At 43.4% G+C, this 144,179-nt stretch overlaps 1 protein-coding gene across 1 annotated transcript; it reads left to right on the top strand.

Annotated features, from left to right (window-relative positions):
* Window positions 1-23,509: 23,509 nt before the first annotated feature.
* LOC124798712 (UDP-glucosyltransferase 2-like) lies at window positions 23,510-139,187 on the top strand. Its single transcript, XM_047262229.1, has 7 exons — window positions 23,510-23,552; window positions 62,722-63,125; window positions 74,767-75,022; window positions 88,919-89,125; window positions 102,445-102,676; window positions 116,645-116,864; window positions 138,235-139,187. Exons 1-7 carry the CDS (start codon window positions 23,547-23,549, stop codon window positions 138,518-138,520), a joined length of 1,611 nt encoding a protein of 536 aa, XP_047118185.1. The 5' UTR covers window positions 23,510-23,546; the 3' UTR covers window positions 138,521-139,187.
* Window positions 139,188-144,179: the final 4,992 nt, after the last annotated feature.

The raw sequence follows: 144,179 nt of genomic DNA, 5'->3' as shown, positions 1-144,179 counted from the left end.
ACTACCTGAAATTATGTGAAAGAGTCCATGGACTTCTTCATTCTTCCTTTCATTACTAACCACAAACAGAATTTGTTTTTCTGGTTTTTGTATGATTTTAAAGACATCAGCTCAGTTTTATTAATCCCACAGTTAATAGCTGGATTTTTAAACTTTGTAAACGTGCACTACTTTACACTTAACTACTTTAAGAACAAGCGAACATTCTTTGGACTAGACAAATATTTTGTAAAGATGTAACAGAAAATAAATACCATCAATTTCCACTAGCATACATATCATATACTATAGGTTCTGCTTTTCCAGGATTTGGAAAATTTCATTTATTATAGGAGCTAGGTGGTATTGACCATCACAGTACCTCATCTCAATAAGTAGTATGGATGTCAAATTTGGTTGAAATCATTCCAATGATTCAAGAGGAGAATTGGACACACACACACACACACACACACACACGTTTGCATGTATGTACATGACTTAATTGTGTCCCCAGATGGCCTTACTGATACCACATTTGTCAGTGTAACCTGAGGGAAGTTGTGTGACCTCTGCCTGTGAAATGTGTAGGCTTTGTCTTCTTGCGTATGTTTTCGCATTGTAACTGTTCATGTATGGTACGTTTTTGATCCAGAGATTGAGGACCAGCCCAGCATCCGCCTATAAGAGCGTTGAAAACAGATAAAACTCAAACTCGTGCTCGCTGGTGCACCAGGCCAATGGTCGTTACTCCATGGTTCAGAATCGACCTTTATCTTTTGTCTGCTGAGCTATACAAACAAATCAGAATATTTTACAATATTTGTTGGATAGGATTGCCTCACAGAAAATCGAATGTCTGAGATAGCGATTGATGCTATTCGTTGTCTTTAAGTTGTTACATGACCATTAATATCCCTATTACACTTTCACATGGCTCATTCGAAATTTTTTTTGGTCAGTGGATGATGCTCCACCTATGACACGGTGGTGATCTCTGCCTGACAAAAATTTTTAAATCCAAGTGAAATCCTACGGGGGTGGGGGGCATATTTCAATTATTACTTGCTAGGGTGATGCTGAATAACAGATATTTGGAATATCTAACTGTACCTAAGCCACTTCGTTACTTATGTCCATCGCATATGAAAAACGCATAATGGATCTCTCATTTTTCGTGCTGGTTCTAATGTAAAACAGTCGTTTTATTATTAATAGGTAATTACGATAGAAACCACCACATAATCTAAAATTTTGCTGCATTTGGAAATTTATGATATAAGATTGTAGTTCAGTGACTCAGTTCTTTAACTTTCTCATAGCTTCTTATCAACTGTATTGTTTTGTACTCTGTAGAAGTACTTTTCTGATCAAGGAACCAACCTAAACTATGTTTAAGCGTGGAGCTAAATCTCTTGTAGATTACACAAGTCCAGATATTTTTATATCTCGTGCCGTAATATGTACATGCATCAGTGCATTAGGTGTTTGTTCTCTGCATCAAACCGTCTTCCTGCAAAGACGTCACAAGCAATTCAGCCTGACGTTTTCCACATGTCTGTAGCTGGAGTGGACTACATCTGTCAGTATAGGATAACCGTTTTGCGTCCTTGTGCACACACTTCAACAACTGACCTGCTGCCCAGGGAAAAACAATCATTGATGGATTGCTGTCGCCAAATATACTTGCAGGTACTAACCAACCTAAAAACATATGACTTTTAATAGCTATTATTAGTCTGCAAGTGATGTAAATAATGATGTAGTGTTGTTCAGTACACTATACCCGGTCATCAATGGAAATAGCCGCACTTATACTGGTTACATTCTTTTTATAGAATCAGAGAAACATTGTTTTTTTTATTTCAACACATTTTCAGTTGCAATGATACCCCCTTTTGTCAGAAAAGTACCAGGACAGGATTTTTAAAATTTGAAAATTGTACCTACCAGGTAATGAATGATCTTAGCTCCTATCGAAGTAGTCCCGTTTGCTATCTATGCACAGTTGCCAATGTCACTGGAGGTCTTCACATCTACATCTACAACTGCGTGATTACTCTGCTATTCACAATAAAGTGTCTGGCAGAGGGTTCAATGAACCACCTTCAAGCTGCCTCTCTACTGTTCCACTCTCGAACGGCACACGGGAAAAACGACAACTTAAGTTTTTCCGTGCGAGCCCTGATTTCTCTTATTTTATCGTAATGATCATTTCTCCCTATGTAGGTGGTTGCCAACAGAACGTTTTCGCAATCAGAGAAGAAAACCGGTGATTGAAATTTCATGAGCAGATCCCGTCGCAACGAAAAACGCCTTTGTTTTAATGATTGCCACTCCAATTCACGTATCATGCCTGTGACACTATCTCTCCTATTTCGCGATAATACAAAGCGAGCTGCCCTTCTTTGTACTTTTTCGTTGTCATCCGTCAATCCCACCTGATGCGGATCCCACGCCGCACAGCAATACTCCAGAATAGGGTGGACAAGCGTGGTGTAAACAGTCTCTTTAGTAGACCTGTTGCACCTTCTAAGTGTTCTGCCAATGAATCGCAGTCTTTGGTTTCCTCTACCCACAATATTATCTATGTGATCGTTTCAGTTTAGGTTATTTGTAATTGTAATCCCTAAGTATTTAGCTGAATTTACAGCCTTCGGATTTGTGTGACTTATGGCATAATCGAAATTCAGCTGATTTCTTTTAGTACTCATGTGAATAACTTCACACTTTTCTTTATTCAAGGTCAATTGCCACTTTTCACACCATACAGATATCTTATCTAAATCATTTTGCAAGTCGTTTTGATCATCTGATGACTTTACAAGACGGTAAATGACAGCATCATCTGCAAACAATCTAAGACGGCTATTCAGAGTGTCTCCTATGTCGTTACTATAGATCAGGAACAATAGAGGGCCTATAACACTTCCTTGCGGATCGCCGAATATTACTTCTGTTTTACTCGATGACTTTCCGTCTATTACTATGAACTGTGACCTTTCTGACAGGAAAGCCCACACAGAAGCATACCGACAATCCTTCTTTCCACGAACAATACGAGACTGGAATAGAAGGGAGAACCGATAGAGGTACTCAGGGTACCCTCCGCCACACACCGTCAGGTGGCTTGTGGAGTATGGATGTAGATGTAGATGTAGAAATTACGAATCCAGTCGCACAACTGAGGCGATACTCCATACTCACGCAGTTTGGTTAGAAGACGCTTGTGACGAATGGTGTCAAAAGCCTTCTGAAAATCTAAAAATATGGAATCAATTTGACATCTCCTGTCGATAGCACTTATTATTTCATGAGTATAAAGAGCTAGTTGTGTTTCACAAGAACTGTATTTTCTAAATCCGTGCTATGTGTCAATAAATCGTTTACTTCGAGGTACTTCATTATGTTCGAATACAGTATGAGTTCCAAAACCATACTGCATATCGACGTTACTGATATACGCTTGTAATTCAGCGGATTGCTCCTACTTCCCTATTTGGGTATTGGTGTGACTTGAGCAGTTTTCCAGTCTTTAGGTACGGATCTTTCAGTGAGAGAGTGGTTGTATACAATTGCTAATTATGGAGCTATTTTATCAGCATACTCTAAGAGGAACCTGACTGGTATACAATCTGGACCGGAGGCGTTGCCTTTATTAAGTGATTTAAGCTGCTTTGTTACACCGAGGATGTCTACTTCTATGTTTCTCATCTTGGCAGTTGTTCTTGACTGGAATTCAGGAATATTTACTTCCTTCTTCTTTGGTAAAAGAGTTTCGAAAAACCGTGTTTAATAACTCTGCTTTAGTGGCACTGTCATCAGTGACTTCAACGTTGTTATCGCGTAGTGAAGGTATTGATTGCGTCTTGCCACTGGTGTGCTTTATGTATGACCAGAATCTCTTTTGATTTTCTGCCAGATTTCGAGACAGGATTTCGTTGTGGAAATTATTAAAAGCATCTCGCATTGAAGTACGCGCTATATTTTGAACCTCTGTAAAACTTAGACAATCTTGGGGATTTTGCGTTCTTTTAAATTTGGCATGCTTTTTTCGTTGCTTCTGCGACAACGATCTGACCCGTTTTGCGTACCATGGGGGATCAGTAGCATCACTTATTAATTTATGTGGTATATATCAATTACCGTCGATACTCTCTCTTTTAAAACATCGCACAACTTTTCTACACTTACATGATCAGAGCGGAAGGAGTGAAAACTGTCTCTTAAAAAGTCGTTAAGAGCATTTTATCATCTTTTTTAAATTGATATACTTTGCGTTTCTTTTTGATGGTTGTAGGTGTTATGGTATTCAGCCTAGCAGCAATTGCCTTGTGGTCGCTAATCCCTGTATTCGTCACAATATTCACTATTTGTCCAGGATTATTTGTTGCTAAAAGGTCAAGTATGCTTCGAGTGGGCTCAAATGGTTAAAATAGCACTGAGCACTATGGAACTTAACTTCTGAGGTCATCAGTCCCCTAGAACTTAAAACTACTTAAACCTGACTAACCTAAGGAAGTCACACACATCCATGCCCGAGGCAGGTTTCGAACCTGCGACTGTAGCGGTCGCGCGGCTCCAGACTGAAGCGCCTTCGAGTGGGTGAACTAATTGTTCAAAATAATTTTCTGAGAAAGCATTCAGTACAATTTCGGATGACGTTTTATGCCTGCCGCCGGCTTTAAACATATAATTTTTCCAGCATATAGAGGTTAGATTGAAGTCACCACCGACTATAATTGTATGAGCGGGGTACCTATTTGAAATGAGACTCAAATTTTCTTTGAACTGCTCAGCTACTATTTCTTCTGAGTCGGGGAGGTCGGTAAAACGATCCAATTAATAGTTTAGTTCGATTGTCAGGTATAACCTCTACCCATACTATTTCACACGAACTATTTACTTCAATTTCGTTACAAGCAAACTACCGCTCCACCACCAACTGTATTTAACCTATCCTTTCTGAACACTGTTAGATCGTTTGAAAAATTTGTACTTAACTTATTTCCGGCTTTAGTCACCTCTCTGTAAGTACAGCTATTTCAGCTTCAGTGATTTCTATTAGGGCTTGGAGCTCCGGTTCTTTCCCAACACAGCTACGACAATTTACAACTACAATACCAATCGTTTCTACAACCAACTTGCTGTGTTTTACCTGCCAAATTTCTGACGGGACGCGCCTTATGTAGTCCTCTGAGACCCTCTAACCTAAGAAGCCGCCCAGTCCCTTCCACAAAGAACCCGCTACCCGTGTAGCCGCCTCCTGTGTGTAGTGGACGTATTAAGCGGAATCTGGAAACCCTCCACCCGATGGCGCAAGTCAAGGAATCTGCAGCCTATGCGTTCACAGAACCGCCTGAGCCTCTGATTCAGACCCACCACTCGGCTCTGCACCAATGGACCACAGTCGGTTCTATCGACGATGCTGCAGATGGTGAGCTCAGCATTAATCTCGGAAGTAAGACTGGCAGTTTTTACCATTTCCGCTAGCCGCCCGAAACCACACAGAATCTGCTCCGATCCAAAGTGACACACGTCATTGGTACCGACATGACGCACCACCTGCAGTTGGCTGCATCCTGTACTCTTCATGGCATCCGGAAGCACCCTTTCCACATCCAGAATGACTCCCCCCCAGAATTCACACGGAGTGCACATTGGCTTCCTTTCCCTCTTTGGGAGCCATGTTCCTTAGGGGCCCCATTACGCACCTAACGTTGGAGCTCCCAACTACCAGCAAACCCACCCTCTGTGAATGCCCAGACCTTGCAGGCCGAGAAGCTTCCTCTGGAACAGGGTGGATGACTGCATCTGGCACAGAGACCTCGTCAGCCACAGGTAACGCCCAAAACCTGTTCGTCAAACGAACCGGGGAGGCCCTACGTTCGGCCCTTAGAAAAGTTTTTCGCTGCCTGCCAGGCGTTGGAATGATCTCCCACTGGACCAAGGGTGAGGGGTCAACCTCAGTGCAGGCAGTACCCAGAGCGGTCACAGCAGTGGGCTGAATGGAGGACACGTGGGACGTGCTCGATGTCCCTTGCGTCCCCACGTTCGATCCCCCACAGTGACGCCCCTTGGCAGCAGCCTCTAGCTGTGTGATGGAAGCCAACGCAGCCTGGAGCTGTGAGCGAAGGCTCGCCAACTCAGCTCGCATCTGTACACAACAATCACAGTTCCTATCCATTACTGCAGTCGCTCGTGATTGAAGCTGGTAAAAATATGCAACAAACGAATGGTGTAATTGCTTTATTAGCAATGGGAAATCAAAGTGCTCTCTCACTGATGGTCTAACCGACACTGAACTGTTCTAACCAAACAAACAAAAGCCTGAACGATACGAGGGTCGATACAAAGGTCGATAGTAACGGCGGTTCTGTTCACTACACTGTTATTGAAGTAAAAGATTGTGCCTAGTAAGCACTCGAACACGCAAGAAATTACAAAAATTAACTAGTAACTACACAGATAACTGAAAATAAGTCGCTCCTGTTTGAAGCTCGTAAAAATATGTAACAAGCGAACAGTGTTCTCGTCTTATTAGTAGCAGGAACTAGCGGTGCTCTCTCGCTGATGGTCTAACCGCCCACCAGCGCCAGACTTTACCTGAAGGTTCGCGCACCGGGACAAATTCCGGTCTCGGAAGAAAGGAGGGCTTTTTATGTCATTTCTTACAGCCCGTTTGATGTCTGCGATATCCTGATAAAGCTTTCCTTTCAATCGCCTTTTCACACACTGAAACAAGAAACAATCGCGAGGTGAGAGATCGAGCGAATATGGCGGATGTGGAATGGAAATAACAGAATGTGTGGCTATATACTTGGCAGCAGATAAAGCAGTATAGGGTCTTGCATAATCATTCAGTAAGAACTAGTCCTGAGAATGCCATAAATGAGGCTGGCAAGGGCGAATGGTTTGTCTTAAAAGTTTAGGCTTTCAATGTGAAGAGTTTAGTTCAGTGTTTGTGTTCTGGCGTAACCACAAGCGCTGGAATGAAGATGAAGAACGCAAGAGAAGAGAAGGCACTGATTAGGACCGCACCACGACAGGAGCTGCCTCTACAAGAGGAGGAAATAAGCCCGCTCCCGCCACACTCGACCATTCAGTATTCAGACAGTATACGGACAGGCCAAGCAGAGAGTGCTACGATGACAAGCGCCGACTCCATGGGGCTCCGAGGGGGCCCCAGCCCCCTCAAAACTTCGATTTGGGGGACTCAGCCTCCCCAACAATTTAAGAAAGTTATTAGTTATATTATGTTTTGTAAAATCACAAAATTATGTTGGAATATTTTATTTTCCTTGTTCCTTGTTTGACGATAGTTACCTTTTAAGATACATTCAGTAATGAGTTAAAACAAATAATTATTATAGTAGTAAGCAGGTTAACTGAAGACGAGTAGTGTGAATAGTGATAGTGTTGCAGTGTTGCGGGCACACTTAGAATTTGTCCCGGTGCGCGAACCTTCAGGTAAAGTCTGGCGTCGGCGGGCCAGCGCTGCAGCCGCGGTGACATCAAAAGGACTGGAGCAGAAGAGCCTGGAACCCTCTGCCTTGCATCGCCTTCACGCTTCGAGACATTACGACGCCGCTGCTACATAAAGCCCACCCTCCTGTCGTAGTCATTCAGTGTGGATAGTTTCGTTCAGTGCATGCTGCAGTCGTGTTTAGTGTTCTAACTTTAGAGTCTAGGGGAATATTTTATATGACTATATTTAATTCGTTTACTTTAGTCTCTTAGTGTATTGTGAATTAAGTTTGCAATGGATAAATATGTTACCGAAAAGGGGCGTTTGAAAGTTCATGATACTACAAGTCAACCTCCAACAATTATTGTGTCATCAAAAATGGCTCAAATGGCTCTAAGTACTATGGGATTTAACATCTGAGGTCATCAGTCCCCTAGACTTAGAACTACTTAAACCTAACTAACCTAAGGACATCACATACATCCATGCCCGAGGCAGGATTCAAACCTGCTACCGTAGCAGCCTCGTAGTTCCGGACTGAAGCGCCTAGAACCTCTCGGCCACCACGGCCGACATTGTGTCATCAATTGCTTCGCCGTCTTCAGGCGAGAACCATTCACAGCCGAAACGTGGACAATCCGGTAAGTAAAGAACATTTCAGAAGTCTTGGTTCATGAAATATACATGGCTAGAATATGAAGCAGCTACCGAAAAAGTTTTTTGCAAAACCTGCACAGACGCAGATGCTAAAAATCTATTACAGTTTTCTTTAAAAAAAAGAGATGCATTTACTTCCCTAGGGTTTTCTAATTGGAAAAAGGCTATGGAAAAATACCGTCTTCATGAAAATACGTTTACGCATAAATAAGGTGATCTGAAACTAAATTCTATCATAAACCGAAGTGTGGCCTCCCAGTGAGTGAACAGTTAGATAGTGATATGAACAAAGGCCGTTTAGCTCTCGAGACATTTTTTTCTACCGTGCAATTTCTATGACGACAAGGACTAGCAATTAGAGGGCGTGAAGATGTAAACTAAATTTTTTTTTCATTTGTTGGAACTCCAAAAGAATGACATACCTGAGTTTAAAGATTGGTTAGGGCATTGGAGGTATAAGAGGACGTCCCACGATATTCAAAACGAGATCATAGAGATCTACTAGAAAAGTTTGTTGAGAAAGATATTGGCTTCACAAGAAGACTGAACATTTTTCTATTATGGTTGATGAAACAAGTGATTCTTCGATTCACGAACAAGTGTCATTTAGTATTCGTACTGTCGATGATTCTTTAATCATCAACGAAGACTTTATTGGCTTATGTGATACCCAGAACACTGACTCACAAATTCTGTTTAGTATTTTAAAAGACGTTTTTGTTCGTCTTGATTTGTCACTGGGTAACTTAAGAGGACAGTGCTATGATGGTGCACCGACTATGAGAGGTAAGTTCAAAGGACTAAAACTGTTTTGGATATACAACCAAAAGCACATTATGTGCACTGCACTGCTCACCGTTTAGATTTGGCAGTTGTAGACAGTCTCCGCCATCTTACGTCTGTGAGAGGTATTCTGGTTTTCGCCAAGGACTTAATAAACACCGTAAGGGAATTCAACAAAAGGAAGGGAATTTTCAGAAGCATACGCTGTGAGAGCGCCAACGACCAAGCTGGTCTACGACCCCTTTGCCCAGCTCGCTCGACTATGCGAGCTTCTAGTATCTCGAGAATAATGAAAAGCTTTGAAGAACTAGAGTTTTTTGAAACATTCTCAGCAGAGGACAAAACAGAGGCAGGTTACAAACGTGCAGGTTTTCTTGAGTCAATGATACAATTCGAGACATTTCTTTTTACGTCTTTATTGCCATGCAATGAACCCAGTAGAGTTTGTCAATGAGAAAATGCAATGCCCTCATCTAAGTGTTGTTGATCTGGAAAAAATATATGAGGGCTTGGTATGTATATTGAATGAGAGACGTGATACTTCTGAACACTTTTGGGAATTGTGTTTAAAAGAAAAACCTTCACGAGTTGATGATCCTTCGCGTCCTCGGAATCGAAGCGGTTCTAGGCGCTACAGTCTGGAACCGGGCGACCATTGCGGTCGTAGGTTCGAATCCTGCCTCGGGCATGGATGTGTGTGATGTCCTTAGGTTAGTTAGGATAAAGTAGTTCAAAGTTCTAGGGGACTGAGGACCTTAGAAGTTAAGTCCCATTGTGCTCAGAGCCATTTGAACCATACCAAGAAGTATGAAAACAACGAAGCCAGCTCACCGCACACTTTCAAAACTCCAAAGGAATACTACAAAGCTATTTACATTGAAGTTTGTGAAACGGTGCAATCTTGCATTACTGAGCGGGTTGCTTCAAATGGACTCACACAGGTCATTGCAGTTGAACAAGAGTGCTTGCTTTTAGTAAACAAAGGTGAAACAAATTTGGAAAATTCAACTGAGTTTTTAAAAAATGACCTATATATTGAGAGACTGCGCTTACACTTGAATGTGTTAGCCGATATCGCTAATAAAAAACAACTGATCTTAAAAACATGCGTGATGTAAGAAAGTACATTACACAAGAGCCTGCAGTTTGAGAAATGTTATGTTAAGCTTCTCCATGTAGTTTCAATCATGACAGCAACAGCAGAACGGTCATTTAGCGCCCTTAGACGTCTGAAGCCATATCTCCGATCAACAATGGGACAGAAACGATTGAACAACTGGGCTCTTCTTCATGTACACCGTGATGTTTTGGATGAATTGGATATCCACCCAGTCATCAACGACTTCATATTCAGTAATCCAATCAGACGTCGACATTTGCACCTTTCTAAAGACACTCTAGCCATAATAATGGGATTTACAGCAATATTTAAAAAAAATTTAAAATAGAGATTTAAATACAAGCATAATGTTAAATTTTCAGTTTCGAAATAATAGTACTAGTTTAGTGCTGTATTACTATATTACTAGAGTACTATATTAGTTATTTCCAAATACTTAAATATTTTTAGGGTGTAAGACCCAATTACAACCCGCTATTTACATACTTTTTGACTGAAAGTATTAGGCATACTGTATTAAATAACTGTATTAAAGCATTAACTTTGAGATATTGTTTTTATTTAATGAAACCTGAGCCTTACTCAAAGTAAGCTTAAATTAGCTACTTCACTTATTAATCAAAGTGCTATTACTGTGAGACAGCAATATTCTATGTTTTATTCTTTTAATGAAAGTTTTAGTATTTATTTAAATATAATTTCAGTCTTTTCAGAGCTATATATTCACTGCAATGTAGTAGTCTATAAGCATGATTAATACTGTAATTTAAATTAGCTTTTTACGAAAATACTGTGCGTGTTTATGTTTGTTTCTTTTTTCAAAGCCAAAAAAGTGTTCCAGGCTTGTCGAGTTTCCCGGAGTGTCGAGTTATCGAGAGTCCAGTTTTCGGGGTTCTAATGTTGACCATATGACTCTAAAATGACTTGAAAACGCACTATTTTTCATCTAAAATTTAGAAAATTTCCCGGGGTAAGACCCCCCATATGGGCCACCCAATATAAGTCGGCGCCTCTGACTAACAGAGAATGGTACGATAGCAATTATTTGTGATCCACAAACTGTGACAAACTCGCATGAACAATGTATATAGCAAAGGTCTCTGACTTGGTTGCATGTCGCCCATCTCTCGTCACACGTTATCGTAATTCCAATCGGCTTTATTGAAATAAAACTATTAGTGTTATTTGCTTGAATTGCTGTATAGCATTTCGAGAACGCAGCATTCTTTAGGCACCCTACACGTGACGGTTGGGCGGGACCCCACATTTGGCGACGAGTGTCCGCCGCATTCAGTGCCTGGCGTCCTCGGAATTTTCGTTTCGGTTTTTTTTTTTTTTTTGCCGGCGCCTTAATTCTCTCTTGTCTTTACTTTGCAGGGGCATTACCTTGCCTTAGCAGTTTCTTGTCGGTGTCGGTTATGGTAAACAGTGTTTTCAGGTGGTCGTTGCAGAAAATTTCTTTGATTTTGTCATTATTTTGTCTGTTTGTTGCATTTGTGTCCTCCAAGATGCTCTACCCACCTGTCACGCCCCCTACTCAGACGCCGCAGCCGCAAGCTTTCGATGACACACAGCTAACGCAGATGTTTCAGTTCCAGACGCGGCCGATTTGTGGACTACTCAACAAGGTGCAGCAGCTACTGGCCAACGCTGCACACCCAACGGAACAAGCACCGTCTACTACAACTGCTACACTACCTTTTCGACAATTTTGTGAACGAGAAGAGGAATGGCTCAAGATGTTGTCACAGTTTGAAGCCCATACCATCGCCCACAATGTATCAGGTACTGTGGAACCTCCCTGTCTATTATCAACGGTAGGAAGTGCAGTGTTCCGCCTCATTCAAAAACTTTTTCCTAACGCCACTCTGAGTTAACTCAGTTACGACCAGGTAATTGCTTCGCTGACTATTATGCCCAACAAGTGAATGTGGTGGCAGCTAGTATCAATCCTTTAACTGAAAAAAAATGGTCAGAACAAATTTATAGTGAGTGGGTAACCGATTTGCAGGGTCTGACAAGGAAATGCCAATTCAGATGTGCTTGCAGTGCTTTATATTCAGATGTTACGTTGCGTGCTGCGATCGTGTACAGTGTACCTGATGTCAAACTCAGAGAACAGTTTTTGAAACTATTGTATCCCGCCTGGATGGCGGCGCGTGGGTCTGCTGCTGAAAACTGAAAGGTTGGCCGAATGACAAAAGCGAGTGGGAGCAGGTGAGGTAAAAGTCTCGGCACTGCAGTGTGAACTATAATCACCTTTACTTAACTTTGCGTACAAGTAGTGGTTCGCCCGACTGTGCAATAGAAACAATGTTGCTTGGATGTCTCCTCGGAATCAAATGGGCTGATTCCGGTGCGACACTCGTAGAGCTCCGCAGCGCCGGCTAGAGGTCGCTGTCGTCGGTGTGTCTCGTAGTGCCAACTTATGAACTTGCACTTACGCCGTGGCATCGTTGCTATCGATACCACAGAAACAGTCCGATCCATCATTTCAGCAGATAGTGGAAATAACGCTTCTTGTGCCTTGACAGCTCATACATTTGAGCAGCCAGCTATTTGTCAGGTTGAGTCCCTTGCCTGCGAGCGCCTCACTTCACACCGGCGGTGTGAGCTAGCCACGCCGAGTAAACAACTTTCCACGCCATGCAAACAGTTCGCTGCACAGCCTGCTACACAGACGAACAGAATTAAGCCTTGCCCTAAATGTTATATACAGCACAACTGCCAAGACTGCCCCTCCCGACAAGCTCAGTGTTACGATCGTGATAGGAAAGGACATGTGCAATCCGCATGTTTGCAACGGAACGAACATAAGAATTCGGCCCACTCACAAAAATCTAGTCACAAGGTCCATGTCATTAATGCAGTATGCTCAAAGTCTGCAATTCGCATTAGCAAAACCAGCAATCGTGCAGTTTCTACAATGTTTCACCAGTAACTTTTTGTTCATTGACTTATTTGCGGGAAATTTTGAAATTTCCGTTGGACACGAATGCCTCTGTCACATTGCTAAATCATCACACATATGAACAGCTGGGCTCCCCACGCCTTTCTAAAACTACCACGCAACTGACAGCTTATAATGGACAAGACATTACTGTTCTCGGAATATGCACTTTGCCTGCCATGTATCGCTCGCATAAGCAAACAGTGACTTTTACAGTGCTACAATCACGCGAGTCTGAGAACATATTTGGTCTTGATTCTTTTGATTTATTTGGCTTTCAAATTCAGGACAATGTGTTGTCAGTGTCTGCATTCAATGCAAAAGACGGTGCAGCTGGCTTGCTAAAGGAACTCCCGGATCTCTTTTCTGAAGAGAAAATTGTTCCCGTTTCCTTACGGGACAAAGTCGTTGGTGAACTTAAAGAATTGCAAGATAGCGGAGCTATTGCGCCCACACAAGATAGTCAATGAGCAAGTCTACTGGTTTTGCTCCCCAAACCTTCAGATCGCATTCACCTCTGTGTTGACTATAAGTCTACATTCAACCCACAAACTGTGATTGATACTTACCCATTGCCATGCCCAGACGATGTTATGCACAGATTGGGCGCTGGTCGCTACTTTTCAAAAATTGATTTGTGCAACGCGTGTCTTCAAATACCACTCGATGAAGAATCTAAAATGTGTGTGTAGTGAATACTCATTGGGGCGTTTGCCTTTTGGTAGTGCTTCCGCACCCGCCGTTTTCTAACGATATTTGGAACAGCTGACTGCTCAAGTGCCAAATTGTTCAAACTATTTGGACGATATTGTCGTAGCAGGTCGTACACCTGAAGATCACATTGGAAAGTTGCGTGCTTTATTACGTGTGTTGTCTGATGAAGGACTATAATGTAGACTGGACAAGTGTGATTTTTTTAAAACCTGAGTTGCAGTACCTTGGTCATGTTATAAGCAGTTAAGCTGTACATACTCTTCAGTCGCATTTGTTAGCCATACAAGACTTGCCAGTTCCTAGCAATATCACAGAGTATTAGGGTGACCGAGCGGTTCTAGGAGCTACAGTCTGGAACCGCGCGACCGCTACGGTCGCAGGTTCGAATCCTGTCCCGGGCATGGATGTGTGTGATGTCCTTAGGTTAGTTACGTTTAAGTAGTTCTAAGTTCTAGGGGACTGATGACTTCAGAAGTTAAGTCTCATAGTGCTCAGAGCCATTTGAACAATTTGAACTATTATATTCGGTTCGTACCAAATGCTGCACAAATCGCAGCTCCATTGCATCGCTTGCGTCACAAGAACGTCCCCTTTGTTTGGACGGATGAGTGCCAAGGAGCTTGTCAAAAACTTAAAGATGCATTGCTCAGTGACCAATGCCTAGTTCACTTTGATCCTGACAAACCAGTTGTATTGCAAGTTGCGCTTCCTCTTACGGATTCGGTGCAGTGCTTTCGCACAGAATTAGTGATAAAGACAGGCCTATTCATTTCGCATCAAAAGAATTGTTCAAGGCTCGGTGAAACTATTCACAAGTTGAAAAAGAAGCTTTGACAATTGTGCATGGTGTCACCAAATTTCACTACTATATGTATGGCAGAAAATTCTACTTAGTAATGGATCACAAGTCTTTGCAGTCCTTGTTTCATCCGACGAAGCCGGTTCCGGTACAAACTGCCTGAAAATTGCAGAGATGGGCTTTGCTGTTGTCTCAATACCGGTACGAGATTGTGTATCGTCCGACAGCTCAAAATGGTAATGCGGACGCGGTTTCACGTCTTCCGATTGGCCCTGATACAGAATTCGACGCTTCTGCTGCATCTTGTTGTCAAATCGATGCTCAGGACTCTGAATTACTTCCGTCTTTTCCGTTGAACTATAAGACAATTGCACAGACCACGGAAGCTGATCCAGATTTGAACATTTTACTCATGTATATTCACACATCCTGGCCTCGTTCCTTGCACTGCATTAAGAACTCTGTAGTGCGCCGATATTTTGCACGTCGGCGTAGCCTCGCTGTACAGAAGGGCGTGATTCTTGTTGAGAATGACAGTGGACAGTCACGTGTGTTGATCCTCAAAGCACTGGAAAAAGAAATGTTGCAGTTACTTCACCAAGGCCTCTGGGGCATTGTTCGTAGGAAACGCTGTACTTCGCAGGATATGGACACCCAATTAGAACAGATGACGTCACGGATGTGCGGAAAATAAGTCAGCTCTGCCACAAAAATTCTCTGCTTGGCCTAAGTTGCTATCACCATGGCAACGCGTGCACATAGACTTTGCGGGAGCCGCGCGGGATTACCGGAGCGGTCTTAGGCACTGCAGTCGTGGAGTGTGCGGTTGGTCCCGTCGGAGGTTCTAGTTCTCCCTCGGGCATGGGTGTGTGTGTTTGTCCTTAGGATAATTTAGTTTAAGCAATGTGTAAGCTTAGGGACTGATGACCTTAGCAGTTAAGTCTCACAAGATTTCACACAAATTTGAACATTTTTTAACTTTGCTGGATCTTTTTAGAACACTCGGTGGTTGACTTGTATAGCAAGTTTACTTTTGCTGTGAGAATGAAGTCGACAAAGTCACGTAGCACAATTCAGGTGTTGTCATCGAGCTTTTGCCTCGAAGATTTAGCTGAAGTAATAGTGTCAGGCAACGGCCCTTAGCTGACGTCAAATGAATTTGAAACATTCTATGAAGGCAATGGCACACAGCATCTAATTACTGCACCGTTCCATCCACAGTCAAACGGCGAAGCGGAACGTTTTGTCAGAATTTTCAAGCAGCAGGCGGCCAAACTTCGCTCCGCACAAACCAGGGATCAAGTATTAAAACTGTATCTCGCCTCATATCGTTCGCACCCATGAGATAGACCATAGCCAGCGGAACTGCTTCACGGCCGCCGCCCTCGGTCACTGCTCCACCTGCTCCACCCTCCTCAGCGTCCGGCGCCATAGCAGGGCCGCAAGTATCGCTTCGCACCACATGATAACGTTTTTTTTACAGGGTTTTTAGCGGCAGCAGACGGTGGCCCGAGGCGAGATCGTTCGTCGACTTAGCGCTTGCATGTATCTTCTTTCAGGTCCAGATGGCTTGCAGCGCCGCCATCGAACTCAACTTCGCCTCTGTCTTCTACACGATGATCTTTCAGTGTCTCATTCCGCAGATTCACAGGTCCAGAGAACAACGCAGACACAGTGACCGCCAGAGGGTGTCCTCACGACACTGTGGGACCCCATGGAGACGGAGACTTTTCCTCCTTCGCCTCGTCCTACCGATGGAGCCGGACCCGCCCACACTGCAGCAGTCGCCGCCTTCTTGATCTGGTTCACGGCAGCAGGAGGTGGACACGTACTCTTCTGGTGGTTTTCCAGGGGACGTTTCCGCCGGAGCACAGGCCGGATGGCGGGGTGCGGCGGGAACCTTGACGTCCCCTGCAGCACTGCTTCCGGTCCGACGATGCGCCTACACTCCTGCCTCCCTCGCCGTGGTCGTACTCCCTACACAACGACGGCCCGTCGCTTTGAGGCAGGGGGGGGGGGGGGGTGGTAAGTGTTCTAGCGTAACTACAAGCGCCGGAACGAAGATGAAGAACGCTAGAGAAGGCGGTGAAACGACGGCGGCCAATGGTGCGCTGATTAGGACTGCACCTCTACAGGAGGAGAATATAAGCGCCGGTCCTGCCAGCCTCGGCCGCTCAGTATTCGGACAGTATGCGGACAGGCCTAGCAGAGAAAACTACGATAGCAGTTAATAGTGATCCACAAATTGAGTGACAAATATGCATAAACACTGTATACAGGGTGGTCCATTGATCGTGACCGGGTCAAATATCTCATGAAATAAGCGTCAAACGAAAAAAACTACAAAGAACGAAACTTGTCTAGCTTGAAGGGGGAAGCCAGATCGCGATATGGTTGGCCCGCTAGATGGCGCTGCCATAGGTCGAACGGATATCAACTGCGTTTATTAAAACAGGAACCTCCATTTTTACTACATATTCGTGTAGTACGTAAAGAAATATGAATGTTTTAGTTGGACCACTTTTTTCGTTTTGTGATAGATTCCCCTGCAATAGTCACAAACGTATGCCCCAGAATTTTAGAAGAACAGTTGGCAACAGGTAGGTTTTTTAAATTAAAATACAGAACGTAGGTACGTTTGAACATTTTGTTTCTGCTGTTCCAATGTGATATATGTACCTTCGTGAACTTATCATTTATGAGAACGCATGCTGTTACAGCGTGATTACCTGTAAATACCACATTAATGCAATAAAAGCTCAAAATGATGTCCGTCAACCTCAGTGCACTTGGCAATACGTGTAACGACATTCCTCTCAACAGCGAGTAGTTCGCCTTCTGTAATGTTCGCACATGCATTGACAATGTGCTGACGCATGTTGTCAGGCATTGTCGGTGGATCACGGTAGCAAATATCCCTCAACTTTCACCACAGAAAGAAATCCGGGGACGTCAGATCCGGTGAACGTGCGGGCCATGGTATGGTGCTTGGACGACCAATCCACCTTGCACGAAATATGGTATTCAGTACCGCTTCAACCGTACGCGAGCTATGTGCCGGACATTCATCATGTTGGAAGTACATCGCCATTCTGTCATTCAGTGAAACATCTTATAGTAACATTGGTAGAACATTACGTAGTAAATCAGCATTCATTGCACTATTTAGATTGCCATCGATAAAATGGGGGGCAATTATCCTTCCTCCCATAATGCCGCACCATACATTAACCCGCCAAGGTCGCTGATGTTGCACTTGTCGCAGCAATCGTGGATTTTTCGTTGCGCAATAGTGCATATTATGTCGGTTTACGTTACCGCTGATTGACGCTTCGTCACTAAATAGAACGCGTGCAAAAAATCTGTCATCGTCCCGTAATTTCTCTTGTGCCCAATGCAGAACTGTACACGACGTTCAAAGTCGTCGTCGTGCAATTCCTGGTGCACAGAAATGTGGTACTGGTACAATCGATGTTGATGTACCATTCTCAATACCGACGTTTTTGAGATTCCCGATTCTCGCGCAGTTTGTCTGCTACTGACGTGCAGATTACCCGTGACAGCACCTAAAACACCTACTTGGGCACCATCATTTGTTGCAGGTTGTGGTTGACGTTTCACATGTGCCTAAACACTTCCTGTTTCCTTAACTAACGTAACTATCCGGCGAACGGTCCGGACACTTGGATGATGCCGTCCAGGATGCCGAGCAGCATACATAGCACACGCTCGTTGGGCATTTTGATCACAATAGCCATACATCAACACGATACCGACCTTTTTGGCAATTGGTAAACGGTCCATTTTAACAAGGATAATGTATCACGAGGCAAATACCGTCCACACTGGCGGAATGTTACGTGATACCACGTACGTATACGTTTGCGACTATTACAGCGCCATCTATCACAAAGCGAAAAAATTTGTCCAATTAAAACATTCATGTTTCTTTACGTACTATACGAATATGTAATAAAACTGGGGTTCCTATTTTTTTAAAAATGCAGTTGATATCCGTTTGACTTATGGCAGCGCCGGCCGGAGTGGCCGAGCGGTTCAAGGAGCTACAGTCTGGAACTGCACGACCGCTACGGTCGCAGGTTCGAATCCTGCCTCGGGCATGGCTGTGTGTGATGTCCTTAGGTTAGTTAGGTTTAAGTAGTTCTAAGTTCTAGGGGACTTATGACCACACCAGTTGAGTCACATGGTGCTCAGAGCCATTTGAACCTATGGCAGCGCCATCTAGCGGGCCAACCATAGCGCCATCTAGTTTCCCCCTCCAAGCTAGACGATTTTCGTTCTTTGTAGTTTTTTCGTTTGATGCCTATTTCGTGGGATATTTGGCCCGGTCACTATCAATGAACCACCCTGTATAGCAAAGGTTCTGATGTGGTTGCATGTTGCCTATCGCTTGTGACACGTTATTGGAATTCCAAAGAATTGTCAATCTGATTTACTGAAATAAAACTATTAATGTTTGAATTGTTGTATAGCATTCCAAGAAAGAAGCATCCTACATGAGACGAGTGGGCAGGGTTCAAATGGCACTGAGCACTATGGGACTTAACATCTGTGGTCATCAGTCCCCTAGAACTTACAACTACTTAAACCTAACTAACCTAAGGACATCACACACATCCATGCCCGAGGCAAGATTCGAACCTGCGACGTAGCAGTCGCGCGGTTCCGGACTGAGCGCCTAGAACCGCTAGACCACCGCGGCCGGAAGTGGGCAGGGCCCCACAGTTTGACCTGGAGAAACATAAGCATCGTGAACTAATTTACAATCAAAGAATGGTACCAACACTGTCTGTGTTCTCCAAGATCATTATTTGACTTTTTCAAGATGATCCAGGACTTTGCCATACAGCACTTTGGCAGTTCGTGTGATGGTCATACTGGTAACACCAGTTTTTATATACAGTAATAATATTTGACAGAAATCTGGAATTACGTCTGGATCCATCCAACAGTTCAGCAGAACAGCTTCGTTTTATCTCTTTCTGTTTGTCTGTCAGTGGGTGAAGGACGAGTTTTGCGATAAGTTTCCGTTCCCTAAAGCTTCCCTTAAAATCTAATGGTACACATCATGACACAAATTAAGTTTTACTGATATCGCACTCACTGTTAAACGATGATCTTCTTGCAGTAGCTGTCTTACACGCTCCACGTTTGCATCGGTATGTGGTGTAGACAGGTGACCATCTCTGGGATCGTCTTTCATTGAATATCTGTTTTCACAAACTCTTTTGTGCTACTCGTAAAAACGACTTCCTCAAAGTGCCTCGCACCCATATCCTTGCCTACGGGAATTTAACGCAGAACTCTTTTGCTCATAATCAGCACCCATTGTGTCACCGTAACCGACGCGGCTGGATCCTAAACAGTGAGTTGCTAAGCGCAGCCCTGTCAGCTAGTGAACTTGCGCAGAAACATGGCTGAGGTCATTTCAATGACTCACAAATACCTGGTAACATAAAAACAACATTTGTTTCCGCCGTCGGAGGTTCGAGTCCTCCCTCGAGCATGGGTGTGTGTGTTGTCCGTAGCATAAGTTAGTTTAAGTTAGATTAAGTAGCGCGAAAGCTTAGGGACCGATGACCTCAGCACTTTGGTCCCATAACACCTGTAACGTATTACTATCTTTACGACGTTTCTCATCGAGCCATATACGTTATCTCGCATTTGTAGCGGCTTCTCTTACACAAATAATGATAAAAATACAGAAATTGCCGGCAGCAGTGACCGAGCGGTCCTAGGCGCTACAGTCTGGAACCGCGAGACCACTACGGTCGCAGGTTCGAATCCTGCATCGGGCATGGATGTGTGTGTTGTCCTTAGGTTAGTTAGGTTTAAGTAGTTCCAAGTTCTAGGGGACTGATGACCTCAGAAGTTAAGTCCCATAGTGTTCAGAGCCATTTGAACCATTTTGAATACAGAAATTCAGGGTCGCCATCAGCCCAAGCCCTTCCTAACCATTTATAAAAAACGGAGCTGGAAAATTATTAGTTTAATTACTTTAATAATTTAATTACAAGTATGCAAATTTCTTTAAGTAGACAGATAAACAGCACTCCATGTCGTGCATGAAGCAACTTGATTAATTCAATAAGTGGGTAAGATCAACACCACAGGATTTTCACGTAGATTATTTATTGTAACTAAGTATTTGGTTGCACATTCTAACTACACATAACAGGTGCCTGACTAGAAATATTTAAGTTAGAATTACGTGAGAATGTAACAGAGCACAATTTAACTACAGCAAGAAGAAACACAGAAAACGAGGGTGGGAGACAATGATACTATCATCTCGTTTGCACTCATACCACAAAAATATCTCAGTGAGATTCGCATTACGATTCTACGCATGCACTATTCTGGACAGAGGTTTAACCAATGCACGTGGTTGTGCGATAATTATTCAACATACTAACTGCGTCTGCTGCTTGCAAACAGCCGAACTAGAGCACGTGGTGCATTCCGAATCAAACTGTTGTGCTGCTTTGTAGAAAGCGCACGAAAGAACAGATATTCATGCAGAAATTATAGCTCATTAAAAAAGCAAACTGTTAAAATAAAGCCTATTGCGGTGCAGTGGTGAACCAGAAGGGTCATTGGTTACCAAACACGTGGCACAAAATCGACACAAAAAGACAAAAGCAACTTCCACAAAATATAAGATTAGAAGTCATTAAAAATCATGCTCGCTTCGACACAGTATTACACTCACGTACGGTTGAACTGATCCTAACCAGCTTTTCCTAATCAGATTTACCGTTTGAAATTCTACTTCATCGTTGTTCAAAATGAACAAAGTAACTTTCACACTTTTAACTCAGATACCCAAAAATCGCCTATTTAAAGCAATATAATTATGGCACATTCGGAAAAATAACTCGCTTCTCACGCTTCAGTTAAGCTGAAGCTCTTAAGTATTTCAACAGTTAAACATAACGAGGTCCTAACTCAACTTGCTTCCTATCACCTGAAACCCGTACTCACCAAGCGTTCTTTCGAGATTACCTAGCGGAAGCTACCAGAGTGGTAGCCCTCCGTCACCAACCTCACACACAAAAACAACCTTCGACACAGCCTTCGACTAAGGTGGGTAAACCTCTCTGTTCAGGTATTGGAAACCTAAGTTGGTCATCCTGTGCTCTCCTTCGAACGAGAAGCAACATCGTCTGCTCCCAGCAGACGATGACCAACTCAGCGTTTCCCACAAAACAAAACCGAAACCCCACTTTAAAACACACACATAATATTCAATAGTCCTTATTTGAGTGCTCAGTCTTTCTGGAACAGTTCATGAATTGAGCTAAAATCAGGTAGTAGAGTGAATAAGTTGTACCGAATTCGACAAGCGTCTTATGAAACGACTTCACAGAGACGTTTCAAATCTTACCACAAATTTCCAATTTTTTCCAATATTTGTTCCTTTATAATATGGCAAACACAGAAGTAAAAGAAACAGTCCTGGAACTTTTTTGAGATAAGAAGTACTAATACGTTTTTCCCCACCTTTGAATGGAGGAAATATCTGATTTTCCTCTACGAACAAAATATGACTAAAGAATTTAAAATTTGTGTATTAAGTTTGTACGCATAGGATCATTTCTCGTCAATGTGACCAGATGGCATCGTGCCACTTACAGACTTGATATCTGCCGGTAGTGTCTTGATGCATGTGGCCTACTTCTACCTTGCAATCTTAATACTCTGAAGCTCTTTCCTTCTCCTTCTTTCTCATTTACTGGTCGTTCTTGTACTTATTGCGAGCACTCATAGATGGTCTCGCTCGCCACATATAACTTAATGTGTTGTTTCGGAAAGAGCAGCAGGATGAGGCTTCCGAAACCACGCAATAACTCAAGGCGTAGGAGTCTTGTGCTTTATACACATGAGCGACCTGACGGATAATGTGAGAGTCAAGCCTACTAATGACGCTGCAACTGAACGCCCGTTGGAAGATATACAGCATCACTTGGACAGAATTTGTATCTGATGTGACGATTGCTGTACATACGAGGAAATGAAAGTTAATGCAACTGGTAGGAAAAACAGTCCTCTGATATGCAGTATCAGTGGTATGCTGAGGTGTAATATTGCAAAGCGACCCGAATTGGAATGAGCACATTAGGTCGCCTTGGACGAAGGCGAATGGTTCATCTATAAAAGAGACAATGTACAGAACGCTTGTGCGACCCATTCGTGAGTGCCGCACGACTGCTTTGGTTCCCCGCCAAGTCGAATTATAGGAACATTCACAGACGTGCTTCCAGATTTGTCGCCGGCTGACTCGAAAAACACGCGAGTAGTACTGATATGCTTCGTAAACTCAAATGGGGATCCCTACAAGGAAGAAGACCTTTCTGCGAAACGCGATTATGAACGTCTGTAGAAGCTGCATTTACTGCAGAATGCGGAATGATCACTCTGCCACCAATGTAAATTTCGCGTAACGACCGTGAAGACAAGATAAGGCAGATCAGGGATCGTTTGTAGACAATCGTCTCTTTTCTGCTCCATTTGCGACTGGAACAGGAAAGAGAATAATGGATGTGATACAAGGTACCGTTTGCCACTCGGCGTATGATGGCTTGAGGTGTGTGTAGATGTACAATATCTTAATCACCGGTTCCCGTTAAAGCACTTCGATGGAGTAGAGGGGGTGGGGAGTGGTGTCAGAAGCGAACATTTACATTTGTGTTTTTTAACATGCTCATTACCTTTACACTGGAGTGTTGCGACGTCATCACAAGATAGCGTTCACCAAAGGGCAGGTTTGTACTTCTGAAAATAATTATACGTAACCTGTCACAGGAAACGTATTATCTGTGCCAATTATCTCGCTTATGAGCGACCTACTGATACAAGATACCGCTTTGCCTGTGAGAATACACAGAAAATAATAGTTTGTTGAGACATGTGCTAAACTGATAAAATAGGAGGAGGGGCGCGGAGGGGATTGTGGGGCAATAGCGTGCCGGCACGTGGAGACTGCAAACTAGTGCGCGGCCGCACTCGTGACTCTACTATTTTCAGTGTAAGTGCGCACAGGCTGGCCAGAGCAATGAAGGTAACTCCTACAGCCGTATTTTCACTTTTAAGCAGTGTCTTAGATCTCACTGCTCATTGTAAAGTGTCTGAAATCTCACTGCTCATTGTAGAATACACACGACATTATTTTCCAGAAGTCTCTATTACTGCGGTTGAGTTTACATAATTTTCTTCAGAGTGTTCTCTATAATTCGAACGAGCATATCCAATGTTGTCCAGTTTTTCGAAAGTAAGAAAGAGTCGTATTGCTGCCTGAGAGACCCCTTGGTTTTTTAGAAGGCTATTACCAAAGGGTTTGCTTCCTCGAGAGGCAATGGCTACTTCCATCCTGTGCATAAGAGTCGTTTCTGAAGAGTATTTGACGAGTGTATTAGACTGTACTATCGAATACATATTGTGGTGTCGCATTTTCGTCGTGTGATGACGAGGAAAGGGCTAGGATGAAACCCGTTCCAAGCACACAGCCTGCTCCTCTCGAAGAACGCTGAAGGCATTGGCGATCTGACAAGGCTTTGCCATGTTGGTAATACCAGTTCCCGTTCACTCACCTAAATTGGCGCAACGGTAGGCATGGCTAGTAACTGGATGGGTAACCGTCTGGGACAAAATGGGTGCTGTTGGTTTTAAAGACACCCAAGTCGCCGAAGTGACGTCCAATTGAAGACTTGCACAAAGCAGCGGTGCCACACCAGATCAGCACGGTGGAATACCGTGCGGGGGTAGGGTTCTATTCCCCGCTGAGTCGGAGATTTTCTTCGCTCGATAACTGAGTCTTGTGCTGCCTCATCGTCATTTAACACTCATCGGCAAGCAAGTTGCCTAAGTGGCGCCAACTAAGGAGACTGGCACCAGGCGACTGGTCTACTTGATAGGAACCCCTAGCCATAACGACATTTCATTTCATCGGGTGTCTTAATGTTCCCATACCACGGACGGATGGCCAGCGACAGTGTCAAATGTCCTCACTCAACGAGACACTGGGCAGAGATTCACAATTTAAACCAGAAAATTGGCGTCAAGCCTTCTGGTCGTACAGTGCAGGTTTTCACGGACAGTATTAGTATTCTTACTGACTTTTGTAATGTTGGCATTGGCCCGTTGACTAGTGCATTCTGTGCCTGCTGTTTAGCCCCCTAGAGACATCATCAGAGGCTATAATGTCTCAGATACTAGCTTCAAAGTCAAATAAGCTCAGTAAGACGAACTGTTACCATGTGTCCATGTGTAAGCCTCCTACAAAAATAATAAATGAAAATACTGAATATTCTTTTCCTTCTACAAAAACTTTTTCCACGCGTGACATGCGCTTTAAATATTGTTTTCAACAGCTGAGCAATACTGACTGTTGTCTGGCGTCGGGTTGCCAATGTGAACAGTGTCGCGAAGCAAAACTTCGAACTTGGCGAAATACTGAATTCGAAATAAACCTAATTAAATCCCAAAAGAAACTAACTGTGTACATAGTGAAAACTATTTAACTGTAGCTCAATACGCAAGTGCGTTATGAAATTTGCGTGACGTAAGTGCAAAGTTTGATTTGAAATACCTAGGAAGTGAAATACTCCTCAGCTCGGTAGAAAATAACTGCGTAATGGCTCAAATGACTCTGAGCACTATGCGACTTAACTTCTGAGGTCATCAGTAGCCTAGAACTTAGAACTAATTAAACCTAACTAACCTAAGGACATCACAGACATCCATGCCCGAGGCAGGATTCGAACCTGCGACTGTAGCGGTCACGCGGGTCCAGACTGAAGCGCCTAGAACCGCACGGCCACACCGGCCGGCAACTGGTTAATATTACCTACATTCTTCTCTGTAAATTAATCTGCTTAACAAGCAGTATACCTGAAAATTCTGTGTACTGTTTGCTAACAAGAACGCAAAGTGAAATCTGTCCAGAAATAAAAGTAACTTTCCTCATGTTCAAAGTATTGTTTTGTGTTTGGTGTAGCGCCCTTCTCGAAAGCATATAGAAATCAGCAAATGCAACAACTAGAAGGCAAGTAAGCTACTAAGTACAATTTTTCTTTGCTTCTCGAATACAGTGTGTGCCTTCGTGTGGCGTAAGGTGCAGTTAAGACCCAACAAAAACAAGTGCCCTAGAGCTGCACAACAGACAGGTGAGCAAGCAAACCGCAGATAAAAACAAAATCATGGAAGTTATTCACCACTCGTGCATCGCGCTCGGTCATGTTTGTCCCAGTACAGTAAAGGTGAATAATTTACAGTGGCAGGAAACACACGAAAATCTTCAGAGGTAACTGTCCAATCATGACGTCGTTCGAACGCTTTCTAAGATGGCAGGGTCTAACCGACGTGTGTTATGGATATATGCACTGACGAGCCAAAACTTTATGATCACCTGCCTAACAGCATTCTGGACTATCTCTGGAACGCAATACATCACCGAATGTACGTATCATGGATCCTACAGTTTGTTGGTGGGTTGTGGAGGTATGTGAGGCATATTTCTACAGATAAGTCATGTAATTTCCGTAAACAACGGGCTGCTGATTCGGTGGCGCGGTGTTGGCGCCTGATAGCAACCGAGATGGGTACCACGGGATTTCCATCAGGTGAGTCTGGTGGCCAAGATGTCAACGTGAGTTCACTATAATGCTCCTCAAACTAGTATAGCACTATTCTGGATTTGAGAGACGGACAATTATCTTGCTCAAAGATGACGTCGCCGTCGGGGAAGACATTAAGCATGAGCGACGTAGGTGTCAGCAGTGACAGAGTGTCTACGATTAGCACCACAGGCTCCATGCGAGCGCAGCAGAATGTCTCCCATAGCATAACACTGCTCCCACCAGACTGCGTCTTTGGCACGATGCACGTTTCGAACAATAATTCGCGTGGATGACGGCAGTATGGAGACCTGGTGTAGTAAAAATGCGATTCACCCGAAGAGCCGACAGGTCTCCATTGATTGACGAGCGAATCCCGATAAACCGTGGCCACTGAAATCGTAATTGACCATGTCGTTGGCTCAATATGTGAACATGTAGGGGTCGTCTGCTTTGGAGACGCATGTTCAACTATGTGCAGTGAATGATGTGCCCCAAAACACTTATGCAATCAGCATTGTTCCCTTTCGGCAGAGATGTCACAGACCGCCAGCTATTCCGCTTTACAGAATAGCTTCCGAACCCCACGTTCTGTGAAGTCGTGGACTTCCACCTATCGCTCAGTGGTAGTTTCACTGCCGTTCTACCACTTTCCGTAGAAACTCACGACAGCAGCACGTGAACATTCGAACAGCTACGCCATTTCAGAGTTCACAGGTTTTGGGTAACATTAATATCACCTTTGTCAAAGTCGCTTATGTCAGTAGATTTCCCCATTTGCAGCCCATGTTGTCGCTAGAATGATTTCTACTTATATTCATTCCTTACCACGTCACGTTACCCCAACGCCACCGGGCGACATCCAACATCGCTGTGGACAGTGGTCAAAATGTTTAACCTTATCAGTGTAAAAATTGTTTGGTTTGCTGAGATTGTTTGACCTTGTTGTTACTATACGACAATATATACACTATGTGATCAAAAGTATCCGGACACCCTCAAAACATACGATTTTCATATTAGGTGCATTGTGTTGCCGCCTACTGCCAGATACTCCGTATCATGGACCTCAGTAGTCATTAGACATCGTGAGAGAGCAGAATGGGGCGCTCCGCGTAACTCACGGACTTCGAACGTGGTCAGGTGATTGGGTGCCACTTGTGTCATACGTCTGTACGCGAGATTTCCACACTCCTAAACATCCCTGGCCCACTGTTTCCGATGTGGTAGTGAAGTAGTGAAGTGGAAACGTGAAGGGACACGCACAGCACAAAAGCGTACAGGCCGACCTCGTCTGTTGACTGACAGAGACCGCCGACAGTTGACGAGGGTCGTAATGAGTAATAGGCAGATATCTATCCAGACCATCACACAGGAATTCCAAACTGCATCAGGATCCATTGGAAGTACTATGAATGTTAGTCGGAAGGTGAGAAAACTTGGATTTCATGGTCTAGCGGCTGCTGGTAAGCCACACAGCACACCGGTAAATGCCAAACGACGCCTCGCTTGGCGTAAGGAGCGTAAACATTGGACGATTGAACAGTGGAAAAACGTTGTGTGGAGTGAAGAATAACAGTACACGATGTGGCGATCCGGTGGCAGGTGTAGGTATGGCGACTGCCCGGTGAACGTCATCTGCCAGCGTGTGTTGTGCCAACAGTAAAATTCGGAGGCGGTGGTGTTATGGTGTGGTCGTGTTTTTCATGGAAGGGCTTTCACCTCTTGTTGTTTTGCCTGGCACTATCACAGCACAGGCCTACATTGATGTTTTAAGCACCTTGTTGCTTCCCACTGTTGGAGCAATTCGAGGATGGCGATTGCATCTTTCACCACGATCGAGCACCTGTTCATCTCTGTGGCGGAGTGGTTACACGACAGTAACACCCCTGTAATGGAGTGGCCTGCACAGAGTCCTGACCTGAATGCTATACAACACCTTTGGGATGTTTTGGAATGCCGACTTGGTGCCAGGCCTCACCAACCAACACTGATACCTCTTCTCAGTTCAGCATTCCGCGAAGAATGGACTGCCATTCCCCATTCCTTCCAGCACCTGATTGGACGTATACCGGCGAGAGTGAAAGCTGTTATCAGAGCTAAGGGTGGGCCAACACCATATTGAAGTCCAACATTACCGATGGAGGGCGCCACGAACTGATAAGTCGTTTTCAGCCAGGTGTCCGGGTACTTTTGATCACATACTGTACCTTGTGATGACCATTGCAGCGCTGGAAACGAAATCTCGTACTCAGATTCAAGGCGTAGACCACGGACTGGTGCCCACGCATGAAAAGTTTCCTGTTCAGTATCTTTACGCCACCGCCTCTGCTTCCATTGACGGCCGAACACTGCTGGTGAGAACTTCTTCTAACACTGGACTTCGAAGTTGAGCACTACAGCACAGTCGTGGACTAGCAATCTACGTGTGGCTCCACCATCCTTTCCTATAGCCCCGCCACATGCTCACCAGTTGTGTCTACATTAACTAAAGTTTATGCCGAGTAGCTTTCATCTGCGAATATTATCTTTGATCCGTCGGCATTTCTTTCAAATGAATGTCCATAACATGTGCTGCTGCTTCTCGGCCTCCAATCAAACAAAAGCGGTAATCAGATAAAGAAAATTAGTTCTACACCCCCACATATCTGGCATACAAAAAATGAAATACCAGCAGGAAATAAAATATTGATATGTTTAGTGTTATTTCTTTAAAAAAATTTTCTTCTGCTCCGCCAGCTTTTAAATGAAAAAATAATCTGCTTCTAAGTATCCCAGGACTCAGTATTGCCATTCTGGATATCGCCGTTGTGGTTGAAGGGGAGTAATACCAACTAATCCATCGTTTCCCTGTGCTTCTTCGAATTAGATTTAATTTAGGCCCAGAGTGCTAAGTTCCAGCGCTAGAAATTTTCGCGTGCTGTACTTGTCTCCTAAATTTTCCTGTGTTATCCAAAGCTGTTGAAATAGAAAATCTATATGGTTTTCTGGCAATTGTGTGTTGTTCTTACAAACATAGGACACGAAATGTCCCAATAGTCACACATGACTGTTATTTTTTGAGGCTGGGAATGATCTTAAATCCGGGTAGCCTTCTCTCTTGCATCAGATACTGCGTTTGAGATAGGTTCTGTTGGTAAATGCTAGTGTGTTCCTCGTCCAATTCCAGAAGGGGTGCTGTTCATTGCAAAAGACACGTTGCGCCATTTAATCAATGACCTGTGACTTCTGACAGCAACAGGTGTCTGCTAAGTATATTTTAAAACTCCTCGACCGAGTAATGAAACTACATACATTCGTGTGTCCGTTTATGTGAATATTGCTTCATATATTCTTTCAGTCTCTGCTTTGAAACTTAGCAACATTGCATGGACAGACGAAGCAATCGACAGCTGTTCATATATTTGTGCCGTAGCTGCTTCGTAAAATGTACTCACTTAAACAATTCGTCTCTAAATAATTTGCAAGGAAACTGCACACAAGTAGGCAACGGAAAAGATGTACATTCTCTCGATGTAATAAGATTCTCTAAGTTTTACTTAAATAGAAGCGCACACAACAATGGTTCTGTGGATAATACAGAAAAAAGTTTTTGTTGTAAAGTGGTGTAGCTGCGCCTGCAAATGACGTCTTGAAGATATTTCTCCTTTCCTGCATCAGGAAAAAGAAAGTTGGTATTGTATTAGTCGGAGCCTGAAATGTAGGTTCCATGACTGGTTAGGGTGGTTAGACAACTTGAAAAGGGAAACTGGATAGGTTGCAGTCAGGTGTAGTGGGAATCAGTGAATTGCAGTAGCAGGACGAACAGAACTTCCGATCATGTCAACCATGATTTTCGACACAAAATCAAAAAGGTATTGTGCAGGAGTAGGCCTATTAACCCTCGCAGTACCAATGTATTTTCCATAACGTGTCCTACCAGGGGGTTGGGAGGCACCTTATGCTTACATCAAAATTTAAGTAAAATCAAATTTCGTTAATTGTTACTAAACTTAATAAAAATACACTTTTTAAATGGCCACTCTTGTGTAAGTAGTGTTTAGAAACCGAAAACATATTTAGAAACAATCTTGTTAATACTAACGTATTTTCTATAACCAAAGGACGTTGCTTTATGGCCACCGCGAAAGAGTTTTGAAAAGTGCAGATTTCGTTAAATGTCATCGTGTTTAATTCACAACATACTTTTTAAGAGTACACTGATATGTAAGAAGGGTCCTGAAACTGATAATATGAATATGACATTTGTTGCAAAAAGTCACATGCACTACTAAGCCATAAATTTTTGGGTTTAAGTTTTACTGAATAACTTAAAACAATTACGGAATGTGGTAGAAGAAATCATTAAAAACAATAACAGTCTTTCAAAAATTTTAGAATATTATGCACATAACTAGATAACAATATTTTCTAAGATGGGTGCAAGGTGCCACGCCCCTCTCCCCTTGGTATTGCGAGAATTATTGAATGTGAAAACAGGAAATCGTGTTAGCTACTGTAAACAGCATAGTTAAAACCACCACAGCAGTACAAGTCTGTATCCCAACTAGCTCCGCAGATGATGAATTTAGGGAAGCAATGTATGAGGGAATGAAGGAATTAATTTGGGTAGTTCAAGGAGGTGTAAATGTAATTGCGATGGGGGACTGGAATTCGATAGTAGGACAGGAAGAGTCGGAAAAACAGTGCACCGTAAGGGGGATAGGTGAGCATTGACACTGGTTCATGATGACGGAAAATGTGCGACTCTGGAGACTGTTAAAAGAAGACCAGGGTTTAGTTGACAAGGTGGTCCTGTATTTCACTGAACGGGATGCATGGGGTGCGCCTGTGGAAGATGAACATGCCACTAACTGTCTGGATAAGCTGCCGTGGCTCACCTGAAGCGGATCTGAGTCCGAAGAGTGGGATAATAGAGCGAGGAAAGTACGTGCTGTCAGACCGGCACAGAGAGCGAGCCAGGTCCGGAATCCACGCTCTGCTGGCAATCTCCGGAATCACACGTGACTTCTGTACAACACTTCCCATTGGGTGCAACAGGTAGCACTTTTAAAGCATGCCTTGCCAACATCTCTTGCACGAAACATGGGCTGGTCTGGCATAAAAGCCATGTAAACGTTACCGCGAAAGCACTACAGTGAGCGAGCGTGGAAGGAAAAATTTTGGTTTCCCATGAATTCGTACAAATTACAAAAATAGATCTTAGCATGTATGTATAAATGTATGCAAGTACGTTCTACATCTCCTGCTAAATCACTGGACCGATTTCAACCAAACTTGGTACACATGCCATTTACTGTCTGGAAAGAATCACTATGGGGGTGAGAACAACCCTCCTATACAGAGGCTGGGGATGGTGGTGAGAAAGGAGAGTGGCCCACGACCTGAGAATACCCATAGTTTAGTTATCCAGTATTTGAGAATGAGAGCACTTAAAGACTAGCAACAAACTTCACTCGTAATTCCAAACCTTTACGAAACTTTCTCTCACTGACGTTCACCATAAAGTGACGAAAGGGAAGAAGCCTGTTACTACACTTCCCCTGTTCACACAAGAAAACTGGCACACGAAGTGTGGCGTTTTAATCTATTACTTCGTTCGTACTAACTGTAATCGTGACACATTTTGAAAACCGTATTCACATAAGTCATTGAATGTACGAGAAAAATTACGTAATTCGGGGACACATAGTTTATGAGATATGATGTCAAAATTGAGATGTGTGAAAACCCGCCACATCGTGCATGACGTTTTAATTTATTACTTCTTTTTCACGAGCTCCATTCACAACACTTTTCACAAGCAGTATCCACATTTACTGCTGACTGAACCTACAAAAATACATCATTGTACGTTACATAGTTCAGTAGATATTACGTCACGAATACTTTTTACTACTAACACCACTCACAACACAATTCTCAGACAGTAGACACATGTACCACTGCATATACCTGCAAAACAAAGTGATTATACAGCACATGCTTCAGAGATACGACGTCATAAACATTAAACTGTATGAAACTGAAACTGAGGGGCGAAATTCGTCAAATATGCAAGTGAAATATGTGTACAAATACGTATTAAATATGTTAAATATTTGTGAAATACGTTTTACTTGTGTGTATGAGAGCAATAAAAATGGTTCAAATGGCTCTGAGCACTATGGGACTTAACTACTGTGGTCATCAGTCCCCTAGAACTTAGAACTACTTAAACCTAACTAACCAAAGACATCACACACATCCATGCCCGAGGCAGGATTCGAACCTGCGACCGTAGCAGTCGCGCGGTTCCGGACTGAAGCGCCTAGAACCGCTAGACCACCGAGGCCGGCTATGAGAGCAAAGCAGCGGGTAAAAAGCCCTGGAACGTTTTCAGTGAGTTGGTTCAAAAAATGGTTCAGATGGCTCTGAGCACTATTGGACTTAACATCTATGGTCATCAGTCCCCTAGAACTTAGAACTACTTAAACCTAACTAACCTAAGGACACCACACAACACCCAGTCATCACGAGGCAGAGAAAATCCCTGACCCCGCCGGGAATCGAACCCGGGAGGTGAATTTGGTACACATATTATTTACCGCCAGGATAAGAACGAGCGAGAACTTGGATATATATAGGAGGAAGAGGCGGAGTAGCAGGAGGAGGAGGAGGAGGAGACAGAGATATGGGAGGATGAAATGGAGGAGGGAGGATGAATGGACTAATAGAAGACTGAAAGTAATAAATACCTGGTCACGCCCTGTTCCTCAGCTGTTCCGTAATAAAATACTCCAGTGATTCCTCCAAACAGTTGGCGGCCTGCACAACCTGTCCTCTTTCGCCAGTTTTGATGACAACTCTGTCAGACACTCTCTTGGAAAAACTGGTTCCCCAGATAGGGTCCGGTACACCAGTCTAACAATTTGGACAGTCCGCTAGAAGGCATAGACGTAGATGACAGCCGCTAGGCGGCGCCCCTGTAACCTGCGGGCGCAGCTGTCGCCGCCACAGTGCTGTGTGCGAGACACGCCCGTAACGCCGTTTAATCGGTGCTCGAGGGGGCCCTATAAAGCCGGCAGCGCAACAGCTCAGGAGTTCCTCCAATATGCAGATGACACCGCTTTCCTGGCTCTGTATCCTACCCTTAAACGGTCCCAATGTACCCTCCAAACCCACCTTGACCAGTTCACCAGTTGGTGTAACCAGCGATTCCTTCGTATGAACCCCTCCAAAACCAGGCACTCATCATAGGCTGCACCACCCACTCCTTCCGTCTCTACGATTTCTACCTTATCCTTTATGGTCGTCCCATCCAGCTCACCCCCACCCTGGGATACCTTGGTCTCACCCTCGATCGTCACCTCACCTGGACCCCTCATCTCCTGACTACCCAGCAGAAAGCCCATTCCCACCTCCAACTCCTTAAACTCCCGTCTGACCAGACATGGGGATTGCATCCCACCATCCTCCACACCTACAGATCCCTCATCCATCCTATCCTCTCTCATGCCAGTACTGCCTGTATCTCCACCCCCACTTTTACAAGGCTCAAACACCACGCACTTGGCCTTGCCTTCCGTATCCACCTTCCTTCCCCCACATGACTCCTGTAGAACCTCATCCCCTTCCCCCACCTCCTTCTCCTCCAACATCTCCGCATCCTTTACACTGTCTGCAGCCTTGATCCCCCCACCCCTTGGTTTCCTCCTTCCTCTCCACACCCCACCCATTGCCATACCTCTATTGCTGTATCCCTCCCGCTCTCCACCTCCACACTCTCCATCTCCTTTATCAGGGCAATTTCCAGAACCCCCCCCCCCCCCTCTCAGATGTTGAACCTCTCCATGACGTCTACCCTCCTCTGCATTTAACAGTGGAATTCCCGTTGCACTCTTAATGTTACCACCGTTGCTTTTAATGTCACCAAAGGTTGTTTTGACTTTCCTGTATGCTGAGTCTGTCCTTCTGACAATCATATGTTTTTCGATGTCTTCACATTTTTCCTGCAGCCATTTCGTCTTAGCTTCCCTGCACTTCCTATTTATTTCATTCCTCAGCGACTTGTATTTCTGTATTCCTGATTTTCCCGGAACATGTTTGTACTTCCTCCTTTCATCAGTCAACTGAAGTATTTCTTCTGTTACCAATGGTTTCTTCGCAGCTACCTTCTTTGTACCTATGTTTTCCTTCCCAACTTCTGTGATGGCCCTTTTTAGAGATGTCCATTCCTCTTCAACTGTACTGCCAACTGCGCTATTTCTTATTGCTGTATCTATAGCGTTAGAGAACTTCAAACGTACCTCGTCATTCCTTAGTACTTCCGTATCCCACTTCTTTTCGTATTGATTCTTCCTGACTAATGTCTTGAACTTCAGCTTACTCTTCATCACTGCTATATTGTGATCTGAGTCTATATCTGCTCCTGGGCACGCCTTACAATCCAGTATCTGATTTTGGAATCTCTGTGTGACCATGATGTAATCTAATTGAAATCTTCCCGTATCTCCCGGCCTTTTCCAAGTATACCTTCTCCTCTTGTGATTCTTGAACAGGGTATTCGCTATTACTAGCTGAAACTTGTTACAGAACTCAATTAGTCTTTCTTCTCTTTCATTCCTTGTCCCAAGCCCATATTCTCCTGTAACCTTTGCTTCTACTCCTTCCCCTACAACTGCATTCCAGTCGCCCATGACTATTAGATTTTCGTCCCCCTTTAGATACTGCGTTACCCTTTCAATATCCTCATACACTTTCTCTATCTGTTCATCTTCAGCTTGCAACGTCGGCATGTATACCTGAACTATCGTTGTCGGTGTTGGTCTCCTGTCGATTCTGATTAGAACAACCCGGTCACTGAACTGTTCACAGTAACACACCCTCTGCCCTATCTTCGTATTCATAACGAATCCTACACCTGTTATACCATTTTCTGCTGCTGTTGATATTACCCGATACTCATCTGACCAGAAATTCTTGTCTTCCTTCCACTTCACTTCACTGACCCCTACTATATCTAGATTGAGCCTTTGCATTTCTCTTTTCAGATTTTCTAGTTTCCCTACCACGTTCAAGCTTCTGACATTCCACGCCCCGACTCGTAGAACGTTATCCTTTCGTTGATTATTCAATCTTTTTCTCATGGTAACCTCCTCCCCATGACCCCTTTTTCCTCTCCTTCTCCCAGAGCAGATTTTCCTCCTTTCCTCCCGCAGTCTTAGCACCCCTCTCACCTCATCACCTTATCCACCATTCTCTCCCTTTCTTCGCGCCTCGTTTTCTTTTCCCCCTCCCCCCCCCCCCCCAATGGCAGATCCTCCCAGGATTTTATTAATTATCAAGTGTGCTGTGTTAGTGTTGTGTTTGATGCCATTATACAGTGTCTTCTAGTGATGTGGTTTTAAATGTGTGCTCGACCTGCATATAGTCCATGATTGTTCATGTGCCTTTTATATTGTGGCCGCCTTTTATGTTGTTTTTGCCTCGAGTGTTTTTTAAGTGCACTTCAAAATGCCCACTGCGTTCTTTCAACTTTATGTCGACTTTTAACTGTCCCGCAGTGCATGTCCCCATATTAGAGTGTATTTAACTCTCCTCATCTCCATTTCCGGGGTTTTTTAATGTTCTCTTTTTAGCCCCTTTTTTATATAAGAATCCATTTTTCTGTATTTTATAAAGCCGTTTGGCTGAGGAGTTGTGGACTGTGCCTCTGCCAGCCCTAACCTGGCCATGTGGGGCAGGGGAATGAAATTACAATAAAGAGAATAAAAGGCTCAGCAGTGACTCTGCTCCTGCTGTTGAGGCAGACACACGAGGCAAGGAAGCGATTCCATCCGCTTCCTCACACGACGAGGAAGAGTCAGAGGAGGAAGAGCTGCCTCTGTGCCTGCCACTCTCAGATGAGTGCAGCATGCAGCCCTTTCTGAAGAAGATTGCAGTGTCTGTGAGGGATGGGTAATACCCACACTAGGACAATCCATATCCCTTGACGCCTACGGACAAGCCCAAGCCTCGCCTTCCCCACCGTCTGTTTGACCTTAGCCACATCTTTGGCCTGTTGCACGAGGTGGTGTCCCGGAAGGAGCTGTGGATTCTCAACGCCCACCCTATCTTCACCCCCCCCCCTATGACTGGTAGCATGTCTACCCTGTCGTGGAGAAGTGGGTGAAGGAAGAGTGGTGCTCCGGCAGGAAGAAGCCTGCCTGAGAGGACCAAGCTAAAATAGACTACTTCGCAAACCTGAGGAAGTAGCGTTACGCCCATTCGAATGTGAGGCTACCGAGCCACCAAAGAGGGGAAAGGAGAAAGAGCAGCCATGCTGCTTAACCTTCATCCTCACTGGACTCTATGCCAGTCTGCTGATTAGTGCAGTGCAGTGCTCAGGAGTCAGTCGTGTTCCGACTGCCCTCTTGTATCATCGTCGCTCGTGTAGTACCCATCGTTGTTCCATTCCTGATCTTACCACGTCTAGGCTTTCGATTTGGTTCACTGTTCAGACTTGCCATTCTGTCATATCCATCCACAGCTGTTGTCGTCTTCGTAGTTGACAATAGGTGTTGTCTTTGGTTCAAATGGCTCTGAGCACTATGGGACTTAACTTCTTAGGTCATCAGTCCCCTAGAGCTTAGAACTACTTAAACCTAACTAACCTAAGGATATCACACACATCCATGCCCGAGGTAGGATTCGAACCTGCAACCGTAGGGGTCGCGCGGTTCCAGACTGTAGCGCCTAGAACCGCTCGGCCAACCCGGCCGGCGGTGTTGTCTTTCTGTGATTTTGGCGACTCACCGTCGACACTCTTGGCCAGTCAGCCTGCATCTCTTGGTCACGTCAGATTCTGGTAACTAGACAGGGGACTTAAACTTTATGCAATCACGAGAATTAATTGATAAAAAAATAATTATGTTCGGTCATAAATTCAAAACTAAATACAATTGTTGTTTAAACAGATGAAGTGGGTATAAAGGGTGGCAATGGAGCACAAAATTGTCAGTATGGTTTGCCTGCAGAGCCCAGGCCAAAGACCTGTAGGAGAGGCGGGTGTGGCGTCGGAGGCTGAGCGTCTGAGGTGACCGCATCACTGATGTACGCTGACAGTGCCCGCAGCAGTTCGATGTGGCGTGCATCGGGAGCCACAAGTGTGGATCTACAATACGCCACACAGTGGCTGTTACAGGAGCCCTAGTGGTGGTTTGTACAATGACAGCCGTGTAGCTCAGAAGCAGCTGTAATCAGTTTATAATTAATACCGTAATTTAAAACTTGTGCATCTAGAAGAATATTACGAGGGCAGTTCAATAAGTAATGCAACACATTTTTTTTCTCGGCCGATTTTGGTTGAAAAAACCGGAAATTTCTTGTGGAATATTTTCAAACATTCCCGCTTCGTCTCGTATAGTTTCATTGACTTCCGACAGGTGGCAGCGCTGTACGGAGCTGTTAAAATGGCGTCTGTAAAGGATGTGCGTTGCAAACAACGGGCAGTGATCGAGTTTCTCTTGGCGGAAAACCAGGGCATCTCAGATATTCATAGGCGCTTGCAGAATGTCTACGGTGATCTGGCAGTGGACAAAAGCACGGTGAGTCGTTGGGCAAAGCGTGTGTCATCATCGCCGCAAGGTCAAGCAAGACTGTCTGATCTCCCGCGTGCGGGCCGGCCGTGCACAGCTGTGACTCCTGCAATGGCGGAGCGTGCGAACACACTCGTTCGAGATGATCAACGGATCACCATCAAACAACTCAGTGCTCAACTTGACATCTCTGTTGGTAGTGCTGTCACAATTGTTCACCAGTTGGGATATTCAAAGGTTTGTTTCCGCTGCGTTCCTCGTTGTCTAACCGAACACCATAAAGAGCAAAGGAGAACCATCTGTGCGGAATTGCTTGCTCGTCATGTGGCTGAGGGTGACAATTTCTTGTCAAAGATTGTTACAGGCGATGAAACATGGGTTCATCACTTCGAACCTGAAACAAAACGGCAATCAATGGAATGGCGCCACACCCACTCCCCTACCAAGAAAAAGTTTAAAGCCATACCCTCAGCCAGTAAAGTCATGGTTACAGTCTTCTGGGACGCTGAAGGGGTTATTCTGTTCGATGTCCTTCCCCATGGTCAAACGATCAACTCTGAAGTGTATTGTGCTACTCTTCAGAAATTGAAGAAACGACTTCAGCGTGTTCGTAGGCACGAAAATCTGAACGAACTTCTCCTTCTTCATGACAACACAAGACCTCACACAAGTCTTCGCACCCGAGAGGAGCTCACAAAACTTCAGTGGACTGTTCTTCCTCATGCACCCTACAGCCCCGATCTCGCACCGTCGGATTTCCATATGTTTGGCCCAATGAAGGACGCAATCAGTGGGAGGCACTACGCGGATGATGAAGAAGTTATTGATGCAGTACGACGTTGGCTCCGACATCGACCAGTGGAATGGTACCGTGCAGGCATACAGGCCCTCATTTCAAGGTGGCGTAAGGCCATAGCATTGAATGGAGATTACGTTGAAAAATAGTGTTGTGTAGCTAAAAGGTTGGGGAATAACCTGATGTATTTCAATGCTGAATAAAACAACCCCTGTTTCAGAAAAGAAATGTGTTGCATTACTTATTGAACTGCCCTCGTACTTCCTCAAATTACAGTTCGATGAATTATAGAGAAAAAGTAGAGAAACGAGGGAAAGCATTTAGTGGTGTAGCTGAAGGTATGTCAGACAACGTTACAAAATGCGACAGGAGGAATATAATTGCCATCTATATCTACATACATTCTCCACAAGCTACAGTAATGTTCGTGGCGGAGGGTACCCCATACCACTACTACTCATTTCGTTTCCTGTTCTGCTCGCAAATACAGCGAGAGGAAAACGCCTGTCTGTATGCCTCCGTATGAGTGCTAATTTCCTGTATCTTATCTTCGTGGTCCTTACGCCTCCTTGCTGGGAGGGAATTTATGACTGCATGGAGCCCCTCTACTGGTCACCATTAGAGCCAAAGTGTTGCTGCCTCAATAACCTCCCCAACATCCACATACTGCTTCGCAGGGAGGGTACCCTTCATTGGGCCAAATAGATGGGAGTCGGAAAGTGCCAGATCAGGGTACTAGGGTGAATGAGGAGGAACAGTCCAACAGAGTATTGTGAGTTCGTCTCAGGTGCCCATACTTGTGTGACGCCTTACGTTGTCATGGAGGAGGAAGAATCGTTCGCATTTTTGTGGTAACGAACACTTTGGAGCCTTGGCTACGAAGTCTTTCGCGACGTATTTCCTGAGTAAAAATTTCTCGGTGTACATGCCGCGTCAAATCAGGATTTGACGCGGCATGTACACCGAGAAATTTTTACTCACTTTGGAGCCTTTTCTTCGATTTACTGAGTGTAGCACAGTAAACTTCAGCGCTGACGGTTGCACAACGATTGAGGATGTCAAACGGCGTAACCCCTTCAGAGTCCTGGAAGACCGTCGCCACGACTTTACGGGCAGAGGGTGCAGCTTTGAGCCATTTCTTCCGAGGACACGTGGCGTGGCCCCGCTCCATGGATCGCCGTTTTGTTTCCAGTTCATGAACCCATGTTTCATGGCCTGTGACGATGTTGGACAAACAGTTGTCACCATGAGCCGCATAACGCCCACGAAACTCCGCACAGGCTGGCCTTGGTTGCTCCTTATGGTCTGTTAGGCGTCGGGAAACCCAACGGGGCACTCATCTCTGAGTATGCAACGTGGTGGGCGAATGTGTCATACGCTTCCAGTTGTGCAGCGAAGCGTCTGATTGTGATCCGCCGGTCACCTCGAATGATAGTTTGTTCGCTGAGAGGTCTCCGAAGACATTCTGGAAGCGCCTACGAATACCTCCGATGCGCTGGTTTTCTGCCCTAGGAAACTCAATGACAGCTCTCTACTCGCAACAAACAGTTATAAACCAATACCTGGACAACGCCGGGTTTCTCTGTTAGTGTGGCATGTAAGGCCACAAAATGATTTCCATAACACAAGAACTGTAATCAGACTTCATAATAAGAGAATTAGAGTGCAAGGTTCGACTTCTACGGAACGCAAATACGCATATGACGCCGCGCTGATGTCGCGAAACCCAGACGTTGCTTCCCCTGCAAGTTAAATAGCTGAAAGACAAGCAGATTCTGAATTCATCATTAGTAAAGGGATTTTAATCAAGTCCCTAGTAGAAGCCAACCTCGGGGAAGATCAGTTTGGATTCCGTAGAAACACTGGAACACGTGAGGCAATACTGCCCTTACGACTTATCTTAGAAGAAAGATTAAGGAAAGGCAAACCTACGTTTCTAGCATTTGTAGACTTAGAGAAAGCTTTTGACAATGTTGACTGGAATACTCTCTTTCAAATTCTAAAGGTGGCAGGGGTAAAATACAGGGAGCGAAAGGCTATTTACAATTTGTACAGAAACCAGATGGCAGTTATAAGAGTCGAGGGACATGAAAGGGAAGCAGTGGTTGGGAAGGGAGTAAGACAGGGTTGTAGCCTGTCCCCGATGTTGTTCAATCTGTATATTGAACAAGCAGTAAAGGAAACAAAAGAAAAATTCGGAGTAGGTATTAAAATTCATGGAGAAGAAATAAAAACTTTGAGGTTCGCCGATGACATTGTAATTCTGTCAGAGACAGCAAAGGATTTGGAAGAGCAGTTGAATGGAATGGACAGTGTCTTGAAAGGAGGATATAAGATGAACATCAACAAAAGCAAAACAAGGATAATGGAATGTAGTCTAATTAAGTCGGGTGATGCTGAGGGAATTAGATTAGGAAATGAGGCACTTAAAGTAGTAAAGGAGTTTTGCTATTTGGGGAGCAAAATAACTGATGATGGTCGAAGTAGAGAGGATATAAAATGTAGGCTGGCAATGGCAAGGAAAGCGTTTCTGAAGAAGAGAAATTTGTTAACATCCAGTATTGATTTAAGTGTCAGGAAGTCATTTCTGAAAGTATTCGTATGGAGTGTAGCCATGTATGGAAGTGAAACATGGACGATAACTAGTTTGGACAAGAAGAGAATAGAAGCTTTCGAAATGTGGTGCTACAGAAGAATGCTGAAGTTTAGATGGGTGGATCACATAACTAATGAGGAAGTATTGAATAGGATTGGGGAGAAGAGAAGTTTGTGGCACAACTTGACCAGAAGAAGGGATCGGTTGGTAGGACATGTTCTGAGACATCAAGGGATCACCAATTTAGTATTGGAGGGCAGCGTGGAGGGTAAAAATCGTAGGGGGAGACCAAGAGATGAATACACTAAGCAGATTCAGAAGGTTGCAGTAGGTACTGGGAGATGAAAAAGCTTGCACAGGATAGAGTAGCATGGAGAGCTGCATCAAACCAGTCTCAGGACTGAAGACCACAACAACACAACATTAAAATAAAGCGCAAGTGAACTTAAATTTCATCACTGATATTACGAAAGTTATAAGTATCTTTATCTACATCTACACATATACTCTGCCAGCCACCAAACGGCGCGTGCGGAGGGCACTAGGGCACTATTCGCACTATTCGCACCAGTCATATTCCCCCCCACTCGCGGATGACGCGAGGGAAAATCGACTGTCTGAACGCCTCTGTACGAGCTCTAATTTCCCTTATTTTTGAATGGGGATCATTGCGCGATTTGAAAGTTAGTAATACCAATATATGCTCGACATCATCGGCGAAGATCCGATTTTGCAATTTAGTGAGCAGCCCCTTACGTTTAGCACGTCGCCTATCTGCAAGTGTGACCCACTTCAAACTCTCTATGAGATTTGTAACGCTCTCGCGATGGCTAAATGTACCAGTCACGAATCTTGCCGCTCTTCTTTGGACCTTCTCAGTCTCTTGAATCAGACCCAACTGGTAAGGGTCCCGTAAAGACGAACAATAACCTAAGACTAGACGGACTAAAGTATTGTAAGCAAATTCCTTCGTTGAAGGACGGCATCGCGTCAGGATTCTACCAATAAACTGCACGTTACTTGTGCCATCTGATAGTTCCATTTGATATCATTTCTAATAGTCACAATCAGATACCTGACGGATGTCACCGCTTCCAAAGACTGGGCATTTATTTTGTACTCGTACATTAATGGGGATTTTCGCTTTGTTATACGCAGTATGTTACACTTACTAATATTAAGAGATGACTGCCAGTCATTACACCACGCACTTATTTTCTGCAAATCCTCACTGATCTGTTCACAACTTTTATGTGATACTACTTTCCTGTAGACTAACGCATCATCGGCAAACAGTCTAATGCCGCTGTCAATACCGTCAATCAGATCGTTTGTGTAAATCGTAAAAAGCAGCGGACCTATTACGTTGCCATGGGGCACACCTGAAGTTACGCATGTTTCTGTTGAAGTCTCCCGATTCTGGACGACAAACTGCTCTTTGTCTGCTGGAAAACTTTCTAGCCAACCACATATGTCATCGAATAGACCGAAAGAGCGCACTTTTGGAGCAAGCGACAGTGCGGAACTGAGTCGAACGCCTTTCGAAAGTCGAGGAACATGGGCATCAACCTGGGAGCTGGTATCTAGAGCCTGCCAAAGAAGGCAAGCTGTGTCTCGCATGACCGCTGTTTTCTCAAAGCGTGCTGGTTTCTGTAGATGGGCTTCTCAGAGTCTAGAAAGGTCATTATGTCTGAACACAAAATATGTTCCATGATTCTAGAACAAATCGGTGTCAGTGAAATTGGCTGGTAATTATGTGCATCCGATTATCTACCATTTTTATAGATTGCTATAACCTGGACATTCTTTCAGTCCCGTGGAACTTTCCGCTGTTCTAATGATCTCTGATAGATGATGGATAAGAATGGTGTTATATTTGTAGCATAGTCAACGCATAATCTTACGGGGATACCACCTGGGCCAGATGCCTTACTGGCATCTAAGGATCTTAACTGTTTTACAATTCCAGATGCACTAAACCCTATGTCAGCCATTCTTGCGTTTGCTCAATAATTGAAAGGGGGAATGGTGTTGCGGTCCCTTACCGTAAACGAGTTTTTGAAAGCCACGTTTAGAATTTCGGCTTCCTGTTTATCATCATCAGTTACATTACCCGTACCATCAGCAAGAGAAGGTATTGAATTATTTGTAGCGTTCATAGATCTTACGTACAACTAAAATTTTTTGGGGTTATTTTTGGAATCTGCAGATAAAATATTGCTTTCGAATAACGGAGAAATGTGTCCTTGTATGAAGGTGGATGGAAGACAAAAGACAATAAGGAGGAGACTTTTAGTGCATAAATTATTTTTAAGAAATTGGAAAACGAAATTAGGGAAACGATTGCTAAACATTAGTAAGGACATAGAGTATAATTTGACCTTCGACATAGTGCGATATTTTAATTTATTACACAGTCTCTTAGTTGAACTCTTCAAACAGGCGCCAAGGAGCACATCGTGGTTAAACCGCAAACAGTGAAACTGTCATTCCGTTTGGATTGGCGATGCGGGCGGAATTACCAAACAGTGAAGACGAGATGTCGGAAATAGAGCTGTTTAGAGCTAGACTTTATGTCGTCATAGAAGGTTGGATGGCAATTTAGCTCTTGTTTAACAAGAGGTGTCAGCGGCTCTGTCCACAAGTACAGACAATTTTTTTCCCTACTTTGCATTTCTCATCAATAGTACAATTCCTTGTAGTGTCGTAACTCAGATGTTCCCTGTTGTACTGTAGAGTACCGTAGAGTTTTCAGAACGACGTTCTGTGTCCCGTCATACTGCACCGTTTGCGCTCCGGGTTGTACAAGTAGCTCTGCTCTCTGTGTGGCAGTCAGTTACGCTCGTTGCCCTGATTTTGCAGTACGGGCGTTATTCTTGTACTATGAAACGTCCCCTTTGAAAAATTATACACGACTGTCCTTAAACTGAAACACAATATTTTTAGCGCAACGCAATCTGACTTTCAAAAATCCCTACAGAAGAATGGCCCTGACTAACATTAACCTATACGTTTCACAAATCACTTACCTCACAAAAATCTTCGTTACTCGAACTACTGCAGTACAGCGAGCGCCACTACTGCCAGCTAAATAAAAGATTCAAACTACGGAAGGCACTAACTACTGATAGGCATAGTTAGCAAATGAAAGATTTTAATAGAGAACAAACAATGTATTTACCTTAATAGTCATAATATATACAGCAGTTCATGACAAATTTCAAAACTCCGCCATCTCTCTCCCCACATCCACCACTGCTGGCGGCTCACCTCCAACTGCGCAACGCTACGCGCTGTTCACATCCAGCTGCCGCTGCCCAACACTACAATGGCAAACAACAATGCAAACTAGACACAGACTGCACACAGCACAGCCAGTGATTTTTATTCAAAGGTGGCGTTACCAATAAAAAAACATAGCCCCCATGCTCCCCACAAAAATTTTACAAATTGTTTTGGGCAGTGGCCAATAATGATTTGATAAAATTTTTCATAATTGCAATATCAAAGATATCAAATGCACACACTTATTGATACAATGTTGGTCAAAAGTTAAAATTTTCTCACAGTCCATAAAGACAGTCCTAATCGTTCATCACAGTAAAATAGCAGGGTTTTTCTCAAAGTCTGAGCAGTAAAAGAAAATGCACACGGAAGTAGTGGATTTTCATGCAGTCTTGAAGAAGTAGTGTTGTCCTTCCAACGGAAAGACAGTGCTGACTCTCGACATGCAGACAAGTAATGGATCACAACAGAGCAAACCCACAGCAGAGTCATTCGAAGTTTTGAAGAATATTGGTAGGTAGGTCGTCACAGAGCAGAGCCACTATAGTATTGGTAGAGAGTATGGTATAGGTGGGCCACCAAAGGTGCAGATCCACTACAGTCCTTGTAGAAATAATGGTACTGATGGATCATCAAAGGTGTAGACCCACTGTAGTCCTTGTAGAAATAATGGTCTTGGTGGATCACCACAGGTGTAGACCCACTGTAGTCCTTGTAGAGATGGCCAGCAACCATCTGTTGTGACTGTGCAGGTACACAATCACCATTGAAGAGTCTTGCAGATAATATAGCAAGTCCATAACCACCAATTGTGCACTCACAAAGTTTTTGGAATTGTCCTTAGAACCAGCAATGCTGTTATCCAGTCCCTTGCTGAATTATTAACACACATGCAAACACTAACAGTCCCTACTTCTCACATATTGTCCATATACTATGACCAACAGAAACGTGTGCAGTGAAATGTAACTTAATTTGAAGAACTGGTGTCTATACAATTATAAATTTACAACATGAAAATACAATTACAAAGGTACAAAATACATCATTAAAGAACATAATAGTACAGATAACATTTGTAGTAATATGGGCTTTACAAAAGAATCGAAATAACATATACATCAGTGTTACAGGAATTATGACATGAGTACATACATAAAAGGTCTGAATAACTTTCGAAACATCAACTTCACACATGAGCATTAAAACAAAACAGAATAAATAATGTCTAAGCATATTTACAAGGTAAACAGCATATTATTAATGCCAATTATATTTGAGGATAACAGTATTCCTCATCATAGTGAATGTAGCTTAGTATTAGAAGAAGAAATAATTCTATGAAACTACACAGAGACAGGAAGAAAACAAATACACAAGGGTACACAAACACATAGTGGGATAACACAAAAGGAAAGGACAGGGTTTGTTTTCAGTGTAACATTTGGTACTGCAGTCCAACCCAAAACTTCATTCCATAGATCTTTCGTCTTATTACAACCTTTGCTTCCACCAAAAAAATCCTATCCAAGCATGCTTTCTGTATTTATTTCACATATTTCTTACCTCATTATTTATTTCCAAGAAAATCCTACCTATACCTGCTTTCTGTACTTTTTTCGTATAACTTCTCAATGCATTTCTTCCAATTCATCGCAACTCATTCTCTTCTATAGTCTACCCCCTCTAAGCTAACTTAAATCTACTGAGCTCAGATGCTAAACTAAGGGATGAGGCAATGCAGCAGCACAAAACAATTAACACAAACATCAATGACAAAAAATTCAAATTGGCAAAGCAATTGCAATATTACAACTAATATAAGGCACTGTGCAGCAAACAAGAAAACTAAATCAGTTGTAAAACTGGCTTAACAGCGTAATACAAAGTCAAACTCTGTAACATTATGCCTGGCAAACAGCAGCAGCAAATAAAAAAAAACATATATCTAAACATGACATAGCTCAAGCAGAAAAAATAGTACACTAAAGACAACAATGCATATAAGGGAAATGTCTATTTATGTGCCCTCATTTTCGTGGAAGTAGATCATAAATTTCTTATTGACTGGATCTGTAGGCATAAAATAACTATATTAGTACATATATTAAATTTTATTTTAACCAATGCTGCAGTGCAGCTAGAAACTAGATATTAAAGAAAATGAGCAAATATGTACAAAGAAAGGCATGAAACATCATTCATTAGCCATATGGCATTTCATAAGGTAGTACAGTAGTCATAATCAGGTGTATAGACATAAAATATTTCTTGTCATTTCATTAGGCATTTCAGTAAATATAATAAATTCAGACCACCACAGTGTTATCATATGTTTTCAAGTTTGAGCGTGTCGTATTTGCGATGCTTTCGACAAAGAAATGTCAATAGTGAGGATAATGGCCTCCCTTTTTTTTTTTTTTTTTTTTTGCACCTAATGGCTTTCTTTTGTCAGACGACTACCTCTCAGCTGGGCGTCCAAAACGCATTACGTCAAGGTCGCTTACTTTTCTTACTGAAATATTTACGACAGCAGTTTCCGCTACAGTGGCAGTCTCATATAAAAAAAATCACAGGTTGAGAATTTGCGTTACAAATGTGTAGAAACAAAATCCTATTGATATAACTGTGTCCAAGAAATTTTCGTCGGCATTGTAATACACTCACGCATTTACATACATTTCATAACTCTTAAAGTACGATTCTCGGTTTCCAACATCCTTTTTCACAAACCAGAGTCCCTAACTTCTATTCATTATTCATATACATATAAACACGTAATCACATTCCTTATATAGCATCAGCTTATTGATCATAAACATACCTCAACAGCATAATACACATCGTTGTCATAAAAATAACATCATAAAACCTGAGCCAAATCTCAAAATCGTCGTAGCTTCCTCCAATAGTTTCAAAACCTAAAAAAAATTCTCTGCTCATTTCAATAGTGTCATCTACCTCAAACGTACTTTAAAATCGTGATCCCATACCAAATACATCATTCAAAGCTCTCGTAGTATCACAATGGTTCCAAAAAAATATGAACAGTTCACAAAGTACAGACAAAATACAATTTCGTAAGTGTGAAGTTATCCAACTGAGTAATTACGTAAACATCTGTCACTGACGTAGTAAAAAAAAAATGTTTGTCTCTCTCAGTTAAATGATCAAATAGCTGTGTAATTCTGTCTTAGAGAAATATGGTACCGATGTGTAAAGTTGTATAAGCAAATACCATATTAGCAAGGGCTACTTGTGCTTGCCAAACACATGGTACACAAAGTAAGCGTGTACCCCCCTGAGGATTAATGTAATTATACCCTCAGGTGTTACAGATTACAGCAATGGAATGAAATGTATCACGGAAAACCCTTGTATCATTGTACTTCAAATATCTTAAAAAATAAATGTTTTAAGTGCGAAATTAATCACTCAAATACGTGTACTGTAGCGCTAAACTGTGCGTCATGCTGTAAGATAATCTCTGTGGAAGTCTCGTAGTTATTGTCCTCCGAAAGCTAAGTTCTGCAGAAGTCAATGTACTTACCTGATGATAAACAAAAGTGAAATGCTTTGCGTACAGATATCGTAGTTGTTACGCTTATTGTTGTGATGAAGAAAGTACTGTACTGTAACGTATTGTTGTGCTACGGAAAAGGCTGTCTCATTGTAGCTATACCACAAAAGTTACTACTAAAACATGTTTTACTTTCCAGAATAATTCAGAAAACTGTGCAGAAATAAAACAGAAACACCGCAAAAGCAACATTGTAAATTGTCACTCATTAGTAGCGTCGTGATAAAATTGTGTAGCTGTCACATAAACCAACCACTGTGTCATCTGGTATCTCACAGAAAGTACTTTAAATCCTGAATGTATTTTCAAGTAAACCAAAATGTTGCATTTAAATCTCATTAGCAGTACCAGTATATATTCTAAGTATCTGAGCCTTATAGTCGTTACGTAATCGTGCAACTAACAAGCAAGAATGTACAAATAACAACACTGTGTCGTCTGTTCACTATAACAATGCATTCGTAATATCTGTTGAAATAAGTTCTCTTGGTTCTTGACTGGATATTTAACTTCAAACATTGTTGCGTGGTAACAGTTTCTAAGTCTGAAAATGCATACTAGAAATGTGAAGTGAAAAGTTTTATAGCAAAGACTAAGTTAAAAAGCAAGTTATCTTTCAATAAACGGTTTTACATGTGAAATGTGGTGTAAACCTTTACTCTTCCTAGTACGCAGAGTTTCAACTTTAACGCAATTATCATGTGGTATATGTCGGTAAGGAGTGCTAAAATTTTTCTCAAGGTTAGCGTCTATGTTATTTTTCTCTGAGCCAGCCGGCGCACGCGGCTGCCTGTGGTGCGAGTCATTGTCTGTTCCTTTGTTGGCGCGCGTCGTTATTGGGATTTGGAGACCTAACTTCTACAAATTCACTTTGCCCAGAGGGCCCAGCCCTGTTAAATCCCGCCAGTTCTGATGCAATTCAGGTCTGTCGTTACGATCATATCGTCTGTCGTCATGTCGGTAGATGCCATAGTTTCTTTCTTGTCGGTCACGTGGTGGAGAATTTCTCCCTGAATCGTAATTTCACGCTGGACCGTTGCGTCTAAAGTTATTCTGTCTCCCTTGATAATAATTGGTTTGGTTCCCATATTGTCCGTTTCTAAGGTAATCTCTGTCATATTCACTACTTCGGAAATGCGATCTTTCTCTGTAACTATTATTGCTCTTCCAGTGGTTGTCATATGGGTGGTGTCTGTTTTGGTCACGATTTACGTTGTAAGAATAGGCTTGTCGTATCCAGTTATTGCTTCTGTCATCACGGAATTGTGACGGATGTGACCTGTAGTGATTGTTTTCCTGTTTTCGCATCCCGCGACTGTCTGTGTCAATTTCTAATTCTTGTAAGAGTCCTTGAAAAGCTTCAATGTCGTCTTTGCAACGTCCTGCCAAAAAATATGTCGTAAATGTTCAGGTAATTTGATTAAGCAAATGCGGATGAGTTCTGAGGGACTGTATGGGTTTGACAGGTACTGATTCTTGTGCAACATGTCTTCAAAATATTTCACAAGACTTGAAAATTCAGATTGTTCGAAATGTTTCATCATTATGATGCCATGTCTTACTCGGTCTTGTGTGGCTTGAGACCAATATGCTGAGAGGAAGGCATGGTAAAATTCTCCTTCACTGTGGCAATGGTGAATGACCGATCGCATTCTTACAGCTGGTTCATTCTCTAAGTAGCCACACATAAATTCTAATCTGTGTTCTAATGACCAGTTGGGAGGAAAACAATGAGAGACTTCATGGAGCCACACTTGTGGATGAATGTCGTTGCCAGAATTCTTAAATGTTTTGAATTTACGTGTAGTAATGAACAGCTTATAGTGAAAATCATCATGTCGGCGAGTCACATGTCGGTCATTGTTACGTCGTTTCGGCGGTTCCATCTCAAAATTCGGTGTGCCTTGCCAATTTCTTTCATGATTTCCGAAGTGCCCTGTGTTATTATTTTGTGGCTGTTCCGTATTTCTATGTCCCTCTTCCCGTATTGGAGCGCGAATGTCCTCTGAAATACGTAATTCGTGTATTACCTGTGTCAGCTGATCTTGTACTTCCCGGATTTCTCTTTGGTGTTGCGTATTAATTTGATTCAGATTTTGTTTCAGTTTCCTAATTTGTTCGCACTCTTCTGTGTCATTAAAGACTACCGGTTTTGTGTCATTCAGATTATCATCTACCTTCGTAGATAAATTAGTGAACTGATCCGAAAGTTCGGCTACTTTTTCTCCGATAGTGTACTTATTTCCTCAGTGTGTTTTTCTGAACCAAGTTTCAGAGTGCCCATTTGTGTTGAAATCGTATCTACTGTGTCCTTTAAGTTTTCTTGAGTTTTTGCAAGTTGCGTAACCGAATCGGTAGATGCAACTGAGTCAGTTTTAGCTTGCAAGGTGTCGTGATTTTCATGAACAATAGTTTGCAGTTCTTTTATGGCTGCTTCGTGATTCTGTAATGCATTTTCATGACGTGAAAAAGTACGTTGGAAGTGCTCACAAATTTGTGTTTTTACGTCATTACAGACTTTTTGAGATTTCGATTCGATGTTATGTAACTCAGTAGTTAAATCTTCACGTGTTTGTTCAAGCGTGGTGTCTAACTTTTGAAGCTTTTGCTGTGTTTGTCTCTGATTTTGTTCCATTGTGTCTAACTTTTGAAGCTTATGCTGTGTTTGTCTCTGATTTTGTTCCATTGTGTCTAACTTTTGAAGATTTTGTTCGATTATGTCTAACTTTTGAAGCTTTTGTCCCATTTGTTGCATTAATTGTAGTAACAATGCACTGGTGTCTGAAACATGTTCCTCTGTGCTATTCGGCAATGCATTTCAACCGGCAATATTCACATTTTGACAAGCAGAAAATGTGTCTTGACTTATTTGAGAAAACGGTGAGGACGCAAAACCTGAATCTACAGTATTTGCAAGATTGTGTCCTGTCATTTCGGATTTCTGAGGCGAGCTGTTGCCGACCGATCGATCGATAATGCTTCCCTGTTCACTAATTGTTTCACTGCCTACGCTATTGTTTGCCGCCCGCTCCATTTCCTTATGCACAATTACCAAATTACTATGTTGAACATTAGTTAATTCATTACACGGTGGCGCTAACACACTACTTTCGTCTTCACTGTCATTTCTCAGTTTACTTTGGAGCCTAGTATTACGTTTTTCACACGCCATTACTGTCACAATATTTCACACGACGACACAGAAAAACACGATTTGAAGAGGAAAAATAGGAGAACACATTAACATAACACTGAAAATAACATCTAGTTAATTGCAAGCGCAGCTGCGAAATACTTGGTGCAACTGCAACTACAAAGGAGATTCTCTCTACAATTACGCGCTAGCAATAAACAAAATCTACACTAATTACACAAACTACAAGAAAAAATCAGAAGATTCCAGTGAGGTATCTTCGGCTAAGGGTCGACATATGAAACATCCCCTTTGAAAAATTATACACGACTGTCCTTAAACTGACACACAATATTTTTAGCGCAACGCAATCTGACTTTCAAAAATCCCTACAAAAGAATGGCCCTGACTAACATTAACCTATACGTTTCACAAATCACTTACCTCACAAAAATCTTCGTTACTCGAACTACTGCAGTACAGCGAGCGCCACTACTGCCAGCTAAATAAAAGATTCAAACTACGGAAGGCACTAACTACTGATAGGCATAGTTAGCAAATGAAAGATTTTAATAGAGAACAAACAATGTATTTACCTTAATAGTCATAATATATATAGCAGTTCTTGACAAATTTCAAAACTCCGCCATCTCTCTCCCCACATCCACCACTGCTGGCGGCTCACCTCCAACTGCGCAACGCTACGCGCTGTTCACATCCAGCTGCCGCTGCCCAACACTACAATGGCAGACAAAAATGCAAACTAGACACAGACTGCACACAGCACAGCCAGTGATTTTTATACAAAGGTGGCGTTACCAATAAAAAAACCTAAACAGCCTACTTACAGTACTTTATATTATATTGTGACACACGGTCTGAGTTGGACCGCCTGTGTCGAGCAATAGCTTCGCAAATTTGCTAGTGAACCCGGGAATAAGGCTGTTGTGGACCGGTAGGTTTCAGTTACATGTAGAAGAAGGTGACACTTTTGATGTGTGCAATACAAGCAAGTCGCAAGTAATCAACAAAATTTCGTGATTTTACTTCATGAATTAAAAGGTCAGTATAAGATCCACAACAAGTCAAGTGCTGTAGTGTGGTAAGTGCATTTGACATTAACCCGGCGGTGCACGTGCCTAGAAATTCTACGTTAGTACACGCAGCTAGTCTCACAGACCGTTACAGTTTCATTCACTTTTAATTTCCATTGTGATGTATGTCGTGGGGGAAAGTGTCAGTAAATTGACTAGTATCATTGTAAATCACTTTAACACATCTAATTAAAAGAAATAAATTATATTTCGGTCGAAAACATCTACGCAAAATGGAGATACAGGAAAACGAACTGCTATGAAAATAATGCACATATGCAGTGGCACGTCTTGACGAGCAGTGTTGGGACGCAGTAATAGAATGTACAAGGCAAATGTATTCGTCGCAGTTTTTACAGACATATCTGGTCTTTCTGCTTTTGGTTTCTCAGTCCACACACTGTCCTCGGGAGGCTGCAGTTAGCTGTTTCCAGTTCAGAACTTCTCACACTAAAAAGCTCTTCAATTCTCTCAGTTACTTTTTGTCGAAGACAACTGCCTCAGGAATTTTGTTCCTCTCAGTTTCCCTCTCCTATTAACACATCCGGATTCATGATAGCGTGACATACAAACACTGACCATCTTGTGTTTCTAGCTACGTTATATGACACAGTCATTCCCTCTAACAGGTCATCTCCACCCTTAGTGAGTTTATAGAATGCGATAATTTATGGATTTTTATGCTTCTCTGTGTTTTGGTCACTATGTCCATCGCAATGCGTCGTAGACAGAAGTAACAACAGGCTATTTCTTTTCGGCACGTAAGTGGGTAATGTACAATTGTCCTGAAAGACAAACATAGATGACTATTGTCAGTTTTAAGTGCTAGAAATCCCAAGGGGGCTTGTCTCCTATTCTTCTTCAGGGTACCAACGACGGTTGTCCTCTATGTCATAAATGCGTTTGTAAGATCGTAACTTGTAAAATAATTGTCGCAAGTTACGCTGCGTCCTGTCTTCATGATAGATCAGTAAAGTCTGTATATAAGTTCACATGTTATCCTGTTTGTAAAAGTGCGGCTGTTGCAGAACATACTGTACGCCTCTATGCTCAATGCGTAAGAAATTTTGGCGTCCACTTCTGCGAAAATCTCTATTCCATACTTGTCGGGTTTATTTTTCATGTAGTGGTGGGATCTGCAACCAGTGTTTCATCGTCTGTCACGTATTCTGAACATTTTCAACAATCAGGCTAAAAACCTGTGTTATCACCGTCATGTGACATGTCTTCTCCGCCTCACATCGTGTTTCTTTACTGTCGAATTTGCTGCAACGAAGGAGAAAATGAGATCTGTTTATGGCTGTTGTGTCTCGGGTAGTCACAACATCAACTCGTAGACCAGGAAGCAGGAGACAGGCCATGGTAGCTGGCCACATTATAGAATATCAATAGACAGTGCAACAATTTAATAATAAAAGACATTTAATTATTTTGTTCAGGAACAGTAATGTATAACATACGAAGCACTTCCAGCCTCTGAATGAAGTCTTTTGTCAACTCAGCAGTAAAATATCTTGCTAGCAGCGCTGTTTGTCCCAGACGTAACTGACTATGACGTCGTCAGTTGCTGCCCCTTGGAGCTTAGTTGTCGAACTGAGGAAATGACCCGCGTTGATGAACCGACCCCTGAGCGCTGTCGGCGGCGCCCTTTATGCCCCCGCCGGAGAGGGGGTTGGTGTCGTGTACTCCTCCAGTAGAGGCAGACTTACGGAGCTTAGTATGCGTATACTGTTTCACTAGCACCACCACTCGTGGTCCTCAGGTAGTGACGTTCGTGCTGGCGGGCTTTTGATGACCAGTGCAAGAGTGATGTCTAATGATGACACCGCAATGTCTATGTTCAGTGCCATTTGTTCGCCACCAGTCTTGCAGACGTACTTGATAGGCACAAAGCACACAAGTGTAGTAAAATAATTCCAATAAAGCCTTCATTTCATCTTCGTTAGATTGTTGGGCATCTCTCGCCCCAGAAAACTTCCCCTGAACACTTTGTATATACCTATTAGTACAGTTAATGAGTATGTGCATAATTTATTCATTAAAAGGTAAGCAGTGGTGTAGAGGAGTTATAGCACTGTTCTCCCGGTATGTGTGTCACTCTGATATGAGAACCTGTGGGCGAGTTCTCTGTCAAACACTTCACTATCTGCGTCGTAATCACTGTCTCCTGTTTCATTATTCGATGCTTCTTGCTCAGTGTCGGAATCATTACTATATTATGGGTCCTGCATTCCTCTGAAATCAAACTCTCCAATTCTCCGTAATTATCAGTTTCATATCCAGCCATCACTTCTACAATCAGCTATCTAATTCTCTCCTCTTCTGCGTCATAAGAAGATATCATGATGGAGTTACAATATTTACACAATACTGAAGTAAGATACCAAGCAAGAAAAAGTCTGTTCTAAAACTAAACAAAGCCAGTACTGCGTCGTGCGTGTGCCAGAATAATCTAAGGGGAGCTAACAATGAACTGACACCAGTACATGCGGCTGGTCTACGATGCCCTAGAACTGTTTTCTGTAAACTAACCACAAGAGCTGTTGCTAGAATACCGAGTAGCCAATACCAAACGACTCCTAATACCGTCACCTAAAGGTACTGAGAAGGTAGGGTATGGGAAGAAATTGTCAGAAATTGTATTAATGTGAAAATGTTCTCGTTGATCTGTCAGACCGCCTGTGTGCACGTTTGAGTTTAAAAAAAAAAATATTATGCTGAAAATGCTTTGACTACGATTACTTATTGGGGTAAATCTGGCTCAAGTTACACGGAAGATTTTGTACTCCATTTAAAAATTTTGGCTTTTGCAATCTGTGCGAAATGGATTGATCAAAGTTTTAGAAACAGTTCTTGTTCCTAGTGACAGTTTTAAACATTTGATGACAACGGCAGGAACAAACTGACATACACTGACGAGCCAAAACGTTATGACCACTTGCTTAATAGCTCGTTTGTCCCTCTTGAGAACGAAGTACACCACTGATTCTTCATATCACGGATTCGACAGTTTGTTGGTAGGTGTGTGGCATTAGATGTCAATGCACAAGTCATGTAGTTGGCGTAAATGGCGAGCTTCTGATTTGTGTACGTGATGATTGTGCCCGATCGCAACCCATATGGGTTTCATAAGTTTTACATATGCGAATTTGGTCGCCGAGACATCAACGTGAGTTCACTATAATGCTCCTGAAACCACTGTAGCACGGTTCTGTCTTTTAGACGTGGACAGTTGTACTGCCGGCCGCGGTGGCCAAGCGGTTCTAGGCGCTTCAGTCCGGGACCGCGCGACTGCTCCGGTCGCAGGTTCGAATCCTGCCTCGGGCATGGATCTGTGTGATGTCCTTAGGTTAGTTAGGTTTAAGTAGTTCTAAGTTCTAGGGGACTGATGACCTAAGATGTAAGTCCCATAGTGCTCAGAGCCATTTTGAACAATTGTACTGCTGACAGACTGGATAGCCTTCAGTGAATACATCAAACTTGAAGAGACACAGATGGTTCACAGCTGTCAGCGTGTCTTCAATTACCATCATAGTTTTACACGCACAGGAGAATGCCTCCTATAGCATAATGCTGCTCCTACCAGCCTGAGTCCATGGCACACTGTCTGTTCTGTGCCGCCATTCACCTCGATGACAGCATTTTTGGAGACGGGAAGCGACCTAGTGTAGCAAAAGCCTGATTCGCCTCAAGAACAGACAGGTTACCATTGATCGACAGTCGAATCCCGATGGTCTCACGCCAACTACAATCGTAATTGACAATCTTGTTGGGTCAACATGTGATCACGTCGGGGTGGCCTGCTGCAGAGCTCGATCTTCAACAATGTGCGATCAATGGCGTCCTCAAAACACTTGTGCGTGCACCAGCATTCTGCTCTTTCGGCATAGATGCCACAGATCACAATCTATAATACTTTACAGAGCAGACAAGCCTCAGAGCCAAATGTTGTGTGTGAAGAACCATGGACGTCTAACCACTTAGTGCCTAGTGGTAATTTCACTGACCTTGTACCTCTATCCATAGATGCTCAAGACGGTAGTATGTGAACAGTCGACCCGATTCGCCGTTTTCGAGATGCTCGTTCATAGGTTCTGTGTATTAATAATCTGCTCATGTCTTCGCTAGGGTGATCCCTCGTCTGTGTCTGCTCCACTTGCATGTCTCTGTTACTGTGTCACGTGCCGTCAGCGCCACCATATGGTATTCAACGTCGCTATGGGCAGTGGTCATTGGCTCAAAGGCTGCAGAGAGTGAAAGCGTAGACCCAAATGAGGTTACAGTTTCAAACACAATTTAATTTTATTAAACAAACACTTGTTTACTGATATATATATATATATATATATATATATATATATATATATATATATATTTGCACCAGTATATATATATCACAAAACAACACAATAAAATTTTTTAATCTCCAGCCATGAAGGGCCGCTGAACATTCACAACTATAATGTCAGAATGACGACCTTAAGATTCAACATAAGGAGATAATCACGGTCTGAAGGACCCAACACCTTTCATTAATTATTGACCAATACAATATGTTACTGAAAGGAATGACTTTAATCATTAGACGAGAAGGGCCAATCAAATATAACCACAAATGCTGTTTTGACAATGCTACAAGAATGCAAAACAAACAGTTAATTTACTTCGTCCAAAGGAGCAGTAAAGACCAAAAGACAAATTCATATACCAAACGTTTTTTTCTCTTTCTTTAATGAAACAAGCTAACAAGATAAAATTAATAACCAAAACGGGGTAGAGACGTCGCCACTCAGCCTGAAGGGCGTGAATATCAGTAGTAATAAACATTTGAGAATGGTTGAAGTTAGTGAGTTAACACTTAAAACCAGCCCGTGCGCCTCACCACTAGGAAAAATTTACAGTCAGCTGTGCTAGGACCACCTGCTTTAGCAATATGGCACAGACCAGCAGAACAACTAGAAACTTCACCAACGTGGCGAATCGTCCACACAGGGCATGACAGCGACTCTCTGTAACACATAAAATAAAAATTACTAAACATTGAAACACATGATTCAAAATATAACGCCTATCTAGGCAGAAACTCTTAATGACGCCTACTAGCCTTCGTAAATCTTCGACTTAGTAAATGTGACGGCCAGTACTAAATAATAATACCACTCAACAAATTGTAAAATACAAGATCGTTATTGCACTTGGGTCAGAATAAAATTTCAACCACAGATAATATTTTAGGTTCAGTTATTAAGGCACAGAGAGTTTCTAGTGATAGTTCCACTAGACAATATAACAGCAGATCATTGAATTGGGATTTCGGGCACGCCTGAGCCTGCTAAAATTGCGAAACACCATGGCACACGACCTTTGAGCAAAACACTAAAACGTCCCCTTTGAAAAATTATACATGACTGTGCTTAACCTGACACACAATATTTTTAGCGCAACGCAATCTGACTTTCAGAAATCCCTACAAAAGAATGGCCCTGACTAACATTAACCTATGCATTTCACAAATCGCTTACCTCATAAAAATCTAGGTTACTCGAACTACTGCAATACAGCGAGCGCCACTACTGCCAGCTAAATAAAAGATTCAAACTGCGGAAGTCACTAACTACTGATAGGCATAGTTAGCAAATGAAAGATTTTAATAGAGAACAAACAATGTATTTACCTTAATAGTCATAATATATATAGCACTTCACGACAAATTACAAAACTCCGCCATCTCTCTCCCCACATCCACCACTGCTGGCGGCTCACCTCCAACTGCGCAACGCTACGCGCTGTTCACATCCAGCTGCCGCTGCCCAACACTACAATGGCAGACAACAATGGAAACTAGCCACAGACTGCACACAGCACAGCCAGTGATTTTCATACAGAGCGCTACGTGGCGTTACCAATAAGTAAACATAAACAGCCTACTTACATAGCCCCCACGCTCCCCACAAAAAATTTTTAAAATTGTTTTGGGCAGTGGCCAATAATGATTTGATAAAATTTTTCATAATTACAATTACAAAGATATCAAATGCACACACTTATTGATACAATGTTGGTCAAAAGCTAAAATTTTCTCACAGTCCATAAGACAGTCCTGATCATTCATCACAGTAAAACTGCCGTTTTTTTTCTCAAAGTCTGAGCAGTAAAAGACAATGCACACGGAAGTAGTGGATTTCCATGCAGTCTTGAAGAAGTAGTGTTGTCCTTCCAACAGAAAGACAGTGCTGACTCTCGACATGCAGACAAGTAATGGGTCACAACAGAGCAAACCCACAGCAGAGACATTCGAAGTTTTGAGGAATATTGGTAGGTAGGTCATCACAGAGCATACCCATTGTAGTCCTGGTAGAGATTACGATATTGGTGGGCAACCAGAGATGCAGACCCACTGTAGTCCTTGTAGAAATAATGGTATTGGTGGGTCATCAAAGATTCAGACCCACTGTAGTCCTTGTAGAAATAATGGTATTGGTGGGTCAACAAAGATGCAGACCCACTGTAGTCCTTGTAGAGATAATGGTATTGGTGGATCATCAAAGATGCAGACCCACTGTAGTCCTTGTAGAGATGGCCAGCAGCCATCTGTTGCGATCTGTTGCGACTGTGCAGGTGCACAATAACCATCGAAGAGCCTTGCGGATAATATAGCAAGTCCATAACCACCACTTGTGCACTAACATAGTTTTTAGAATTGTCCTTAGAACCAGCAATGCTGTTATCCAGTCCCTTGCTGAATTGTTAACACACGTGCAAACACTAACAGTCCCTATTTCTCACATATTGTCCATATATTATGACCAACAGAAACGTGTGCAGTGAAATGGAACTTACAAGTTAATAATATGATGAACTGGTGTCAATTACAATTATATAACATAAGAATACAATTACAAAGGTACAAAACACCTCATTAATGAACATAACAGTACAGATAACATTTGTAGTAACACAGGCTTTACAAAAGAACAGAAATAAAAATATACATCAGTGTTACAAAAATAATGACATAAGTACATACATAAAGATCAGAATAACTTTTGAAACATCAACTTCACATATGAGCAACAGAACAGAACAGATAAATAATGTCTAAACATCTTTACAAAGTAAATAACATATTATTAGAAAAATTCTACAACATAACTCTCATTAGCTAAACACATAAAGACAGGAAAAACACAAATATACAAGGGTACACAGACATATAGAGGGATGACACAAAAGGAAAGGACAGGGTTTGTTTTACTGCAGTATTTTCCATGGAGATCTCCCTTTGTTCATCATTATTCCCAAAAGTACTATCTAAGCCTACTTTCTGTATTCTGTTCACATCCTCTTTCAAAATAGTTTTTCTCCACTGTACACTACTTTTTTTTTGGCCAAACCATTTTCTTATATCTTCTCAATGCATTTCTTCCAATTCATCATAGTTAGTTTCTTATATAGTCTACCCCCTCTTAAGCTAACTTACAACTACTGAGCTCAGATGCTAAACTAAGGGACGAGGCAATGCAGCAGCACAAAACAATTAACAGAAGCAGCAATGATAAAAAATACAAAAGGCAAAGCAAGCAGCATAAATTACAACTAATATAAGGCAATGAGCAGCAAACAAGAAAAATAAATCAGTAGTAAACTGGCTTAGCAGAGTAACACAAATTAAAATTCAGTAGCACTATGCCTGGCAAACAGCAGCAGTAAATGCTATAACATATACCTAAGCATGACAAAGTTCAAGCAGAAAAAATAGTACACTAAAGACAACAATGCAGATAAGAGAAATGTCTGTTCACAACTTAATATCTATGTAATTAAAGTGGTGCACCATAAAAACTAATTCTACAAAAAATTACCAAGCACTTGAAAAGAAAATTATATATGCAGTTACTGTTATTAGTCCCTTCTTATTGTTCTTTCCATTCCAAGAGCTCCTTTTTCGAAGAATGTGGATCATAAAATAATTATTTAATAGATCTGTTGACAGAAAGTGTTCACATTAGCAAATGCATCTAAGTTTATTTTATAAAACTAATGCTGCAACACAGCTGGAAACCAGATATCAAATGAAATAAGCAACTATGTACAAAGTAAAGCATAAGAACATCATTCAGTAGTCATGAGGCATTTCATAAGTTAGTAGAAAAATCTGTCAACTAGAGAGACAGTAGTCATAATCAGGTGTATAGACATAAAAATATTTCTCGTCATTTCATTAGGCATTTCAGTAAATATCATAAATTAAGAGCTCCACAGTGTAATTATATATTTTCAAGTTTGAGCGTGTTGTATTTGCAATGCTTTCTACAAAGGAACGTCAATAGCGAGGATAATGGCCTCCCTTTTTTTTTCACCTGTACCTCTGAAAGGGGCACACGCTAATGGCTTTTTTCCAGGCGACTGTCGCCCAGCTGGGTGCCCATGACGCATTACGTGCAGGTGGTCACTTAACTTTCTTACGGAAATATTTACGACACCAGTTTCCGCTACAGTGACAGTCTCATATGAAAATATTTCACAGGTCAAGAATTTGCGTTACAAATCTGTAGAAACAAAATCCTGTAAATATAACAGAGTCCAAAAAATTTTCAGTGGCATTGTAATACATTCACGCATGTACACACGTTTCATAATTCTTAAAGTACGATTCTTGGTTTCCAACATCCTTTTTCACAAACTAGAGTCCCTAACCACTACTCATTATTCCTTACCTTATTCGTTGACACTTCTTCAATATTTCATCATAACAGATACGTAGCACATTCAAATAACTCATATAGCATCAGCTTATTGATCATAACCATACCGCAACAGCATAATACACATAGTCATCGTAATAATAACATCATAACACCTCAGTCAACTCTCAAAATCGTCGTAACTTCCTCCAATAATTTCTAAGCCTAAAAAAAATTCTCTGCTCATGTCAAAAGTGTCAGCTGCCTCAAAGGTATTTTAAAAATCATAATCCCATACCAAATACATCATTCAAAGCTCTCATTGTATCACAATGGTTCCAAAAAAATACGAACAGTTCACAAAGTACAGACAAATTACAATTTCGTAAGTGTGAAGTTATCCAACGGTGTAATTACGTTAAAATCTGTCACTGCCGTAGTAAAGAAGTTTGTCTCCCTCAGTTAAATGATCAGATAGCTATGTAATTTATGTGTTAGAGGAATATGGTACCGATGTGTAAAGTTGTATAAGCAAATACCATATTAGCTATGGCTCCTTGTGCTTGCCAAACACATGATACACAAAGTAAGCGAGTACCCCCCTGAGGATTAATGTAATTATACCCTCAGGTGTTACAGATTACAGCAATGGAATGAAATGTATCACGGAAAACTTTCTTTGTAGTTCAAAAATCTTTAAAAATAAATGTTTTAAGTACAAAATTAATCACTCAAATACGTGTCCTGTAGCGCTAAATGTGCGTCTTGTGGTAAGATAATCTCTGTGGAAGTGTCGTAGTTATCGTCCTCCGAAAGCTAAGTTCTGCAGAAGCCAATGTACATACCTCATGATAAACAAAAGTGAAATAAAAGATTCAAACTACGGAAGGCACTAACTACTGATAGGCATAGTTAGCAAATGAAAGATTTTAATAGAGAACAAACAATGTATTTACCTTAATAGTCATAATATATATAGCAGTTCATGACAAATTTCAAAACTCCGCCATCTCTCTCCCCACATCCACCACTGCTGGCGGCGCACCTCCAATTGCGCAACACTACGCGCTGTTCACATCCAGCTGCCGCTGCCCAACACTACAATGGCAGACAACAATGCAAACTAGCCACAGACTGCACACAGCACAGCCAGTGATTTTCATACAGAGCGCTACGTGGCGTTACCAATAAGAAAACATAAACAGCCTACTTACAACACACCTGACAACACTGGCAGAAATTGAGTGAGAGACATCAAGTTAAAAAATTCTGACCGTTAGTCCAGAAGGCAGACAGGCATTTGGTGACAGGTTGCAGCCAGCACCAACTCGAGTTATGTCAATCGCCACTGTTCCGCCATAGCAACGCGGACACACCGCGTCAACAGTTGGCACGCCAAGCTTTCTTATCACACAGCCCCTCCAGAACGACTGCCACTGTCCCGAGTACACACGCTCGTAGCAATCACGTGCGTTCACTGGAAGTTATACCACCTTTCCCGCAACATTGCGCTGCCACACAACCGGAAACTAAACTCCCCGTCTCACTCCGGCAACAGCACTCGATACTCTCGTCGTCAGCAGGTCTCTCCCGGAACGCAGCGCACTCCGAAATTTAAAATCAAACTGACCAATCGCGGCAGAGCAAAGCCAAGGCTCCGGAAGACGACACACCTCACCTAGGCAAAGATGAAGATGATACTGTTCAGTCATAGCGTTTTGTCTGATCAGTGTATGACGGTATACAATGAAGCATGAAGTACCATTCATGAGGATGCAGTTCTCAGGAGTAGCCAAATGATATGAAGAAGTGACGTACGCCTGACGAAGTGCACCCAAAGAGCACCAAAATAACTAAAAGGTTTCTTATCGGAGGTCTCCTCGTTGCAGGTACATACACAGCTTGTCGCATTAGTGGCGTGCTTGGCGGCGGGCACTGTCGACGCAGCCCGCATTCTGGCGTTGTTCCACTACCCTGGCGGCAGCCACTTCAACACGCTGGGCCGGCTGGTGCGCGAGTTGGCCGCAAGGGGCCACCACCTGACCGTCGTGAGTCACCTCCCACTCGACAGCCCTCCGGCGAACTACACCGACGTCAGCATCAGGGGGTCCACACCACTCGTCACGGACACGTTCAGTGTCAAGAGGCTTTTCTACGCAGCCAAGAAAGACCTTGGTCTTCTCGATCTGGGCATCACAAGAGAAATTGCTTCATACTTATTCAACATTGATTTCAAAAATTGCAAAGTGGCATATGAACATCCTGCCATCGAAGACCTCATAAGAAACATAAGGTACTAGTATACCTGAAATGATTAAATTTACTGTTGGATTACATTGATTTCAGTCATTATAATCCAATGAAGAGCCAAAGAAACGGGTACATCTATGCCCCCCCCCCCCTCCCTCGAGCATACAGGAGTGCCCAAACACATCGTGGCAAGGAGCCGACTAATGTCTGAAGTAGTGCTGGACGGAATTGACACCATGAATCCTTCAGGGCTGTCAATAAATCCGTAATAATATGAAGGGGTGGAGACTTCTTCTGAACAGCACGTTGCAGGGTATCCCACGTATGCGCAATAGTGTTCATGTCTGGGGCGTTTGGTGGCCAGCGGAAGTGTTTAAACTGAGAAGAGTGTTCTTGGAGCCACTCTGTAGCAATTCTGGGCGTATGGGGTGTCGCATTGTCCTGTTGGAATTGTCTGTCGGAATGCACAATCGACATGAATAGATGCAGGTGATCAGACAGGACGCTTATGTACGTCTCACCTGTCAGAATTAGTGCCGTATTACTCCAACTGCACACACCCCACACCATAACAGAGCCTCCACCAACTTTAACAGTCCACTGCTGACATGCAGGATACACGGATTCATGAGGTTGTCTCCATACTCGTACACGTCCATCTACCCGATACAATTCGAAACGAGACTCGTCTGACCAGGCAACATGTTTCTGTCATCAACAGTCCAATGTCGGTGTTGACATGCCCAGGCGAGACGTAAAGCTTTGTGCCGTGCAATCATCAAGGGTACATGAGTGGGCCTTCGGCTCCGACAGCCCATATCGATGATGTTTCATTGAATGGTTCGCGCGCTGACACTTGTTGATGGCCCAGCATTGAAATCTACAGCAATTTGCGGAAGATTTGCGCTTCTGTCACGTTCAACGATTCCCTTCAGTCGTCTTTGGTCCCGTTCTTGCGATGTCTTTTCCCGGCCCCAGCGATGTCGGAGATTTGATGTTTTACCGGATTCCTGATATTCACGGTCCCCTCGTGAAATGGTCCTGCGGAAAAATCCTCACTTCATCGCTACTTTGTTGTCTTATATAGACTTTGCCGACTGCAGCGCCGTATTCTGCCTGTTTACATATCTCTGTATTTGAATACGCACGCCTATACCAGTTTCTTCGGCACTTCACTGTATAGTTACGTTACATTACATTAATAATCGTTCCATAGATCATGAATACGACATTTCGTACTGATGTGGAATCTGTGAGTTTAACATAAGGTTCCTCTACACCAGGGCTTAACAACTGGCCGGTTTTGAGCGCGAGTACTCGCGTCTGCTCAGGCACATGCTCGCGAGCAGGTGCAAGGTGTGGAGGGAGGGGAAATGCGCGCGCACGCTTGAATAGGGCCGCAGCGTGCCTTTTGAATTCGCGCCGACTGTGTAACGTTTAAAATACCACGATCAGCTCAGATAACAGTCACTTCGCTGGTTAAGAATCATGTCAAGTCGCCGTTGTGTAACCCCAACCATGCTTTCGCAGTTCAACCCCCATTGGGAGGAATTGTATCGGTTTACAGAAAAAGATGGTGTTGCAAAATGTACAGTATGTCACAAAACGCTGAATTCTTTTAGGAAATTTAATTTGCAGCGACTTTATATGTCGTACCACGCGAAAGACCACGGAAGTGGAAAATGTGATGGGCCAGATCGTGCAAAGGAAGTTATTAAACCTAAAAGGAAGCTATCCGAAGAAGATTTGGACGACGAAGAAAAATCAACCAAGGCAGCTCTCAGAGTGAGTTACAAAATTGCTTTGCTTTTAGCAGAAGCCCTGCGCCCCTTCACTGATGGCGATTTAATAAAAGAATGTTTGGTAGTTGCAGCGGAACATTTGTGTCCATCTCAAGTTGAACAGTTTCGGATTGTGCCATTATCTAACATGACCATTATGTGTCGCATACAGGACATGGCAGACGACGTCCAGAGCCAGCTTGCAAATATCTGTAAAGATTTTATGGCGTATTCTCTAGCTCTGGACGAAAGTGTTGATATCACTGGAACAGCGCAGCTTGCCATATTTATTAGAGGTGTTAATAGAGAGGGAGGTGAGGGAGGAGCTCCTTGATGTAGTAGCCATGAAGAACACTACAACCGGAGGTGGTATTTTAAATAGTGTTGAAGAAAGTGTTGAAAATATAGGATTGTCGTGGAATTCTTTAGTTTCAGTGTCTACATACGGTGCACCAGCGATGACAGGGAAAAGATCAGGTTTCGTTGCGCTGTTGAAGGAGAAAATGCAGAAACTGTCCGTCCCGAATGAAATAAGGGACGGTCATTGTGTGATCCACCAGGAAAACTTATGTGCAAAGAGTATCGCTCAAAAAATGTGATCAGTGTTGTTGTTCGTACAACCAATTATATAAGGAAGCAGGGGCTACAACACAGGCAATTTAAAAGCTTTCTTGAGGATGTAGAAAGCCAGTATGGTAGCCTGCCTTAATTCAGCGAGGTCCGCTGGCTTAGTCATAGCGAATTATTAAATCGATTTTTTTGCCTATTAGATAAGATAAATATGTTCATGGAAATAAATAACATGTGTGTTCCTGAATTGAAAGAGCCTTTATGGAAATGTGATCTCGCGTTCTTAACAGATTTAACTAGCGATCTGAATGCTTTGAACATTTCACTACAAGGTAAAGATCTGCTAATTACTCATTTCATAGATCGAATACGAGCTTTTAGAATGAAATTGACACTTTGGGTGAGTCAGCTGGAAACAGGAAATCTAGCTCATTTTCCTAAATTATTATCCATGCAAGATGTTCACAAAGACTGTGAACGTTATTCACATAGTTTAGTTGCCCTTAAGGAAGAATTTGATCAATGCTTTCAAGATCTGACAGCACTAGACAGTGATTTTTAACTGTTCTCCTCTCCATGTTCGGCGAATATTGAAGAGATTCGTCCTGAGCTGCAACTAGAAATTATTGATCTGCAGTGTGACAGAGAATACAGAGACAAATTTCAGAACAAGAAAAACATTTTGGAATTCTACAGACACTTCCCTCAGGATAGATTTCCTCGTTTGCACAAACTGGCGGCTACAATTATATCAATGTTCGGTTCCATGTATGTTTGTGAACAACTGTTCTCTGCAATGAAATGTAACGAGACGCGCCTAAGAAACGCATTGTCTGATCGAAATTTAAACTGCACACTGCGCCTACAATGCACAAGAACAATTACTCTGAACGTAGATGGAATTGTAAAGGGCAAGAAGTACAAGATAACCGAGAATCCCACACTTCAGTGACACCTTTTATTGTGCAACAGTTCACAAATTAATACGAATGTAGAGGCATACACTAAGCTAATAAAATTATGTGGCACATGTACATTCTCCTTTATTTGTTTCATTTGTCGCAGTAATAATTCGTGAGTGATATCCCTGCAGGTAGCCGTAGATTTACATTGACTGGCAGCAACTGTTGCGTGCCCCACGTGACTCTCCCCCCCTCTCTGCTCTGGTCCAGTAGTGGGGGTAGCGTGCTCGCGCTGCTCCATGCTTGCGCCTTGCTGCTCACAGCTTGCTCCGCGAGCTCGTATGTTGTGAAGCCCTGCTCTACACGACTTTTGTTTTTGTACAATTACAACTTCATATCTAAAAATTCATCTATTAAGTTGAAGGAGTTGTCATATAAAAAGTCTTATAACTTGTTTTTAAATGCTCGTTGGATATCTGTCAGACTTTTAATGCTGTTGGGTAAATGACCAAGGCTTTTGTGGCAGCCAAATTCACCCCTGTCTGTGCCAAAGTCAGACTTAACACAGCATAGTGAGGATTAACCTTTCTTCTAGTATTGTAGCTATACAGTGTGCTATTATTTTTTGACTTTGATGGGTTATTAATAACAATTTTTATAAGTGAGTGAATGTATTGCGAAAGTACCGTACTGTAATATCCCTAGTTCCTTAAATAAATGTCTTGCAACGTGATCTTGTATGGGCTACAGCTATTAGTCTATTTACATGCTTCTTTGCAATGAATACATTTCTCTAAATGACGAAGTACCCCAAAATATGATGCCATGTGAAAGCAGTGAATGAAAATTGGCATAGTTGGCTACTTTACGAACTTGTTTTTCGCTAAAATTTGCAGTTCCCCTAATGGCATAAGTAGATGAACTCAAACGTTCCAGGAAATCATCATGTATTTCTTCCAGTCCAAGTTCTCAGCAATCCACACCCAGAAATTTTGCAACAGACTTCTGTTCAAAGTCTATATTTATCAATATTGTTATGCCACTTACTGTAGACAACTGTACATACTTTGTTTTCTCAAAATTTAGTGACACTCCATTTGCAGAGAACCAGTTACTAATTTTCTGAAAGTCTTCTTTGCACTTGAAACAAGAGTGGAGCAAAAAAATCGGTAGGATGAAACTGACAATTCATAGTGATGTATTATTAAACAATTCTGCATCACATCCACGTAAAGTGGTTTAAGAAACCATGAAACAATATAAACTACTTGACAAAAAAATGAAGCACCAGGAAGGGAAGGAGGAAACGAAACGAAACTCACAAGTTGACAGGGTATGCTATGTTATTTCCGCCATTATAAAGTCGAGCAACATACACACGTACTTGACAGTACGAGCAAATCTACCAGTATGACGCTGCAAACCTTCTGACCTGGATGCATGCACTGACTCAGTTATGGATCTTGTTATATGTCCATTGTCCCCGCTCGTGAGACAAACTGGCACACACTGTTCTAAATTACCTTTGGCATTTACGTACTGGTACTGAGAGGGACATCATGTCTGAGATAGTCTCACATACCACGCAGACAGTTCACAGACACATGCCAGTTATGGGTGAGCATCGTTATGTTGAAAAGGGGCATCACTACAGTGTCACACAGAAGGTAACACATTAGGGCACAGCATATCCGTGACGTTCCATAGTCCCCTCAGTCACTACTAGCAGGGATCTGGCATCACACTGGACGACTCTCCAAGTGGTGTCTGCTCTGTCTCTCTGTAGCCGCCACACTCGCCGACGATATTCATCTTGGGTAGTGCAGAACTGCGATTCGTCACCCAACATAGTGTGACACCATTCTTCACCATTGCATACTTCTCAGTCATGGCAGCATTCCAAATGCAGCCGCTTTTGATGCGGTGTTAACCGTGGCCTATGCATAGGACCGTAAGTCCGTAGCCTGGCTGCTGCTGATCTCCATCCAATTAGGCGAGATTGCAGAGTATGTTAAGGGGAGACCATTTGTAAATTTCTGGTAAGATTTTATGGGACCAAACTCCTTAGGTCATCGGTCCCTAAGCTTACACACTTATTAATCTAACTTAAACTAACTTACGCTATGGACAACACACACACCCATGCCCGAACTTCCGACAGGGGAAGCCGCGAGGACCGTGACAAGGCGCCTGAGACCGCGCGGCTACCCCGCGCGGCGGGGAGGCCATTACATGTTCTCATATGGCAGGCGAAGATGTGAAGGAATTACAACATGCTTGGTACACAATACAGCGATACTCCATTGTGTTGGTCGGGGATAATGCGTGATCGACTAAAACCTCGACAAGGAGTATGCATCTCCCTGGATATCGCATGTTTCCAACAGCGGCTCAAATGGAGATTCACGATGAGGCCACTTCAGACTCTCTCAGATTAATTAGTAAGTCAGTTAGTGAGTTACACGTTCAATAGGTCATTTGAACGATTCCCCTATCGAAATGCTGTGGATAGAGTCGGCTTACAGGATATATATACATGACTACTATTAACATTAATTATCACATTTTGATGTTATTCCTGCTAATGCAATTACAATTTAAGAAAGATTCTTTTAATTTTTTTTATTTTTTTAATCTGGCTACCAGTTTTTAAGCAGAAATTCGTCAGTGGAGTATAAGGAGTTGCCCAAGAGGAATGATTTAAATTAGATTTAAATATTGCTTCCCTATCTGTCAAACATAACGTAAAATTGGGTAAATGATAAAAAATTCATCATTCTTCTCAAATTGTATTATTTAAGACGAATTTCACTAGCGAAAATATGTATCTAGACAGTGTAGTAAAAACGCCTAGCCCCCCTGCATAATGTCCGTGGGTGAACACAACATATTATTCTAATTGCTCGCTTTTGTATAATCGGTACTTTCGTTCTAAGAGTTGTGTTACAGTGCAAATTACTCATAACGATGCATGGAAACATTCAAAATATGTCAGGAGGTTGAGACATTTGTTTTCAAGATTAGCAGGTTCATGAAGAAGTAGCTGAACTTAACTGTTCAGAAGCTCAGTAATGTACTTCCTCCAGTTAAAGTTTTCATCAACATATACACTCAAAAGTTAAGAATATTCTACCCTGCTTACTGACTACTGCCCATGTGGTACATCAGTTGTTGGTATGACTCCATTTGTTGAACAGAACTGAAAATAGAGAGTGTTCAAAATTTAGTGAGAGTATATTTTCAGAGAATTACTCAATAATTCCTTCTAAAACATCATTTTTTATCTCTTCTGTTTTTTTCTCTCTTATGGGATTTGTCATAAAACTAGTATTGTCTCTTCCCCGTGAACCATGGACCTTGCCGTTGGTGGGGAGGCTTGCGTGCCTCAGCGATACAGATGGCCTTACCGTAGGTGCAACCACAACGGAGGGGTATCTGTTGAGAGACCAGATAAACGAGTGGTTCCTGAAGAGGGGCAGCAGCCTTTTCAGTAGTTGCAGGGGCAACAGTCTGGATGATTGATTGACCTGGCCTTGCAACATTAACCAAAACGGCCTTGCTGTGCAGGTACTGCGAACGGCTGAAAGCAAGGGGAAACTACGGCCGTAATTTTTCCCGAGGGCATGCAGCTCTACTGTATGGATAAATGATAATGGCGTCCTCTTGGGTAAAATATTTTAGAGGTAAAATAGTCCCCCATTCGGATCTCCGGGCGGGGACTACTCAAGAGGACGTCGTTATCAGGAAAAAGAAAACTGGCGTTCTACGGATCGGAGCGTGGAATGTCAGATCCCTTAACTGGGCAGGTAGATTAGAAAATTTAAAAAGGGAAATGGATAGGTTAAAGTTAAATATAGTGGGAGTTAGAGAACCTCGGTGGCAGGAGGAACAAGACTTTTGGTCAAGTGAATACAGTGTTATAAACACACAATCAAATAGGGGTAATGCAGGAGTAGGTTTAATAATGAATAAAAATATAGGAGTGCGGGTAAGCTACTACAAACAGGATAGTGAACGCATTACTGTGGCCAAGATAGACACGAAGCCCATGCCTACTACAGTAGTACAAGTTTATATGCCAACTACCTCTGCAGATGATAAAGAAATTGAAGAAATGTATGATGAGATAAAAGAAATTACTCATTTGGTGAAGGGAATTGAGAATTTAATAGTCATGGGTGACTGGAATTCGAGAGTAGGGAAAGGGAGAGAAGGAAACATAGTAGGTGAATATGGATTGGGGGAAAGAAATGAAAGAGGAAGCCGCCTGGTAGAGTTTTGCACAGAGCATAACTTAATCATAGCTAACATTTGGTTCAAGACTCATGAAAGAAGGTTGTATACATGGAAGAACGCTGGAGATACTAGAAGGTATCAGATAGATTACATAATGGTAAGACAGAGATTTAGGAACCAGGTTTTAAATTGTAAGGCATTTCCAGGGGCAGATGTGGACTCTGACCACAATTTATTGCTTATGAACTGTAGATTAAAACTGAAGAAACTGCCAAAAGGCGGGAATTTAAGAAGATGGGGCCTGGATAAACTGAAAGAACCAGAGGTTGTACAGAGTTTCAGGGAGAGCATAAGGGAACAATGGACAGGAATGGCGGAAAGAACTACAGTAGAAGAAGAATGGGTAGCTCTGAGGGATGAAGTAGTGAAGGCAGCAGAGGATCAAGTAGGTTAAAAGACGAGGGCTAGTAGAACTCCTTGGGTGACAGAAGAAATATTGAACTTAATTGACGAAAGGAGAAAATATAGAAATGCAGTAAATGAAGCAGGCAAAAAGAAATACAGAAGTCTCAAAAATAAGATCGACAGGGAGTGCCAAATGGCTAAGCAGGGATGGCTAGAGGACAAATGTAAGGATGTAGAGGCTTATCCCACTAGGGGTAAGACAGATACTGCCTACAGGAAAATTAAAGAGACCTTTGGAGAAAAGAGAGCCACTTGTATGAATATCAAGAGCTCAGATGGAAACCCAGTTCTAAGCAAAGAAGGGAATGCAGAAAGGTGGAAGGAGTATATAGAGGGTCTATACAAGGGTGATGTACTTGAGGACAATATTATGGAAATAGAAGAGTATGTAGATGAAGATGAAATGGGAGATACTATACTGCGTGAAGAGTTTGACAGAGCACTGAAAGACCTGAGTCGAAGCAACGCTTCGGGAGTAGACAACATTCCATTAGAACTACTGATGGCCTTGGGAGAGCCAGTCCTGACAGAACTCTACCATCTGGTGAGCAAGATGTACGAGACAGGCGAAATACCCTCAGACTTCAAGAAGAATATAATAATTCCAATCCCAAAGAAAGCAGGTGTTGACAGATATGAAAATTAGCGACCTATGAGTTACATAAGTCACAGCTGCAAAATACTAACGCGAATTCTTTACAGACGAATGGAAAAACTGGTAGAGGCCGACCTCGGGGAAGATCAGTTTGGATTCCGTAGAAATATTGGAACATGTGAGGCAATACTGACCTTACGACTTATCTTAGAAGAAAGATTAAGGGAAGGCAAAGCTACGTTTCTAGCATTTGTAGACTTAGAGAAAGCTTTTGACAATGTTGACTGGATTCTAAAGGTGGCAGGGGTAAAATACAGGGAGCGAAAGCCTATTTACAATTTGTACAGAAACCAGATGGCAGTTATAAGAGTGGAGGGGCATGAAAGGGAAGCAGCGGTTGAGAAGGGAGTGAGACAGGGTTGTAGCCTCTCCCCGATGTTATTTAATCTGTATATTGAGCAAGCAGTAAAGGAAACAAAAGAAAAATTCGGAGTAGGTATTAAAATCCATGGAGAAGAAATAAAAACTTTGAGGTTCGCCGATGACATTGTAATTCTATCAGAGACAGCAAAGGTGCACCCATCCCAGCGATCGGATACGCTGTTTAAATCAGACAATGATGCACTATCTGGAAGGAGTAAATCAGCCATAACTAGAGCAAAGCAACTGTGTTCACTTCCAGGCTCAAGTTCACCAACCACAAGCTGAGAATTGGTAGTACGGACGTCAGTTGGTGTGACTCACTAGACTGTGGCGTCGCCCATAATCAGCACAAAGGTTGTGGCCTGTTGTGTCAGTTGTACCCACTCTTCAAGAGTGATGTACTATCAGGCAATGTGAAACTGACAATTTGATGTGCCATCATACTTCCAGCCATTTTGTCTGCTTTGCACAGTTGGAAAGAGATACTCATCTGAAACGACTGTAGATTATAAAAAAACAAAATGCATCCAGGTTATAATAAACGAGTCCCGCTATTTTCTCAAGACTCACATTAGGCAACATTTAGGGCAACCATCCATTTATCAAATCACCGATATGAAACTTATCAGATTTTATGCAAAACAACTATTTTGCGTCGCAATCTGGTAAATTGAACCCCCATATTCGCTTCATAAAAGACCAAAGAAGACTCTCATACGATACTTTGGTGAAGGACGTACAGTTAAACACTACATGTGCAGAGTCTATCCCTTCATTTTTCTAGTAAACTATAAGTTAGTCTCAGATGGGACTTGTGCAGCTTCTGTTTTTTGTATGAGCAACAAACATGAATTGGATTGACTGTTCGTATCTCGTCAGTGATTGCCACAATGATCAGCCAAAGCATTATGACCATTGCCCAACAGCGACGCTGAATGCCAACTGGTAGGGTTGCCGGCACGTGACACTGTAACGAAAGAATGTAAGCGGAAAAGACAGGGGCGGGGGTCACCTTAGCGAAGGTATGAGATGTAAATGGCGAATTCCTCTGAGGTAAGGTACTTTGACAGATTATTATTACTCACAGCCTGTGAACGAGTATCTACAAAACGGCGAAGCTGGTCGGATGTCCGTGTGCTACTGTCGTACGTATGTACGGAAAGAGGACAGTTAAACTAGAACTAGGTTCCAAGTGGTTAGAAGTCCAAAACTGTTCACAGAACGTGGGGTTCGGAGGCATGGCTGCTTTGTAAAGGAGGAGATGGTGATACGTAGCATCTCTGCCGAAAGAGCACAATGCTGGTGCTTACACAAGTATTTCCGAGCACAGTGTTTCTCGTACATTGTTGAACATGGAGCTCCGCATTAGGCCACCCCTACATGTTCACATGTTGACGCAACGACATCGTCAGTTACGATTTCAGTGGGTACGGGACCATCGGGATTCAACCGTCGATCAAACGAAACGTGTCGGGTCTTCGGGTCAACCACATTTTTCCTACACGAGGTAGCTAGTCGTCTCCAGAACGCATTCATCGAGGTGAATGACGGCTCGAAAGGTGGAGCGCGTAACGGACGTTGGTTGGTGGCAGCAGTCTTATGCTATGGGAAACATTCTCCTGCGCTTGCGTGGGACCCGTGGTAGTAGCCGAGGATGCATCCTGTCACGCTTGATGTCTTCCCCGACGGCGCTTCATCATTCCGTAGCATAACTGTCCGTGTCTCGGAGCCAGAACTCTGCTACAGTGGTTCGAGGAGCATTATGCTGAATTCACGTCGATGTCTCGGCGACCAAATTCGCACGGTGTGAATACTTTGGAACCTAGTTGGGTCGCTATTGGGCGCCACAGCCGCGTACAAGTCAGCGGCCCCTTATTTACGCGACTTTCGTGACCTGTCCATAGATATCCAACGCCCCATACCTCCACGAACCTGCCAAGAAATTTTCAGATAACTGATACGCAGAATCAGACGCACAAACACGTTATCAAGCAGGTTGTCATAATGTTGTAGCTCATCAGCGTACGTTATGCTGGTGCCCGAACACAACCCTCACCTCATTTTGTGGACAAGGAGCTCCATTTTGTAATTCTAATTGTGTGTAACGTCATAAATTCTTTATGTGTGCGGGACGATTCTGACTGTGCTCTGTTCTTTGGTTCGAGCCCACGTTACCGCTGTCGTAACGTTCCTTCTCTACCGTGTTTATGAAATCGATACAGCGTCCATGTGTGTTTCCGCATGCTTTGATTCACAATAGCGACTGGCACTGTTTATTTCAGAAATACAAGACTAATCTAATTGTTTGGAAAGTGTGTAAGTGGTAAACGTAGTGCATATTACCTGCGTAACGAGCAAATTAGTAGGCATATGACCAGTTTGTGAACTTTCTATTTATCTGGCTAACACAGCGATTGTACTGTTCTAGCTATGTCCCGACACAACCTTATCTTTCTTTTTTTCGTCCTGGGCACGAGTGCAGCTGAAGCAAACACATCTTCTGTTGAGCAAACCCTGCTTTAGAGATACACTTTCATAGGATGTGTAACTGATTCTGATTCAGTTTACTTTTCAGGAGGTGTAGCCATTTGAAACTGGTTCTGTATTTTTGACTTAACCTTTAGTTGTCTGTTAATGCTTGTATGAGAGTAATATAATTGCAGTGCAGCCACTGTTCAGGGGCAACTGATTGACGAAGCTGATGTTGCACAGGAGCGGCGAGAAGCAGTTCGACTTGGTGATCGTGCACACTTTAACGATCGACTGCTTCGACCCTTTCGCACACCTGCTCGGTGGAGTGCCGCTGGTTGCCGTTTCGACCAACATGATGACGCCTTGGTGCAGCGACAGGGTCGCCAACCCTCACAACCCCGCCTACATCGGCACTTACTTCCTCCCATACGAGACCGCCAACATGGGTTTCTATGAGCGCTTTCTCAACACCGTCTATCATCTCTTTGTTAAATTTGTAAGTAGAGACTGGTTGTAACTAGTGCTTTCCCAGTGCAGTCCAATGCTACATGTTGCTACCGGACTACGGTTATCTGCAGTTTTCCTAAATCGTTTAATATAAATAATCAGTTTAAATCATAAAGGATAGGGATTATATCTGATCAATTCCTGATACTAATCAGTTTGCTTCACCTATAATGACCTCCCTCTCGTCTATCAGTAGTAGCAGTAGTAGTAGTAGTAGTAGTAGTACAATTAGTACTAGTAGGAGTAATTTTGTTCATATGTGGTTCACTTTTACAAGGTTATATAATATAATAAAAACATAATTTAGATATATGGAAATAATTAAATTAATTAATGGCAGATAAGTAAATAGTGAAGATCTGATATGAAACTGGAATTTTGATTACTGTCTCTTATGAAATTTTCCGGCGTGTCGGACAAGCAGAATAAGCTGAGCCTCTGCCTGTAAGTGGCTAAAAAAATCTTTTCATATTAGTTCCACATAAACGAAATAGTATTTCTCTTGTTGTAGATTTATGCTTACCAATTAATAATACTACTTACGATCACCATATCCACATACAAAATCTTGACCTCGTCCATTATATCGTTGTAATCGGATCCTCGTGATAACTCCGAAGTACACTGGGGTCCTTCTTGGTTTTCTATATATTGCAATACTACTTGGAATAATGACACACAAAACTATTCACTGGCAAAATTATACCATATTCTTCCTTCGATGCACATCAAAAACGCAGACTTTTTACTTATTCTCACAACCAAAATGGCTACAACCGATTACGCTCTAAAATAACATGCATCTTCCTTCTTTAATTAAGAGAGGACGAGTCTTTCCTCTTACTGGGGAACAGGAGAAGCATCTTCTGTTCTTTTAACATTTGAAAATCAAAAATTCATGACGCTAGGCTACCGCCTCGCATTTTCTCTTTGCCTTTGAAGAAAACGAAACATAAAAGCAAGAAATGCACATGAAATGGACATGTTATGGTATTGAAACATTCTGGCAGATTAAAAGGATGTGTCGCACCGGAGTCCGCAGCTCGTGGTCCTGCGGTAGCGTTCTCGCTTCCCGCGCCATTTCCCGGGTTCGATTCTCGGCGGGGTCGGGGATTTTCTCTGCCTCATGATGACTGGGTGTTGTGTGATGTCCTTAGGTTAGTTAGGTTTAAGTAGTTCTAAGTTCTAGGGGACTGGTTACCATAGATGTTAATTCCCATAGTGCTCAGAGACACTTGAACCATTTTTTTGTCGGACCTGAACTGTGGTTCCCAGGTTTGAGTACCTGCCCGGCACATAGTTTCAATCTGCCAGAAAGTTCCGATCAGCGCACACTCTGCTGCTGAATGAAAATTCGTTCTAAATGTCATTCTATAATAGTTTGAGAAGGTGGAAATCGTGGTACGTTACAGAACAGCGCTGTATTGGTTAGGGCTGGGCAATATGATCTTGTGTACGAGATCATATAAACTCGTATTACTGGTGAAAGACATTTACGAGCCTGGAAGTTCGATGAATGGCAGTCTGACTGGGACACTAGAAGCACTGTGGGGCAGGTTTACAATATATTCCCAAGCATCAGGAAGAGGCCTGTAATCGAAGTATGGTGCACCTATTTACTGGTCACGCTCCATATCCCAAAAATTTGAATCGAGTGGGATATGATAACACACCAATTTTTGAATGTGGAGAGGGAGGTTCCGCTGATCATACCTTTCTCAGATACTCCCTTCTTCAGGTAGGGATAGACTGCAGTCAGTTTGATTGAGATATGCAAGCAATTGTAAGTGACCAAAACTTGTGGACCACAGTTAATATGATTGCACATAGAATATAAAAAAGGCAACTGCTTAACTATCACTCTATAAGATCAAATGGACGCGTAAACAGATTACAAGAACCGTTTCCTCCATTGTAGATAATGATAGGCACATAGAAATTTAAATAAGAGAATCTTTAAAATACAGATATACATAAATAAATAAGGAATATTTTTAAAAAAGGGAGGAAAGAAAGAATGGTATGGCCACCAGCACAGTATGCATAAATTCTAGGATTGCGGAGGCACGTACATATTAGTGTGGGCAATGTAGAATAGCGTCGCCACATTAGTTCTAGACCTAGGTGTACTTGTAGCTAGTCGACAAACCTCCAGTTGTTCTGGGGCTTCCAGTAACATATATAGTGGTATAGGCTGGAACTTGAGTTAATTCCTGATATTTTATGTTTTTTAATTGATTTTCATTTCCAATTTTCTGTTTTATTTTTACGTTAATATTATAAATTGTTGCTCTTAACATAACTTATGCTATATACAAATAGAAGTCGTTGTACGTCACCATAATTACTGAATATGTACGACATATTTAGAGCTTCCAGATAACAGGTAAACAATTCACGGCAAGAACTTAAATTTTAAAAAATAAAGTTTACGAAAAAAACGTAATTCGAACGTACAGATTGTTACATCTTTAAAAGTTTGAGAATGCTGAGACGTGTAGTCAGCTGTGCCCTTATGGTTGGAAATATTTCGGCATCTGCCTGATCGAACTTAAGGAAACCGTCGAATTCAAGGTTAGTCGATTAACAACACAGCAATCTCGTTCGGTCCATCGCTAGAGTAAAATACAATTTTGTTTATACATTCTTGCACGGAAGTTATTTCATATGTAAGAAGCCAATAGTACACCGTTCATTCATTTATGTACAGTATACCGATAACTCCACAGACTGAATTTTAGTACCCACACTCTCAACTGACATAACTACCTTGGCGATTATGCTTATGCTTCTGTTTCGTGTATCACAGCTTCCCATTTTCTTGCCTGAAAAACTGATCATGCACTATTGCGCAGTTAGCAAGATACTGATATGAAGATATCTGGGAAAGCCAATAAGATGTTATTGATATCCAATGAGGAGACTTGGTGTTAGCTTTTGCAGAAAAAAGAACGTTCTAGTGCAAAAATGTGTTGTGAAGTGAAGTTAAAATATTCACCGTTTGGTTTCGAAGCTCTATCAGTAACTGTGTTGCAATACCTCGAGTCCCTCTGTTATGAAAACATGGCCAAACATTTTTCAGCACCTTTGTGTCATCGTCAGAGGGTGCTTTTATGCAGTTCTGTAAAATGTAAAGTGTTTTAGTAATAATTATTCTAACGAAGTTAGACCTAAAATCGTTTCTCTCTGTTGTTGTTGTTACCTTAATTTTCGTACATTTGTTCTCATACCAATTTGGGAACTGATTTTAAACTTGTTTAACGTTTCTCTTCCTCTGCATGTGTGTAAAGGAACTTCAAATGTTGCACCAAACTGCACCGAGAACAACTAAACATCAGTTGGGACTGGACACGCCGAAGCAACATAAAAGCTGCGTTTTATAAAGAAAAAAGTTGTAGCTTGCGAGTAAATCTCTGCAAAAACATGTATTGTTATTGTGTGTGTTATTCCACAACAGTTGAGAATACAAATTAGGACGGATGTTTCTAAATTAACTGTATGTATTCGCAAAATACAGTCGCGAAGTATTTTTTGCACAACAAAATTACATTTGTAGGTAAAGTAGCAGAATTTACTGAAGATGGCACGAAGGAACCAAAACATGTTCGAATTGTAATAAAGAATAGTAGTTTGCATAATAGGCAGACTTGAAACCAGCAAGAAAATAAAGGTGTTTCACTTTTATTGATTTGTGTTACATTCTTTTAATCAAAGCTTTATCTGCGTTATGTGAGTAATATTTCACTTTAAGGAATGCACTTCGTAAGAGGTTTTCTTTAATAATCTCTTAAATACCATTAGGCAGTATATTGTACTAGTTCTTCCTCAGTAGAAAGTGCTGTTTCGAGTCTTATATTTATTCTTGCTCTGAAATGAATGTCTAGATCCATGGTCAGTGACGGAGCCATTTATGTTGCTTTGTATGTGCGTAACTGACTGATATTCTAATTTGGTATAATGAAAATATATTAACACATCTTCACAGCGATTTACTGATTTTCGTTAATTGCCGATGGGGTTGTTCTTTAGTTTGAAAACTGTGGTTTTTTTTTTTGTTTTGTGCATTTGTTGCACAGAAAGGAAGTCTACTGGTAAGAAATGAGTTCTGGACATACAGCATTTAACTTGAAGACATTGGACGTTACACAGTAATGGAACTCTAAGGGGACTTAAATGTGATGACAGTTTTTGCAAATATCTTTACACAGTTTCATGAGCCCACTAAACAAATCAGCATTCATTGGTATAAATTTTGTGTTCTTTACATAATATACAGTGGCTTGATATAGTTTATCAATGTCATTTTCACTCATCAAACTGAAATTAAAGATACTTTGTTTCGTAAATGCTAAACGTAACTTTGTAGCATAATGACGAATTGTAAACTTCCTTTAGGGTTTTATTTTCTTTGTCTGCAAATAGGTCCCCATTTTCCTTTACAGTGACTGTCCTGTTATGGTCGTTAAGAAAGGGAATTTTTCCCTTGTGTCGCAACTATTTAGAAATGTTTGTTCAGGTGTTCAAATGTGTGTGAAATCTTATGGGACTTAACTGCTAAGGTCATCAGTCCCTAAGCTTACACACTACTTAACCTAAATTATCCTAAGGACAAACACACACACCCATGCCCGAGGGAGGACGCGAAGCTCTGCTGGGATCAGCCGCACAGTCCATGACTGCAGGGCCTGGACCGCTCGGCTAATCCCGCGCGGCTAGAAATAATTGATGAAGATCAGGAACAGTGATTATTCTAACACACTAAACAGCAGGAACATTATGCCTCTCGACCTATTATCGACATAAATCCGCCCAGGCGATAGCAGCGTCACCTGGTGGGGAATGTCTGCTAGTCAGACACACGCACAGTGCATGGAGTATCAGTGGGCGTGCTGCCCGCGTGTAGAATGGAGATGGCGCGTGATCTGTCTTTGTTTGACTGAGGACAGATTGCGATGGCCCAAAGGCTCGGCAAGAGCATTTAGGAAACTGCAAGACTTTTCGGTTCAAATGGTTCAAATGGCTCTGAGCACTATGGGACTCAACATCTTAGGTCATAAGTCCCCTAGAACTTAGAACTACTTAAACCTAACTAACCTAAGGACATCACACACACCCATGCCCGAGGCAGTATTCGAACCTGCGACCGTAGCAGCCTCGCGGTTCCGGACTGAAGCGCCTAGAACCGCACGGCCACCGCGGCCGGCAGACTTTTCGGATATTCGAGGAATGCCGTGGTGAGTGTTTTCAACACGTGCCGAAAACAAGGTGAAACCTGTCCAGACGTCGTGGGATTGGGCTGCCACCCATCATTATCGATGTCGGACTGGTACGACAGGAGAGGCGATGAACTGTGGCGGAACTAATATCGGACCTTAATGTTTGGCAGAGTACAAGTGTGGCTGAAAACACACTGCACCGAACACCCCTAACGATGGGCCTCCGCAACCGACGACCCGTGCATGTCCCAATGTTATCATCATGGCATTGTCTACGACTGAAATGGACACGTGACCATCGGCACTGGACGTTGGCGCAATGGCAGAGCATTGCATGGTCTCACGAACCCCGCTACCTTCTTCATCTTGCGGATGGGAGAGTGCGAATCTGTCGTCTTCCAGGAGAACAGTTCCTTGATACCTGTAAAAGCTGGCGGCAGTTCCATTATACTCTGAGGGACATTCACGTGGGTATCCATTGGTACAATGGAGCTCGTGCATTTCACCATAAGGGCTAAGGGGTAACCTACACACCACGTACACCCCTTCGTGGAGATCACGTTTCGCCACGGCAGTGGCGTTTTTCAGCAAGATAATGTCCCATGTTAAAAGGCCAGGAGTGTGATGGAATAGTCCGAGGAACACAGTGACGAGCTCCAATTTACATGCTGGCCCCAAACTTTCCAGTTTTGGATCCGATCGAACACATTTAGGGGTATGATTGAATGTGGTGTCATAGTTCATCGTCCCCAACCCCCCACCCCCCTCCCCCTGGAATTTATGGGAATTAGGTATCTTATGTGTGCAGCTCCCTCCAGCGACCTGCGAAGACCTCATTGCTTCCATGCCACTGTCATCCGTGCCAAAAATGTAGATACTAGGTAATAAGTATGTGGTCGAAATGTTCTGGCTAGTCAGTGTATGCTTCCCTTATGAAAACTTGTGTTGCCGTATTTTGGTTGTGATAGGTGCTTGACTGTTGTTTGAGGCTTGCGTTATCACTGCTTTTTCTGTAAAGTATGATCAGAGCTATTCGTTAGCTATTCCAATTGTATTAAAAGTTATTCCTTCCTATTTGGTAGAACTATACGTTTATTTCCTTCAATAGCCCATCGTCTCTATATGGTGAATGATCAACAAAACTGGCAGATGGCTTTGCTAGAAGGTAAAGTGTTTATGTCTATGGATACAGGTATCAAGTGTGGTGGACAGGTACTGTAGGCCTTCAGCCTCCTCTTACTGGGCAAGTACCTGTGCTGACAAAACTGTCCGCGACGTGTTATGAAGATCAGTCTGTGATTAGACAAAGTAGTGGCAACAAGGTGAGCCATTCTGGCTTACGTTTGGAATAATTTAGAGTGGCCGAGAGAATTTTAAATCTTGGGGGCCGGTCGAGGATTTGCTGCCCCTCCGACAGAGTTCCTGTCCGCGGCTTATACACTTTGTCCACCTCACTTTATCTTCACTATCTGGAATAGAGCTTTCTCTTTCCATGTCATATGCTACTGCAGTAATGTGCGCTGTTGCTGGAAGTAAGTCCAAAGCCCACACATGGAAACAAGTATAAACGTTAACACATTGAAATCTTCGAAGCTGTAGGACCGTTAACAAGTTGGACATTGGCGAATGTATTCTTTCTGCCAAGAACTCTAACCACGCAATGTCTCCTGACAAACTCTGTCACACGAAACATATATCAAGATCAACTGACTGTAAATAATCTGTTGTTAGTTCCGTCATTTCACGGAATGTCGCCAGATGATATATGACAGCATTCCTGTAGTATTCTCATTGTAAGATTAATTCTGAACGAAATTTGACAAAACAGTTTACAAAATTACGTCATTGTAAAGTAAAATAGCTAATATTTTATCTCGTATTGTCATTCTCGTCTTGAAACGGATTCCAACAATAATCTGCCAACCTACTATCCTTCGTGCTACCTGTCTATGGTGGGAAATGTCTTTACGATATCTTTCAACCTGTTCAAGCGATACGATATTAAAAATCTAAGTAATCGATCACTTGTTTCTTGAGAAACAATGATGCTCTCCGCCAAGGACGCTTCATGTTCATATAAATTGATTTTTGGTCATGACTATCCCACTCGCAAAGGAAAAATGGAATCTATGAGTAAACTTGTTGCATTGACAATAACGTACCGTTTATTGATTTACTGTGCCTCGTTTCATTGATTTTTGGTCATGACTATCCCATTCGCAAAGGATAAATGGAATCTATGAGTAAACTTGTTGCACTGACAATAACGTACCGTTTACTGATTTACTGTACCTCGTTTCACTGATTTTTGGTCATGAATATCCCATTCGCAAAGGATAAATGGAATCTATGAGTAAACTTGTTGCATTGACAGTAACGTACCGTTTGCTGATTTACTGTACCTCAGTGTCGCTGCATGTTTTCTATATGTGTTCACTGCATTCCAATGGATTTAGCACACATCCCAACATACTGTAACGGATTTTAGTCATACTGGCTTACGCAACTAGGTTAGAGAGCATTGTAATCACCTTTCCACTGTGGAGTAGAAATGCATTCCTCCTTGTTTTCGACATATCTGTACTCTCAAGTCCTGTGTGCTGTGCTGAAGAACAGACTTGACTATGATATTAGGTTAACTGTTGTAACTGTCCTCAGCGGACAGACAGCTACGACTTCATACGACGGAAGGCAAACTCTGACGCCTTCCAACGCTGTTGGCAGACTGCAATTGCGAAGTACAAAGGGCTACTGGCTGTATTGGGGTTACGTGACCGAATGCAACAATCGTCAACAGAACAGTGGAAGAACTGAAACATTGCCATAGAGCTTTACGCAAAGTCGCGTAGGTCACGAAATAGATGTGGCTAGTCTACTTGTCACACAAAGTCGCATAGCCCACGAAATAGCTGTGGCTAGTCCAACTGTCAGAGGTCTTCTTTTTATGTATAGTTTCACCTGTATCCGTCGAGCTAACTTACAACAGTCAAGCTTTGGTAAATCTCTCCGGCATTTTCATTCTCTACACTTCCACTGATTATCAAACTAACTACTCCATCGCGAAAATGGTCGCTTTCAACATATCCCTCCTTTTTAGAGTGAAATTCTTCCATACATTTCCGTTGTCTTCCATTAGACTCCCTATGTCTTTATTAGTTCTACAATAGACCAACGTTATGTCTAGCATTCTTCTGCAGCACATCTTTATTGAACCTGCTATTCTCTTCTTGTATGTACTCTTTAAAAAGCACTTTTCATTACTACAAAAGGCTGCACTCCAAATAAATAATTTCAAAAAATACCTTGTAACAGTGAAATTTGTGTTATATCGTTACGTTACAAAATTTCTCTTTTCGGGATAATTCGTTAATGTGCAATTGCTATTGACAGCCAGCAATTTATGCATGATTTACGTCGTTTATTAACAGATAATTTGCTGCCAAAATAGTAAAACTTATGTATTAGTTGGTGCATCTCATCTGCTTATCTAATTTCCACAGCATGACCTAATTTATTTCGACTACACATTTAGTCTGTAACATTCACGTTTCCCCTCCGTGTTAGGCTATACTCCGCGCAAAGTCCTTTATGAATGTCTGCCTGCCACTTAAATTCGTATTAGACATTAACAAATTCTCAGATAATTTGCATTACTATTGGCAGTCTGCCATTTATATCCTCTTTACTTCGGTCATCGCCAGTTATTTTGCTCTGGAAATAGCAACGCTCGTCTATCGTTGTTACATCTCATTTTATAATCTAATTCCCACACTATCACCTAGTTAAATTACACTAGATTCCACTATACATTAGTTCACCCTATAATCTCTTGTCGAGCCACATCTTACAAACTTTTTATTGAGACGTTGTATATTCCGTTCATTCAATCTTTCACGTCCTTTGCTCGTTCTGACAGACTTCCAGTCCTGTCACAAACCTTAAACTTTTGTTGGTTCCTCATCAACTTTAATACCTTCTTCAGTTTTTTCCTCGATTTATTTTCCTGCTTCTTGGATGTATCGGTTTTGACTGTTTTGATACTCTCGAGGATTTCCTGGCGAGATCTTGACATGTGGAATAATCGGGTATACTGCCCGATGTTTGTGTTGCTCTGGCACAATGTTTCGGCCACGTAACTCGTTACCTTCTTCAGGTGCTACCAGAGACTGCCGTATTGGAGGATCTTGTCCAGTATTTATGCCCAGTGGGCGCTGGGTGCTCTCTTTGCCGTCCGCGCCCGCCTGGCGCTGCATGTAATGTGTTGTCTCTTCCCCGGTGCTCCCTCGACGTCCGCGCCCGACTTGGTCGACATCTGTGGAACGCCAAACGCGGGTCCAGCCTAGACAGCTGCCACGACAACAGATGGTGGGCGAACGGGGCGCGGACGCCCGTGGGAGCACCAGGGAGTGGCCAAAACCTCAGGAGCAGCACCAGGCGGGCGCAGATCACGAACGGAACGCCCGACACAGGACGAGCCTCAGAGAGCTGCCACAGATGGCGACCACTTCGGGCGCGGACGTCCGAGGGAGCACCGGGGAAGGGACAACACATTACATGCAGCGCCAGGTGGGCGCGGACGGCAAAGAGAGCACCCAGCGCTCACTGGGCATAAATACTGTACAAGATCCTCCAATACGGCGGTTGAAGCTTTGCTGGCATTACCTGGAAAGGTCTTTGCAGGTGGTGACTTTAACGCTAAGCACACCGAATGACATTCCCATGTCACCAACAACCACGGACGCAAACTTCTCTGAGCGGCCCAGCGGTGGAACGCCGTCATCCTCGGACCTCACGAACCCACCCACTTTCCCAACAACGGTGGGCCTCCGGACGTGCTCGACATTGCGGTGGCCAAGGGGGTGCCCTATGTTATATCTGCCAGCACCCGCACTGCCTTACCTTCGGTCCACGTCCCAGTTATATTTGACGTCGACGTCGATGACCAGCCAGTGACGCGGGGGAGGCATCCCAACCAGGAACACCAACTGGACCCGGTATCGGGAACTGTTGGAAGAGGGTCTCCATGACGCACCTGACACAGACGATGTTGGGGTTGATGGCTATGCCCGATTCCCCCACGACTGTACTCTACAAGCGGTGCTTCGGGCCACACCGCGGCCGCGATCTGGCCCACCTCACCGCTCCCGGCAACTACCACTGCATCTCATGGAGGCGATAACTGCCAAAAACCGCCTCTTTCGTGAATGGCAGCTGACGCGCAACGCAGCGACGAAGAGGGCTCTCAATGGGATGAGATGGACATAAAAGTTGCCGTTGCAAACCACCGCCATCAGGAATGGTCCAACCGCCTGGCCACTCTTCGGGTTGACGATGGTACTTCCTGGAAAGCCACACAGCTCTTCCTCCGCCGGCGTCAGAAGATTTCGCCGTTACAAGTTGGTCGAAACATCGTCAGCAGCCCAGTGGACAAAGCCAACGCCATTGCTGACGTTTTTGAACATAATTTCCAGCCCATCTTGGACCTCATGGATCCGGATCACGTTCGCCTGGTGGCTCAACGTCTCTCGGTGTTCCTCGCTGCCCCTACGGGTGGATGCTGATGAAGTCGCCGATCAACTTCGACGACTCAACAAACGCAAGGCAGGAGGCCCTGACCAGCTTACAAATGAAATGCTGCGACGGCTGCCACTGACAGCCGCTGAACACCTGGCTCGCCTTTTCAACAGCATCCTCCACACTGGCTGCTATCCTCAGGAGTGGAAACACGCTGAGGTCGTCCCCATCCGAAAGCCTGGGAAGGACCCTCGTCTCCTGAGCAGCTACAGGCTCATCAGTTTGCTATCAGCAGTCAGCAAAGTTTTTGAAAGGCCGTATCTCTGCCGCCTCCTGCGTCGCATCAGGGAAGAACGTCTCCTCCCGAACGAACAATGTGGTTTTCTCTCTGGACACGCAACAATGCACCAACTGCTTCGACTCGTTGAAGAGGCCCTTGATGCCATCGAACGGCGGGAATACTTCAGAGCCATCTTCCTGGATGTTTCACGGGCGTTCGATTCTGTATGGCATGAGGGGCTTCTCTTCAAGCTCCTGGACCTTGGTGTGCCCCTGCCGCATGTCCGTCTCTTAAAATCTTACCTCGCCGACAGAAGCTTTCATGTACGCATGGAGGACCTGTCGACGCGCCGCAAGGTCAGGGCTGGAGTTCCCCAAGGCTCAGTCCTTGGCCCCATACTGTACATCCTGTACACCGCAGACATGCCGCGAATGGACAGGGTCCATCTCGCCCTCTACGAGGATGATAAGGCGATGTACCCACGCAGCTTGAATGCCGCTCTGCTCCAACGACGCATGCAGGCAGCGGCTGACACACTTAGTCAGTGGGCCAGGAGGTGGCGCCTCAGCTTCAATGGGGCTAAGAGGCAAACCCTCCTCATCACCAAGAAGCATATCCCAGCTGACCTACCACAGATCACCATCAGGGGAACCGCCGTACCTTGGGGAAATGCTGCTAAGTACCTGGGTGTGACGCTGGATAGAGGGCTCACATGGAGATACCATATCGACGACATCGTCAAAATGGTCAGGGGCAGAATGACTCTAGCCCTTTCTAAATCCGACACCTGCGCTCCTGCCAGAACTGGGTGTTGTGCTCTATCTTACGCTCATATGCCCGCATATCGACTACGCCGCTGTGGTTTGGGGCAATGCTGCAGCGACCCACATCGACCGACTACAGCGCCTTCAGAACAAGATTCTACTACGTCTGGCATTACACCTCCCTCGGGACTTCCCGACGGACGACCTTAACCGAATCTCCAACATCCCCACTGTTCGAGACAGGTTTCGTCAGGCTGCACGGCTCTTTTACGAGAAGAACGCGCAGTCCGAAAATTCGCTCCTTCGAGCACTGGGCCACCAGGTGCAGCGTCTTAACGCAACCAGATGGCCCCACCTGCTTCGCGACCACTGAGTTGCCAGCACATTCAGAACACCGTCCCAGCAGGCTGACAGGACATCAAACACGAAGTCAGGCCATATGAGACGCTCTGTCAGTTTGGTGGAATAGCCTTCCGGCTTAGACTCTACCGACCCACAGGGGCTCATCTGTCCCTGTCAGGCAGCAGCAGCAGCAGCAGCAATACGGCGGTGTCTACCTAGACAAGCACCTCAACTACTAAGCCCACCTGCAATACCTGCTCAACAAAACGAGGAAACAACAGTTAATCTGACAACTGCAAGGGCGACTGTATGGCTGCTCCACCAGGACAGCCATACACACATACAAGACATACATACGACCAATATACGAATACGCCGCTGCACCACTGGGCTGAATACCAAAGACAGTAGCAAACAGACTGTACTCGAGAGAACGCCGACTACTACGCAGCATAGCAAAACTACCATACCGCACCCCTAGCGACGAAGTATACGAGACGACAGAAATAACCCCACTACAAACAAGACTGGCAAAACTTAGGGCAAGATACGGCTCACACATCCTACACAAAAGACCAGATATGGAAGACATACTGACGACCAAGCCACGCACACCAAGATGCCCGAAAAAGAAATACATTTACCCGGCGCATACAGTTGCAGAAAATACATCAACTGAGTTCCCCGACTTAGTACCCACAATGACACAACTGACAGGAGGAGAAACCATCCCACCCCACCTAGACGAAAGACAATAACACAGCAACAAATGACCTAGTGCACCACGACAGCCCCCACATTCAACACACAACACACCCCATAACACAAAGCACAACAGCATCAAGGAAATCATAGATAAGATAAGAGCTATTGTAAAAACCAAATCCAAGTACCACTAAAGGGAAAGGAGAATATGTGAGCCTAGATATAAGGCAAAATAAAAAAAAGAAACCATTGTAGCAACCAGCTTCAAGTACTGCAAAGCAGGAAAGGAGAACTTGTAAACACTGGCATTAAGATTAGTCTAAGCTAGAATATATCAACGACAACAACAACACTGTCCCACAACATTTTACATTTCGTAGAATTATTACATAGGGAAAAATAAATGTAAACACTATAAGAATTCCCCATTAGGTTAATGTGTCACTTCCAGTTATAATGTCATATCACCCCCACATACCTTATAAAGTCAATACACTAATCGCATCCTACATTCAGTTAAGTAAACAATTACTCTTGTTAAGTTAGTTATATTGTTAAATAAGTTCAGTTTTTGCATAATTAACTGAATCAATATTCTTTCACACTATATACACCAAAAAGTAACGTAAAATTAAAGATACCCAACATAAAATAATAGCATGTAATCAAATATATAAAGATAATAGAAATAAATAAAATAAAAATTGTGACCTATGGCTGATAAAGGGCAAACAGACAAGCCCTAGAAAAGCCCGCCTTCTCCCCTCAGGAGAAGGAATGAAAAGTGCTAAAAAAGAAAAAAAAATCCCAGTACGGCAGTCTCAGGTAGCACCTAAAGAAGGCAACGAGTTACGTAGCCGAAATATTGTGCCAGAGCGACACACACATCCGGCAGTAGACCCGATTATTCCACATGTTTTGATACCATTGGTTTGAAGCTAGTGTCACCTGTAGTGTAGATATCCTCAGCTTTCTGCTCAATGGATCGCGCGAGACGCGCTCGGTACGTGTACTTCACTGGAGTGACGCCGGTGTGAGCCGCGGCGCGCTTCTGCTGCCGACAGGTGCGCCACCGCGCCCTCTACGCGGACACAGAGGAACTACACCGCCGCCACCTGGGCGCGCAGCTGCCGCCGCTGTGGCAGTCGCTGTCGGCCACGAGCCTCGTGCTGCTCAACACGCACTGGACCATCGGCGGCGCAGTGCCGCTGCTGCCCAACGTCGTAGAGGTCGGCGGACTCCATATCGAGCAGCCGCAGCCCCTGCCGCAGGTACCGTTCACTTCATCAGCATCAGTTACCTACTATATTAGCAGGTCATTTGCCTCTCCATTTTCTGCGATCCATTTCTTCCTTCTTAAGGTTGCTGTATGTTGTAACGTCCCCCTCCACCATCCTCCACACCTATAAGTCCCTCATCCGCCCTATCCTTTATCCCCATCTGGCTTGGATCTCCGCCCCCCCCTACCTTTTATAAATCCCTCCAAATCCTTGAACGTCATGCTCTCCGCCTCGCCTATCGCATCCATCTCCCCTCCCCCACGCGGATCCTGTACAATCTCATCCCCTTCCCCCACCTCCTCCTTTTCCTGGAAAGGATACGGATCCTGTACACCTCCCGCAAACTCGATCCTCCTCACCCGCTCGTCTCCCCGATCCTCTCCCACCCCCGCCCGCTGCTGCGCCTGTATTCGCACGTCCCACCCGGTCTCCATCTCTCCACCCTCCTTACCCTCTCCCAAGGTGGCTTCCGCCAGCTCCCCCTCCCTGATGATGTCCTCCTCCCCTGCATCTACCCCTCCTATCAACTTTGATCCTCCCCCCCACCTCCTGTGTCCTTTCCTTTAGGCACCCTCCCTCACTCCCTTACCTTCCCTTCTCTTTCCTTTCCCCCCCTCCCTCCTCCCCTCTCCCCCGGGCTTCCCCTCCCCCTTCCTCCCTCCCCCTCTCTCCTTTGCCCTTGACATCTCTGCTCTCCCCTCTCCCATTCCCCTTCCCCTTCCTCCTCCTCCACCTCCTCTCTTGGCAGGTCCCCGGACTCGTACACGCTCAGTGGACATTCGCGCGCCGGAGATCATCGCCGTCAGTGTTTCGTGTGTGTGCCTTCGTTTGGGTGTAGTGTTGTTCGCCGTCACGCCACCACCGTTCACGTGCCGTCGCCATCGTCCATGTTATGTGCACCGTGTCGCCTCGTGTTAGTGATGTTTCTCGTTCAGCGTGAACGGCTCCATGTTTTTTCGATTTTTAGTGTCTACATTTTTTGCCCACCGTTTTTACTGTCTACTCTGTGCCACCTTTATGTACTACTTGTTGTCAAACTCAAGGCTGAAGAGCGGCGTATTGTGCTGCTGACAGCCCGCCTTTGTATAAGGTGTTTAAAATCACAATAAGGAAAAAAAAAAAAAAAATTGTACCGTCCATCACGTCATCCAGTATCTGGAATCTCTTCCTTCCTCACTTCCTTTTCCCTTCTACATAACCTTCTAAAACTGTTTTTATCAGTTCGCCATTCATTCTTAATATATGCCCAATCCAATTTCTTTTTCTTCTCTTTATTACATCTAGTAACTGTCTCCTCTCTCCCACTCTTCTCAGTAACTCTTCATTTTTTACTCTGTCCATCCAACTTATTCTTTCCATCCTCCACCATGTCCAGATCTCAAAAGCCTCCATCCTTTCTCTGTCTTTCTTCATCATAGTCCATGTTTCAGCGCCATATAGAAGAACACTCTCTGAATTCTCTGTCCAGGCCGCTGCAGAAAATTCTCCTTTTCTTATAAAACGCCTCTTTTGCCATTGCTATCCTTGTTTTATTTTCTGTGGTGCACTTGCAGTCAATGTCTGTCCTGCTTCCAAGATACTTAAAATTTTACACCTGTTCTAGTAGTTCTCCATTCAGCATAATTTTTGTTTCCTTATTTCCTCCTAGTGCCAATACTTTTGTTTTACTTGTGTTAATTATCATTCCATATTTTTTTCCATTAGTTTCAATGGTGTCCACCAAATCCTGTAATTCTTTTTCCCCTGTGGCTAGAAGGACCATGTCATCAGCAAACCTCAAACACCCTACTCTTCTTTCTCCAATTTCTGCACCTTTGTCATCTAATGAGCATTGGTCAATCATGTTTTCCAAGTAGAGGTTGAAAAGAGTACGTGATAGACAGCATCCTCGTCTTACTCGCCGGCCACTGGTGGCCGAGCGGTTCTAGGCGCTTCAGTCTGGAACCGCACGACCGCTACGGTCGCAGGTTCGAATCCTGCCTCGGGCATGGATGTGTGTGATGTGCTTAGGTTAGTTAGGTTTAAGTAGTTCTAAGTCCTAGGGGACTGATGACCTCCCATAGTGCTCAGAGCCACTTGAACCATTTGTCTTACTGCTTTTCCTAGTCCGATCCAGTTTGTACTTTCTCCTCTCACTTTAATTGAAACTTTTTGATTGAGATATAATGAGTTTACAAGTCTTCTGGTTTTCCAGTCCACTCTCTTTTCCCTCATTATAGTCGCCAGCTTGTCCCAAACCACATTGTCAAATGCCTTTTCTAGATCGATGAAGAACATATATAAGTCTCTTCCTTTTTCAATAAACCTTTCTCCCAATATTCGAAGGAGCCGTATTGCATCTCTGGTGCCCGTATTCTAAAGCCGAACTGCTCTTCGCCAAGGTTCTCCTCCATCACTTTTTCAAGTCTTTTATTAATTATTCTTAACATCACTTTGGCTGCATGTGAAATGAGGCTGATTGTCTTGTGCTCGCTGCATTTCTTGGTTACTTGTTTTTTTCGGTAATGGAATCATTAATGTTGTCAGAAAGTCCTCAGGCCATTCACCACTGTCATATACACTCCTGGAAATTGAAATAAGAACACCGTGAATTCATTGTCCCAGGAAGGGGAAACTTTATTGACACATTCCTGGGGTCAGATACATCACATGATCACACTGACAGAACCACAGGCATATAGACACAGGCAACAGAACATGCACAATGTCGGCACTAGTACAGTGTATACGCACCTTTCGCAGCAATGCAGGCTGCTATTCTCCCATGGAGACGATCGTAGAGATGCTGGATGTAGTCCTGTGGAACGGCTTGCCATGCCATTTCCACCTGGCGCCTCAGTTGGACCAGCGTTCGTGCTGGACGTGCAGACCGCGTGAGACGACGCTTCATCCAGTCCCAAACATGCTCAATGGGGGACAGATCCGGAGATCTTGCTGGCCAGGGTAGTTGACTTACACCTTCTAGAGCACGTTGGGTGGCACGGGATACATGCGGACGTGCATTGTCCTGTTGGAACAGCAAGTTCCCTTGCCGGTCTAGGAATGGTAGAACGATGGGTTCGATGACAGTTTGGATGTACCGTGCACTATTCAGTGTCCCCTCGACGATCACCAGTGGTGTACGGCCAGTGTAGGAGATCGCTCCCCACACCATGATGCCGGGTGTTGGCCCTGTGTGCCTCGGTGGTATGCAGTCCTGATTGTGGCGCTCACCTGCACGGCGCCAAACACGCATACGACCATCATTGGCACCAAGGCAGAAGCGACTCTCATCGCTGAAGACGACACGTCTCCATTCGTCCCTCCATTCACGCCTGTCGCGACACCACTAGAGGCGGGCTGCACGATGTTGGGGCGTGAGCGGAAGACGGCCTAACGGTGTGCGGGACCGTAGCCCAGCTTCATGGAGACGGTTGCGAATGGTCCTCACCGATACCCCAGGAGCAACAGTGTCCCTAATTTGCTGGGAAGTGGCGGTGCGGTCCCCTACGGCACTGCGTAGGATCCTACGGTCTTGGCGTGCATCCGTGCATCGCTGCGGTCCGGTCCCAGGTCGACGGGCCCGTGCACTTTCCGCCGACCACTGGCGACAACATCGATGTACTGTGGAGACCTCACGCCCCACGTGTTGAGCAATTCGGCGGTACGTCCACCCGGCCTCCCGCATGCCCACTATACGTCCTCGCTCAAAGTCCGTCAACTGCACATACGGTTCACGTCCACGCTTTCGCGGCATGCTACCAGTGTTAAAGACTGCGATGGAGCTCCGTATGCCACGGCAAACTGGCTGACACTGACGGCGGCGGTGCACAAATGCTGCGCAGCTAGCGCCATTCGACGGCCAACACCGCGGTTCCTGGTGTGTCCGCTGTGCCGTGCGTGTGATCATTGCTTGTACAGCCCTCTCGCAGTGTCCGGAGCAAGTATGGTGGGTCTGACACACCGGTGTCAATGTGTTCTTTTTTCCATTTCCAGGAGTGTATTTTATTACATAATCTCAATATTTCTCTTATCCCATCTTGGTTCAAGCATTTTAATATTTCTCCCAGTATCGTATCTGTACCTACCGCTTTGCCAATTTTCATTGCAGCTATGGCAGAGTTTACTTCTTCCATTATGATGGTTGGTCCTTTCTCGTCATCACTTACACTGTTGTGTGATTCAAGTTTCAGAGTTTCTGGTTTGCTATTTGTGTCATATAGCTCTTTTAGGTATTCTTCCTATCTCTGGAGGACATCGTCACGATCTTTGTTCACTACCGCTTCGTCTTTACTCAAAATTTCCAAAACCGTTCACTTACGAGGAATAAACACAACAGGCAGTCCCAGAAAGTATTTGCTTATTAACCTGCAACAGCCCATTAACAAAGCACGTTTCCATTTTGTCCAATATGGCCTCTATCGTGCCTTCTACATGCGCATAAACAGCAAATAGCACTGCACAAGCCAGAAGCAGAGTTACACAACTGATGACTGACACATCATGTGTGTGTCGTGACAAGTACAGGGCGATTATAATAAAAGTGCTGCTGCTCACACCGATTCAGCGTGGACTTTATTTCTCGTGCGACAGCAAAACTTGGTAGATATCCTGATGTCTTAATGCAGAACGGATTTCCAATTTTGGCGATCTAGTGCAAATCTAGTGCGGTGGATGCAAGAAAGGAATATAGAAATGTTTCCATATGTAATGGATTGGGAATGGGATATGGGCACAAAAGGTCAAAAAAGTGACAAAATAATGCTGGCGTTATTATTAGCGATCCCTTACACAGTCTGTTCAATACGGCCACCAGAGAAAGCGACAAGATGCTGCATCTGTTGTAAAGGCAGCAAGATTTTGCTACCACATATTTAATATTCTTGCAAATTTATATTTATGATAGATCACTCTTTAGAATGCTCAATCGCATTATTAATCATTTTATTGGCTGATACTAGCTAGCATGCCGTATTAACAACTTCTATAGTACTACAGGGCTATTACAAATGATTGAAACGATTTCATAAATTCACTGTAGCTCCATTCATTGACATATGGTCACGACACACTACAGATACGTAGAAAAACTCATAACGTTTTGTTCGGCTGAAGCCGCACTTCAGGTTTCTGCCGCCAGAGCGCTCGAGAGCGCAGTGAGACAAAATGGCGACAGGAACCGAGAAAGCGTATGTCGTGCTTGAAATGCACTCACATCAGTCAGTCATAACAGTGCAACGACACTTCAGGACGAAGTTCAACAAAGATCCACCAGCTGCTAACTCCATTCGGCGATGGTATGCGCAGTTTAAAGCTTCTGGATGCCTCTGTAAGGGGAAAACCGATGGATCGGTCGTGGTGGAGATCATGATCAGCAATTCATGTCATGGCCTCCACGCTCTCCCAACTTAACCCCATGCGATTTCTTTCTGTGGGGTTATGTGAAAGATTCAGTGTTTATACCTCCTCCACCAAGAAACGTGTCAGAACTGCGAGCTCGCATCAACGATGCTTTCGAATTCATTGATGTGTGGGAGGAACTTGATTATCGGCTTGATGTCTGCCAAATCACTAAAGGGGCACATATCGAACATTTGTGAATGCCTAAAAAAACTTTTTGAGTTTGTGTGTGTGTGTGCAAAGCATTGTGAAAATATCTCAAATAATAAAGTTATTGTAGAGCTGTGAAATCGCTTCAATCATTTGTAATAACCCTGTACATGTCTGAGAATTAATTAGTGTTGAGCACTGACAGAAAAGGTGAAGCAGGCGACGCTTTCGTCAGAAGCCACAATCAGCTAAAGAGGGGCTGGGAAGAGTCATAACATGTTCTGTAGGGGCGGACATTTACTGCCCTGAGATAGGGAGCACAGTGTGGCGACGGTGGTTTATGATGCTAGAGGCTGCAGGTCCCCTGTACCATGGACAGAGCAGGCAGCAGGTTACTCTCTGATAGGACAGAAAAAATTTCAGAATTCCAAATCTGGAGGATGAATGTCAGGGGCAGGGGAAGGCGAAAGGACATCCTTTTATTGCGAAGCAATGCGCGGAGTCACAAGCGATGGTCGTGTGGTGGCCTTCGAGGTATCTTCTCACAGGAAGTGCCGGGGCATGTTTCCCATGGAAAAGCAGAGACGCGTTTTCGATTGGCGGAGAGTCAAGATGTACAAAGGGAAATGGAACCTGCCACAATTATGACAGGAGATCGAGCTTCAGGTGACTGGCCGGCCGATTCATGACCCATGTGCTGGTACAAAATGTTTTTGTAACGGTCTCCGTGATTCCTCGCCTGAACGCAAATGCAGACGCCGCGAGTCCAGCAGGGAGCTGGAGTGTGACGTTAGCAAGGACTTCCCTGTAAGGACCGATCGAGAAGACGTCCCTCCCTCCTGATGCAGCACACATCCCTGCCAAGAGTGAATGAAGACAGATCGCTCTGGGAATCGAGCTAGACTTCGGTGGCGAGAGCCAGAGCGGAAAATCTGTCGGGTAGATTTTGAGGAGCGTTGCTTTTGACACAAGGAGTGTGTGCAGTCGTTTCTCCGTGAGAGAGCTGTTACTCTGTTTACTCGAGTGAAGATTGTTTAGCGCACTGAGCAGTCTGGCTCACACTCAAACGCTCTTCTATGGGAGAATACTTGATTCGAGTTTCTCTTCCTGGTTGGCGAGAAAACAGAAATCTTGACCCGTATTCTCTCTTGCGCTGAGGATATTTCAACCCCAGGAGTTTGGAGATGGGACACTGAGTCCACTGTGTAGGCAGAGAATTGCAAGTAGGCGATGCACTTCACTTGCACAGCGGGGACGCCCCAGCGAGCAGATCATCGGTGCAGTGCAACTACTGTCCGTGCTTCAGTAGATGACATGTGTACTCCGGTTTGGTGGATAAGGAAACACTTACAAGAAATGTGTTGAATTCCATTTTCTTGTACAGTGAGCGTTTTCTGAAAGTGCCTGTCAGGGTGTAGATCTTCTGTTTCTCACTGAGAACCAGTATCAGCCAACTTCGTGCCCCTCGTCTAATAACGGCGGCCGCGGTCTAGAAATAGTCAAATGCATGTTCTGCCAATCTGGAAATAACGTGTAGGATAGAATCCGATATTGTGTATATACAATTTGTTGCACTCTAAGCCGGCCGAAGTGGCCGAGCGGTTAAAGGCGCTACAGTCTGGAACCGCACAACCGCTACGGTCGCAGGTTCGAATCCTGCCTCGGGCATGGATGTGTGTGATGTCCTTAGGTTTAAGTAGTTCTAAGTTCTAGGGGACTTATGACCACAGCACTTGAGTCCCATAGAGCTCAGAGCCATTTGAATTATTTTTTGCACTCTAAAGCATTTTGAGAATAAATAATTCACGGTGTCCAAGTTCTAATTCATTGTAGTAGCATCCCGATAGGAGTCAGTGGTTCAATGTGCTAAACTGAAGTAAAACCACAACAAGATGCTTCGTTTTATGGAAATTTCTATGTGCAGGTTGTCAAAGACAAGATCATCTTAATCATTTGTACCCGTGAGAATTCCGTTTCGGAGGCAATAATCAACTACACATATACACGCCATTTGTTAGAAACACCACGGAGATTTACACCGTAAAAAGACGTGATCAACAGATGCTCGCAGCAGTTCCAGTGGAATCTAATCAACATGTTCCTGTATACTGGCCTTCAGATCAGGTAAAGACAGAACGTGTCGCTGGCGATCACGTTCCGGTAGATATTCTCAGAGCAAAAACGGCTCTAAGCACTATTGGGACTTAATACCTGAGGTCATCAGTCCCCTAGACTTAGAACTACTTAAGCGTAACCAACCTAAGGACATCACACACATCCATGCCCGAGGCATGATTCGAACCTGCGACCGTAGGAGCAGCGCGGTTCCGGACTGAAGCGCCTAGAACAGCTCGACCACAGCGATCGGCCCAGTGCAAAAAGTCACATGGATTCAGACCAGGTGATCTTGCAGGCCACACATGTGGAAGAATTCTGGAGATACCCCGTTCGTGGAAGGTGACATTAAGCAGATATTTCACTGGGCGAGCGACATTAGGCGTTGCCAAATATTGCGTGAAAACAAAGATTGCGCTCTTCCAAATCGGGAATCACATGCAGCACAAGGAAGTCTCCATAGCGTGCAGATATCACGGTGCACCTGTTAGGCTCTCTGGGTGTATTCTCCTCAAAAAAGAACGAATCGAGAATAAAGGTGCTTGTGAACCCATACCACACAGTCACATACGGTGTGTGCAAGGGCTCTTCGTGCACAGCACGCGGTTTAACAGTACCCCAAATTCGCTAGTTCCGTGTATTCGCTGCATCCTGTAGCATAAAATATGCCTCGTCACTCCATAAAATATTGGCTGACCACATGTCATCAACTTCGTCCCGTGCCAGAAAGCGAAGACCTAATTCAGAGCGTTGCTGCGCATCTTACAGTTTCAGTAGCAGCACTTTCTGGTTTTGTACATACCAGTGTAAAAAAGACTGCAAAACATTCCTCACTGTTGACTATAGGAGTCCGCAGCTCGTGATCGTGCGGTAGCGTTCTAGCTTCCCACGCCCAGGTTCCCGGGTTCGATTCCCGCCGGGGTCAGGGATTTTCTCTGCCTCGTGATAACTGGGTGTTGTGTGCTGTCCTTAGGTTAGTTAGGTTTAAGTAGTTCTAAGTTCTAGGAGACTGATGACCATAGATGTTATGTCCCATAGTGCTCAGAGCCATTTTTTGACTATGAGATGGACAGTTCTCGCAACACCGCACTAGGACTAGCACTACCCGGAGCACATGCTGCATGGTCGGTTACAGTGACAAGAGCAACTTCGTCACTAACTCCCACAGGGACAGAACGCCTTCGTCTCCCAGGTGCCACATGAAACTCACCAGTGTTCCCGAATTTCATTATCATCTTCTTAAAAAATTAAATGACATCGGTCCTCTCTTCAGATATTTCATTCGGCGATACATTCCCAAATGCAGTACTGTTACGCCTGCCGTTCACATAAAACAGTTTTACGAAGAGCGCACTGTCTCTCTTCTTAATTGCCATACTGTTCCCTCGCGTTATAGTTTATCAAATGACAGCGTGAACATCACACCCTCAAAGAAACAGTGTACAGCACCGGATTTGCACCTGGTGACCACAAATGGAACTATTTTTTTCCAGCGCAAATCGGTTTCATGTTAACGCATTAGCATATCTACAAAGTTTCGATAACATACGATAACAACAACCCTCACTGAACCTGTGTGCGTAGCTGCACTTCAATTATAACCGCCCGATATGATGTTTACTGACTGGACCTGATTACGTTACCCGTATACTTGCACAATGATAAGCGAAAAAATTATGCCCATTGTCAGAACACCGCCTTTTGGGGTTGTGGCCACGTGTCGCATTAACGGTAGTACATAACATTTATGAAATACTTCGTCGGTATTTGGAGTAATAAAGACATATTAAAATTTTTAATAGAGAGTAGTGATGTTCTACGGTAATACTTATTCTACAGTTCGTTGTGAATCATTTTTCGGCGTTTTAAGCCATCCTCAGATAACTTAATACTAAACAGACGGTCCACAAAGTATCACCGAGAGACAGTATTTAGTGGAGCAGAGACGAATGGTGACTAACTGTAGCCTCGAATGGACTGCAAGTGGGGAACTACACTGACAAAAGCGACTCTGACAAAAGGCAGCCCACTGTCAGGGAACGAATATCTCAGAAATTAAGAAGTTGATCAACATTTCTCATGCTAATGCCGTGAGCGTTTATGGAAAGTGCTTGAGAGATGACGAAACCAGGAGTAGCCGGCAAACTACCAGACGTCCACACCTCATCTCAGAATGTGGAGGTCCGACGCGCGGCCATTGTCTGAGCGAGGAACGACGGGGGTCTCCGGCAGATCAGACGGCACAGTTCAATGCCGGAGCAGCAACAAGTGTTTCGGAGCACACCGTTCAGAGGACATTGTTGAAAGTGGGGCTCCAAAACAGACGATCCCTATGTCTTCCAGTGCCGACACGACATCGCCAGTTATGACTGCAGTGGTCATTGTATCTTAAGAGACTGGGACGCGGATGAATGGAAACTTGTCGCCTGGTCAGATAAAACAGATTTCGTGTCAGTGCAGGTCAGAGGTGGTGTCCGGAAACGCTGTCGTCCAGACGTACAGCTGTTCGAAACACTCACAGTCCTACAGACGCATGCCTGTGTTACTGTATGGGAACATTCACATGGGCTGCCATGGGAAACGCTGCTGATTACGTCTTCAGCTCCATAAATGCATGACCTGGACGGAGGAGCATGGTAGTCAAGTCACGTTGATGTCTTGGCCAACAGATTATCCTTATCGGCACCCGATGCACCAGATTCTGTTTGTTGTCGAACACCAGGTTAGGTTTACGCAAGTTTAGTGTATGACTACTGCCTTCTTTGGGAGTCCTACCTCTTCCATTACGCTGAGTGGATTTTGGTATTATCCAGTTTTCCAAAACAATCGTATTCATTTTATTTTGTTAAGAGAAAGTCTGTTTGTTATCCTATGCAGAAGCCGCCCAGCGGACATGCATGGACTGTGCAGAATCTTAAATGAATGAGAAATATTATGCCGCAGAATCTCATCTTTACAGAAAAAAAATAAAAATAAAAAAAAAACGCGTTGGAAACGTAATTGATCTGGCATGACCATTCGGTATTGAGCAACATAACTGATATTATATTAAACATTGGCCCCCATATCGTTCGTCACACATTCTGGAATGGGATCTTTGTCTTTTGTAAATGGTGAAGTAGTTCGCATAGACGTAACCATTTACCACACAAAGTTTCACTTAACATACTAGACAATAACCTCAGCATTAGGGATAACAACCAACTATGGTTCCGCAACCAAACTGGCAATCAATAATAAAGAGGAGATGAAGGAAGCTTCAATAGTGCCTCTCAGTAGAAAAGCCGAAAAAATAATCAACTTTACGAGAAGAAGGAATAGCACAAGTTGAGCATAACTTTTAAAAGTTAGTCAAATAGCCAACGGTTCTACAGAAAACAAACTTCGGACGTCAGCGATATTGCTATTCAGTATTCTTGGAAGAGTGAATTCTATCTAGCAAAATATTTCTTTAACTGATAGGTACACTTGGCCGTCGCAAGTGGTTTAGCACTACATAAATGGGGCAGCCTGATCGAAGTAAATGTTACGTCACTGGAAAAAACAGAATCCGATGAAAGTAGATTATAAATAAGTAAACGGAGATCACAAGGAACCGGCTGGTCCCGGCGGAGGTTCGAGTCCTCCCTCGGGCATGGGTGTGTGTGTTTGTCCTTAGGATAATTTAGGTTAACTAGTGTGTAAGCTTAGGGATTGATGACCTTAGCAGTTAAGTCCCATAGGATTTCACACACATCTAAACACAAGGAACATACGTTTGACTGACAGTCATGAACACTTCCATATTTACTCTCCGCTAAATAAAATACCACTGCGTGATCAATGCAAGACACTGTACTTGCAACTTGCCACAAGTAAATGCGTTATCACCACATAAACAGTTGCCTTTAGCGGACAAAGACTGCACAAAAGATCTGACACTGTTCACAATTTAGTTATCATCAGACACAAATATTATCAAAATATTATCAAATATTATCAAAGCACGCTTACCCGCCAACATCTGCTTCACGTCTGCCACTCAGAATCAGTCTCTACTCTGCCTTAATTGCGCTTGACTTTTTTTTACCAGAAGAGGAGGTGGTACTGGCTCGATTAGCCAATTGGGACTTAAAGAATAACTGCGGAGGCTTACTATTCGCTGCGCGCATTCTTTCTGGGCATTCAGGAAGAACGGCGAAGGCTCGAGATTCGCTACGTGTTGCTTTTCAAAGCATTTCTGGAGCCAGTGGGGGCTGATGGTATCTGAAATTGGGTATTACGCCAAAATTTCAGTGTTACATTTTTATATCACACGCCTGCAAGGAAGAAAATACTTTATCTCGGCACTCGGATTTCCGTCATTCGTTATAATGTAAATACCCCTACACTTCATGGTGTATGACAGCCAAAAAATCAGTTTTAAGTCTAATTTACTATCCTGCGGGAAATTAGAGATTCATCTGTGAGAGAAAATTATTTGAGGGAAAGAACGCGCTACGATTTATAGCCTATTTCGAAAGGCTATTGTCGTCACGTATGAGTAATGGGCGGCGGAGGTTCGAGTCCTCCCTCGGGCATGGGCGTGTGTGTTTGTCCTTAGGATAATTTAGGTTAAGTAGTGTGTAAGCTTAGGGACTGATGACCTTAGCAGTTAAGTCCCATAAGATTTCACACACATTTTTTTGAGTAATGGGCTATTAGAACCGCAACACATTCGTCATTTAAAACACTGGAAAAATTAGGTAAATTATATGTTATAAGGTTCGAACCCGGCAACGTTTCTGTATCCATTACGAGGCAGTACGATGTTGGACGGCCAAAGGTAGTCGATTGTAATATATTTCGTGGCATTTAATAGACTTCCAAACCAAAAACAGTGTAAGAAAAGAGGATATATGGAGTGCAAAATTATTGGAAATTGTACAACGCTGATACCAGGCAGTGCCACTGTTTGGAGCTCAAATTAAGAGGAGAGGAGCATGCATCTAAAGATTAGTTCCGCTATTTCAGGGGAAAAGATACTTCTCTGTTCTGCGTAGGACATTCAAAAAAATACTCAACCATGATTTCCACTGAAATGGACAAAGAAGACAAGGAAAATAGCAATGTACACTGCGAAATAGGCTGCTCGTTTCACATAAAAATAAAATAAAGCAACATATCCCCTTGCGATAGTTTCTTAAGCATCAGAACGTTCAAATGGCTCTGAGCACTATGGGACTTAACATCTGAGGTCATCAGTCCCCTACAACTTAGAACTACTTAAACCTAACTAACCTAAGGACATCACACACATCCATGCCCGATTGAGGATTCGAACCTGCGACCGTAGCGGTCGCGCGGTTCCAGACTGAAGCGCCTAGAACCGCTCGGCCACACCGGCCGGCATCAGCAAGTGTACGAGATAATGAAAAAGAAAGAGGGCTACAAAATCTGTCCACTGCGCGTTGTGAAGTACACAGAATTACGAAAGATGGGTGAAAAACGGACTTCTTTCACTGTGCGTGGTTATCTTTTGCCATACCTTCAGAAACCTACTAAGAAAGTGTCTAATCCACGGCACTCAGTATGGCTGTTGTATCTCGTGACAAAGGTGGGTCAACACTCTATTATGGAAGAAGTCACGATACAGTGTAGCCCCAGTGTGGGAGGTGTCTCTGTGGACAGTACTGGTTTGTTAACAGGAGCTGGAACAGTTCCTGTCTGGGTCTGCCCATGGAGCGGTGTACGTGTCGTTCGGCAGCCTGATCGCCTTCCACACGCTGCCGCTGGACAAGATGCGCGCCATCCTTGAGGTGCTGTCTGCCCTGGAACAGCGTGTGCTGCTGCGCTGCGACCAGTCCCAGCTGCCGCCCGGTGTGCGATTGCCTGGCAACGTGATAGCCAGCAGGTGGCTGCCGCAGACAGCCATACTGGGTCAGTCGCTCAAGTCTCTCATTACTCTCACCTTCCTCTGGTGGCCACTGTCTTTGCCTACTTACCTAGTCCCAGATTCCCCTCAGTCACCACATTTTTGACCTGTTTTGACGCAGACCACCAGAAATTTCTCTCCTTTGCCAAAATCTCAGAGTACTACATGCATCCTACGCCCTCAGTTGTTTATTTGATCTATCTCTGTCAGTCCCGACAGATTTGTATCTCACTCAAGTATCAAAGAAATTATTTTTGTGTCTTAACACATGTCCTATCATGCTGTTTCTTTTTCTCGTCAGTATTCTCCAAACAATACTCACCTTAACGATTCTTTGGTGAACCACCCCATTTCTTACCTTGTCAGTCCATCAGTATCCCTCTACAGTACCATATCTGAAACGAGTCGATTCTCTTTTTATCCAGCTGTCCCACAGTCCTCGAATCTTTTCCATCAGTCCTCTGCTACAAATGTTAATTCTCAGATAATTCTTCCTCAAATTAAGGTCGCTGTTAGGTACTAGCAAGCTTCCTTGGGACAGGAATGTCCTCTTTACCTGTGTGAGTCTGCTGGTTATGTCCACTAGCTGCAGTTAGAATTTTCTGCTTATTTCAGTCCACACTCCTACAATATTTCGGAAAAGACTATATGTTTCACCTAGACTGTTACTGGGTTCTTTACCTCACAATCAAGATCTCGTCATATGTGCCATTTACAAACGATAGCTTCAGAGGAGATGGTTAATACATTTCTTTATTTTTTATTGGAACATAGTCCGTGTGTACAGTCAGATTCACAAATTTAATACCGTCATCTTAACAGGTGATAATATAGGGTGACAATTATTGAACTATGTAAAATAAAATGGTCGTAACTACTGAACGGTAGCGTTAGCTTGTTCAAACTGCACGGTTGGCCGCGTTTCATGATGGGAATTAGTATGCACATGTATGGTTTGGTTCAGCGACGAAGTCCCTTTCATTTTGATGGGTTCGTCAGCAAGCAGAATTGGCGCATTTAGGAGACTGAGAATCAGCATTTCGCAATCGAGAAGCCTCTCCAAGCTCAACGAGTGACTGTGTGGTGTGCAATGTCCAGTCACGAAATAATCCGTGTGATATCTCTTGACGGCACAGTGGCTGTCAAACGGTACGTGAAGGTTTTGGAAGATGCTTTCAGCACCATCATCCAAAGTGACCCTGATTTCTACAAGATGCCCCTCATGCAAGGCCTGAGCTCGACCCCATCGAAGCAGGAGAGTGTTTAATGTCCTGGAGGAGCGTTTTGGGGATCGTATCTTTGCTCTGGGGTACCCACAGGCCGTTGGCATGGGCCTCAATCGGCCGCCATATTCTCCAGATCTGAACACATTAAAGACCATGTTGTGAGTGTGTGGGTTTTATTTTGTCAAGTTGCGCAATGGATTGATCCAACAAGTACCCTTTGGCTCATGCAAGAAACCATTTCCAGCTCACACTACTACAGAAGTCAGACAGACGCTCCTAATGTACCAACAAGAACTGCTTCAAAAGCATTCAGCAACAAATATCTTCTGGAGTCGTCCACTGTAAGGAAAAGACACAAAAATATTCTTCTTAGTAAGTAGTGGAATACTTGGGTACTGGATTATTGCAAGTTAGTGTAAGAAAAACATTAAACGGACGAAAAATATTATTTATTGCAAAAAATTTTGAGAAATCAAGTGAAAATTTTCCTTATGAATTAATAAAACTCCGGGTTCTTTTTGGAACAGTAGATTGCCTCTTATGGATAGGAATGCTATTATTTCACAAAGTATGGAAAGGTTCTTTTCTCCCTTTCCATTAAGAATGTTATTTACTCAGCGGAATGGCTGAGAGCCATGCCTACACAACTTGAATAACTTTTCTAGGTATGGTCAAGGCTGTTACATGAGAAATGTAATGGAGCGTACTGTTATGGAGGACAGATGGGGCTCGCATATGCTGTAGCGCACAATACCGTGACCTGCAACGACTGCTGCCTGTGTCGTTCGCTGCTGACAAATAACACAACTATCTCTTTCTATCTGGATTGACTGCCAATAAAACTCTCCCTACACACTGATGAAGTCAAGGACTCCTATCCACATCTAGTCAAACTATTGGTGTGGTACACCAGTCAGATAACCAGTCCACCACGATGCCACTCATTATTGGTTCAAATGGCTCTGAGCACTATGGGACTTAACTTCTGAGGTCAACAGTCCCCTAGAACTTAGAACTACTTAAACTAACCTAAGGACATCACACACATCCATGGCTGAGGCAGGATTCGAACCTGCGACCGTTGTGGTCGCTCGGTTCCAGACTGTAGGGCCTAGAACCGCTCGGCCAACCCTGACGGCCCACTCAATATTGCTCGCAGGCGTTTAACTAGTACTCTGTCCATGTTCATACCACACGAAAGTGTGGCGGCCAACACAGTGAACAACGCTTAATTGCAAGCAACTCAATACAAAGTATCACACCGATATACTAACCAAGAGGTGCTCTCCCAGTGACGTACTGAGGAGAGTTTGTTCCTCTTTCTTTGCGTACACGCACTAGCACACTAGCTCTCGTTGCGTGTTCCCATTCCAAGAGCGACTACAGAACAGCCCCTTTTTCTGGAAAAATTGCAAGGGTTTATCATTCGCTATCTTCCCTCTCTCCTCTGGCTCTTTGTGTCTGAAATATTCGCCAATCAGCGTTGCTCTTTTAAACGGGATACTGACGTTTCGTTTGTCGACAAATTCGGAAATATGTAACATCTCTATTAGGTGTATACTGTCCTCCTGTGAGAACATAACTATGCAGTCAGTTCGTCAGAAAATGCGTCTTCTGGGCGCTCCCACACAATGTAGTGGAATTTGGTTTTAAGTTGAACACGGGGGTCATTATCCCTTCACTCTGGAAAAAGCTGTCCTCTCTCTGGGCGGTCGCTCCGGCCGAAGTAGGTGTGTGTTGACCCACCCCTCTGAATGGACGGGCCTCCCAGCAGGCTGGTTGCCTCTTTAGAACGAAAATTCCTGTGGTTGTCATGTTGTGTACGCCAGCCTCAACTTTTTCAACCTTGGTGCGCACTTGCGATTTACTTATTAGATTTGCATATCGCTTACATGAATTCATACAAAATTGACTGTACCTTATCGAGTTTGGTTTCGAATGAAGCACCTTGATGTGCAGAATACGATTGTGAGGACGGAATATGTAAGAAATGAAGGTCAGGAGATCACGTCACCTTACAAAGTCCCCCGCCCCCCATTGTGACAAAATTTTTGTCTGGGGTTTGTCAATGCTGAGGAAAACATTGATAAAGTCAGGCAAAAATTGTTCTTTTAGATTTTCCAATAAAATTTCTCGACCATTCTTAACAATTTTGTAATTATTTCTTTATAGCTATTGTTTCTAGTTTTTAATTATACAATTTGTGTTTTGTTGTTAGACAAACATTGAGTTCACAAAGGTTGATTTTCTTTGTTGTTGCCATTACGTATCTCTGTTTTTCTTTTTCATTTCCAAAAGTTGCTTTTACAATATTAACTTTTCTAAACTCCTTAGTATACAGTGTGTCATGTCTTAGTGTGGTTATTTCTTTTGTTTTGTTAAGCTTTGTGTCAATGTTTGCAAAAGCTCTGTTGTGTCACTTTGTTTCGTTTGTTTATTTCTTTTATGTGTGACTTAAAAAAAATAGAATGAAGAAGCTTTTCTCTTAATTCTATCCTCAGTACTAATGTTGTGATTGCAACAAAAATGTATTTATGAAAAATCTTTACAGAAGGAAAATACTACACAATCCTTTTACTAATTCTACATATAAAGGAAATATGAGGTTGTGTGACTATCCTAATTTAGTTTCTTTCTCACAAATTTTGAGGTATGTATAAATTAGGGACTTCACATATTTAATAAAATAATTACTTTTACAAATAGAAAGAAGGTAAGTATTATTTGCAAATATCTAATTTTTATAAACTATGCTAGTTGTATTTACTCTGTCCATTTCTTTGTTCGACGATCCCCATGTAAGTGCAGGAAGGCGTTGATTCACTATCCCTTCACTCTGGAAAAAGCTGCCCTCTCTCTGGTCGAGTGTCATAAATCATTTGAGACGCACTCTTGCATGCGATGCCGGGTCTTATTTGTTGATGTTGTCATCATGAAGTTTTTTAACCGATGATAATGACTGGGGTTTATTGAGTATATGGTGATGTCTTGGTACTCCTTTGCTGTCACACCTCGGGTGGTATGGCAGTTCAATGATTGTAGTAAGTTGGTGATTACCGACGATCGTCACCTAATATATGTGCCATGATGTCTAGGTACTCCACACCTGGTTCAGTATGGGAATTTGGTGATGCGCTAGGGAGAATGATGTTCATTTTGCTGAATCCATTTCTGGATAATGTTTGTTGGTATCGCTTAATATTCCATTTGCTGTTCGTTTGTATTTGTTTGACTATTCAAGGTTTATTTTTGGAGAGGTGGTTGTAGTAGTTAGCATGCCTCAAAGTTCATGGAAAGATGTTTGTAACAACCTTTTTTGTAGGATAGGAGGGAAAGGTACCTTGCTGTCTTCTGCCCTTCTTCATCTTGCATCTTCTGTTCTTCTCTTCTTTCTTGCATTCTTCTGTTCTTTCTGGGCTAGGAATATGTGAATTTTAGTGTAGGAAAGATATAGGATTTGTAGGAGCTGACTGCCTTTCCAAATATAAGTTGATGCGTTTATTTCTTGTACCTTCTTTGTAGTCTCATCGTATCATGATTCTCCCCACACTTGTCGAAGAAGGAGCAGTATCATGGCATATGACATGTCCATGCTGCGCATTGTTCTTCTGAAGTTCAACCTGGTTGCAACCTGCGTTTCCATTGTGGCGTTGGTCTCCATGTTGTTGTCATTGCCCTAAGTGCTTTCCCAATATGTCTGTACCCTGTCTGCCACTATATCGAAGCATCTGGTGTTGAGGAAGCTGATGCATAGAAATATTTACAATTTTTGTTTTACATACATTTGTTATTGTTATTTACAAAAAACTCTGATTTTATATAATGCGAAAATTTTCTGATAGTGGCAAAAATTATTAGATTGATATATACATATATATATATATATATATATATATATATATATATATATATATATATGATTCCTTTTCTTTATTCTAATTATGTCCTACCACTTATTCATCCTTTTATGGGTTGTGTGTCATTTCTTGTTTGCGTGCATGTTGCAGGATACTCAATACTACAAAAAATAGTTAGTCTGTTTCGTCTCCATTTCTTTTCTTTTAATTATATTGTCCTGTTGATCTATTAATTTAACTTTTATTTAGTGGTTAGTGTAAGATAGGGTGGACGTTAGTTTGCCTACCCTCCTCCGCATTTTTCACGTCAATCCTTACGTTTTGCAGTATTCGGTGGTCTAACTTCTACTTCTGGTTTCCCTTTGCTGTGTTGTTCTTGGCTCTGTGGACCATAATTTCCTCTGTAATTATTCGCGCCCTGGTCTCGCCAGTTGCTGTTTCTGACATAGTGACCTGTTTAAAAGTATGCTTGACCTTTGGCATTTTGATTCCTAAACCCATATCCACCACTGTATGAGTGTCCATTACCGTTCCCATTTCGGTACCAATTATTCTGGTTCTCGTTTCTATGCCAATTACCTTCATTATGCCACTGTCTTGGTCTGTTAAATTACCTGAAATTATTGGTATTAGGAGTACGATTAGTATTGTTGAAATATTCGTTCCTAGTCCTCTCCTTTTTCTGGCCCCTCTCCTTTCTATTTTCTTTCAACTCGTCTTCTTTAAACATAAATTCAAGTTCCCTTAAGACCTCTTTGAATTCTTCGGTATTTTCATTTTTTCCTACTGTCGCCTGTTGATATTTTACCGGTAACTTCATTCTGCATAGACGTATCAGCTCTCCGTTACTGTATGGTTTGTCTAGGCATTGATTGTTTTTGTCCATTGTGTCAAAGAATTTTACCACGCTTTTCTCCCCTGAGTTTTCATACGGTGTCATCTGAAGTAACTCGTATTTAATTTTGTTTTGCGCCTCCTTAGACCAATGTCCTTCGAGAAATGCTGTTCTTAACTGTAGGTAAGACGTACAGGTAACTGCGATCTTTTGCATCACCTCTGCTACTGTCCCTGACATGTGTGCACAAATTAAGTTAAGTTTGTGAGCCACACTCCAATGGTTTGGCAACTTGGAACTGATCGATGAATGTACGTGCATGTAAGCTACCGCCTTCTTCCTTGAAATGTTGAAATTTTCTAACTGTTAGGAAGTAGTTTGTATCATATCTACTCATAAATCCGGTTTGTGGCTGATTCATGGACTCAAGTATCTGCCACTGCTTGAGTCATCTTGCCTATTCTCTGGTAATCTACTGCCTGTCTGCATATGGTCAGTTTCCTGCCTCTTAATTGCATCATATCGTAGCATTGGTGAACAAAAGTGTTGTTCGTTTGTCTCTCGTCATTCGCGGTACTGTACCTGTGCTACTGTTATATTGTGTCATTGGAGTTACTGATTCAGTCGTCTGTCTTTCTATTGGTAATGGCTGACTGCATGTGTCCTGTTTTTCTAGATACTGTGCCTGGTTCTGTGGTATGTCATGTATTACTTTAATCGGGGTTTTCTGTTTCGATTTCTGTGCGAGTGTTACGTCTAGCCTTGGTACTACTTGAACTTTCTTAGACGGCGCGTGTTCGTGTACTGCATTAATGCTTGACGTATCAGTTGTTTCGCTGCAGGTGTAATCGGTCTCGATCTTTTCTTCGATAGTTTGTATCAACTCTGTTCGAAGCTTTTCAAACTGATCTTTGTTTTTAAGTTCTATCTTATTGATCCGCTGATCATATTTTTTCAGTGCAACTTTTGCGACCTTGCTTTCAATTGCTTGTTCTTCCGAAATCTGTATTGCTGTTCGAGTGGCTTTTTTCGTAAAACGTTCCACCTTTTTGTCAACGTTTACGATGTCCAGTTGGACCTTGTTCACGTCAGTGCGTAATTGCTGCTGACTTTGTGTTAGTACCTGAATTCTTTCTCTAAATTCTTTCGCGTCATTGTTTATCTGTGTGATCTGCCTAACAGTTCTAGCGATCACTTCTTCCATCTGGATTTTAACCTGTTGAATCTGTGTCTTTATTTCTTGTCTCAAGTTCTGATTATCCTGTTTCAAATCCTGATTCTATTTCGTCATACTATCGTTCATTTTTTGTAACGTCTCAATGATCGCGTCCTGTCCTGTAATACTGCCTTCTGCTGAACTGTGTGTTCTCGTTCTATTGTTTTCTACTCGGTCAGTTACATCGTTTACTGAGCTATGATGTGGCGTTTCTAAGTTTAATAACTGCAACAATCCGTGCTGTCTTTCCTTCTCCCTGTGTTGTTCTTTGTGTTGCGGACTAGTTGCGTATGTCATTGAACCATTATGTGGCGCATAAGACTCCGCACACTGCCCTCTCTGTTCTGTATGTCTTGTGTTTGCAGGTACAGTTGCGTCTGTTACGGAACCTTTTCGTGGCGCTCTAACTTCACAAGATTCTGTGCCCGTTGCTGAGGCATACTGAGAATGTGCACGAGAGGGTCGACGTATTCTAAATGCTCCCCCTCTTCCTCACAGTCTACTTCTCTTTGAACGTTAGCTAACTGCCGGTTCATAGACTGTATTGAGGCGTATTCTCTCTCTGAGTATGCGCCACACAAATGAGTTTCTTTAACTCGTTTCGCTGCTAATTTTTACCATTTCCTGCGTGGGCTGTCTATTTCTGGCTCAGAATGTGCCCTACACGGAATTTCGTATTCTGGAAATTCGATGTTCTCGTCCGCTCGATTCCCATCTATCTGATCTGTCTATATTCTATTCCAATCTAACTGAGCCTGTTAATTCTGCAGCTCACCGACTGTCCTATTCTCTGATTCACCGTCTGTCCTATTCTCAACAAGTTCGTTTATTTGCTGTTTATCTGACTGATTCTCCCCCATCTTGTCTACTTGCTGTCCATCCCGTAACCTTTTGGCTTGTGCTCTTGTAAACATGGAAGTTATTTCAACACACCACACCCCTATCTACAAAACTGTACGACCACTTACCAGTTGGTTGAACCAACAACAACAACTTTGTGACTTCTCAGCCGTTCTGTCTGCTGTGCTACAGCCTCCAGTCTCCACCTGTGCGCTTGCAAAGGGAGAAAAATGTTACTTGTTAATTCTAACTCATTTGATACTGCGTCACTCAACGTTTCTGTGTCTCCATGCATCTATCACCTGAAACTACGATGCCATAACAGCTACTCAAAAATCGTAAAAATCCAAAATTTTCCAACACAATAACACAAGACCTTGTCCTTACAATTCTGCTTTCTTCGCTGCTGGTATCTATTCTAACCCTAAATTATTGCAAATATCTCTCTACGATATGAAAAAATTTCGAACTACGATAGCAACCTGCCGTACCTAACTCTGACACTATCCCTTCTTATTAATCTACCTATTTTTACCTGGCAGTTTTATCTGTCTTGGCAGTTTTACCTATACTGGCAGTTTTTCCTATCCTGGCAGGGTTGCCATTTGCTGTGAGTGTGTGGGTTTTCTTTTGTCAAGTTGTGCAATGGATTGATCCAACAAGTACCCTTTGGCTCATGCAAGAAACAATTTCCAGCTCACACTACTACAGAAGTCAGACAGATGCTCCGAATGTACTAACAAGAACTGCTTGAAAAACACAAATATCTTTATTCTTATGTAACTAGTGTAATACTTGGGTACTGGAGTATTGCTAGTTACTATAAGAAAAACATTAAACGAACGAAAATATTATTTATTGCAAAAAATTCTGAGAAATCAAGTGAAACTTTTTCTTATAAATTAATAAATTTTTGGGTTCTTATCGGAACAGCAGATTGCTTCTTATGTATAGGAATGCTATTATTTAACAAAGTATGGAAAGGTTCTTTCCTCCCTTTTGTTTAAGAATGTTATTTACTCAGCAGAATGGCTGAGAGCCATGCCCACACAACTTGAATAACTTTTCTAGGTATGGTCAAGGCTGTCACCTTAGAAATGTAATGGAGCATATTGTTATGGAGGACAGATGGTGCTCGCATATTCTGTAGTGCACAATACCATGACCTGTGACGACTGCTGCCTGCGTTGCTTGCTGCTGACAAATAACACAACTATCTCTTTCTGTCTGGATTGACCTTCGCCAATCAAACTCTCCCTACACCTTGATGAAGTCAAGGACTTCTATCTGCCCCTAGTCTAACTATTGTCGTGGTACACTGGTCAGACAACCAGTCCACTGCGATACCACTCGATATTCCCTCGCAGGCGTTTAACCAGTATTCTGTCCATGTTCACACCACACAATAAGTGTGGTGGCCAGCACAGTGAACAATGCTTAATCACGAGAGACTCAATATATTCTATCACTCTGATTTGCTAATGACAGAGGTGCCCTCCCAGTGTAGTACTGATGAGAGACTTTGTTCCTCGTTCTTTGCTTACACGTAGGAGCATGCTCGCTCTCTTTACGTGTTGCTCCAAGAGCAACAACGGAATGGCCCCTTTTTCTGGAAAAATTTGCAAGGGTATATCATTCGCTGTCTTCCCTCACTCCTCTGGCTCTTTGAGTCAGAAATTTTCCGCCAATCAGCGTTGCTCTTTTAAACGAGAGAATGACATTTCGTTTAAGTCGACCAATTCGTAAATATGTAGCATCTCTGTTTGGCGTATACTATCCTCCGGTGATAACTCCGTAACTACACAGTCGGTCGATGAAAAAATGCGTCTTCTGGGTGCTCCTACTCAATGTGTTGGAATTTACTTTTAAGTTGAACACGGGGACCGTTATCCCTTCGCTCTCGCAAAACCTGTCCTCTCTCTGGGTGGTCGTTCTGGCCGAAGTAGGTGTGTGTTGACCCACCCCTCTGAAGGGACGGGCCTCCCAGTGGGCTGGTTGCCTCTGAAGAAAGAAAATTCCAGTGGCCGTCATGTTGTGTAGGCCAGCCTCGACTTTTTTCAACCTCAGTGCGCACTTGTGATTTACTTATTAGATTTGCATATCACTAACTTGAATTCGTACAAAATTGGCTCTACCTTACCGAGTTTGGGTTCGAATGAAGCACCTTGATGTGCAGAATACGATTGTGAGGCCGGAATATGTAAGAAATGAAGGTCAGGAGACCACGTCACCTTACAATGTCTACAGTAATAACCCCAAAACCATTGTTGATCTGAAAACACCCATTCAAGAGGTCATCGACAGCATCGACGTCCCAACACTTTGGTTATGCAAAATTTCGCTATTCGTCTGCACCACATCATTGCCAATGATAGCAAACACATCGAACATGTCAGAACGCAAATCCGAATATTTGTAGTGACCTTAATATGTTGAATAAAGTGTGTGCACGCCATAGCTTGTAACTAATTTACGTTTTTTTCATATAGTTCAATAATTGTCACCCTTGTTGACACACATGCTGAAATGACAATTGTGAAATAAACCGAACCATTATGGGAATCTGAGTAAGAAATTTCCGAGAGTGCTGCATTTAATGGAAAGTTAAAAATAATGGAAACTCTCGATATGTAGTGTTACAGCAACACTGATAAGTCCAGAAATGACGAATTGGCCTTGATAATCGTTGAAGAAAGTTGTATGTGGCTACAAACATTTTGGGACGTCTGCTGACACATCACAGCACATCTTTGTCGTGCGGGGTAGCCACAGTCTGAGACGCCTTGTCACGGTCCATGTGGCTGCTCCCACCGAAGGTTCGAGTCCTCCCTTGGGCATGGGTGTGTGTGTTATCCACAGCATAAGTTAGTTTATGTTTTATGTTACATTAAGTAGTATGTATGATTAGGGACCGATGACCTCAGCAGTTTGGTCCCATAAGATCTTACCACAGATTTCCAGACTTTTTCCAGAGCACAACTTCCATGGTAATAGAGGAAGTTGCAGAGAGCCAAGTTGCATAATAACACAGATTTAGAAATATGGCCAACAGTTAACTGAGGTCAGTGGGTGTATGTGCTATGTTGAAATAAATAGTCAGCCCAAAACTGCCCAGAATACTGGCGAAAAAGGACTGAAGGTCCCAATTGTTATCGTTTCTGAAAGATCTTTAAGCCTGTTTGATGTAGGTTACTTCACAAGGAACCATCTTATTCTTCAAAATCCCACGTCCGGGTTCCCGGGTTCGATTCCCGGTGGAGTCAGGGATTTTCTCTGCCTCGTGATGACTGGGTGTTGTGTGTTGTCCTTAGGTTAGTTAGGTTTAAGTAGTTCTAAGTTCTAGGGGACTGATGACCATAGACGTTAAGTCCCTTAGTGCTCAGAGCCATTTGAACCATTCTTCAAAAAAATAAAAAGCAAAACAATAAACAGATGAACTGGTGGAGGCAGTGAGGAGAATGGGGCCAGCAGAGGAGGCAGGGCAATGAAGGTATTAGGAGCAGTAGGTGCAATGGAGGCAGTGGAGTCCTTTGTGGTAGTTGAGGCAGTGAATTGGAATGGGCAGTGGGAGCATTGAATTAGTGGGGGTGGTGGCAGTGGCGATGGGTAGTGGTGGTCATGGTGGGGAGCACTGCACAGTAGAATAGTGAGGTGGGGATGGGGAGGGTGGTAGGGTGATTTGTATATAGAGTGCATGGGACAGTGTGGACAGTGGGGCAGTACAGCCATAGAGGGTGGCGCTGGGCAGTCGTCCACTGAGGACATTGAGGGTAGTGGGCAGTGAGAGGCTTTGGGGGTGTTGGCACTCCGTTGGTGCTAGAGTGGTGGGAGTAGTAGGGGTGTTGGACAATATGGGGGCAATGGGGTTGATGTGAAGAGTGGGGGCACTGAGGTTGGTGGGGCATTGGGTAGGGGGGACAGTGGATGTGACAGGGGCAGTTGTAGTGGAGAGGCAGTGAGAGTGGTGAGGCTGTGGGTTCGTTAAGGAAGTGGAGGCAGTATGGGTGGTGGGGGAAATGAGGGCAGTGGTTTGGTGAGGGATGGTGAGAACAGTGGTGGTGGTAGGATAAGTGGAGATCAGTGGAATTGGTGGGGAAGTGGAGGCAGTGAGGGAAGTGGGGGTGGTGTGGCCTCTGGGCATATGCCGTTGACAGGGAGGGGTGGGCGATGAGGTGCCAGAAGATCGGTACCCCCACTGTGACAGCAAGCTGCACCTAGAGACAGGACACACTAACTGTGAAGGAATGCGGAAGATAATACTAACCACTGTCTTAAAGACAGAAATGTATATTTACATGTAGTCCTGTCATGATGACCAGTTCCTATGCTAAAGAAAGTTTTCTGGGATCTGCGCAGGAAGTGATTGTTTTGCAGTGAACAAGACTAAGATTAGACGATTGTACAGTTAATGTTGGGAAGAAAAAGAAACTATTACTTTTAGGTTTTGGATCTAACACTTCTTTGAGATGAGGCTTACTGTGACTGTTTTTTCCATATTTCCCTGTGATTAACTAGCAATCAGCGCACTACTGTCTATGGTTCCAGCGCTTTACACGTGGCTAAGGCCTTATCGACCATACACCTGCTCTACGAGCCTCTTCCAATTATTTCTATCCAGGGAAATTGTTGTCCAATCAGAGTTGATGCCCATCCTAGCTGCATCTTCCCGGATATTCTCCATCCACCTAATTCGAGGTCTTCCTCTTCTTCTCTTTCCTTCTAATTTCTTAGTGGATGCTATTTTGGTACAAAATACAAAATTTTTAAACAGTTGACTTCAACATCACATTGATTCTCTTGTGACAGTTTTCATGACAAAGTTGTTTTAAGCCTGACATACTCTGTCACTTACTTTTCTAAAAGAAAAAAAGACTGTTCCATGAGTGATGTGACTGCACAATATAATGTGAAAGAATGTTTGTCATATGCAGTGTCAGTTGTGTTCCCAAGCCACCAGTGAACCATCTCAATACAAAGCATTACTCTCTTGTATATAAGGTAAGAAATCATAGAAATCTACAACACAAAGCAAGGCACAGTAATTAACTGGACACTAACAGATGTACTAGGATCACAGTGACACATAGGTATGAGGTGTCCCAGAATACGAGCAGCTAGACTCAGACGATACTAACTGCATCTCTGACAGTGTCATACAGAATGGCTATCTCAAGCTGTATGTGCTCTTTTGGAAAACTGGGTACACTGTTGGTTCGCATACAGTGTGTGATTATCAAGCTCCACTGAATACCAGTGCTGCAGAGCTTCCAAAAGCTGCGTAAGCACACCACATGGTCAGAAGTGGTGATGATTTTGGGGCTACAATTATCCAGTCTACAATGTCAAACACCATATCAATTCCAGGGAGTGAGATAACTTAGATGTGTGATGTCCTCTCATTAAACGGTACACAACCACCATACCAGCACTATGTGATCCAGAGGAATCATTCATGAGGCAGAACCAACTACCATGTGTTCCACAATAAATTTTCATGTGCCATTTCCTAGGGGTACTCTGGCTTCTGTTGTCTGTGTTGATGGAAATCAGTGTAGACTGCATCTCTCACAGTATCTCCAGGATCCATCCACTGACATACATGTTCCCACCACAATGTTCACCTTGTTCTTCGACTAACACTAACTGCTCATGAAATGGCCTTTTGCAATGTCATGTAGACATATTAACTGTGTCCGCACAATTCCCAACAGCTCGATTAGTGTGTTCCAAATGCGGACAACTTAGTAAAAATTGTAATCTTTGTTTACTTAAAACAAAAGCACAACAAGTGGCCTCACATTGGGGTACCATGTGTGTACACGAAAACACATTTCTTCCGTCTTGATAGTATCGGCAAGGCAGAACATATTTTCCTGGTTTTTGAAGATCCTTTCACTTATGTATTTCATGATCTTAATTACTACAGTAAGTTTTGCTGTTGATGTGTATAACTCAGACAGATGGATGGAAGGCGGTCTAACGTGAGCCTTGCACGACAGCCCACGACAGGGTGCACGCATTCGTCACCCACGGCGGCATGCACAGCGTGCTGGAGGCCATCCACTTTGGGGTCCCGCTCCTGGGCTTCCCGCTTTTCGGCGACCAGAAGCTCACCATGAACCGCTTGCAGACACTGGGTGTCGCAATTCAGCAGGACTACCTCCAACTGACAGCACAGTCGTTTGGGGTCGCACTGCGGTCCCTCGTCAGCGACACCAGGTGAGGAGCACCTCAGATGTCAAATGTAGCTTGCCAACTTCTCACTAGCTGTTACAGTACATGATTTACCAGGGTCATTCACAAGGGACGAGCTGGAGGCTGTCAAACGAAAAGCGCAGAATGGATCGCAATCCGTTCGTTTATTGCGGAATCAAGGTGCAATGTGTTTCGCGATAATGAATTGGGCCAGCCAGAACTTTGTGACCACCGACCTACTATCGAAATAAACCTGTCCAGGCGATAGCAGTGCACCTGGCGAGGAATGAATGCTAGTCAGACACACACACAGTGTGTGTAGTATCAGCGTACGTGTGTAGAATTGGGAAGACGCGCGACCTGAGTTTGGCCGAGACCAGATTCTGATGGCACAGAGGCTCGGCACGAGCATTTCGGAAACTGCTCAACTTCTCTGGTGTTCGAGGAGTGCTGTGGTCAACGCCTTCAACACGTAGCGAAATCAAGGCGAAACCACATCCAGACTTCGTGGTGCTGGGGGGCACCCCTCATTACAGATGTCGGACATCAGAGGCTGGGAAGACTGGTAAAACAGGACAGGCGGTGACCTGTGCAGGAACTACCATCAGATTGTAATGGTGGGTACAGTACAAGTCCACTGACTCGTCAGATCTGAAATAGATCGAACACATGTGGGGTGTGATTGAAGATGGCGACAGCGCTCGCGGCCCCCTCCCGGAAATTACTGGAATTAGGTACCTTTTGGGTGTAGGTGTGGTACCAACTTCCTCCTGCGACGTACCGGGACCTCATTGTTTCCATGGTATGAGCCGTCGCCGCTGTTTTCTGTGCGAAAGGTGGACATACCAGGTATTAGGTAGGTGACCATAATGTTATGGCTGATCAGAGTACATACGAATTGAAGAATGTTAAGTGAAAAAAACTGATATTGTCTGCTATGAAGCAGACTGAAAAGTACTCGCTTGGCTGGATCAAAAAAAGTCATTAAACCAATAGAACCTTCCGATATAGTTTAAGGCACTTATCCTTGCATCCTCAAATGCAATGGATATTGAAAGATCCATTAATAATCTTAGATAATTACAGGGCATCACTGAGAGATATTCTAGTTTTGACATGAAATAGAGGGCGGATAAGTGGAAGAATACGAAACTGTAGCATCAGAATCCCGCAAATATAATACGGTAGGATCTTACCAGTATTCAGCTTCTGATAGTTCTCAGAAATCTCGGCTGGGATGAAGAAGTGGTAGCGTGGTGTCGAGACGCAGTCGCTCCCTAGTCATTGCGGAAACCGACACGGGCTGAGGGCCGTACGTATCGCTCTAGTGCTGATACTCGTAGATACAGGAAGAGGGCAAGAGGGTTGTATAAGACCGTAGTACCATATTTTTCGAAGGTTCGGAGTCATTTTACAAATGAAACTGACGATCAAAGATAAGTTACACAATAAAACGGGCGTTGCTTGTCGCTTGTAGCATTACTAACACTTTTAACACGGTGGACAAATTCTCGGTAGTGTGCTTACTTTTTTTCATTTTTGTGCAAATCCCGTTAATTAAAATTAAAACTGATTAAAATATGAGTTACTAAAATTGGCTGTCGATCCCAAGAACAACCATTTTAAATTAGATTAATATTTACGATTTGCAAAATAAATTAGGAAAATAGCTAAAACTGAAAGGTCAGTCACGCCACACAACAATGCATAGTAAGATGAATAAGAACCAAAATCTAAATGCAGTGAATATGACATACTGCAGTTGTTACTGTAAGGGGCTGATCGTAAACAAAAGCATCAGCAATCGAAATTTCAGAGAGGCTCTGCGTCTCAGATCCATCTGGCCGTTCAGCGTTTAGTATGAGTGTAGCCTTAGGGAGTCACGCAAATGGTTGGAAACTGCGTATTTACAACCAGTCACGTCTTCGAAACGGATACGAAAACTTCGACCCATTTGTCTAATATAACACTTTGTGCAATCAGTGCAGGAAATATAGTATGTACCTGTAAAATCAAGTTTGTTATAATTTATTCGTTCATTGTGCCGAAGGTTAAAGCCAATGGTTCTTGGAATGAAAGTGATGGCGAAACACCTTTATCACTCACTTTTTCTATTTTGGCGCAAATTAAATCTTAATATGGTGTCCTACAGTAATGCGGTTCTACTGTAAATTGGTTTATTGGTGACTGGATCATTTGTTGCTGTGCATGCGGAAGGAAAGGCAACATTTTCTACCGTATCGTCCAGTTAATGTCATTAGCAAAATCGGAGTTGTAGCCATTAACACGTGCAATATATGGGAAGAGGAATTCCACCTTATGCAAGACACCTTTATTTCTGTTTTGTTTCATCCAGACATGAGTGTGTGTACACATAATGGTGGCGAAAAACCTTGTCTATGCTTTGAAAATCGGAGAAAGTGCACTGTCAAGTGACCATAGGTAACGAAATATGCCTGTTTACTTCGCCAACAACACATGAGAAAGCACCACAATATCAAAACCATGAGAAGTTGTAGATTGTGTAGCAGAGTAGCTACCAAAATAAATGTCCGATAGTATCATGTAAGTTAGAAAATAAAAACAACCCACTGAAGATAGCACAAAATGTGCTGGAACATGTCTGGGTGAAACAAAACAGAAAAAAAGGGATCTTGCATAAGGCGAAATTCCTCTTCCCATTTCGTAGCAAGCACGGACATAACAAGCACTGCAACACCAAAAGATGATTACGTGCAATGTATCTGATTGCGTTCAGTTCTTGGTCGAAAGTTATGTATGAAAGCAAACCCGTATGTAATGTACACAGGAGCGATCTAATGCTGCTTTTCTGTAACTAATTGGATCATTCGATGACTGATGAATCACCACATCTGTGGTTAGAATTATATTAACACCTTCAGCTGCTACGGGCGTTGATATATATCAACGGGGCCAGGTGAAAATGTGTGCCCCGGCCGGGACTGGGACCCGGGATCTCGTGCTTACATGGCAAACGCTCTATCCATCTGAGCCACCGACAGTACGGAGGGTAGTGCGACTGCAGGGTCTACCTCGCGTAAGCCTCCTGCGAGACCCACATTCTCACCTCGTATGTCCACACACTACATTCGTAGTGTCCCACCCCAACACACTCATTACTCGTGGAAGACATTCTTACCAAGTCCCGTACGAGTTCGGGGAATATGTGTGCATCCGCACAGAAGAAGAAGGCCATGGCCGGTATTGCTTATATTGATATGGTGTCTGTTCTTTCGGACATGTCAGAAAGAACAGACACCATATCAATATATCTGTGGTAGTCGGCCTTCCGTAAATATCGTAAGAAATCTTTGACTCGTTTAACGTTATTAATAAATCTATCCGTTTTCGCTATATTCTAAAGTGAACTATGTATTCGTATTTGAGCAGCTGTGTTTGTCTGAGAAGACCTACCATTCGCCGTTTGATCCGTTATAGAGAAAAAGAATGTCGTTGACCTAGCGATCCCAGGCTACCACTTCAGCCGTAACATTCTTAGTTAATTAAATATCTCATTTTCTAAGTTCGTTACGAAAATTTTAGCTTCAAGATAACTGGGAGCCCGTGGCTAGGTCCTGGCTTTACAAGAAAACATTGTCACCAAACCTGAAATAATTGAATTCGAGTATTAAGTCAAGTAATTGGATTACCTCATCCATTTCTTCAGTAGAACGATTACTAAATGAACGTAAAGTTTTGTACATGGCTGGCGCAGCAATCGTAGGTTTAAATATTCTTGTAGAAATAGTACACAGCCAATCAGCAGCAAAATGGAAGTTTATTAAAATCCCTTTATCATGGTTTCAACGTTAACAAAAGTGTTCTTCAGAAGGCAGCATTGACAACTGGATTACTTGTTGTGGCAGACGTACGTTGAAATATAGATGAAAGGAGTCAGTCAAATACAAAATTTCACCTCCTTATTACTTGATACATGCACATCATGCTTGTTACCATTTGACATTTTCTCACCGATGAACAGCTAGTGCATTTTTTAATTAACATGGAGATGAAATTTTATATTTGAGCATCACCTATGGACTATATTTTAACGTACCTCTGTCACAACATGTACACCATTTGTCAATATTTCCTTATGAAGAAGACATTTTTATAAGTATTGAAATCATAGTAAAGGCGTTTTAATAAACCTTTCAGTTTGCAACTGACTGGGAGTGTCTATTTCCACAAAAAGAACGTAAGTTGTTATTTACGGTATTTCAAACCTCGCCCATCGGTACTGAAGTGTGTGTGTGTGTGTGTGCGTGTGTGTGGTTTGAGGTTTTCGGGCGCTAAACAGCGTGGTCATCAGCGCCAAAACGCATAGAAACAGGAACACATGCGGTGAAGGGACGAAGACGGACAGCGAACAAGGAGAACGGCTAAAAGACACAGGCCTGACACAGTTCCAAATCCTCTTATGCAGAGGCAAAACAAGAGGAAAAGAAACGCACTAAAAAGGAAAGGAAACACAAGGAAAAGAGAACAGAAATCGAAGGGAAACAAGTAGGTAACCGTGACTGGCGGACCTCTTACCTAAAACCTGGGTGAGCCAGTCACCCAGCAGCACATTAAAATCCTCTCCCTAAAATCCGAGGCAACAAATTGGACAGGACACAAAACCGTAAGACCTTAACCACAGTCGTTGCGTCGTCTTGCAAAATAGAGGGCAAATCCGGTGGCAAGGAAACCACCGCCCTCTGGTCAGAGAATAAAGGACAGTCAAGCAAAAAGTGGCGGACAGTAATCTGGACGCCACAAGCACTGCAGATTGGGGGGTCCTCCCGCCGGAGTAAAAAACCGTGCGTTAAGGGACTGTGCCCGATGCGGAGGCGAGTGAGGAGAACCTCATCCCGCCTGCACGACTGGTAGGACGTACGCCATGGCCGCGTGGTGGCCTTGACCAAACGCAGCTTATTTTCACCGACTGCCAGCCACTCCTCTTCCCATTGACGCATAACACGAAAACGCAAAAAGGTGGTAACAGCATAGAGGGGGACGTCACATTCAACAACTTGAGGGAGCGAACATGCATCTTTGGCAGTCACATCCGCCAGTTCGTTTCCCCTAATACCCACGTGCCCCGGCACCCAGCAGAAGGAAACCACCTTCCCCTGCCGTTGCAGGTGGAGTAGGGCATCATGGATGTTCTGGACGACCGTATCCACTGGGTACAGGTGTTGCATGGTCTGAAGGGCACTCAGGGAGTCAGAACAGATGAGAAACTTAAGACTGGGAACACATCTCATCTGCTCCAATACCCGCAAGATCGCAAACAATTTGGCATCAAAGATGCTAAACGCCGCAGGAAGCCGTAACTTGACGACTCGATCAGGGAAAACAACTGCACGACCAACAGAGTCCCCCTGTTTAGAGCCATCCGTAAATACTGGTACATGGTCGGGATGCTGGTTTAAAATATCGTAAAATAAGGAGGTAAAAACAAACGCAGGAGTGCAGCTCCTCCGGCACTCTGACAAGTCTAAAAGGACGCTGGGCCTCTGGAGCAACCAGGGAGGCAGGCGGGTAAAACCCTGGAGTTGGGGTGCCACACGCTCCACACCAAGGGACTCAAGCAAATGCTTGGCACGAATCCCAAATGGTCTCGTTGTCCTTGGACGACTGGAAAAGAGACGTTCCATAGGCGGTCGGGCAACAGTAGGGTACGCAGGGGAGGTAGGACAGGCAAGGAATTGACACACCCGTCGCACCATGAGGAATTTCCGCCGGATGGCGAGCGGCAGTTCCCCTGCTTCTGCACACAGGCTGGGGATGGGACGTACGGAAGGCACCAGTGGCGAGCCTGATGTCCTCATGGTGTACTGCGTCAAGAATCTTCAGATACGAAGGCCTCGCTGACCCATACACGGTGCATCCATAGTTAAGACGCGACCGGATGAAAGCCCTATAAAACTGCAGCAGACGCGCCCGATCTGCTCCCCAGGACCGATGGCTCAGACACTTCAAAATATTCAGCGCCTTCAGAGCCCGCACCTTGAGGTCTTTAAGGTGCGGCAACCACGACAACTTGGAATCAAAAGTGAGACCCAGGAACCTCACAGTGTCTCTAAAAGGAAGAATGGTGTCCCTCAGACGCAATTCAGGGGAGGTAAAAGCACGTCGAGAACGATTAAAATGAACACACACACATTTGTCTGCAGAAAAGGTAAAACCCGTCTTCGCAGTTCATGCCTCTAATCGCTTTATCGTAAGCTGCAGCTGCCGACTAGCAGTGACAAGACTGGAGGAAGAACAGAAAACAGCAAAATCGTCCACAACCAAGGAGCACTGGGCAGGACTCCGGATAGTGGACGTGATACTGTTAATGGCGATGGCAAAGAGGGTGACACTTAAAACGCTTCCCTGAGGAACACCATTCTCCTGCACGTACAAATCAGATAGCACATTACCAACCCGATACCGAAAGAGGCGGCGGGAAAGAAAGGACCGAATGAAGATTGGGAGATGGCCACGAAAGCCCCACTGATGGAGTTGATTGAGCATAAGGCGGCGCCAAGTAGTGTCATACGCCTTATTAATGTCAAAGAATACACCTAGACAATGCTGGTTACGTAGGAAGGCCTGCTGGATGGCCGCCTCAAGCAGGGTCAAGTTGTCTATAGTTGAACGACATCTCCGAAAGCCACACTGAGAGTGGCTAAGGAGCTGCCTGGTCTCGAGCAGCCAAACCAGGCGACGGTTGACCATGCGTTCCAATGTCTTCCCGACACAGCTCGTCAAAGCAATACTCCGATAACTACTGGGATGCATTCGGTCCTTTCCCGGTTTGAGGAGGGGAATCAAAATCACCTCCCTCCACGACTCAGGGAACGTGACGGATGACCATATCATATTAAAACAATTCAGGAGAACTTCCTTGGATGGCAGCAACAAGTGCTGCAGCATGCTGTACAGGATTTAATCATCACCTGGCGCAGTATGATCAGCCACAGACAGCGCCGAATCCAGTTCCCACATTGTGAGGCGGCAGTTGTAAGGTTCAGAATTTGGAGACCGGAAGTCCAAGTGATCCCTCTCGATGGCAGTGCGGTAGCGGCAGAAATCTGGATCACAGTTAATAGTGCAGTAGATTCGGCAAAATACATGGCCAGTCTCTGGGCAATGTCTCTCGGCGCCGTGAGTAGACAACCCTGATGCAGCAATGCCGTGACAGGCAGTTGGCTGCGTTTCCCGGGAATCCTCCTGATGGCTTCCCATACTTTCGTAGAACTAGTGGAGCGGGAGATGGAGTTCAAGAACGATTGCCATGACCGTCGTTTGCTCTCTTTAATCACTCTCCGCGCCTTGTCCCTTGCCACCCGAAAGGCCGCAAGATTGTCAGCTGAGGGACGGCACTTGAAGCGGCGCAGAGCTGCACGGTGGGCTCGGATGGCTGAGCGGCACTCAGTGGTCCACCAAGGGACAGGATGACTTGAGGACCGTGGGATCGACAATTCAGCAGCATGGGAGATCACGGCTGTAACATGGTCGACCCATTCGTGGACGCTGGCACGGTGTTCCAAAACAGCTAAATGGCTGAAAAGTGTCCAGTCAGCTCTGCAGAGGTGCCACCTGGGCGGCACTGATAATGCCACAGTCTCATCCAGGAGCCCAATCCAAAGGGGGAAGTGGTCACCAGAATGGAGGTCAGCGGCAACCTCCCACAGAGCAGAATCCGTGAGTGCTGGCGAGCAAAAGGAAAGGTCAATAGCTGACGACGACCCAGAAGCAGTACAGAAATGAGTGGGAGCACCAGAGTTGAGGATGCACAGTTCTTCAGACGCCATGAGGCTTTCCAGAATGCGACCCCTGGGGCAAGTAGTCGTAGAGCCTCATAAGACATTATGAGCATTGAAGTCCCCCAGAAGGAGAATTGGGTGGGGGAGTTGGCTAATAAGGTCTGTGAGAGCTTCAGAGTCTATTGCATCCTGAGGCGGTAAGTAAACGGAACAGATTGTGAGCCTCCGCCCCACAAGAAGGTCAACTGCAACTGCTTGCAAGTCCGTAGCGAGAGGGAGCTCAGATGAGTGGTGCATGTCACGGACAAAAACCGCAACACCACCCTTTGCCCTTTCCCCCATCAGATCATCTTTTCGATACACGGTATAGCCCCGTAAAGAAGGAGCATCAGTGGCCCGGAAATGTGTCTCTTGGAGACATAAGCACAAGGGGCGCTCTCGTACAAGGAGTTGTAATTCGGCCACATGCGTCCTGAACCCATTCAGGTTCCACTGTAATATGGGAGCCAGTGATCAGGGTGGCTGAATTTTCACCCTGCCTCTGTGCTTTGGAGGAGATCCCGTACTGGCCGGAGATTTATTCCTGGGGCGAGAATATCGCTCCTGGTCGACATCAATGTCCATCAGCTCCGATGGCGACCCAAGGGAGATGTCAGACAGTACGATGTCATCGTCATCGGACTGACCCTGACTAGTCTCCTCAGGTGGCAAAACCTTCACCTTCGGCGTCTTCGTCTTGGGGGGCTTAGAATGCAGAACCTTGTCAACAGTTGGAGCTTTACTCGCCTGGGCAGAAGGTGCCATATGGGGAGGGGCAGGAAGTACCCCAATGTCAGCAACCACGGCCTTGTCCAATGCTGTGGGGAGAGCTGCAGGTTGCAAAACAACCGCAGCAGTACAAGTGCACTGGCAAACGCAGGTATTAGTGCTGACACTAGCAACATCCGTTTGTGTAGCAACAGTGGCCAACTGTACCGGTTTCTGCAGAGTGGAAGCAAAAGATGTTGTAAACACAAGAGGTTGCATGGCCTTAAAGAGCTTCTTGGCCTCACCATAGGGGATGCGCTTAGATGTTTTAATCTCCTGTATCTTCCGTTCCTCGAGATAGATGGGGCAGACCCGGCTCCAGACAAGGTTACTCCCAGACTAATTCACGCACTTCACAGGCGATGAACAATCGGCTTCTTCATGGGCAGGCTGACCACATTTACCACAAGTGGCTATCCCATTGCACCCCAACGTAGTATGCCCAAAGCGCTGACATTTAAAACCGCGCATTGGGTTGGGGAAATATGGCCGTACTGGCAAACGCAAGAAACCCGCTTTAACATGCTCTGGGAGTCTCGGGCAATTGAACGTGAGAATAAACGAGTCGGATTTGACTAGGTCCCCATCGACTCGTTTCATAATATGCTGCACGTCGACAATACCTTCGTCAGCCCACTCAGATTTCAACTCGTCCTTGGGGATATCCACCAAGTCACAAGTGGATTGGAGCTCGGTCTCGATAGCGTACTCTCCGAGACAGGTTGCTTTCCGAAGAGAAGTGACTTGACGGGAACTAGAAGTTTCAACTAACAGAGTCCCATTGCGCAGTCGTTTCACATATTTCAGTGTTCCTGCAATTCCCTCAAGACCCTTGTGGATGTAAAAGGGAGAAACTCTCTCAAAGCTACCCTCCTTCCGTTTGGCAGTCAAAAACACATTCTGGTTATCAGCATGTGCTCTGTTACGACAGTCTGATAAATCTCTAGTAACACCAGGCGCTGGAGGACTCGCAGCACGGAGTCGCTTTTTCGATGGGGTGTGTTTTCCTACCAGTGGCCCACCCAATCCACTGGTAGGGGGAAACGTAGAGGTCGAAGGGTCCATTGAGGTCCCACGAGCAGCTAGGGAACTAAAGGTCCGCTCAGACAGAGCCTCGCGTGCCTGAGTAAGCCTTATACAACTGGGGTGCGGCAGGTGCCCCAGAGGTTGCCCGCTTGCGACTGTTCCACCCCAACAGCCATGCATCTTATAGGCGCGCAGCACACCGTAAGATTGAGGGGTTTTTATAGAGGTTTACCTTCCTCGCAATCCAGGCGGTCAAGCCAAGATTACCATTCCCCGCAGCACACAACATTCCACCGCCGCGCCATACGGTGGTCGCTGAAGCATGTCCGGGGGTTACGGTGACAGGAGACTGGCGGCGCTGACCAGTCCCCAGATCAGGACCCCGGGGTCGCCAAGCCCGTACTCAGCAAATGAATGCTGAGCGCCTGGGGGGATGTCCATATTCGTAATGTGCAAGGAAACTAAATTTGTTCCTGGTGGTAAGATTAACTGGGATAGGTTTTGAATAAGATGTTCCCTCTTCGGAACATTATTTTTTAAAAACACAGTTTTCGTTAATTATTGTTAAATTTTATTGACAATATACTTTTTACAGATGTGTACGAAGGGGCCTGAACTTGCAAATATGAATATCACATTTGTAGCGAGAAGTCACATTTACTACTAAGACTTAAATTTGTGGTTTACGTTTAACTGAAGAATTCAGAAGAATTACGGAAAGCGGTATAAGAAATCATCAAAAACAATAAATATTTTTTTCAAAATTTTACAATATAAAGCACATAACTAGATAATATTATTTTCAAAATATGGACATAAAGTACCCCTCCTCCCTTGGTATTGTGAGGTTTCATTTGTGCACGTAGTTTTGGGGCCAATGGGCACATCGGTATCAAGGAAATTTCTTTTTTGGTTGTTCTTGATCAACTTTGTACATTTACAGAATTTTTTAAACTTGGTCAAAATGTTGACGTTGGGTTATTCCTGCATTTGACTCTCTGGTTCTCGGTAAAAAGTTTTTGGACCTTACTTTCAGATCGGTCTTCTTTAAATAAAACCAGCCTAAAAGTGTAACAAAAATCAAGAAACAGCAGAGAAGTACCGAGCACGCACAGTTGACACTGTGCTTAATGTCAGGTGACAAGTAAAATATGTATCGCTTAGTAATGGTACCAGTTGTGTAGGAAACATGTAATAATCAAAAGCGTTCACGTGGTGATGACTCTTTATCAGTTTCATATAAATATCCAAGAGCACATTACAGGCATTTCTTGATTTCACCAGCTCAAACACGCTGTAACCAGTAGCATTCCCTTTTCCCTTGAATCCATAGTTCTCAAGGTTAATTGTAGTAACATATTAAGGAAGTGTCCGCCGCGATAGCTGGGTGGTCAGTGTGACGGATTGCAGTGCTACGGGCCCGGGTTCGATTCCCGGCTGGGTCGGGGATTTTTCTCCGTTCAGGGACTGGGTGTTGTCTTCATCTTCATTTCATCCCCATCCGATGCGCAGGTCGCCCAGCGTGGCGTCGAATGTAATAAGACCTGCACCAAGGCAGCCGGACCTGCCACGTAAGGGGCCTCCCGGCCAATGACGGCAAACGCTCATTTCCATTTCCATGAAGGAAGTAAGAAGTATAGAATATTTTTTCTAATGTTGTTGAACAAGCAGAGTCGCGCTGTCGCAGTCTCGCTTTAATAGCGTTAACTAAAGCATGGTCATACTTTGTACACTAAACTCACTAACGCTCGTCAGAACTACAGCATTCCTTGTTCACAGACATCAAGGACACATTTGAAGTTGAATACTTGAATGACATTGGAATCATAGTGATTATTCAGTTACATAAAGCTAGTGCGCTGAAAGAGGCAAAGAAAAGTCTATTGCACGCTTCTACTAAAGCATTCTTCGCATTCAGGCCTATAGGAGGTTTCTACATAACACGATATTCCTTCTTGAAAATTCGGCTCCCACACACATGTTATAGAATCTAAACAGGACTGTATCACTAAGTCACCGTTTCTCACTCATGTAACAAACAAAATGTTTGTATGACGATCTAACAGGCTCTTTTGGTTTTCGTAACAAACTCAATTTCGCCAGTTGAAACAACAGATCTCTCTCGCGGTGGTCCTCCTCCTGCTCCAGTGTTAAACAGGTAAGATGCTTAGCAACATGAACTTAAAAATTCGTTCAGACTACAACAGTTTTGCGGTTTCTTCACCCACCTCCTCCGACCGTGAAAATTAACTCCGAATGAATGTACTCTAGTATATTTTGTACTCACAATGATTTCTTAGTCAGGGGAAAATTGTGTGTGGTGGAACGCTACGCTATGCGTGGATCGCGCTGACACAAACCTCGACTTGGCTGTCTGAATAAATATAAAAGACGTCACTTTGTGTTGGCTGGAATTACAAGTATCGAAAATACTACAAGGTTTCGTGGAAGTGGTGAAATCGAAAACAGAAAAGACTCTAACGCTTTTTAAATTGGAATTACATCGACAAGTACGTAATGGCAGGAGACCTTTATGCAGTGCAAAAACGACACCCAGCTAATGCAAGTTTGGACGTATAATTTTTGTTGTTGTATACCTATAATTTACAGTCAGAAATGTTATGCTGCTGTTTGAACGTGAAGGTACCGTGGCTTACTTTCCAACATACATTTGTGGAAAGTAATCAAACTACTATTCACATAAAAACAAAAAAGACTGCGTATATCTAATCGTAATGGAAGGATCGATTGGACATGGTGAATTGTGACAATATAGCAATACTAGTGTTCAACTGGACCTACAATAGCGTACAAACAAATGGGCAATACAGCTGTAACAATACGTCCCTCATCAGCACCCCTAAGCATACTCACGCACTTTCCTTGTTGTTCTATCGATAGCGATGTTGATCACAGTGCACAAACCCACGTCAGTGATGTCTTTCCAGGCATTACATTTGTGGATGCAGTATTCATTATCACACATAGTGCCAGACACCTGTCCTTCATAATGCGTGTCTGAAAGCATCTGGGCAGGATGCAGCACCTTCCAGAAGCGCTGATTCGAAGACTTTGTCGGACAATTTCCTAGGACTGAGGAGAATCGAGACACATAGCTGGTGTGAGCGTAGGCATACTAAATTTTTTTCGGGCGCTGTACAGATACGAAAGATAACTGCACTGTTTGTGTAAAATGAATATTTATTGCACTGCAAAATTAATGTGATTTGTGGTATGACCAGAGAAGGTGAGTGTGTGTCCTATTGTGAGGGATGTATAGATTCGGCACATTGATAACCGTGAGGGTATGAGAGAGATTTTTTATGTGGAAAATTATATGTGCTATAGATACTGAGATTCGATCCAGAACCACAGCGATCAAAAGTAGACATTACCTCTACATCGATTAGTGTCAGACTGCAGCAGCAGTTGTAATATTTAATTGTAGATACACTGGTAAATATGTTCCTGGCTCCCAATACTCTTGTGAGTCTTGTATGTATTTGATGATCTATAGACATCTTTTGTGGGGTTTTTACTGTCAGTGCAATTTAGCCATCTATGCTAAATAATTTTGCCGCCGAAAGTCTCGTCTGCAGAAAATTATGGCGGACAGTGCTCCCATACCAACAGCAGCAGCAGTTTGACAGGTAAATTCAGTGAAGAACGGGCTGTTCTGTTAGGATCACGAGGAAGAGAGAAAGCAGCCTGTGCTATTCTGGGAACTGATTTCTGTATCGTCTGTGAGAGTAAGTCGCTCTGCAAATAGGTCTTCGCTCCCGTCTGGTCGCGTCAGCAACAGCGCCTAGGTGAACATGTATTTCAACAGGAATTTCTCAGGTGTCAAGTATGAAAGGGATGTTGCCACGCCGGCCAGTGTGGCCCAGCTGTTCTAGGCTCTTCAGTCCGGAACAGTGCTGCTGTTACAGTCGCAGCTTCGAATCGTGTCTCAGGCATGGATGTGTGTGATGTCCTTAGGTTGGTTAGGTTTAAGTAGTTCTAAGTCTAGGCGATTGATGATCTCAAATGTCCCAGAGTGCTGAAAACCATTTGAACCATTTTTGATTTCACCGCCTCATGCTTGCAGGACCCGAACAGGCACCTGTGGGTGGCTTGGCAGCTGCCAGTCGTGTCGTAGCTTTGCGGGACATACTGGTGCATCCCGACTTCTGGAAGTATTTGTGGTAGTGTCCTGTGTGGTCCAATGGACATGGAGTGGCAGGCGGCGCATCTGCGCATTGGAGCCTTTTTTTTTACTAGCGATGTTTTGTTTAAACTATATTCCATCGATCTGACTGACCTATAGGATGACGTGAATTAAAAAAAAAGTACCCCATACATGTGAACAGTAGCGATTTAATTAATTTGCATAATTTTTTTATATTAACATGGTGTTAGCGGCAGAATACTTAATGTGAGGATGTGCGTGAGTGGGTCACATGGAGCAGAACAGCAGGCTAAGTACAGAACACTACGCTAATTTGCATAATTTTTATGTAAAACGCAGTAAATTAGTTTAAAGGGGGTGGGTGACAAAGAAGAATACGCAGAAATGGCGTTCAAAAGCATGTGAAATTGAAAAAGTGTACCAGAAAATGGTGGGAGGACAGAACTGATTTTAATTTAGCATCAAAGTCGGTACAATAGTTTAATGAAATGGCAGTGACATGGAAAACCACTTAACAGATCAGTAGGCCAAGTGCTGACAAAGGCCCAAACATTAGGTTAACACACCCACAGTACAGTGCCAAACAATGGGTTATGCAGCTTGTTTGCCCCATGTAACTGCATTTTCAAAGACCTACATGTTTCCAAAGAGGAGAAAATGATGAGCAAGAGAAATCCAATCCTCACAAAGTGTATTTTTTTTATAAATAAACAATGTACATTTCAACTTGCTGTTATAACATCGTTCCTCTCTATCAATTTCCATACATTCCATAAACTGCCTTGAATCCTCTAAATTGTTGAAATAAACAATATTCCACACACAGCAATCTATTTCCCTCAAAATGACCGATCAACTGAATATTTTCCCGCCAATTTCCAGGAGGGTGTGTTGAAGGGGGGTTTACCAGAGGGGGGAGGTTAATTAATTGACCAATTTGATTAAGTAGTCAATAAAATTGATAAGAGTGAGAGGGGGCCTTTTCCAGTAACTCAGACCTGAAAGTGTTGTACTGGTCCGTGACTGGCAGTACCCAAGATCGATTGACAACGGCAAGGGATCGTACTGTACCAACGTCTCTATGCCGTTACTGCAGAGTATCCTGTTGCGCAAAGTACTTAGGCTACCAGTCGACCACCACACCTTTAATTAAGAACAGTTTCTTATTGTTAAATAGATGTTAAGACTGCAGAACGCTATCTACTTGCAGAAGATTCGAGTTGGAGCCTCTGATGACGACGAGAATCTAGCCCGCGCCGCAATCACACTGACAATGAACTAATCGGACACGAAATCAGCTTTAGTACAATTAATATTGCAGCCGCCTCAACCGCTGACCATGCAAACAGCCTGTCTGCCAAATAATGGTAACAACACCCTGCCTAGACACGACGCCGAAATCGTACCAAGCCACGATAGAACTACGAATAATCACTTAACAATATTCACACATCAATGATTACTGAAGTTAAGCAGTAGTGAATAAATGGGCCTATTTAATGAACCACTCTCGTTGTCTACGATACTAATCTCGTCAGAGCAACAAATTACTTTAATTTCAGTACCTGATTATCTTGCGTGATGATAAATGCGACATCCAACTAGCAATTGTTATCTTTCGCAACGAGCTTTTCACGTACTCTCTGACACAAACTCGGGACTATTTAATTACTTCTTCTAATATACCAATGTGTCTACCTTCTTGAAATGATTATTCTGTTTATGGACACTCCCATCACTACTGTTTGGAATTCAGACATTTTTAATACTCCCTTAAATATTTTTCCAACTCGACACAGCGATAATATGTAAGTGATGAGACTTCGCATGCGTCACAGAATAACGAATCTTTGTTAGTAGCAAAATCTTTGGCCTTTCCGTAAATAATTCAATTACTTTAATTACACTTATTCATCATTTAGAAAACTTTGTCCCTTAATTGAAATCTTTTCTTTAATATTGAGAAGATCTACTTTCAGTAGATTATTTATAATTTCATTCTTTCAAGAACCTTTCACCACGCACATTTAACAACACTGCATTATACGTGATATCGACTCCACTGTATCAATGTCTCTGAATTACACTCGTTTATACTTCCGAAAATTCTATAGGTATATTCACACTAGATACCAATTAAATAGAGTGGAAGGTTTCCTTCAACCCCAGTAAAATTAGATTTATTTTCCTTCTAGGTATCTCAATACACATTGGTTACCACCAGTGAACGAGTGCCAGCAAATATATTATCATTCCCCACAATACGGAAACAAATTATAAAAAAATTTAAAATCCTAAATGTCACCGCCACTTTTCAACTAACCTTAAGTTACAATTTAAAAGCAAATCTTGACCTCTTCAGGCGTTGACCACACGCGACCCGCTGAGTTCCTTAATATTTGAATCGGCCACTCGTCACCTTGATGAATCAAGTTTTGGTTTAGCTACGTGTAGCTCGTTAAATGGTTCCTTCAATTTACTATCGCTTGTCTACTCAGTGATACGTGCACACCATCACCGTATAGTGAAACAGTTTGTCGTTCTATGAGCCAATTCGCTGTCTGCTGCAAGCTAGTGGTCTTGAAAATACAACTACCAACACGTGTTCGAGGCTTTCCCTTCTCCATACACACATGCACAATACCCAAACCACGTCAATAGAAACGACAAGCAACCCAATTACCTCTGGGCGCGTCGCGATCACTCAACATACAATGCAGACGGGATATCGGTCACACCGATTCCACAAAACTCAGCACCTAACAAGTCAATCTTTCAATTAAATGAGGCTCACGCGGGACTCACCCCAGCAAATTTTACGAACAAAACTGTTCCCACAACTATAATCAACAAAATTCCGTGCACTCTTCCAAGACTTAGGTGTCAACTGAGTAGCCTCACTACACCATGCAGTGAAGCGCCATAAGATCTGACCTGAAATACACCGCTACCACCATTTGGTCGGTGAGAAGTCTATCCGGGAACTAACTAACCCTTTTCGTAGTACAATAGGAACCATTTAAAACGAACAAACACGCAACGCCACGCCAACTTTTAACAATTAATGTAGTAATCATCGATGCTGTCGATTCTTCGCAATAGTGGCCGGCTGCTGCGCGTCGCTCAGGCGGCATCTGGACGCAGCGAGGCCGATATGGTATATCGCTGCAGCCGCGCATGCTCGCCACCTGCTATTCCGTAGATGCTCTCATATCATCTACAACACAATTAGATTTTGGTTTTACCAGATCACACATGTATATCGTGACCACCAGATGTTATCATTGATTTATCATGCAGGTCACTCAGCACCAGTAAGGGCGAACGTACCCCATGCGTTTTGACACAGCACAGTGTACCTGTAGCAGTGAGGGGGGAGATGGTCAGGGGAGGGGAGGGGGTGGGGGACAATAGGTTAAGAGCCTGTCAATCAAAAGGAAGGATCCTTTTAGCAGAATACGTTAAGTACTTGTCATTCAAAAGGAAGAATCCTTTAAGCCGAACAATTGGTTAAGTACCTATCAATTAAAGGAGAACAATTGGTTAAGTATTTGTCAATCAAAGGAGAACAATAGGTTTAACTCCGAGTGCTTTCCTGCCCCTGATTTCGGCAACCTACACTAATGCACTGGTGCCCCATTTGTCCCCCTACTTACAGATTTCATTACATGTGAACTAGTAGTAATATGTATTGGTATCGCCGGCCAGGTTGGTCAAGCGGTTCTAGGCGCTTTAGTCTGGAACCGCGCGACCGCTACGGTCGCAAGTTTGAATCCTGCCTCAGGCATGGATGTGTGTGGAGTCTTTAGGTTAGTTAGGTTTAAGTAGTTCTAAGTTCTAGGGGACTGATGACCTCAGAAGTTAAGTCCCATAGTGCTCAGAACCATTTGAACAATTTTGTCTTGGTATCATTAAGAACTGGTATTGATTGGAAGCACTTCCTTCTGGTTGTTGTTGTTGTCTTCAGTTCTGAGACTGGTTTGATGCAGCTCTCCATGCTACTCTATCCTGTGCAAGCTTCTTCATCTCCCAGTACCTACTGCACCCTACATCCTTCTGAATCTGCTTAGTGTATTCATCTCTTGGTCTCGCTCTACGATTTTTACCCTCCACGCTACCCTCCAATACTAAATTGGTGATCCGTTGATGCCTCAGAACATGTCCTACCAACCGATCCCTTCTTCTAGTCAAATTGTGCCACAAACTTCTCTTCTCCCCAGTCCTCTTCAGTACCTCGTCATTAGTTATGTGATCCACACACCTAACCTTCAGCATTCTTCTGTAGCACCACATTTCGAAAGCTTCTATTCTCTTTTTGTCCAAACTATTTATCGTCCATGTTTCACACCCATACATGGCTACACTCCACACAAATACTTTCAGAAACGACTTCCTGACACTTCAATCAATACTCGATGTTAACAAATTTCTCTTCTTCAGAAACGTTTTCCTTGCCATTGCCAGTCTACATTTTGTATCCTCTCTACTTCGACCATCATCAGTTATTTTGTTCCCCAAACAGCAAAACTCCTTTACTACTTTAAGTGTTTCATTTCCTAATCTAATTCCCTCAGCTTCACCCGACTTCATTCGACTACATGCCATTATCCTCGTTTTGCTTTTGTTGATGTTCATCTTATATCTTCCCTTCAAGACACTTTCCATTCCGTTCAACTGCTCTTCCAAGTCCTTTGTTGTCTCTGACAGAATTACAATGTCATTGGCAAACGTCAAAGTTTTTATTTCTTCTCCATGGATTTTAATACCTACTCCGAATTTTTCTTTTGTTTCCTTCACTGCTTGCTCATTATAAAGATTGAATAACATCGGGGAAAGGCTACAACCCTGTCTCACTCCTTTCCCAAGCACAGCTTCCCTTTCATGTCTCTCGACTCTTATAACTGCCATCTGGTTTCTGTACAAATTGTAAATAGCCTTTGGCTCCCTGTATTTTACCCCTGCCACCTTCAGAATTTGAAAGAGAGTATTCCAGTCAACATTGTCAAAAGCTTTCTCTAAGTCTACAAATGCTAGAAACGTAGGTTTGCCTTTCCTTAATCTAGCTTCTAAGATAAGTCGTAGGGTCAGTATTGCCTCACGTGTTCCAACATTTCTACGGAATCCAAACTGATCTTCCCCGAGGTCGGATTCTACTAGTTTTTCCAATCGTCTGTAAGGAATTCGCGTTAGTATTTTGGAGCTGTGGCTTATTAAACTGATTGTTCGGTAATTTTCGCATCTGTCAATGCCTGCTTTCTTTGGGATTGGAATTATTATATTCTTCTTGAAGTTTGAGGGTATTTCAACTGTCTCATACATCTTCGTCACCAGATGGTGGGGTTTTGTCAGGACTGACTCTCCCAAGGCCATCAGTAGTTCTAATGGAATGTTGTCTACTCCCGGGGATTTGTTTCGACTCAGGTCTTTCAGTGTTCTGTCAAACTCTTCACGCAGTATCATATCTCCCATTTCATCTTCATCTACATCCTCTCCTATTTCCATGATATTGTCCTCAAGTACATCGCCCTTGTATAGACCCTCTATATACTCCTTCCACCTTTCTGCTTTCCCTTCTTTGCTTAGAACTGGGTTTCCATCTGAGCTCTTGATATTCATACAAGTGGTTCTCTTTTCTCCAAGGGTCTCTTTAATTTTCCTGTAGGCAGTATCTATCCTACCCCTAATGAGATAAGCCTCTACATCCTTACATTTGTCCTCTAGCCATCCCTGCTTAGCCATTTTGCACTTACTGTCAATCTCATTTTTGAGACGTTTGTATTCCTTTTTGCCTGCTTCATTTACTGCATTTTTATATTTTCTCGTTTCATCAATTAAATTCAATATTTCTTCTGTTACCCAAGGATTTCTAATAGCCCTCGTCATTTTACCTACTTGATCCTCTGCTGCCTTTACTACTTCATCCCTCAAAGCTACCCATTCTTCTTCTACTGTATTTCTTTCCCCCCTTCTTGTCAATTGTTCCCTTATGCTCTCCCTGAAACTCTGTACAATCTCTGGTTTAGTCAGTTTATCCAGGTCCCATCTCCCTAAATTCCTACCTTTTTGCAGTGTCTTCAGTTTTAGTCTACAGTTATAACCAATAGATTGTGGCCAGAGTCCACATATGCCCCTGGAAATGTCTTACAATTTAAAACCTGGTTCCTAAATCTCTGTCTTACCATTATATAATCTATCTGATACCTTTTAGTATCTCCAGGATTCTTCCAGGTATACAACCTTCTTTCATGATTCTTGAACCAAGTGTTAGCTATGATTAAGTTGTGCTCTGTGCAAAATTCTACCAGGCGGCTTCCTCTTTCATTTCTTAGCCCCAGTCCATATTCACTTACTATGTTTCCTTCTCTCCTTTTTCCTACTACCGAATTCCAGTCACCCATGACTATTCAATTTTCGTCCCCCTTCACTATCTGAATAATTTCTTTGATTTCATCATATATTTCTTCAATTTCTTTATCATCTGCAGAGCTAGTTGGCATATAAACTTGTACTACTGTAGTAGGCGTGGGCTTCGTGTCTATCTTGGCCACAATAATGCGTTCACTATGCTGCTCGTAGTAGCTTACCCGCACTCCTTTTTTTATTCATTATTAAACCTACTCCTGCATTACCCCTATTTGATTTTGTATTTATAATCCTGTATTCGCCTGACCAAAGGTCTTGTTCCTCATGCCACCAAACTTCACTAATTCCCACTATATCTAACTTTAACCTATCCATTTCCCTTTTTAAATTTTCTAACCAACCTGCCCGATTAAGGGATCTGACATTCCACGCTCCGATCCGTAGAACGCCAGTTTTCTTTCTCCTGATGACGACGTCCTCCTGAGTAGTCCCCGCCCTGAGGCCCGAATGGAGGACTATTTTACCTCCGGAATATTTTACCCAAGAGGACGCCATCATCATTTAGCCATACAGTAAAGCTGCATGCCCTCGGGAAAAATTACTGTCGTAGTTTCCCGTTGCTTTCAGCCGTTCGTAGTACCAGCACAGCAAGGCCGTTTTGGTTAGTGTTACAAGGCCAGATCAGTCAATCATCCAGACTGTTGCCCCTGCAACTACTGAAAAGGCTGCTGCCCCTCTTCAGGAACCACGCGTTTTTCTGGCCTCTCAACAGATATCCCTCGGTTGTGGTTGCACCTACGGTACGGCTATCTGTATCGCTGAGGCACGCAAGCCTCCCCACCAACGGCAAGGTCCATGGTTCGCGGGGATGGAGGGGGGGGGGGGATTCCTTCTGGTATTCAGTTGCAGTTATAGTACTGTCCAACTGGATGACATGCTTAATAATAAGATGTAACGCTCATGGATGAAATGTGGTTTCAAAAAATCATTTTTGATTATAAGGAAAATAAACATCATCGTATAAATAGAACTATATAAATGATAGGGACCAATGACTTCAGTAGTTTGGTCCTTTAGGAACTCACATTTGACCATTAGGAAGATATAAATGGTCCCATACCGGCAATGTCAGGACTTGTACGTACTAAATAAGTTGGTTCATCCTCCCCACCAAAAATTTTTGGGTTGTGAGCAGTGTCTGGTGAGAGTGTTCCCACAGGTATATGCAACGTGAATGACAACTTCAGCTCACTAAGTGATGCCCGCGCAGGTACCGCGAGCGCGCCAAGCAGTTGTCGCAGCTGTTCCGGGACCGCCCCCGGCCGCCGCTGGAGGAGGCGGTGTACTGGGTGGAGTACGTCATCAGGCACCGGGGGGCGCCGCACCTTAGGTCCGCCGCGCTGGACCTGGCCTGGTACCAGTACCTGCTGCTAGACGTCGCTGCCTTCGTGGGACTTGGTGCAGTCTTAGCGGGCACGTTGCTCTGTGTGTGTCTCAAGTCAGTATACTCGTATATGGATGTGTGGTCGACAGTAAGCAACGTGAAACGAGCGTGAACCTGTCTCCCTGTCACTCCTTTTTCATCGACATTTCAGTGTCATAACTAAGTACCTCCAGGGTTTCAACAAGACAACTGCCTGAGATAATGACACATATCAATAGATAGAGTACCTCTTCAAATTTAGATTCGTAACAAGTGCTGTGGTATGGTTACAGTAAGGAGAATGCACGTCATAACATGTAGATTTAACCTTCACGTTTTGTTGCACTGAATTAGTTTGCACCTGCAGATAAGCGCGACACTGAAGAGAATCCCACAGCTGGCTGCTGTGTCACCTTCTCGTGCATTCCATATCAACAACTTCGATGAACCTCACGGACGCACTGTCTTTTGCCATGCCATGAACAGTACCCATATTCAGTAACTGTAATGTGTGTCAAAAATTTATAAAGATGCCACATCCACTGATGTCTATGTATACACTGGCAGAAAAAGTTTGCAACACAAAAAATAAGAAAGATACCCCATCCACTGATGTCTATGTATACACTGACAGAAAAAAAATTGCAACACAAAAAATAATTTCGCGAATGCATATGTCTAGGTAATACATTTAAGTGATTAATTTTGCAAGACCACAGGGTAATGTAACCTGCAAGATAAGCCATTGCAAATGTGAAATCCTGGTACATTAGTAACCGGTGTAACCGCCACCATGTTAAAAAGGGAAGCATGCAAACGTGCATGCATTGTGTTGTACAAGTGACGGGTGTCAGTTTGTGGGGATGGAGTTCCGTGGCTGTTGCACTTGGTCACCATATACAAGGACATGTAATGCTGGCTGTGGATGACACTGGAGTTGTCGTCCAATAATGTCCCGTATATGTTGGATTAGAGGCAGATCTGGTGACTGAGCAGGCCGAAGAAACATGTCGACAGGGTGTGGAGCTCGTTCGGTTACAACAGCCTAATGTGGGAGAGCGTTATCCTGTCGGAAAACACTCCCTGAAATGCTACTCGTGAATGGCAGCACAGTAGATCGAATCACCAGACTGACGCACCAATTTGCAGTCACGGTGCGTGTGATAACCAGGAAAGCAGTCCTGCTGTCGTACCGTACGTACAGGTGTAGGTCCATTGTAAATTGTACACAGGCCTGTTGACAGGACCCCGTCAACTGGCCTCCTTCTAATCGACATGTAGCCGTCACTGCCACTGGGGCAGAACCAGCTTTCATCAGAAAACACAACAGACCTCCACCCTTCCTTCCAATGATCTCCCGCTTGTCACTATTGCAGTCGGAAATGGCTGCGGTTTGGGGTCAATGGAACGCACGCTACAGGACGTCTGGCTCGGAGCTGTTCTTAAAGTCACCGATTTGTAACAGTTCGTCGTGTCACTGCTGTGCCAACCGCTGCTCGAATTCCTGCAGCAGGTGCAGCATGTTGCGCCAGAGCCACACGCCGGACTCGAAGGTCTTCCCTCTCGCTAACGCTTGGACCCGGTCTCCCTGCGACCATACATAATCGTGATCACCACTGCCAATAGTTGCTACATTCCTACCTAGTCTTTCTGCAGTATCGCAGAAGGAACATTCAACGTCTCGTAGCCATACTGCACGATTTCTTTCAAACTCAGTGAGCTGTTAACAATGGCGTCTCTGTCGCCATGAAGGCGTTTTTGACTAACACCAATTCTCCAGGCCTAATGCCAAAGGTAACTAACGAGTTCACAACCATTACAGCGTGCATTTAAACCAAACCTGGTTTTCATCCTCATAGTGGCGCTACTAGGGCTACTGTTACGCAACTGGCGCGAAATATGAATAGACATTAGGAACACACCTATCAACATTCGTTTATGTCGCACAACTCCTTCTTCGTGTTCCGATTTTTTCCCATCGGTGTATATAATTCTTTCTTTTTGCTTAATTAACATCAGCTGTGTTACCTGTATTACGTAAATTTGCTTTTATTTGTGGTAGATATACTGTTGTATAGAATCTATGGCAATGATGATTAACATCTGTGTAAAACCAGAGAAACTGACAGTTCAAAGACAGTGAGTAGAGAAAGAGGGCGAGATTTTCTGGACGTCGAATATACGAAAAATGAGGATATGAACTACTCAACGACTAACAGTTAGTGAAAACGGTGTATAAAGTAGGAGGAATGAACGTAACATTCCAGCTTATTAAAGTTGTTGAGACGTTGGAAGTGATTTATGAGCACAGAGGAGCAGATGTATAATCTATTATGACAAAATATTTTTGTTAATTGTATTATGTGTCTTTTCTGTTTAATAAGAGATCACGTCGCTACAGCTATATCTGGGCGATGTGATGAAAATATTACCAAAAATCGACGACAGCGAGCAAACTGAAAAATAATAGTCCCACTAGGATAATCCTTTATGTATTATTCCGGAATTTTTTTCACTTTTCATAGAAGCTGTTTCATTCAAGACTGTCCGCCAGACAAGAACTTCAACAGTTAATTTAGTGCATATTTGCATACAATCAAGGCAGGTGCTATGCCACAACAGCACACTCCTTGGAATGGACGACTGACAAATCACGTAAAAAAAAGAAAAAAAACGTAAGTATTAAATACCTCATGAATCTAAATAATGTTAATACATAAAGAAGCCATGTCTTCATGCTGAGAGAGACACATCCATAAAATACATCATTTTATTTACTAGATGAGGGACTGTTCTCCTTCTGCAAGGGCAAGGAAAATTCCTTACACACAACATCGGTTTTCCTCCTGACAGAATGCCTCAAGAGTAGAATCAAAAACAATGGTTTATACACAAATATGACATTTGTAACCATGAGAAAAACATCTCTATTTCTGTATGCTGCAGTGTCTGATATGCTTCATCCCTCGTAGTACTAATATCTCCTAAAATCATAGAGCTCAACCGAAGAGCATTGTAGAAGTTAGTATTTTTTGAGAATCACAGTCAGTGTTACTATCCATCAGCATCCACATGTGGCAACACTACTAGTAAAGTTCCCACATGTACTGCATGTGCACGTGGTGATCAACACACAAATTCAGAAAAAATATACCACGCAGCCTACGTCTTAGCAAAAGAAAAGTTTGATGACACAACCAGAATAGTTAGGGTATGTAAAAAAATCGATGGGTACCCTAAATGAAACACAGTGCAAAATATTCTTTAACACAGCAAAACTGGTTGGTTTCTGCTCACCGCCTCTTCATCTATCAGGTGTAGAAGCATGAAATCGGAATTTCCCTATAGATTGTGCTAGCCGTCAATGTAGGGCCAGTGAGACCGCGTCTGCAGCGCCATCTGCGTCCTGTGACGGCTGACCACGAATGTTAACGCACAGTAAGCCAAGTTCGATACATCGGTATCTGCTTCAGACCCGTAAACATATCGGATTTGGTGCCTAAGAATAACAATTTGCGGACAGCATTGGTTTTCTGTTATCATTTGAATAAAACTGCTGCAGAATCGCATCGAATGCTTATCGAAGTTTCTGATGAACATGCTCTTGGGAAAACAGTGTTTCGAAAGGTTAAAAAAATTCAAAAGTGGTGAATTTGACGTGTGAAACGACGAGCGCGGTGAAACAACCGAAAAGTTTGAAGACAACGAATTACAGACCTTATTGGATGATGACGATACTCAAACTCAACAGGAACAGGCGGAACAATTAGATGTGACGCAGAACGCCGTTTCTCGTCGGTTGAAAGCTTCGTGGAAAGGTTCAGAAAGTGGGAAAATAGATTCCACATGAAATGAATGAAAGAAAGCAAGCAAATCAAAAGACCACTTGTAAAATGCTGCTCGCCAGTTACAATGGACAGTCATTTCTCCATCGAATAGTGATAGGTGATGAAAAATTGACAATTTTGAGAACCCTAAGCGCCGTAAATCGTGGATGAATCCAGGTAAATTATCGACATCCACTGCAACATCAAATCGCTTTCAAAAGAAGACAATGCTTTGTTTTTGGTGGGATCAGCAGGGTGTCATCTATTATGAGCTGCTAAAACCTAGTGCAACCGTTAACACTGATCGCTTCCAACAGTAAATGATCGATTTTAATCGAGAATTACGTGAAAAGCGACGACAACATGAAAAAAGGCAACACAAAGTCATACTGCTCCATGATAACGCCCCATCACAAACAGCAAAACCTCAGTGAAACGATCGAGGCGTTTAGTTGGGAATTATTAGGGCATGCGGCTTATTCTCCAGAACTGGTTCCGTCCGATTGTCATCTGTTTGCATCAATAGGACACGCTCTCGCTGAACAACGCTTCAATTCGCATGAAAATGTATGAAAATGGCTCGCTGACTAGTTCGCTTCAAAAGGAGAACTGCTTTTTGGCGTGGCATTCCTAGCCTGCCGGAGAGATGGGAAAAACGTATAAGTAGCAATGGAGATTATTTTGAATAAAATGTTGTTTATCAGTTTCAAACAACAGACGTGTAATTATTGCAACCAAATTTCGGCTTCATACTTCTACACCTAGTACGTGACATACACAAAAATTAACGGTTTGCTAAATACACCATCAGTATCTGAACATACAAAACAAACTGTTGCGGTACCCTGAGGACATAATAAGACAATGAGAAATAGAAATTGCCATGTGCACTACACCTAAGTCAGATAATCATTAAGTAATGACTACTAATCAGTGAGGCACCACACTGCAAGAAATATTAACGTGACTACAAAAAAGGGACCACAATTTATGTGAATGAAGCAGCTCACTACAAAAAGATCATAACATTAAATCATAGACATGCAATCTGTGCAACACTAAGAAAACCAAGCAGCTAGGAAGAAAACATCATTATTACGACATTACCATCTCTATATAAGAACACACAGCTTTAAAACACACGAATAATTACCACTGGACAACAACACACTCATGCACACAGTATGACACACTCAATGGCCAAATTACACTCACTCATCACAACATATTCAAAATGATCTACACTTCCAGCGATCGTGTAGTCACTCATACTCCATTCCATTACTGAAAATATAGGAAAATATACCACACTCACTGAAAATATATAATTCTGGAGGTTTTACGTAACTTCACTTTCTTGCCCTTATCGACTTCGAAAATCATCACATTGATCACTTACCAAAACATGATATGAGAGGGGGCTTAATATTTAATCGTACTCATCTCCCATTAGTCCTCATATGCTTGCCTTAGTCAATATACTGTGCTGGTGGGAGTAAAGTCATCTAGTATGCATTAATAAATCATCATAAAATGGCCTCACCCTGAAAATTCATACATCATTTTTTCCCTTCTTTTACAGGTGCACAGAAATCGAATTCTCCTTATAGTTTACATGAGACAGAGGTTTCCTTCATCTGCTCAGCGTTTTTAGGCTTGATATCTTATAGAATTACTGACTTAAAAGTTTATAAAGATTTAAGCACAAAACAACATTATAGCCAAAATTAACCATTTTAATTAACCAGAACATGTAATTTCTTCTCCATAAAAAGTTTTAGGCCTACAACTCAGTTTTCAAGACACTGCACATGTGAAAATATTTTTGACAGTTGACATCATGCCATGATCATTCATGACAAAACAAAACCCTTACTGGGTATGCTACTTTATCAGATCCCAACAGATGTTACTTTCCTGATATTACAAAACCACACAATATGTACTTTGACCCACTTAAACACC

Source organism: Schistocerca piceifrons, chromosome 5 (assembly GCF_021461385.2).
Source record: "Schistocerca piceifrons isolate TAMUIC-IGC-003096 chromosome 5, iqSchPice1.1, whole genome shotgun sequence".
Classification (NCBI taxonomy): domain Eukaryota; kingdom Metazoa; phylum Arthropoda; class Insecta; order Orthoptera; family Acrididae; genus Schistocerca; species Schistocerca piceifrons.
This window is presented reverse-complemented; position numbering and strand designations above follow the sequence as displayed.

Bases quoted from the DNA above. Each gene is read 5' to 3' on its own strand.
- LOC124798712 (XM_047262229.1), top strand. The intron at 63,126-74,766 runs GTACTAGTATAC...GATGTTGCACAG, and splicing joins GACCTCATAAGAAACATAAG to GAGCGGCGAGAAGCAGTTCG. The intron at 89,126-102,444 runs GTACCGTTCACT...GTTTGTTAACAG, and splicing joins AGCCGCAGCCCCTGCCGCAG to GAGCTGGAACAGTTCCTGTC.